The sequence below is a fragment of the Chamaea fasciata genome, unplaced genomic scaffold (assembly GCF_029207755.1).
Source record: "Chamaea fasciata isolate MVZ Bird 193981 ecotype frontalis unplaced genomic scaffold, bChaFas1.0.hap1 SCAF_3, whole genome shotgun sequence".
Classification (NCBI taxonomy): domain Eukaryota; kingdom Metazoa; phylum Chordata; class Aves; order Passeriformes; family Sylviidae; genus Chamaea; species Chamaea fasciata.
This window is the reverse complement of record NW_027094088.1, coordinates 2,516,791-2,659,814: the sequence shown is the minus strand read 5'-3', so window position 1 is coordinate 2,659,814 and position 143,024 is coordinate 2,516,791. Positions and strand designations below refer to the sequence as shown.

The following is a 143,024-nucleotide window of genomic DNA, read 5'->3' as shown; positions in this document are numbered from 1 at the left end:
ACTCAACTTTCCCTGTTAAGGGCAAAGAAGAACTAAACATCCCAGCCTGGGTATTAAGAGTGCAATGCCTCCTCTAACTGCTCTTGCACCTGGATTCAATGGCAGATTTTCTGGGACAGGGGAAAACACAAGTATTTTCTACAACCCCAAGGATGTAGGTTCCCAGCATCCTTTCAAATTATCAAAATATGTAAGCAAGTAAAATCTTGGTATTTCACGCACAGGCACTTCTGAAATCCAACTCTCACATGCTCTTTAGGCACTTTTTACCAGTCCTTGCCCAAGACACTCAATTTCCATCAACTGTGGTGGCACCAGCTTTCTTTCATAAATATGTCCATTCACGTCAGTAAGTGTAGGGATGTGTGTGTGCATTTGTGTGTTTATATATATGTTTGTATATATGTATGTGTATAAGTATGTGTGTGTATATATATACAAACAGCACCTTCCCCAGGCCCCAGTGCCCAATCTTTTTATTCTTTTCCCTATATAAACATTGGTACAAAATCAGTTGTAGACAACTGAACAAAGATGTTGAGATGCCCTCGTATTGGACTTCCTGCGGTAACGTCTGAGAGCTTTTCACCCTGCCTAATCACTACACGTTGCCACCCCAAAGCCTCTGGATCCTGAAAAATTCTTCTCCTCACAGTATCAGGGTTTGCGGAATTTATCCTTGTTTTTCCCCCGTTGAAAGACGACCTTCTGTTTCCACCTTAACAGAGTCACACATCAATATGGATCATTATCACCTCGATGGTTCTCTCCATAAACACACACAGAGCCACAAAAATAGCTCAAGTCTCTTCATCCTACTATACACTGTATTATCTCTTTCTCTTTCTTTAGGATCTGAAAAGCCACCGATTTGTTTTTGCTAAAATATAAATAGATTTTAGGTCATCTTTCCTGGTCAAATACAGACAATGAAAGGCTCATTTCAGCATACTTTTCTCTTTAAATTGTTATAGAAGTTTGAGTGTGGTTTCCTGAGAGATGTGATACACACAAGCATTGCTAGCAGATATTATTTACTGGCTCGAATTTATTAGAGATCAAAGAACAGGGAAAATAAGCCTCATCTTTCTCGTTCTTCTTGGCAGTGGAACTTTTGTATCACTTAGAAAACCAAAAGGCAAGAGGAAAAGAAAAGACATGAGGATATACAATTGCACTGGGGAGAAAAACATGATCACACTGAAATACCTAAGGGACCTAAGGACAGCTTCCAAAAGCTATCATAATAAATAAATGAATAAACCAAGTCAGACGCTGATTACCAAGCACAGTGGCCCTTATTGTCAACAGCCATAAAAGAATCTTGATGTAGCAATGCCCGTGGGAAACAGCTGAAGATCTTCCTGCACTATGACAATGCCACAGGGGTTTGGATGGGATATTTTCTACAGAATATGGAGGACAGAATGCAGCCCCATACATCCCTCTCTCTGGGAATTCCTAAAATGCACTCAGTGATGAAGCCAAGCTCTGCCACTCCTGTTAGATTTGCTCAAGATTTCCTGTTAGGCACACAAAAAAAAAAGGAAGATAGAATGAAGAACAGCCATGTGCAGGATTCTTATTTTTGCTCTATTAGGCTATAAATGACTATTCATGTAGTCAATTAATTTTCCCCAAAATAACTCACTAGCTGAGACTAGAGACTGAAATTTTGTTCTATACTTTCCAATGGGAACTCATATTCCTCAGGCAATTCCTTTAAATCAGGTTTTCTTTTAGTCTTCAGCAAAGTGCTTCCTCTCCAGAGAGACCACCCAGAAGAGAACAGGAAGTTCCCATAGCTTCATATTCTTTAAGGAGCAGAATGTTGAGTTCCAGCCCCACACTTACCCAGTCACCAAGGAGTTAACGTGTTGAGCAGCTACTTCATGTTCTGCAGATATGTATGCACTGATTAGCAGTGGTTGGAATAAAACACTGCAGCCCAAGGAAGGCGGAGCATTCTCAGAAACAGCAGTCTGGCAAGAAGCTGTCAAGGGAATAGATCCAGAACCCCCAAGAAGAATGAGACAGACTGACTGGGAGCAATTAAGGAAAATCATTTCATTCTCTATAAAGGAGAGAACAGAGCAACTTTCTGAAGCTGGGGAGTCCCTGAAAATTCCCATTAACACAGGATGCAGAAGGGAGTGAAAGACCAACAGACTGCATCACTCATAACCTCTTGGAGGATACCAGTAAAACCTTTCATGAGGAGAGTGGAAAGTCTTGCTTGGCATCATCTCCCTATCAAACATGCTAATGATGGCAGCACTGCTTTTAGAGCAGTTTTCATCCCAGTGCAAACCACGCAGCTGCTGGCTGCTTGTTTTGGGCGTCAGACACACATTATCACCTGGCCATGCAGTTTCACAGAGCAAAGCAGAATGCTCCAATGCCCACTTGCTCCGTTCAAACCCTTATCTGACCAGAAGCTGCACCATCCACTTAGAGAAAGCCATTCAAAAGGCAAAAGAGCCCATCCCCAAGCCCATTATTGATTACTGACAGTGTTAATGATTAGCAGTAACTATTGAGAGGTTTGGGACTGAACTGGCGGATTGACTGACAATACCAGCTCCTTTTATGCAGATGCTGGAACAACCAAAGCCCAGTCCCACCTAAGAACTTTATTACCACATTTTACCTAATTCCAGCTAGGGAAACAGACAATAGTGGTCATCTTGGAGAAAGACACAGGATGCTAGAAATAAACACTACTCTGTTGCCCATCCCTGTATTTGGACTTGACCTTCATTCCATTAGGTTTTCTATCTTATTCAAAAAAACATGTTGTGCATAATCTATTACGAAACTGGTTATCCTAAATAAGCAGAAAAAGAGGGTTTCTTCCCTCTGTCTCTTGCAAAGTTTTGGTCCCAATGTAGTGTAGCAGCAATGAGTTTCATAGACTAATTCCATAGTATGTGGAAAATGCATCCCCATGGGGCAGCTGTGATCCTTTCTATGAATCAGAAGCTTTGAATTTTTTTGTTACAGTGAGCATCACCTCTGTGGTCCTCTCTGCTTCTTTCTTCCGTCTGCATGACCTCAGAGGGCATGGGCGTGTTCCTGGCTCAACCATGTTCCTGGATTGTAACAGGGTGACAGTCACAATAAAAAAAATAGCCCCTTTGCAAATCTATGGATTAAAACTAATAAATTACCTGGAAGGAACAAGTCTCCTTAAAGATCAGAGACCCAACTGGGCCCACATTTCCAGCTTGGAATGACGGCAGGTTTACAGATCCATCTGATCAGTACTCTCACAAAACGAGGGTGAATGGGGGGCTGAGTAATGGGATTGTGAGGCAGAGATGTGAAAGAAGGGTGCAGTGTGCAGGAATTCAAAGGTATGAGTCCCACTGCTGCGGCAAAGGTTGTGCCAGCAGGTTGTATTCCACAGATGATGGAACAGGGAGAAAATTCCTTTGACCATTCCTACACTATCCCTTCTTTGGGAAACTTTATCACATGCCATCTCCTTGGTCTTCATAAGGCAAATTAATCTGTTCTATGGCAGCGACTCCCTTGTGGTCCACGGGGCCTGGACAAGATGAACGCCTTACATGACCTCAGCACTTTTGTCAAGTCCTCGTGTGCCTCTGTGGCTCTTTGAGGATGAGACAAGAGCAAAGCTTGCCACTTGCACCCTGTCAGTCACAGGTATTCCCAAATTCCCGTGAGGGTCGCATGCCTAGGGAGAGCACAAAGATAGCCATGCTCTCCCAGACCAACACTCTCAGCCCCAGAGTGGAAAAGGCAAGCAAATCCACGGCCTGACTGTCAGAGGCGTCACGGAATCACACAGTGGTCGAGGCGCCAAGGGACCTATGGTGATGATGCTGCTGATGCTGCGTTGATGGTTGGGCTTGACGATGAGGAAACCCCCGGTCAGAGGCTGTGGGGGGGAGCCTCGATGGGGGCCGGGCCCTCCGCCCCCAGCCTTGGGCCCTCCGCCCTCCGCCCCCAGCCCTCCGCCCCCAGCCCTCCGCCCCCAGCCCTCCGCCCTCCGCCCCCAGCCCTCCGCCCTCAGCCCTCCGCCCCCAGCCCTCCGCCCCCAGCCCTCCGCCCTCCGCCCTCCGCCCCCAGCCTTGGGCCCTCCGCCCTCCGCCCCCAGCCCTCCGCCCTCAGCCCCCAGCCCTCCGCCCTCAGCCTTCAGCCTTCAGCCCCCAGTCCCCAGCCCCCAGCCCTCCGCCCCCAGCCTTCAGCCCCCAGCCCTCCGCCCTCCGCCCGCAGCCCTCTGCTCTCCGCCCTCAACCCTCCGCCCCCAGCCCTCAGCCCTCAGCCCGCAGCCCTCCGCCCCCAGCCCTCCGCCCTCCGCCCGGCCCGGGGCCGCCCCGACGGCCGCGCCGAGCGCCACAAGATGTCGCCCTCCCCTCAGGCAGGGCCGGGCCGGGGCCGCCGGAGACCCCCGCGGGGCCGGGGCTGTCACCGCGCCCGAGGCCAGAGCCGAGAGCCGGCAGAGCCGAGAGCGGCGGGGGGCGGCTCTCCGAGGAGCTGCTGGGTCCCGCCTGCCGGCGGCTGATGCGGGAAGGCGCCGCAGGGCCGCGACCGCCATGTCGCGGGGCAGCCCGAGGGCCGCGGCCGGCCACGGCTCAGCGGAAGGCGGCGGCCGCTTCTCCGCCCCGCAGATCCACGACCTCGTGGAATCACAGGCGTTTAAGTTGGAAAAGACCTCTAAGGTCATCAAGTCGAACCATTAATAGTGTTAAGTCCACCGCTAAAGCATGTCCCCAGGTCTCACATCTATAATACTCCCAGGGATGGTGACTCTGCCACTTCCTTGGGCGGCCTGTACAAGTGTTTGACAACTTTTTTCGTGAAGAAAATTTTTCCTGATTTTTCCTAATATCCAGGCTAAACCTCCACTGGCGCAACTTGAGGCCCTTTCCCCTGATCTTGTTATTTGTTACGGGGGAGAAGAGACCAACTCCCGCCTTGCTAGAGCTTCCTTTGAGGTTGTCAATAAAGATACTAACTGAACAGGATTGGCCCCAGAACTGAACACCTCACCGCGTCCACAGCCAGATCATTCTGCTCTATTCTGTGACACCAGTGTCCCTTTAGCCCAACTTATTTTGCACTGTGTCTTCCGTGCAGTGAAAAACTCCCAAATCCAGCAGCCTAAGAGGATTCCTGATATTTCCTGTTGCTAGGAGTGCAGCAGCATCTTATGGTGACTTTACCTAAAAGTTACTGTATCTACTGAATCCCCCATATGGGCCAAGCAACCCTCCAAAAGTGACTAAATCACAGAAATCTCAAAATATTTTGGGTTGGAAAGGACCCAAAAGGATCATCAAGTCCAACTCTTAAGCGAATAGTCCATATGGACATTAAACCCATGACCTTGGCATTGTTGGCACCATGCTATATCCAACTGAGAATGCAAACATTTCATCCTAAAACGGGTCTCTTGCAAGGCTCAGCAGCCCCTGCTCCTTTTCAATTGACCCTTGGATGATAGTTGCGAGCCAGGACCAAAAGACCTGGCTGGGAAGGCAGCAGCTGCTCTTGATGGGAGATGTGTCCACCTCCCACTTACTTGTCAGCTCCCATCTGCTAGAGAGTTATCAGCTTCCCGACTCTGTAGGTGGGATCACCTTATCTAAGTGCTGTCTACTCCACTTCAGGCACAATCAGACCAGCCCAAGCAGTCTGAATTAGTGGGCTGAGCTCAGTCAGTGGATGTTCCTCAAAGCCTTTTAGTGAACAACTCCATAAAGTAACAGCACTATTATCTTTCCATAGATCCAACCAGGTGGAGAAAAGAATGAGTGTCCTTCTAGGCTGTCACTCTCCATTGGCTTCCCAAACTGAATGACCCTTTTCAAATGTACCACTAAACCTTTCCCTAAAGATGTTTTGATGATCCTGGAGGACATCTCTGGAGGACATCTGTGTCCCAGCCACACATAACATCTAGATCCAGCCCAGACCACACACGCTGGTATTCATGTTCTGAGACTGAGAGCTTATACACACGTGACCATAAGTGTGCGGGAGATGGGAAGAAAGAGGTCGCCCACTGCAGCCTCTGAGCAATCCTGAAATGATGACATGTATGTAAATGACATAGGAGGGTTCAGAGAAGGAATCTGCTCTCACGAAAATATTTGCCCTCTGTGACATGAGGAGTCCTGCTGATGTCAATGAAACAGGAGTGGCAAGCCCTGGTCCTCAGTAAGGAGTCAGATTTCCCTATTTTTTTTATACTCACAGGATTATTATGAACATCTGGTAAACAAATTCTTTCTTAATGGTTGACAAAACTTTGACCATTTCCTTTTAGACAGCTGGCTTAGAGTAGGAAGACACAGACTCTAGGGTTTAGATTCACTCTTTTTTTCATAAGTAGCTTCTTCCCCACAAGATACAAGCAAAGATTCTGCTTACACATGACTGTATTCACCAGCAAATCATAAGTGCTGAGGGGGAAAGTTTTCTCTAAGGATCTGTTTAAATCCATTAATCCCCCTGTACAAGGCAGACAAAGCAATGACACTAGCTTTGTACGTTCCAATATTTATTTGATACCTCTGTAAAATAAGGTTTAACAATCCTAAATTCTGTGCAGGAAGTTAAAGAGTAGAGTTACATAGTGATTCAATGCACAACAACGAGATAATTAAACCTGGCACACAGGAGAATTCTTTCTAATTGACTTCCTGGATCAGATTTTGCTGGCAAACATTGGAAGTGAAGATTAAAAGAGTTTAACAGCTTCCATCTTCAAAAGGTGACTTTTAAGGGGAAAATGTCATACTTCATTAAGAATTTCATTGGACCTGCCATGAAGACATACTCCAATATTATCTTTGCTTACATTAGTTCTGTAGGTCCAAGTGCATCCTTAGTGGAGCTTGTTTTTTGTTACCATGGTGAAAATTATTTTCACTGGATGTGATCACCATTGCCCCCTCTGTTTGCTCATAATCTCTTCTACTCCTCCACTTTCCCCTTCCAAATACATAAGCATCAAGCTTTTTTTCCTTCTTCCTTTTACTCACAGGTAACCAGAAAAACCATCTCACAAGCAGTGATGACACCTGTTTATTTACTGGTTTGGATAAAACCATCTCTCTTTGTATCCAAGTATTGAAGACAAATCAAAGACATGTAATAACTAGAAGCTAAACTCTCTTTTTTTTTTTTTTTTTTTAGCCTGCTGAAATGAGGCTTATGTGATCCTTCTGTCTGTTTTCTTCTCCTTTCCCACCCTCCTCCTCCATTCAAATGCTTTCAAACCTGTTGGCCAATTCCAGCTAAATTTGGCAGAGAGGGAGGAAAATAATATCTTTGCAACCTCACCAAGCCTAATGAGAATCAGAACTGAGCTGAGAAGAGAGACCCGAATGATTGCCCCTGTTTTAGGAAAGACTCTGTGACTCCAGAGCCACCCCTTGTGCTGATGGGGTGACCCAGTGGCGAGCACACAGCAGCCAGCCTCCACACTGGTTATTACTGGAGCTTTCCCACTGCTGGTGTCTGCTGCCTGGCCAGCTGGCACTGCGGCACAGGGAAAGCAGGTGGGACTCATATGATGAGGGAACAGAAGGTGCTGTGGGTCTGTGCAAGTCACTGTGCGGAGCTGTATTTAAAGGGCTCTGTGTACAGAGGCATGGGATAAAGATGCATAGGAAGCAGCTTTCACTGCATCATCTGCTCCCAGAACAGCTACTCACAGTGACTGATACTACCCACTTGATAATAGCCCATCTTCAAATAGCACAGCCATCCAAACAGGCACGATTCTTTCCCCGTGATACATTTAGCTGTTCTACATAAGCAATTTGGGTAGGATACATACCAGAAGCCTTCCTGTATAAAATACTGAACAGAGTATTCCTTATCATTCATAGCCACTGCCTCCAGACAACCTATATTATGCCCTTTGCATCCTGGGTGGGAGCCAGGACTGCTAGAGTGATGAATCAGTAACATCCATAAGGAAAATGAAATGGAGGAAGCTCTTATTCAGTAGATTTTGCTGTTGTTAATTGTTGCTATATTTCATTCCAGCCCCACATCCTTTCAAACTGCTGGGACTGTGACTCAGCTTCAGCGACTTACATCCTCAGAAGAGAGAGGAGTCACCCTCCTGGGGCTGATTTCACTATTGCTTCATGGCTCCATTGCTTGGCAGGTTTGTCCATCACACAGATCCTTTTGCAGACCTCACACATCCCACATCCCTGTCTTGTCCCAGGCAGCTGACCACAGTGAGCAAGGACAAGGACAGCTACAGCATCAGGGGCCAGCAAAATAATCCTGCTAGCTGCAGAAGTAGACAGCTGCATAGGGAAATTCTGGCTTTCCTCACTTGCTATCATTGTCCTACCCTCAGCAGATACATCATCGAAATGACAGAGCTTGAACTTGGCCTAAAGACAGAGAGGAGCATGACAAACTCTCCAACCCTGCCAGCACCTGATGGGCAGGCAATCCAAATTAACAAGGGCAAATTATTTCTTTGGCTGTGGCGCTTAAATCCAGTGGATTTGGTTTGTCAGTCATGAGTCAGCTCTGAAGTAAGCTTGTGCCTTCAAGGTATGGTATAGATGCTTCAGAAGTGACACTTCAGAAGTCTCTCTGCATGTATGGAAAGCTTAACATTGCTGTTCCAAGGTAGCAATTACACTAGGCAGCAGGTTGGGAGGAGGGGTTCACATAACTGGCAGCCAGAAAGAAGGAGTCAAAATAAAGTTAATGAGATTTCTTTTTAAGATAACTGCTGTGTCCTCTTTAAAACAGATCAAGGCCCCTAAGGTGGAAACTGGGGGAACAGCAAAATGAAAGCAAACTGAAAAAGCAATGAATAACAACAGGAAAATAAACTAGAAACATATGTAAAACAAAAACACAAGCAAAACCAACAGGCCTTTCCAAGCCTCACCCTTTAAGTCCCAGGTCCTGGAACCAGGAGATTGCCTGCGGTCCCCAGTGTCATTAAAGAAAGTTATTTTCTCCTTTTGGCCATCCTCTCCAAAGAAGACTTCAAAAACCTGACACAGATATGCTTTAAAGAAAAATCCAGACAAGGCACCCAGATTTGGCCAGCAATCATGAGGTCTTTAAAACCAGATAAATTTTGTATTTGAGATTATCCTCACAACTTTTAAACAGCAAGGAAGTGTTCAAAATGCTGGTAATACTGCACAGATTGGATTAATTAATAGTTTGGGCCTTGGAAACACTAAACAATTATGCTGCTTTCTAGACATAATTAGACTATTTTCATTTTTTTAAGTGTTTATAGGAGGTGTTTGTGTGCAAACATGTAGCTTTCAGGTCAAATTGAAATCCAGTACCGGAAGGTAAGCCACAAGGACTGAGATGTGGACAGAGACACCAAAGCCCATGAGCTCTGTGTTGTAAGCCCAATGTTTCCCAGTGCTTCTGGAGACAGTCCATTTATGTTGCTAAAAGACCCAGCTCACACCACAATGACAATAGGACACTATAATGAGATTGGTGGGACACAATAATGATACTGGCAGCTGCCTGCAAGTCTTCTACTGTTAATGTTTTAGAATAGGTCAGACACCGTAACCCATATTTAGAGCATGTTTTTCAGAGACATTGGCCACCCACAATTCCTACAGGGCTGGGCACAGACACCAAGCCAGCAGCTGTAAAAGTTCTTATTTCAAATGTTGTGTTTCCAGTCAACACACAAAGCTTAGGTAGGGAGCATATTGTCAAGAATGCCTTCTGGGTTTGTCTTTTCTTTTCTTTTTTTTTCCTTTTTTCAGCCTGTTTCCCACATAGTTTTACTGAGGAACAAGAAAATCAAATGACTTGCATGGAGGTCACAGAGTGAGTCATCAGCTCAGCCCAGTGACGGTCAAATAATGCTTATTTGTAAAACTATAATTTTATAGTGCTCTACTGCATAACTTTAAAAATGAATGTATGGGAAAAATACACCCACGTATGACAAACGTACTTATACTCTCTCTGCTTTGGGTGGACGTTCTGTTAGTCACAGGGAAGCATCTGTGTAAAGCTTTTTTTGTTGCTGCTTTTTGCTTCTCTAGACATTTCATCAAATGGTCCCTGAGTCAGAAGAAGTGGGTTTTGCTATTAAAGTCTGTGTGGAGGCTGCATTCCAAAGCTGTTGGAGGATTCAAAGATAAATATTCCTACTTTGGGGGAAAAAAAATTAAAAAATAAAAAAACCCTAGCATCTTTGATTTAAAAACAACAACAACAACAATCCAAGCTGAATGTAATCTTTACAAAGACAGCAAAAAAACCAGTGATCCTTCCTGATAGTCTCTGGAACCGAAACCCGAGAGGAGTTTCATTAAAGCACACGTTCTTTTAAAATTGCTTTCAATTGTATAGCATATGCGCCTACTGTGCTAAAAAAAAAAAAGGTATTGATTCATATTGAAACTAATTCCAACAGCAACAGAGTATTAGCCAGCAACCTCACACAGCCACTGTGCAGTGAACAAAGCCCTTTGGAGCAGGAGCCATCTCTGTTCTGGGATTTGTATTTTGTGTGGTGAGGGTGGAAATGCAAGCCTGTAATAATCTGTCTCGAGAAAATATTTGGGGCTGAGCATATATCCTATGGCTCCTTTGGACGGCTGCTTTGGAACCCTCATGTATCCTTGTGGATAGATACACATGGAGAAAGTGAGGGAGAGCTGTGCCATGGAAGACAGTGGAATCACCCCATCCTGTTGGAAGTGTTTCCCATATACAGCTTTGCCTCAGTAGCTGCTCAGGGTGGAGCTGGACACAAGGGGAGGAGATGAGCCTTTAAAAGTGGAGCTCTGCATAAGGAAATATGTTGAGCAAGGCTGCACAAGAAAAGTGGACAATTTTGTTTGAGCTGGCCTGGTTCCAGCTTCACACTGTCACCAATCACAACCTAGGGAAAAAGAGTCCTAAAGCCACATTGATCACAAAATCACAGAATCACAGAATACCCTGAGTTGGAAGGGACCCACAAGGATCATCAAATTTGAACTCCTTGCCCTGCACAGGAGAGTCCCAAGAATCACACCACGTGCCTGAGAGAATCATCCAAATGCTTCTTGTACTCAGACAGGGTCAGTGCTGTGACCACTTCCCCAGGAAGCCTGTTCCAATGCTCAACCCTTTGGGTGAAGAACCTTTTTCCAATATCCAACCTAAACATTGCCCAACTCAGTTTCATTCTGTTCCCTGGGGTCCTGTCATTGACACTGCCCCTCTGCTGGCCCTCACAAGGAATTTGTATATTGCAATTAAATCTCCTTTCAGTCTCGTCTTCTCTAGGCTGAACAGACCAAGTGACCTCAGCCACTCCTCGTATGATGTCCCCTCCAGACCCTTCACTATTTTGGTAGCCCTCCTTTGGACACTCTTCTTATATTGTGGTGCCCAAAACTGCCCCCAGCACTGGAGGTGAGGCTGCCCCAGTGCAGAGCAGAGGGAACAATCCCCTCCCTTGCCTAGCTGTGCCTGATGCCCCCCAGGACAGGGATGTCCCTCCTGGCTGCCAGGGCATTGCTGGCTCATATCCAACTTGCCATCAGCCAAGACCCCCAGGTCCCTTTCCATGGCACTGCTCTCCAGCATCTCATTCCCCAGTCTGTACACCCAGGGTTTCCCCATCCCAGGTACAGGATTTGGCTCTTGCCCTGGTTAAACTTCCTGTGGCTGGTGATTGCCCAGTCCTCTCATTAGTTGAGGTCTCCCTGCAGCATCTCCCCACCTTGGAGGGAGTCAGCAGCTCCTCCCAGTTGTTTACTGTCTGTGAACTTGCTCAGTGTCCCTCCCAGTCCTGCATCCAAGTCCTTCATGGAGATGTTGAAGAGCACAGGGCCGAGGATGGAGCCCTGCAGAGCCCCAGCAGTGACAGGTCCCCAGTCTGGTGTCACCCCGTTCACTGAAACCCTTTGTGCCCCAGCCCTGAGCTCACCCCTCACAGGATGTGTTTATCCAGCTGGGGATGGACATTTTGTCCAGAAGGATAGGACAGTGTCAAAAGCTTTACTGAAATCCAGAAAGGCAACATCAACTGGCTTCCCTTGATCAGCTGGGTGGAAATCAGGTTTGATAAGCAGGACTTGAAGCTGTGCTGGCTGTGACCAGTGGCTGTCTTGTCCTTCAGGTGCTTTTTGATACCTCCCTCAATAATCTTCTCCATAATTTACAGTCACTAAAGTGAATGTGACAGGCCTGCCGTTTCCAGGGTCATCTTAATGGCACTTTTTGAAAACTGGGACAACATTAGCCAGCTTCCAGTCAACCAGGACCTCTCCAGCCTGGTGCATCTCATCTCCAATAGCCAGACCACCAAGGCAATTATAGCTCACATCCAAGAAAAACTAAGAAGATGAATGAATAAAAATGTTGAAATATTAGATCATCAGCAGAACAATGAAAACCCCAAACAGAAACAAACAATGTTATTGCCATTTTTCTTTTTTTTTTTTTTCCCAACTTCAAGCTGAAAACCTGTTTGGGCCAGAATTCTTTGGAATCGTGCTTCTGAATGTGCCTATAGTTAGGAGATAAAAAAAAAAAAAAAAAAAAAAGAGGCGTTAAAGCTGTTAGGAGATGTGATCATCACAATGAGGGACTGGTTGCAGCCTGCAGGAACCTGAAAAGAAGCTGGTGAGTGCAGGAGTTAGAAGGCATTGCTATGACAACAAAGCAAACCACCCCTGAAGAGAATAGAAAATATGTACAGCCATGCCAAGATCATAAGCAAAGAAAAGTATATTCTAAGTGGAGGCAAATGAAACATTTACTTGGAAAACAAAATTATGCCTTTAGCATGCTTCCTTCTTTATGCATGGCACCTCTTCAGGAAAAGCATGCTTTTAGCAGAGGGAAAGAAACTTTCATTAAAGCACCTTTTTTCCCAGTCCTTATTCTTTGAGGAGGTAGCAGAAAGGTCTGTGCTTTATCTTTGCACTCTCACGTTTTGGTTATCTGTGATTTTTTAAGTTATCCATGAGGAGGTCTCTATGTTATTTTCCTATCAACACTTACTCTACTTTTGAATAAATTTAATTCCAACTCTCCTACCTTTTCCCTTCCAATAAAATTCATCGCATTTACCAAAAGACGCTTTTTATTCCCATTCAAAGCTCAGGATACTCCATGGAGGGTTAAACCTAGAAATTCCTCTAGCATTCTGGCAGAGAAGGTTTCCATGTTCTTCTACAGCTGCACATAAGTCATTAGCAAGGTCGGTCCAAGCAGTTTTCTGGACTATACCTAGCAGAAAGCTCCCTGGTGACACTGATGCTTGATGACAGTCAACTCTTGAAACCAGAGCCAGCCTGGATGTTGACAAAAAGGTCCACACACTTCGTGTGCTCAGCCAGGAGGGGGAAAATCCTCAGTTTCCCAAAGTGAAGGAGCAAATGAGCAAGCCAGGGGAATGCACTATAGCAAGAGCCTGCTGAAGAGGTAATAAGCAGCATCCAGGGTTTGTGGCAGGGGGCAGAGCTGGGCAGCTTTGTGCACAGGATTCTTCTGCAGAGGGGATGTCCCGTACTGGGGAATTGAACAGATACTGCTTGAAACAGAGGAGTATCAGGCCCTACCTGGACAGTCTTATGGTGACTCTTGAGACTTATCTTCTAGTTTGGCTCTGGAGTGATAGGACAGAGGGTGTCTTATATACAGGCTCAAGTGAGCTGTCCTTTGTCTCTACAAGAGCCCTCCGCCCCCCTCCTGTGCAGTTCTGCACCACTTTCTGGCATAAATACTTTCCTGCTTCGGCCTCAGAGACTTCATTCCATAGCCAGAGCCTGAAACACAGAGGTCTACTGTTAAAAACATGTGCTGTGCCCCATAATACATCTAGAACATCAGCAAACCAACAACTGAAAAACGTTGTCCTGGGCTAGAAGGTATCTTGCACTAACAACAACAACAAAGTAAGTGAAAATGTCCTTGCCTGTACTGCTGCTGTGGAGGGGCGTGGGCTGAATCCCCTAACAGAGACACGGCCTGTGCCACCAAAGGGAATTTCAGCCTACAGCAACGCCACCAACGTACCCAGACATGCTAAACTGTCAGAAACACTCATCTGTCAGCACAACTCTGTCTACACCAGCACCTTGCCAGCAGTGGGGGAGTTCATTTCTTTCCACACCCAAGAATTACATTGGCAAACTCTGTAGGTTACACTAAGCCACAGAGTGCAGGCCACGTGTGCACACACACTTTGTTGGCCTCCATTTGATCCTGTGCATTAAGGGCAGCTGGGCTTCCTCTCTTTCCCACTAAATAGTAATTACGCCCATTGTTCCCAGTGGGCAAAGAGACCCTGTTCACACGTATCCAGAAAGACAAGACATGTAATTAACACCTTGCTGGGATAGAGAGTTTTTGTTCAGATTAGTCATTACATGTCTTGCAGCCTGAAAACAGTGCTTCTTACATTCATTTCAACTCACTTCCTCCCTGCCTCAGAGCTTACTCCTTGCTTCTTCCCAGGTCATTGTGCATGCCTGTGTCCAGCAGCAGTGCTTAGTAAGAGGCCAACAGCTTCATCCCAGTGTTCCAGTATCCAGAGTAGGAGGTCCTGAATTGCCAAGTGCATCCCATGTTCCTTACGTTGGTGGGTGCAGTGGCTATTGCTGCTGCTACCAAACCCATTTGCAAAAAAAATGGCAAAGGTTTCTGCCAAAGATTAAGGGCAGAGAACAGGTCTCCTGCCTTGAGACTTGGGCTACAGGAAGAAAGTGAAGTTACATGCAATGGATGGGCTTAAATAACTGTTCATTGCTCTCCTCTGAGTCCTTCCTCTTGTTCTTTTTTCCTTATGCCATTTCCATTCTCACTGAACATCCCATTTTCGCTCTACATTCTGTCCCATCCCTTGTACTAGACTCCACTCTCTTCTGACCAGTGTGGTCCAAAAATCTCCCTTTTGTGAGTGTGTGGATTTAGTTTTTTCTTTTCGCTTTAGGTTTCATTTTTATCAAGCCCTTGGTTTGGTGCTTTCATCTGAAGGATCCCAAACTGGCTGAGGACTGGCACAAAGGGGGGAGCAGAATAGTCACAGATTAGGGCAGAAAGGGGGTGCACAGAGCAAGAGGGGATATGCTCCCCTCTTCCAGCAGCAATCTGCCATTAGATCAACTCAATCTCTCTTCCATAACTTTGCCATTTGTTTTAGTAACACAGTGATTTGGGTGGCAGTGCTATGAGGAGGTAGGGAAGGCTGAACTACAACATCTTGTCAGTAATAATATTGCATAGGTACAATTACAGCAGCTAAGAGTCACTTTGTTTTGGGGCCAAAATTGCATAGCTAAAAGCCAGAGCAGGGTCTGTCTTTATGACGTGAGCTTCTCAGGAAGAGAGCAGCAGCTGAAGAGCAGAAGCAGAAGCATTGCGGAACCAGAGCAAGAGCAGGGACCAACAAATTTGTCACAATCAATCCAGGTTTGGGCCACTGAGTGTCGAAGGGGCAGCTGTGGCTACTGCCTTCCAGCAATAGCTTCCAGCAGCACAGCTACCAACACCCAACCCACAGGTATTTGCATGTAGCCAGCATTTCATCATTTCACTTCAAGCTTGGTCCAGCTGGTACTACCTGATTTGGCAAGGTCTTTGCAAGCCCAGGGTGATGTTTTGCCCAATGACAGCTTTAACCAGAAATACCCAAAGCACCATACCAGTACAACCTGAGTGAGAAGGAGCACTTACCAGCTTAAAGACACCTAAGCACCAAGTTCCTTTCATGGTGCCAGTGTCTGCTGCCTGTCATCAACATGAAGCTAGAGCTCATCTCTGTATCAGAGCACTCCAAAATCACTTGGATTAACTTAAAACCCCTTTGTCAGCTCCATAAACTAACATGGTGCACAGCTGGGTTGGTAGCATATGACATTTTCACTGCCTCAACATAGATAAGGCAGCACTGCTTCTATGAGGAGAAAAGGTCTAAAAGAGATCATTCCACATCTGTACTAACTTAATAAAACCAAAAATAGCTGTGTTTTGTAAATGGAAAGTGCAGTCACACTCATGCAAGCCTGGCAAACTAAAAACTCCTGTAGCACACAGATCCATCTTCTTTTCCAGCCTCTAAATCCAATGGCATCTGGTTGCCTTGGGGTTTCAGCCCTTCCAATTAGCTAACAAGTTTTATCTCCCACTGGTACAACTGAAAGGTGATTCTGTGATCACACAAAACATTAATTGCTCTTTTTTCCCCCCTTTGCCATAATTTAAATAACATCCAGTCCCACCCTACCAAAGAGCCAGTGTAAGGAGCTTTACAGAGGTCTGTGCTTAGCACAAGGAGATTGCAGCACACAGCTAAGCAATCAGGCCAAATAAGCAGTAAGTTCTTCTAATACCACAGCCATGCAAAGGCACTGTTCACTTTATGTGACAACTGCTGTATCTAGATGGTGTAGGATGTTTAAATGGATTTGACACATTTTGTTAATGATCCCTAGATGCAGAGCTCAGGTACTGTGGAGTAGCATGAAGGCCCTTTGTGTACGTACCCCACCAAAATTGGTAGGACCTAGACAAGCATCTAAAACCACCATGACATCAATATCCCTAAAACCCATAGTGGTATGATTGAACTATGATCTGAAATGTTATTGTTAGAACTAGCAGCTTAAAGCCTGATGTAGCAAAAAACCCAAACCAGAACAAACCAGAACAAACAAACAAAAAAACCCTCCCAGCTTCAGTTCTCCTTATTTTCCAATGCTATGCTCAACAATTTTTCAGCAGCTGCCTCTGGAGAGGCTAAAATATCGCTGCAGGAGTCAGGCACTGCCAGGAGAAGGACGCAGAGTACTGAAGATGCACACTACTTCCCCCACTTCATGAAGAGATCCAGGGCAGCAGCCAAAGGAGTGTTATTTTGGATCCTTCTGTAACAGCAAGTAAAGAAAGCTCAGCAGTGCCCAATGGGACAGGCAAAGGCAGAAAGAATTTCTCCCAATTGCTCTGGACACTCCTTTCCTACTTTCTGAGGAAAGCATGGGAGGTCCCTAATCTGCTGTTGCTGCTAATGGCTGGAGATAACAGTGGCTGCACTGCCTTAGGCATCTTTTCTCCAGGATATCATCTGCTCCCTTGAGTGGGGACAGTAGATGCATTTCCCTAGGTCCTCGGTCCCTTCCCTGGATGAAAAGTTACCTGCTGCCCCAGTTAACTCAAAAAGGCAACTCTGGGAAGTGTGGCTTAACACTGGAAAAGGCCCTGCTGTGAGGAGACAGGGAGAGTAAGATTAAAGACAAAAGCAGCAGCAAAGCTGGGCCGCAACATCTGATTGAAATCTCGGGTTTTTCTCACAGTTTGCTGAAACTTTCCCCCACTTCCAGATTTTCTCATGGCAGAATGAATTGCTCTATCAACAAGTGTAAAAGGAAATGATTAATTTACCCCTCCCATCCAAACGGATTAGCAAGGCTTCCATATCTTCAGGACATGCGTAATGAATGAGCTTCCTGTGATTATAGCCAGGCACACCGAGAGGACCCCGGTGTTGGCATTCACACCACTGGATCAAAAGCTGTGAGGACCACACAGAGTATCTGTGCTCATCAGACACAGCAGCAGCTTCTTAGCATGGTGAATGGTGACCCCTGCAGTCTTTGACCTTGTAGACATTACTAATCTGGACTAAGAAACAATTTTAAAAATCTCCGTTTCACACCACACAGTGCACTAGACTAATGGGAAAACGCTGGAGTCCTGGATTCCTTCAAGCAGACCAGAGCAAGGGGAGCAATGGTCTTCCTTTACAAGATGTGAGGCACAGCTTGTTGAGACAAACACAAGAGGAATCAGAAGCTTCTATCTCTCCAAAAGACAAAATGCTGCCAGCAATTAATGGATGGTATCTTGCCTTCTTACACAACAAGCCTCACTCCCAGTGAGACGGGAATTCAGCGTGAGCTGGAAGCTGCAATTTCTGACAGCTTCTTCTCTTGTGGTGGCATGATTCCCAGTTGCTGATCTTACCATGTGCCAGGCAAAAATCTGTCCTCCTGCTATCTTTGGCCTCCGTGCTATCAAATGCTGACCTTGATCCAGAGCTGCTCTGGTCTGAGTTAAGTGGCATCACAGCCAGACAGCGGGGATTCTCTCCATTAATGTACTGCCTGTTGCTAATAAGGATGGGAAAACCAGGCTGGAGATCCAAGCTGGGACGTAATGGTCACCCTTCTCTGTTCTGTCCTTCACATCAGATGTTGAGCCAAAGCCTCTTCTCCATCTGCTTTCAAGGTAGAAAATACAGGCTGTCAATGTCACTCTCAAAAGAATAAAAAATTAATCTCAGCCTTATAGCACACAGGCCAGCAGCCCCCTTCCCCCTGGAGGAAAATGGTTTCTGTGTTAAACTTTCACAACTAAACCCGAAACCCAGAGATGTTTGTTTTAGGTTTTGTTACAAAGCTAGAACACAGGCCAAGTTTGGGAAAAAGAAAAAAAAAATCTGGGCAAAGTTTCAAGCATATCAAGACCGATTTATGGTTTTGAGTGGAAACCCTACTCAATTCACTACTTTCACAGAGGCTTGATCTGAAACCAGGCACAATTTGGCAGCCTCAAGCTGACTTTTGCTTCAGGTTACACTGAAAATCAAACCCAGCACATCTTCCCAAGCATCCAAGCCCATAGGGCCCTTATAAGAAGGAACAACTCACAATCACCAGTGCTCTAGAGATCCCATAATTGTACAGCAATATCTACGCACTGGTGTCACTCCAGTCTCACATGAGCAATGGATCTGCCATCAAAACGATACTGGAATATATGGTGAGGGGTTTTAGTATAAAATGTGTTACACAATTCAAATTCTAGTCTGTAATTTTTAATTTGTTGGCGTTTCCCCCCCTCCATTTCCTTTAATTGTTTGTTTTGCTTTTAATCTCTTTGCTGCTTTGGTACAGTTGGCTTTTTATCAGATTGCAGACCAAAATTCTGCTGGTCCTGTATCAAAGATGGTAAGTTGTTGCAGCAATTGAGGAGACTGTTGTGGCACTGATAGTAATTCACCAATTTTACTGAGTGATAAGGTGCATGCCTTACTACGTGCACACAATGCATTATCTCTGAGCCTTCTCTTCTTCTGCCTAACACTGATACTTATGGATTTGTCAGACCTGCTTTCAAAATATTAAACAAAAATGTCCATTTGGAAAAAAGTGATGGCAACTGTGCCATTTTTAGATGGACAGTGCAGGAGTCAACATTTCACAGAGGCAGAAAGAAGGCTGAAGTAAATAATGAACAGCCACATCCAACCAAATTAAATAAATCCATTATTTAATGATCCTGTGTCTGGCTTCTACCACTATTTCACATTGTTAAATATAACTTCTTGCCTCTCTGTTCCAGCCCTCCATTTTCCAAGTCCTACTTAACACCTTGTAGATCCAGACAGTGAGGGTTCAGGCATCCCTGAGGCTGAGGATGTGCTCCAGACATGGGAACATTCACAACTGACAGCTCCAAGTCAGTGTTAGGGCCGTGCAGTCCGTGCCTTATACAGATGTACTTGTGTGCTTGAATACACACTGGGAATAGACTTCCCTGGGATTAGCCACTGGGAACACACACTAAGTGCATGCTTAAGTTTTTGTGGGACTGGCAGGCCTATCTATCAACAAAAGAAACAGATATATAAATACTACTTTGCACATATCCAGTCCTCCATCCTAATTCTTTGTATTTTAATCAGATTAAACTTTGCAGAAACATATTATTTCATGACAAAAACACCGTGAGGAGCAATCCCTCTGTGCAGGGTATCAAAGAACCATCTTGAGACATGGCTCCAGTTGAGTTGGCACGGAAGAGGTAAAGCATCCCAGCCACGAATCCTCCTCAAGCTGGCAGGAAGCCACGGGGAAGTTTGCTTGCTGGAGCCAGGCTCCTGGAAATGTGCTGCTCTCTGTAGTGGTTTCAACAACAACAACAACAAAAAAACCCAACAAAAAATATGACAGCAAGTATGATGGGCTTAGCACATGAGTCGTTCCCCATGTTGCCTGCTTGCTTTGCTTCAGTGGATGCAGACAAATTGTTTCGTAGCCTCCTTTTTCCCAGGTCCCTGCTGAGCTGGGCTCTGCCTCCCAAATCCCAGCGGGAGGATCGGGGTGGAGCTGCACATCCTCCTCCAGCTGCAGCTGCGCTGCTCGAGTCGCTCCCACCACCACCAGGCCCCGCAGGTCCCTTGACCCGCTCCCTTCAAAATCCGCCCTTTGAGCCATTTGTCGTGTCCATTTTCACCTTTCTGTGACAAGGAACCGGCGAGAGGCTGCGAGCAGCAAACATCCGCCCGCACCGGCACAGGCGCGTCTCCCGCGGGCAGGAGGAGCCGGATGCTTTGGCTTTCCTCCTCCGGGACACCTCGAGCCATGGCAGACACCTCTGAGCAATCTTCTGAGCTGCTGGACCAGCCAGTGGATTCTGCCTGCAATTCTTCACGTCTGCATGGATTTTGTAGGGGGTCAGACTGAATTAGTGGATAGCCCAGCAGTGCCAAGGAATCTGAGTAACCCCAGAAGGCGGTCTGTGCTGCTACTCCTTTGTGTGTCCTTCCCAAATTTCCCAGTCTGCGCGATCTTTTCAAGTGCAAATCACCTGAGGTGACTAAGGTTAGGAATGAGTTTCTAGATTTTAATAACAACGGCCAGCTTGTGCCACGGAGCTGCCAAGGAGCAGACCAAATTCCTCCCTAACATAATCCTAGTGAAAGGAAGGTTATTCCAGCAATGGTAATTCTAACTTCTTCATGCTAGGCACATGCCATTTCTTAAAACGAGTTTTCTATTTACATTTAAAGTATCCTCCTCCGAAGACAAGTGAGTCAGGCAGCCACGCTGTCTACTAAGACTGACTAAAAAATGAAAAGAGAAAAGTAATCCAGCTGAAGCACAGCTGGACAACTTTTCTTGTTTTTATTATTTGATGCCCTTCAGGATATAAAGAAAGTCTGTGCTCCATTGTTCCAGTGACAGAATAAGGCCTGCTGAGACCCCACCACTTTCATTACAAAGCATCTCATGATGGAGCAAACACAGAAGGCCACAGCTGGCCAGCTCTGGGAAAATCAGAAAAGGAGGTTTCTAACTTAAAATGGCTTGAATTCAGAACGTCTGTCCCCTGCTAGTCAAAGCACACAGCATTACTTCTTGGTTGGGAAGGAAATGCCTGTCACCTAAGCTGCCAGTTACCCCATCTGGTTTTAAAGAGCTACTGCCTCCACAGAGGATGTTATGGCTGGAAGGAGAAGCTCTAGGACTTGCCTGTCCACTGGACGCCACAGTGCAGTGCAGCACCCCTGGAGCAGCTCCCACCTGCCCTGCCTCACAGTGCCAACAAGCCAGGCAAACACTGGCCCTGCAAACCACATTCTGCTTCAGTCGGTTGCTTGGGTTGTTTCCCTCGCTCCTATCAGCATCACCTCTCTTATCTGGAGAGAGCACAAGGCATTTTGCTCCTCCATACACCCCCAAGCCTCCCTGGGGAGCAAGCAGGCCCACATCTAGAGTAGAGGGGTAGCAGCTCTGAGAGCACCTCCCTGTCTCCACAGCCCTAACAGGGAAAACCCACCAAAGGAGAGAGGCCTGCAGATCTCCTGCAGGGGATGGGGTGCACAAGAATAAAATTAGCTCTCCCAACATCCCAGGCGTGACCTGACACATCTGCCTCTCTAGGGCCTGCCAGCAAACTGAGACAACCCAAGATGCAAGGCTTGTGATGTGATCTGGCTGGAAAATCAGCCCTCCAATGGCACAGCCACTTAAAACTGAGCATCCTAAAGCTGCACACATTCATCCCCTGTTGGTTCAACTCTTTCCTCGCTGCTGTTTCTTCATAAATAAGAGAGCGCTGCTCATGCTTTTGCCTTCAGCCATACACCGGCCTCTGCCCCAGGTGCTGTTGTGAGCCTTGTCCTGTTCCCTGAAAATCTCCCATTCCTCGGGTTACACATCTCCCTTTTGTTGTTTCTGCAGAAGCAATTCCTTCAGCAGGAATTGAATAAGGAAAAAAAAAAACAACAAAACAAAACAAAAAAACCCAACAACAACAACAAAACAACAACGACAAAGAAACCAAAAAACCCTAAAATGTCCAGGGAAGAAAAGGACAAACCCAAACCATGCGATTTTGGAGTTTCCAAAATGAATGGAACACAAGCAAGCATTTTCAACTGCACCCAAAAATTTATGGAGGAAATGCATACATATCTACATTTCTTGAAAGAAATTGTTTTGGAAATGCCACAACATTCTATTTCACTGCCTCTTAAACACAACCCTCTGATTTGCTATTTTCAAGTGGCATTTGCCACTCAAAAGAGACATGAAATAAAAGAAAGTGTGAGAAACAAGAGGGGTAACTAACCTCAAAACAAAACGCTACATTCAAAATGCAATTTGGGCTGACTCAAAAAAACACCTTGGGGGTTTTTCCCATTTCCCCCGAGAAAAAACAAGAAAAAAAAAGAAAAAAGAAAAATTACTATTTATTTTGCTTTGATGCAATCTAGTTGTTTTACTCTCCATTTTCCATCTCAGCTCCTGAACTGAGGCAGCCATTATTTCCCCAGGCCTTTCAGAGGTTAAATTCTCTGCTTTGTGCCCTCCTGACACACAGTGCACGGGCAGACATGGAGCAAGCAACAAATTTTTGCTCCTTTGGGCCAAACTGAGTCCTCAAGTAGCCCATTTTGCTCCATCCTTAACTTCTACATAAGTATTATCCAGGCCACCTGACTTCAGAATTTCAAGAGCTTCTAAAATGCTCAGTGCAGATTCTGTCTTTGCATGAGTGTGTGAAGCAGGCAGGGTAAGGGCAATCTGGTCGTATTTAACCTTTCTAGCTCTGTCACACTTACTGTGTGGCTTTGGCAAGTTGATTTGCTCCCATGGCTCAGTTTACCTAACTCCAGAGCAGAAATGAGCTTTATCAGCACAGCAAAGCTGCTGTGCCTACTCATGGGGGAACTCTCCTGAAAACATCACGTTGACCACTGCACTGGTGTGCAGGGGAGTTTCTTTACTTCACCATCTACAGAAGGAAGGATTTAATGGTCTAAACCTGCCTAACCACGTGTCTCTTTTGTGATGTTACTCTGCTTGCAAGAGCAGCCAAGCTTTGAGAAAAACAGCTTCTTCCCTCCCTTTTCATTTTTGGTTTGGTTTGTTTTTTTGTTTTTTGTTTTGGTTTTTTTTTTTGCATCTTCCTCCGTGGGTTTCCGGCAGTTCCTTACAGCCCCACAACACACAGCTGTGCTCACTGTACCTGTGTGTGTGTGTTTCTGACTTTTCACCCCTCAGGAGATTTGTCTACAAGATAAAGCACCAGCTTGAGGAAATCCTGTGTCACCGACCTTACTTTTCAGCAGCTTTTTGTAGTGGGGATCCCAGTGAGATCTTGTCCTTCTGGAAGTCTTGCTGACAGACACATCCGTGTATTTTGCACCCCTTGAAAGTCTGAAGCAAAGATTTGGGAGCTTTACACCATCTCCACAAACACTGGAGGCTAAAACCTGCTCTGTGGTTTTGCTGTGGCCAAGCTTACTTTCATTTGCACATGGTGGAGGGGAATGTGGTGTCTGGGTTTTGGCCAGGGAATCCTGGACTGAGGTCCTGCGTGATGCACCCTAAAGTCACTGCACACCCAAGAAGGAAAATCAAATCCAGAAAGAAAAACTGGGCCAAAGCAGTATCCCAAAGATGCTTGTTGGGATTTCAGAATGGACCCGGGCCTTGGACATCTGGTTGTTCTGAGTTAGAAAGAAGTGGGGTGCAGAGTCCCTGTGGCTTTAGAGGAGTTCATGGGCACCTAAGAGCAGGCAGCCACATTTCAGTCTTTCCAAAGGAGCCACCTTAGTGCCTGGAATTGCAGCCTTCTCCTCAACATCACGGTAAAACTTCCCAAGACCGACTCCTAAATATTGACAACAAAAACACACAAATACACACGAGAAGACAAGGCCAGGCTCTTCTTTTCCTGAAGCTGGCACCGCATATGAGACAAAGATTTTCCAATTCCACTCCAACTGAACAGACACACACATGCATTTCTTTTCCTAGTTTAGAAAAGCAAAAAGTATTTCTTTGGCTTTTGTTTCAAAAATCACTATGCCATGACATTTTTCAGCAAAATGTTTCAATTAGGGTTTTATTGTTCTTTCTTTCATTTTTTTTTTCCCAAGTAAGATGGATTTATTATCCTGTTCCACAGGCTCAGCAGGAGAGTAAATCAGAATTTCTAGGAAACTCAGAAGTCTCAAGTATTAATACCTGAGTACAAAGCAAAGATGTAAGATTGGGGACATGGAAGAAATAGCATTTCCTTTGGGAGGAGAAGCTCTTGTATTCGTGGCTTCCAGTTTGAACAGAAATGTTTTCCCTCAGCAATTTTGCATTGCTGGCAACCTGGGAGAAGTAGCACAACTAAAAGACTGAAATCCCTAGGACTTGATGACAACATTAAGGAATTCCAGAGACCCTCCCACAGGAAACAAAAGTCAAAAAATGAAAAGGAAAGAGGTCAACAACACCTTTCAGTTAAAAACTCTCTGTAAGCCATTGTTTTACAGACAAAAATACCAAGGGAGACAGTGTCTTCTGGTGTCATATATTCCCATATTTCCTCTTCCTTCTGAGCTTGGCTAGGACATTTGTGTAGAGCCCAGTAATCCCACAGGAGGCTGAATAACATTTACTGCAATGTCCAGACATGGGAGAGCCTTGTGCCTCCCAAGTTAGCCCAGGATACACTCCAACCGTGGCACTCCAGGAGAGGGATTGCCAATATCTGATAGTTGAAAGATTGCAAAAAAAAAAAATCTTTCCCCTGAACAGTTACAAGTGAAGCTAACATAGAATAGAGGCAGGAAGGGGAGTCTCACTCAAGCTGAAGTTTGGGGGTTCCCTCTGCATGCCTGCAGGCTCTCTGAAGCTGCTGTTTAGTTCCTGGGAGCCATGGATGTGGAGAAAAAATGTGGCATTAAACCCATGAAGCCTGAAAGGAGGTCTCTGGTTCTGCAGGGGCTCTGCACAGCCTGTGGCAAGTTAAAGACCAGCTGCTGGTCTCACCATGGCATATAGATCCAAAATAAATCTGCAGTGGTCTTACTCCTGGTGTATACCACCAGAGCAGAGAGGAAAAAATTTTCTCCAAGAACCTTAATTAGGGGAAAGACATCTCGAGCTAATCAAATAATTTTTTACACAAGGCATGACCAGCCCTTCTCAGCCTGCCAACCACTGAGCAAAATTTTCATGCCATGGGGAGCCACCAGATCCTGATCCCTGAGCCTGAATAATGCGTGGAGGAGGAGCTGGGAGGCAGAAAGTGAGAGCTGCCCATCCCTGAGTTCTGCATCTCCCTGGGTCAGACTGGGTGTTGGACCACAGGGGTTCCTGCACAGGCTCACATCCACCAGGCAAGCTGGCCACCCCCCAATCCAGCACTGGGCTGAATTTTCCCAGTCAAACATCTCTAATTCAGCTGGGAATTAGAGGCTTTAAGATCCGACTTCCATGATTCAGAAGCTTAAAATTTTTGCGGGCCGTGGGTGCGCTTCCCTCACGTGGGACATCTGAAAGGCCAAGGCTTGCTCATCCTCCAAATTACACGTAGTGTTTGGATATCTTTCATGTCGCGGTGCAATTTCCAGGATGAATGCATGTGCTGCGCCCCTTTATGGTAAGTGTGTTTTAATTTAGGCCTCTGTGATGTAAGACCCTGAAAAAAGTGCATTTAAAATTGAAAAAAAGGCAGCTGGTCCTTCAACGCTAAAGGCGCAGAGACGATACCACAAAACACCTTCTGAAGGGTGTGCCTTCTTCAAACACACCTTCATTAGGAAGATTAAAATTCAGAAGAGAGACGGCACATGTCTTACAGTCATTATTTAAAAATAAAAAAACAAAACCAAAAAAAGTCAGTGGAAGCTTAATAACTACGAATCTAAGTTTAGTTCTTTATCCAAGTTGCGTGTTGGCACAAGTGCAAAGGAAAGGGCTCTTGTTTAGGCAGCAAGTATTTGTAGGTGAAAACACTACTTTAAAGGGTGAAAAACGTGTTTCATCTGCAGAGAGTTATTTTTGAACTTGGAAATCAAGGCATAAAGGATTTTCCTAGGGCGGAAATGCACTTTTACTCAGGCCACACAAGGCAAACAACTACAAAACCACGTTCTGTTTGATGGGGCAGCATTTCATTTTAATCCATGATGACAGAAACTATAAGAAGAGAATTAGCAGTGTGCTATTTAAGCTTGAAGCATTTCGTTTTGCTCCAAAATTCCAAGTTTGGAGTAATTCTGGTATGTCTCACAAATATGTCAGAATTTATTTCTGTCCTTTCCAATAGTAAATTACAGGGGAATGGAGGGTCTCAGGTGATTTATTGTGACACACACAAGCACACACAAGGAATTAAACTCGAATGGATGTTGTCTTCTTGTTGTCTCAAATGACTCCCAAATGCTCCTGAGTTTAAGTCCTCTTCCTGACACCCAGGTATCTCCTTGGGCTGTAACTCCTTCTGCTGTAATGGAAGACCAACACTCTCCTCCACCCCTACAAATGACTGCGAAGGATACAAATGAAAATTTGCATGCAAGATCAGACATGATTACAGATACTCTAACTAAATCAAAAGTCACAGTATATAATTTATTATATTTTAAAATCTTTTTTCAAGATCTCTTGTTCCTCAGTGATTATCTCCACCCCAATCCTTGAAAAATCAATATAAGAAAATACAACGACGTGCCGCTGTTGTGGCACTTTGACTTTGATCAAGTCTTGTGGGAGACCTTCCACGTTTGTTACTTTCTTAGACTGAAAAACATCAAAAAGAAGAGCCAAGTCTCTTTAGGGCTGAGCAGGAACCAATTTATAGGAAGTGCTTCAGTGTCACAGCTTTGCAGAGCATTTTGTGTGGCAACAAATTAAATCCTGGTAGTGTGGCAATGTCTTTGGCACAAGGAGAAGCAGTTATGTGCACGGTATTGCGTCCAGACCACGTGGTTGTAGAGCAGTTCTTTCACCCCTCAATGAGCTTTGGACTACAACTCCCAGTGTATAGAAGGAACAGATCAGGTGGGAGAGAAGAGGCAGAATGCAAAAAATAAAGGAAGAGCCCAAACTCTGTGAATATGTTTGATGAAGACAAAACCGATGGTATTAAAAAAAAAAATACCATCATTCACCAAAATGTCATCTTCATAAGCTCTCCAGCTCTCTGTTTGTTGTTTGGGGTTTTTTTTAATGGTGACAAAATGCAGAGATTCATGCCCACACTGAGCACATGACCCTGAAGACATGCATGGTTCCAGCATACACGTGTGTTCTCCAGTATATAAAATCAGGAGGCAGGAATTCACCATAAGTCACTGAAGGTCCATAATGGCTATTTAAAATAAAATATCTCTTCTGGATCATCTGATCCTGCTGCCACTTCCTTCACTGGGGCTGAATCAGGCAGTTTTCATCAGTGCCATGTAACTCCTCCCTTTCAAACCATCCCTCCAGCCATACTTTGCAAAGCTGCAGTCAAATAATTATCATGTGTAAAAGTACGTGCAGGAGGGGATGAAATTCTCTTCCTAAACATAGCTTACAGCACATCCATTTAAGTGTAAATGCTGGGGTTTCTAGACTTGAAGAGAAAAACAGAATCAAAGGCAAATGTTTACCTGCCATGGATATGGAGGCTTCCTTCATAGTCTCTTCAGCTTAAGTCAAGGTTGAGGAACTGAAGCTTATTTTTCAGAATGTTGTCCATTTGCTATTTTTTAAATAATTCTTCTTGGTCATCCTAAACCTTAAATTAATCCCCACTCCTACCCAATTTAGCACGGTGGCATTAACTACAGGAGGAACAAGAAAAGCCCCTCAGCTGCCACTTCAGCACGCCCCATATCTTGGATTGTTTTTACTTTCAGCTTTTAAGGTCAGAACAGGCATCCAGCAATAACCAGCCCTTTATTTCTTTTCTTTTTCTTTTTTTTTTTCTTTTTTTTTTTTTCCTCTAAGAGACTGGAGAGTCTACTGTCTTAAACAACAGAGTTCTGTGAGCAGGATCAAGCTTGTGCTTTTGGGCTTGTAGGTGTGAAGCTCTCATAACCTGGGCTTGCATTTCTGGGCTTTGTTAAGCCTGGCAGAAAACACTGCTGGGGATGCAGCTGGCAGTGGGCACCTGGAAGGCCTTGCATCTGCAAACAGCAGCTTCTGCTAACAACCACACACAGGGCAGAGCTGTGAGTCTTCATTCCCTTCTAGGTGGAGCTGGCATCCATACTGGAGGATATGTACAGTCCCCAGAGGTTTTTGCGTGGAGTGACTAATTAACTTTTCCCCTTAGAACTGGGCAGGGAAGCATAATATGTGTGTGATTACCACAACATAAAAGGAGCATTGGATTATTTTCCATGGGAATCCTTGGGAACATCTTGAAGGGTGGCTGTCTAAGGAGGTGTTCTCTTGCAGGACCATTAAACTCTTCTCCCAGCTTCTTCATCATGTGCTGCAACTTATCCCAAAGCTATTCAGTGGTGCATGGGGTTAACCATGAGCCTTCTTTAGCTCTAACTCTCCACTCTGAGTCCTTCCAGGACACTCATAAGCCATGTGCTATATTTGCCTAGCTGGAGTTGTTATGAGGATGTTGACACGAGGGAAAATATCTGCCTGGAGAAGAGGGTGGACTGGCACCCTTTGAAATTAAGTATGGCCAAGCATCTGCAAAGGGCTGAGTGGGTCAGTGTCACCGAGCAGCCCTGAAGCCAAAGGCTGAGTAAATGAGGATACAGGCAGGGTACATACAACTCATTTCCCCTGTGTGCCACCCGCCATCAAACATCTGACCCAGCCATGTCAGCATTTCCATATTCCAAATGCTTCATTTAACTCCAGAAGCCTTTCCTGATTGATACCTGTGCGGGGGTTTCTCCCACAGCCAGGTCTAGACTGGGTAAACCTGCAATTAGAACCACTCAGACACTGAATAGGACCCTGTACTCACAGCAATACACCGGGTGCCAAAAGGAGGTCAAGCCACAAAAACTGGTTTTGCCGAAGCAGTCACTCAACTGTTCATCATGTCACCTGCCGAGGCTGATCAAAGAGCTTTGCCATGAAGGGGACGGGGGTGTTCAGAGGGGATGGTCTCACAGCAGCTGTGAGAGAAAGGCGGGAACACCCAAGTGAAGTTTGCCTATCAGAAGGCAGCCTTTTGGAACACACTTAAAGGTTCAAACCTAATTCAAATAACCCCCAAGGAGGGGAGGAGAAGGTGTGCACAGCTCCAGTGTTTTTTCTGAGATCCATCCACTTCTGTGCTCCCTGAAGTAAAAGCAGATTATCTGGCATCTGTTTGCTCAGTTCCCATGAGGCCCCGGATACAGCTGTATCAAAAATGCAGAAACCTCTCAAGGGTGGAAAGGCATCTGGAGACAAGAGCAGCCCTTCCCTCGTGCCAAAAGTAGCCTGGCTTTAGGACTAATCCTGGAGGCTGGAGTGACACTTGCAAAGTTCCTGCACACTTACTTTTCAATATGATGGTCATGCTGAGTGGGGAAAGCACAGGAGCAAAGCACTGCTGCAGGACTGGCAGCAGTAAGTGAAGGCTTTGTAGCAGTTTTTCCTTCCAAGCATTCAGCACAAAAAGACGTGCACAAAAAGTTCAAGAAGCAGCTGTGCATCCATCTCTTGTTGAGTCCATGCAAGGGACTTGGCTCTGGTGGCACTCCCAAAACAATCATCCTGCACCACTATATGTGAAGAAATCACCCCCACCAACATTGCTGTCTCACCAAACCTGCTAATGCCACCCTCCCACCAGGGTGGAATTTGGGGGTGGGAAGGCTGAAGTGTTGAACTCAAGATTGGAGCATTTTCCTGCTATCTGCACCACAAACACAATGTGTCATGTGCTTGTGAGACTAACAATTCAGGACTGTTATCATCCCTTTATATCAAAAGGAAGTTATGCACACAAAGGAAACACCAAACCACCATGTCAGGGGGGCTATAAATCACTTACTGCTGAATATTAAGAGGGCAACAGAGTGCCCAGTAGGAAAGCAAGGGTTTCACCATCTCCCCATTTCAATAAACTTCGCTTTTATTTTTGGGAGAGGATGAAGGAGAGCACGAGGTTTGAGGAACACAGCTACAAATGACACCGGATTTGTCCCACAGGCATGACTCATGCCTGACTGCGTGCACTGGTCAATGCCTTCCCAGCCATCAGCACATTTGTTGCTGTTGCCCAAGCTGATCCATCCCCTGGTGTCCAGAAAACCCACACAGTCAACAGCGCAGAGATCCCCTCAATGTTGCTACTTGCTGTCCTAGTAAAATGCAAGTTTACCAAAACCAAAAAATGGAGGAGTGGGATAGTCAGCTCATCTGGCAGCTAGTGTCCTTTCTGCTTGCCTGCTCTGGTTTTACCAGCCTCCAAAAGGACATCCTGGGAAGACTGAAAGAAGTTCTCCACATCCTCTTCCCCTGGCAGGTGCCCAAAAGCATCCCGACAATTCTCCAAACCACATGCTAAAATCTCGCTCCTGCTGGAAAAAAAACTCTGTATTTCCAAACTCTGTGACCTCCCAAAAAGTGTCAGCCCTGAAAGGCTTCACTCTGACCACAAATGTTGCAGATTGTTTCTGTAGCTCTTAAATTCTGAGGAATTATGATGGGGAAAAACACAGATGTAATCATTGCTTTTACAATATGATTGCTGCTCCAAAGAATTATTGGGGAGGGGGGTAATTGTCTGGAGGACGGCATGATTCAGGACTGCTGACTTCCACTCCTCACTCATTCAAAGTCACCAAGTGAGTCAGTGGAAAAATTATTGAATTCAGCACAGTCAACAGGGTACCAACATTCATATTTAGGCTCTTAAATCGACAGTGTGGAAGATTTCAGCTCAAAGGCTGAAAGGTTTTACAAGTGAGAGTAAGTGAAGGTGGGAGGCTACGTTGCAAGCCTGCAGTAAATGCCCATCCTAAACTTTGACACTTCAAACTCCAGTGGTTCTCACCCTAAATAAGTGCTAGCTGAGGGTGTAACAGCACTCAGGGAAGTTTATTCCAACCCAAGCAGAAACAGGGTTCTCTGCAACAACTAAAGTATAACTCTGCAAAATCAGTGTTCCTTTGGAATATAAAACACAGGACAGTCCTAGCAGGCAAATGGTTAGTATGCAGGAGCTGCTGCCTTGAAGCTCTGCCACCAAAGGCTAATTAATTCTGGGTACCTTAACGATCGCATCGCAGGGAAGCGCTATTCTGTGCGTCTGAGCAGAAGCTCTGTATACAAACAACACAAAGCACAAACAGGAATCACACCTCTGAGAGAGAAGCTTTTCATTCAGAAAAGTCAGTCAGTCAGCTCAAGCACGCTACTTACAAGAAAGAACCGGCACAGTAACCTGAATATCAGAAAAATAAAATCCAATACTTCGGTGGAAGTCATAGTAGAAAGGGGTTGTGCAGTGAGTGAGAGAAATCATTAAGAGAATAAATCACTTAGCAGCTTGCAAATTGGCAGGACAGTGAAAGCAGAGATCAAATAAGAGATCTTGCAAATCCACAGGAAATGACTCAAGAAGCTAGATCAAGTGAAACTTCAGCTTCCAAGCCTCAGACACATTTGCCTCTCACCATCGGGGTAAATATGCGCACACACAACATAAGCACATAAAAATACATCCAGATCACACAGACAAGCTCTCAAGTATTAATCAGACAGTGATTAATACCCAGTCCTCCTCAGAGGTATAACCATTATAATGGCCTTTTAATTACATGATTGTGCCCTGGGTTTTTCACATGGCTATAACTCTCCTCATGTTCTGCTCCTGTAGTAACCAACTGCTAAATGCCACGCTCCCCACTTCAGGCAATCATCAATGTTCCTGCTAAGCACAGAAATTTTTGGCGTGAAGGATTTTGAGGATTTTAGAGGTCTGTGCAATCTCAGCATCCTTTGGGGGAAAAGAAAAGACATAGGATGGATGGAAATGTGTCAACTCCTTACATCTGGCCTCTTATTGTACAGCAGCTGAAGACGTTCCTGCCATTTCCTTGCCCCAGCCTCTTACTCCTGCCCTGACGCTTCCTTTTGCTGCCAGCTCAGCCTTGCCAAGATGTTTATCATGCCGTTCTGCAAGCTGGATGCTCGAATAACTTTCCAAAAGAAAGAGGTATCGGGGGGGTATTATTAGCTGGGGCCATTTAGCAGATCCAGCAGTGTCACTCCTCAGCGGGGGATGCATTAGCACAGCCGAGGGGGTGACAAACCGTGCTTCGCAAAGGAAAGGGTGGGAAGGGGGTGGGGGGATAGGCAGCATTGCCACCCAAAAGAGCACCCAAAGGTGTCTGCCAAAGGGAGGGCAGCAGGCTTGCACTCTCATACATTATCTGGTGATATGGCCAAACCTCTAGCAGTGACAGGAGCATTACTATAATATTGTGCCACAAAGCTGCAGATTCTGGTACTACCTCCAAAGGACATGCTGCTTCTCCCTGAGGAGAAGACTTCAAAGCTTCCATCAGCTCTTGCCTCCATCTCATTACTAGCAGTCCACAGATTTCTCTCTGAGTTTCCACTTCTGCTCCTGGAAAGAAAATTTACAGCACTTAGAAACGGAAACCCAGCGGAGCAGAAACACGATTTCCACACTAAAATCTGAAGGCCCCTTCAAGACTAAATCCCATGGACTAGACTTGAAAGTTAAATCAGTATGTGACTCCCTTAGGAACTGCAGCCCTGTGGAGACTGAATATCCCAGTGCAGGGAGAGCAGAGAGGGCACATCTCCCCGCCAGCAGTGGGAAAGGGATGCTGCAGTGGAGGCGCCTGCAAAAGCTGAAGGGCAAGGTGATGTGCTTACATGGTACAGACACATTTCTTCTCCCAGGATTGCTCCATCACAGAGGACCTGATGGAGGAATCAAAACCAAAACTCAGGGCTAATTACTCAACCTCATGGGCTAAACTATCTTTTCAACAGTCAGCTCCTGTTACCCCTCCTCTGTGGACCAAGCAAGTCCTGAGGGCAGATGCCACGGTGTAGCACCGAACAGAACTCGAGTTGGTAGTGTTTGCAGTTTTGGCACTGTTGATTGCAGCAAAAAACATTGAACTGACCTATGGGAAAAGCTGTACGATGTCACCAGCATGCCAGCATGTACCTCACAGCAATCCTGAATGTGGCTCTAAGGGGCAATTGGAGCTCTTGTAGAGAGCAAGGTGGGGTGGGAAGAACACAAAGGTGGTGAGAAAACAGCACCTGAATCTCAGCACGTACTGCTGTGGGGACAATATTGGCTCCCTGTGCTTCTTCTACTGACCAGCTGCCAGATCACTCACTGGGCATCACGGCATGGAAGCGCTTCCTGTGGATCTCACCAGCCACGATGAGGAGCTGCCCGGAGCCAGGCTGCCCTGGGCCGAACCAAACCAAGCTGAGCCAGGCTGGGCTGAATCCAGCCAGCTTGGGAGAAGTCAGGTTGAGGTGTGCCAAGACATCCGGAGAAGGGCAACTAAGTTGATGAAGGGTCTGGAGCACAAATCTCATGAGGAGTGTGGCTGAAGGAGCTGGGGTTGTTCAGTTGTTTAGTCTACCTGAAAGGAGCATGTGGCCAGCTTTGGGGCTGGCCTCTTCTCCAAGTCAACCAGTGACAGGACAAGAGGACACGCTCCTATACTGTGCCAGGAGAAGTTAAGGTTGGACATTAGGTGAAATTTCTTCACAGAAGAGGTGATTAAGCACCGAAATGGGCTGCCCAGGGAGGTGGCGGAGTCACCGTCCCTGGAGGTGTTTAAAGGAAGGCTGGACGTGGCACTCAGCGCCGCGGTCTGACTGACCCGATGATCTCAGAGATCTTTTCCAACCCGATCGATTCCGTGATTTTTTTTGAGCGCGGCCTGGCAAGGCTGAGCCAGGTCTCGCTGGGTCCGGCTGCGCAAGGCTGAACCCAGCGAGCCGAGCCGAGCCGGGCCGAGCCGAGCCGGGCCGAGCCGGGCCGTGGGGCAGCAGCCGCAGGCGGGCGGGCCCCGCCGCTCGGGCCGGGCCGGGCCGGGCCGGGAGCAGCGGCGGGCGGGGCGCGGGGGCTGCGGCGCGGGGGGCGGCGCCAGCGGGCGGAGGCGAAGGCGGCGGGACCGCACCCCGGGCGCTGCGCTGCGCCGCGGGGGCTCGGGGGGCCGGGCCGGGGCGGCGCCACTGCCGGCTCGTCTCCTCCTTCCCCGCCGCCGCCGCTGCGGCTCCCTCCCTCCTCCTCCTCCTCCTCCTCCCGCCCGGAGTCCGGCGCTGCCCTGCCCGCTTCCCGGCGGCCGCGGCAGCGCCGCCGCTTCCTGCCGGGGCTCCCCGCTCCCTCCCTCCCTCGCCCGCTCCGCCGCCCCCCGCGGCGCCCCGCCATGGCGTGATCGCGGCCATGGGGCTGGCCCGGCGCCGCCGCCTGCCCCCGGGCGCTGCGCCGCTCCCCCGGGCCCGGACCCCGCGCCGCCGCCGCCGCCGCCGCGCCCCGCCGCGCCCCCGCGGCGCGCTGACCGCTGCCTCTCCTCCTCCGCCCCCGGCCGCCGCCGCCCGGCGACGAGCGCGGCCGTAGTCCCCCCTTCTCCCCCCGCCGCCGCCGCCCGCGCTCCCGCGCCGTCGGGCCCGGCGCGGCCGCCAGCCCCGGCCCGCCGCGGCGCGGCCTCCCTCGCCATGTGAAGCTCGGGAAGATGCGGAGGCGCAGCCCGGCCGCCCGCGGCGAGGGATGAGCCTAGACGGGGAGAAGATGACCGAGGAAGCCTACCCTGACGAGTGAGCGGGGGCCGGGGGCGGCGGGCGGGTGAGGGGCACGGAACGGGGTGGGGGGGAGCCTTTGTTGCCCCGGCGGGAACCGGTGCGGGTCGCACACGCCCGTACCCCGTGCGCGGAGGGACAGACGGACCGGCCGCGGGCGGACGGAGGGACGCGGACACGCGCGTTCGTGTGCGCGCCGCCCGCCCGCGCATCCGCCATTTCGCGCTCCCCCCGGGCCGCGCTCATTTGCATACGGCCCTTTCATTCATAAAAACCCCCGGGAGGGCGGCGCGGCCCCGCCGGGGTGCGGGGCCCCGGGGCACGGCAGGGAGGGGGCGCCGCCGCCGCTCCCCGCCCCGGCCGAGGGGCTCGGGGCGCCCGGCGGGGGCTCCCGGGGGGCGGAAGCGGCGGGGAAGGGAAGAGGGGAACGGTGCGCGCCCCCGCCCCGCAGCCCCGGGGCCGGAGGGGGGGGTCGGGAAGCGGAGCCGGGGCGGCGGGTGGGGGGGGACACACGACGTCGCGGATCCCCGCCCCGGCCGCCGCCGTTTTGTGAATAGGAGGGCGGCCGCCGCCGCCGTCACATGACGCCGCATTCATAAACCCGGTCACCGGCGGCCTCCCCATTCACCGTCACCCCCCGCCGCCCACCCCCGCCCCGCAGCCCTCCCGCCGCCTCCCCGCGAATAAACCCCCGCCCGAGATGCCGCGCCGAGGCTTTTAAAATGCCCGACGGTGCGCTTTTTTTTTTTTTCCTCCCCCCCTCCCCCCTTTATTTTTTTAATGCTTTCTTCCCCAAAATGAAAACCTAAAGCTGCTGCAGCGGAATGGCAGGAAGGGCTCTTTCACGCCGCGCTGGCCCAAGGGCTGTTCCTGGCTATCTCCTTCGGGGTTTTGACAGTCAAGAGGAATGACTCACTGGCGTGCAGGACTGGGTCGGTGCCAAGCGCCATAGGATGCACCGTGCTTTAAAACGAACTCCTTGCAGGGCTTTATAAAGCACCGTCGAAATTGTGCAACTTTTTGGCTCTGTTTTGAGGTCCGAAAAAAAAAAAAAAATGCCGTAATTGGTGGCATGTGCCACGCTTCCATCGTGGTGAACTTACTTCGGGGCGATTTACTGGGGAAATAGGAGCGGTGAAGGAAATGGCTTCTGCCCCCAATGTGTGTGTGTTGAGAGGAATTGTTATTTTGGCAGCTCCTAATGAAGAGGCTATAAATACGTGTTTATACGTAGCTTCTAAAATCGTGGTTATTTTGAAGTTGGTAAGGTTCTTACAACAACAACAACAACAAAAAACAAACCCACACCGAAGAAATAGTTGCGTGCAGACTGGCGTGACCTAACAGGCTGGAAAAACGTGGCCAGCTCATTTCCACTAAAAACCTGGTTCTTCATTTGGTTGGGTGTTTTTGGTTTTTTTTTTTAAACTCTGTAAATTGGACAAGAGGAAGAGAAGTGGGTCCCAGTCTCTGGGTTTGATAACACCTAGGGGCCAAACCTAACCCAATTCAGCGGACAACAATCTGGCGCTCACCAGCCCTCATCTTGAGGCAAGATATTGCTCCAAACCTGTTTTCCTGCAGGGCTCAGTGCAGAGGTGAGTGTTGGTGTTAAACACCAAGCACTTGGCGCTCTGATGGTTAGCTGGGGGATTTTGGGGTTTTTTTTTTTGTTCTTCCCTGACTGTAGGCTGCAGTTTGTTTTGGAGGGAATTCTTCTTCCACGTGCCGCCGCGCTGCCATGCTGACAGAGGCTTCAGCTGATGGTTTTCATGTGCGTGGAAGCTCTTGGGTCATGCCACTCTCCTGGGGTCACCTGTCAAGCCAGCAGCACTGTGCCTTGATCCCTTGAAGGTTGGGAATGCTGATGACCACAGGGAGCTGGTACCTAACCAATTCCCGAGCCGCTGAAAGCTTTTTCGTTGAGGTCTGGATGCGTTGACTTTCAGGGTCCGTGATGCCTCGTGGTCCTTTCCTCAGTGCACATCCCAGGGGCTCTCCTGGTTGGATTTACCAGGGTTTGGTGCAGGCCTTGGCTTTGTAGGGCGCGGCGAGGTGTTTTAGGCAAGCCATGGCTTCCTCTGTGAGCTCCTCGCTTCCAGCCTTGCATTGATTGATAGCGTTGCTGAAGTCGGTGACTCATGGGTTGTTTTTTCATTTCGGTGGTGGGTGAAGTGATTTGATTTTTTTTTTTTTCCCCCTTCTCCAATATATATGGTGTTAAAAGAAATAAGGACAGGCTCTTCTGATAAGTTTTCTCAAGCTGTCAGAACAATGGTAGTGTAGCACGCTATTTGCCCTAGATATCTGGCTTTAATTTGCATAGCTATTCTTGTTTCACTGAGTGCACTGTGAGCAAATGTTAGCAGCCAGATTACCAAAAAAAAATAAAAAAAAAGGACCACTGTCAGGATGCCGTTTAAAATAACCCTCTTCAAGTAAATAATAAGGGTTTAGTAAGGGGTTTCCCCCCTTATTTTTTCTGCCTTTTTTTTTTTTTTTGTAGTTTCTTGCTAACAGCTGGATTAGCCTCTGAGTTTTGAGGTAATTTATAAAACCGAGGACGGAAACGAACAAGGGCTTAGGATGCTGGAAACTCATCGGTGCCTTCAGAACTGCACCATTTATGATCGATACTTAGAGGTCAATTTGTCATTGCCAAGCGAGCAAGGCATATATATATATATTTAAAAAGGTATAAAGGCATCTCAGCCTTTATATTTCTGCTTCCCTCCTTGGCCCTCGCACGTTTTGCAGGCTGGGAGCAGAATGGGGATGCCAGATAATAAATCAGAGGCTCAAAGCTGCCGTGGGGGGATTTCGGGCAAGCGCTGCCCCTCCCAAAAAATGAGCAACCCTCTCCAAAACCATCCTGGATGGGGCTGCCCGTGGCTTGTGAGGAGGAGAATGGAGCTGAACCCTTCAAAAGCCACTCGGTTCTGCCCGGAGGCTGCCGTTCCGATGCACGGCTCCAAGAAAGTCACAGGAAGTAATTAAATGGAAAAGGTCAGAGAACGAGGAAGTGTTGGTCCCGCAGCCTCTCGCTGCTTGGGATGGAGCCGGGCTGGGCTGTGTCCCGGGACTGTCCCCGCTGCTCCGAGGCACGCCCGATTTATTCCGGTGAGCTGGGAGCGCTCATGCCAAGTGTTTGCAAGTGGGACTGGTTCCCCCCGGAGGTTTTTAACCGGCTGGGTTAAGTGGCACATGTGTAGGGGTTGCTGTGGTGGTGTCCGGGACAGCGGAATGTGGCTTGAGATCACACCGATGCGTTTGTCCAGTCTGTGGAAAGCAAATTAACTTATTCTTGCTGGTTCTTTTACCAGTCCAAAATCTCACTTGCCTCCACCTCTGAGTGCTGTTTGCTCTGAATCCATCAATATTGCAGTTTGCCCTTTGTGGTAAAATATATACATATACATATATATATATATTCCCCCCCCATCCCTTCATTTTCACAGCATTTTTGCCCCATTCTGATGATTTTTCTGTAGGTATCAAAGGCAGCTCATTCGGCTGAATTATTTTGCTGCGAGTTTCAGCCAGGGAGGAAGGCATGGGACACGCTGTGTGTTATGACATTATCACTCGCAAATAGGACAGGAAATGAGGGATTGCCAAAATGTAACTGTTTATTTCTTGGCCTGAAAACATGCCTGTTTAAAATATGACATGCAAGTAGCTGCTTTGTTCGGTCTGTGGGAGAAGTTGTTGTTTACAGGGGAATAATAGATCTGTCAGATGAAGAGGAGAGGGAAAGAAAGAAGGGATTTACCCTTTCTGCTCTTTCTGCTTCTGTTTTGGAAGTGGCTTGAAAAGAAATTGTAGGTGGAAGATGTGTGGAGAGGGTGTTTGGTCAGGCAGCTGGAAGGGAAACGTATGGGAAGAGAGGTGCCACAAGCAAAAGGGAGCTGGCTTTTTAATTTCTCAGCACATTAAACCGTGCTCTTGGCCCCGTGCAGCCCCATGGATAACAACCCAGGTGCAGCACCGAAAAGGAGAAACCAAACCAACCTTCCTTTGGGCCAGAGAGCGAGAATTTTTGGTGCAGCTCCCCTCCTCGAGGAGCACGGTGGGACGGTGTCGGAGTGCGGCGCAGATGCTGCGCCAACAGTGGAATCATCTTTGACCTGTTTTTGCAGCCTGTTTTTTTTTATCTCACCGAGGCACACCCCGGAGCGTGGGTTAAAAGGTAGGTTTTATCTACCTGCTTAATTAAATCCTGAGGCTGCAAACAAAAGTGCGTTGTGTGGCGAGGCTGGCTCTTGACATGGGCTTGGTTTGCTCTTAGCCGGATTTAAACCACAAAATTGTTTCCTGTCGGCCACCAAATTGCAGGGAGATGATGGTAGCTGTCCTCCTTCTTCTGGACCAGGCTGGAAAACAGGAGCTCAGGAATGAGGCACGACTTGACTATTGGTTTCAATCCCTCCTTTTTCTTTCTTACACGTGCTCTGGCCTGCTTGAAGAATTGATAAATTCAATTTCCTTCCCTCCAGCACAATGGACATAGGAGCTGCTCCCTACGACAAATTCATTGAAAAATGTGGCTTTTTTGTTTTCCTTTCTTTCCCTCCTCTTTTTAATAGCACAAGGTGATCTTTCTTGCAAGAGCTGTGCAGGGGTGGAGAGGGCACAGAGATCAGTGAGACTAAAAGTACAGCTCTGAAGACTGTGTTTTTGATATATGCCCTGTTCGCTAAGTGGAGCATTTGATTTTTGGAGGACTTGGGCTTCTAAAGCAGTGTAGAATTTAAAAAAAAAGAAGGGAAATAGGAAAGGTCAGTTGACTAAAAAAGGCACAGATAGACTGTGGAGTTGATTGACGGGAGATAGGAGCTGCGGCAGGTCCCCATTTCTGTCGACTCCCAAAAGCAAGCAGGAAGCTGTTGTCACGTAAATCCCAGCACTGGAAAGAGAGGTCTGCTCCAAGCCTGGCAGCGAGCAGAGCAGGGCAGCATCTCCCAGCATCTTGCTTGCTTTGGCCATGGGTAAACTCAGCTGATGGTTCCTAATGGTTTATTTTCTTCTTTTTCTTTCTTTTTTTTTTTTTTTCCTTTTCTTTTCTTACCTACTGGTTCTCTGCCAAGATCTTCTGAGTTTTCCTTCCTTCCCGTTTCTCTACCCACGTCCACCCCCTTTCTTTGTCAGATTTCCTTTAATCAGTTATTTTTCTGGTGCTTGCTCAGTGCTGTAAACCTGACCCTCTCGGGCTGCAGAGAAATGCAGCTGGGCTGTGCTGGCCGCCTTCTCTCTGGGTCTGACCCACACCTTGGGTTTTGCATCAGCTCTTGGGAGCAAAAGCTGGGTTTGCCCACGTGGTTTCTCAGGATTTGGTTCCTCGCAAGGCAAAGAAAACCATCTGCTGGCCCCCAGTGCTGCAGGAGTGGAGGCCATGGGGCTGCAGGATGGGAGGGGCAAGAAAAGCAAAGCAATGCACTGCTGCTGCACTTCTGCCTGCCAGCACAGCACTTCTGGGAGGTTTATCACCAGCAGTCTTGGTACCTGCAAATGCACCCAACCTCTTCCTTCTGCTCCAGCTTGATGTCAGACAAGTTTTGTGTGGGCAGGTGGACATCGTCTCAAAGTTCAGGCGGATGTCTTCGCTCCATCTCGTTTTCTGTCCCCATTTCCTTTTCTCCGCACTGTTTTTGTCTCTCGCCTGCTCGTTCTTACAATAGGCTTTGAATAACTTTATTCTTTGGCTTTCTTTGCTTGCAACTTGCATTTCAAGGGCTATGTTTTGGGGATTTGTTGTGTTCCTTTCTCCCCCCTCCTTGTTCTCAACTCCTACGTGTAATCAGAGGAGAGATCTTGAGTCTATCAGCTGAGTACTGCTGATGGCTATTCCAGCTAGGAAGGAAACTTCTTACTGGCAGGCGTGGGGAGGAGGGTTTTACGGGACTTTCTAACAACAGAAGTTGATTTCCCCATCTGTGGTGTTCTCTAAAGTGGGATTGTTGGACTTTGACAGCAGCGTCTGGCAAGGAGAAAAGCATTCCATGACCTGAGGACTGTGATGGTGATGAAGCTTGTTGCTTGCTAGCTAGAGCTTTTTGTCTGAGGTACTGCAGAAACGAGGAGAAATGCAAGGCAGAATTAATGTCTTCAGTGAACTGCTCGAAGGATAAATGGCCTTTCAGAAGTAGCATTGGGAGTCATTACCTGTGTGCATCTCTCCCTAGGAAAACACGTGTCTGTCTCTTGTTGAGGGTAACCACTTCTCCCTCTTTTTTTAACTGGAAGGTTGGGTTGATCACTGCTCCCCCTCTGCTGCTCTTTGCCAGGCTGGGAGCTGTGTTGTAAAACCTGATAGCGTCTTTTGATCCTTCCTGTGGGAAACGTGTAGGGACCTGTGCTGCCATGCAAGGACAGCAGCGTGTTCTGCACATGCACTCAAGTCCCAAGGAGGTCTGGAAACACTTAGCTTGTTGGGTTTTTTTAGCTGCATTATACATACATCCTGTTTGGATAGTCCCATTACTTCTTTTCTTGCTAGCTAGAAGTGGCCGCTTCCCTCCTGTACGTTAAAATGTAGAACATTTCTTGCCCCTGTGAGTAGCTGAGAGCAAGATCGGTTGCCATTGCAATACTTAAAATACACTGAAGGCACTCGTACAGCAGAGTGTCAAAACGCTGTGGGAAATCAAAAAGCTTCTTCCCTAAACACTGGAGCCTGTTGCAGCTCCACAGTTCACCTACCAGCTCCTCGCTGGTCCTCCCCTCACCTGCAGAGAGACATTTCTTAAATGATGTGGTTTTATAGGAATTAAGTCCATGCTTAGGATCAGTTGATGCCACTGGCAGCAATTAGTATCTGAGCTAAAGCGCACCTGTGTAATTTACTTTCTTTTGTTTCAGTCTCTGGACCATTTATGCTTTTTATTTATTTATTAATTCCCATACTGGTGGTGGAAAGCGTTTTTCTGGATGACATACATGAGGTGAAAGAAGGGTCTCCCTTCTTTCTGTCTGGTTTTCTCCCTTTAAATATCGGCAGCACTTCTTTTCCTGCAGCTGTAATGACTCCTAACCTTGAGCAGGTCCCTGTTTTGGGGAGGATGCTGCCCAAAAAGATACCCATCATCATGTTCACCCCCCACTCATTAAAAGCAGAGAGCTCAGCTTCCCTCCAACCCGCCGCATTTCTTCCCTGACATGTCCAAACATTCCCTCCTGGGCTTCCAAGTGCTTGTAAGGCATGCTGGCTGTTGACCTGGTTTTACAAGTGGAAAGGTATGCCCTGGAGCTGAGAGAAGGTTGCTAACTAATGCTTCAAGTTGCAGCACAGAGGGAAGCGTGTGCTTGGCCTCAGGTTGGGGCAGAAGGAGGCGAGGCGCGGGTGAATAGCTGGGATCATGCCTTGGTAGCAATTTTCGGCTTGTCGCTGCATCCATCTTTGTAAAACCTTGAGGGCTGTGAAGGGGAGAAGCATCCAGGTCCTGATACCGGAGAGCTCTTTCTTTTGTTTTCCAGTGATCCCAGGGATGCCATAAAAGAGCTGCTGGAAGGCATCAGCAGAACTGGCGAGTGCAGTCGGCTGCTGCTGCTGCGGGGATCTGGCTCTGGGGTTGCAATTATTTTACAAACTGTCTCGTTCTCAAAAATTATGTAGAGATCTCAAAGTGTTGCCTAGGTTAATTTAAAGCATGCTTGGAGGTTTATAGACGTGTAGCTTAGCTTTCGTTCAGTTACTTACTTTTGTTTCATTCATTTGTGTGATTACTGTGACACTTGGATCTTGGCACCTCTCTGTGGGTGAGAGCTTGAGGTCAGGGGTCCAGTGGTTCAGTGGGGTGATGAATGCCTAATTTTGCCGTAGGTGCCCCATGCAGTGGGTCTTGATGATGTTGAGAAATTCGCCCTCCTCTGCTGGCGTGGGAGAGCGTGTTGCTGAAGGTGGGGGCCAGACCTAGAGCTGCCTTCTCCAATTTTTTCCACAATTTCAACAATTTACTTAAAACCAAGGTGTCTGATTCCTTACTGCTGATTTCTTCTTAAAGTTTTTATTTTCATTTTTGAAGCTGGATTAAAACCCCAGCTTTTCATACAGCTTCATGAAGGTACAGACACCTCTGTCAGACCTCTGTGTAAATCTCTGTATTTCAGGAGCTTGTTATGCTCCACGTATTTATAAATTACAGAAAAGCCACTGATACTTCAGTGGTGGGCTTTTTATTTTAAACACTTTTATCACTGGAGGTTTATAATGCTGCCAACCTAATTCATCCTTGACTGAAGCTTGGCATGGGAGGTGTTAAGCTGGTTGCAGCCCATCATTTCTTTACGTGTTGTTACTGTGTGTATGCAGCTTGCTGGCTGTAAAGATGAAGGAGGGTTAGGAAATGGTATAGAGTTTTATAAAATAGTAATTCTCATACTTGCATTGCCTGAATGACCTTGTGTTTTTTAAAAGGCACTTCAGTTGAACCAGGAGAAAAAAAAGAGAGTGCAGGGCTTGTTTTCTGTGTTTAAAAGCAAGAATAAAAGGCTGCAGTACAATTAAGCCATTAGAGCTGCTTAAGGGAAAAATTTCCTCCTTTCTTTTCTGTGCAACTATTTGGCATTTTGTTGTACTAATACTTCATGAGTGTATTGAATGGCTGGAAAATTACTAAGCAGTGCTGGAGAGGAGCTGCTGCTTGTTATTTGAAGGAAGCGAAAAGCAGAGTTAACCAGATTGGTTAAAAACAATAAATAAAATGAAAAAAATTAAAGGGATATTGATAGTAGAGGGACAGGCTGGTGTGGAGGGGGAGCTGGAGGCACACAGAGAGCACGATCTCACAAATGCAGTCAGGAAGTTCTAGAAATACCCTTTATAAACACTGCATCCCACAGGAAGAACCCTAAAGTCCAAATAAACCTTTTCCCCTTGTGCCTATGTGTACATAAACTCCACGGATTTGGAAGATCTTATCAGGTCAGTGATGTGCCTTTTTACAGTAGTTCCTAAAACAAGTTACATGATAAATATCGACTCTTTTTTTTTTTTTTAAAGCCATTTATCAGTTTGTTTGTGCTTTTATCAGTCTGTGTTTCCCTCACCCTTACCCAGGAGTCCTAAACCTTCCCAGGTCAGTCTGTCTGCATCAGTGACCATTTTGGGTTGGTATCTTCACCAACACAGAGCTGTGAGGATGGGCAGAGTCAGGAGGAAGGTGAGGGAATTTTATCTCTTTGACTCGATGTGTACGTGGGGGATGATGACCTTCCCCCACCTCAAAATTATGATTATAGGATTATGGTGTGCGTAGAAACGCTTAGGAGACAGCAACAGGCTTATTTTGATGCCTTGGATTGAACTCCAGAAGAGTTTGTTGATCCTGGGATTGCTGTGGCCACCTTGCCTGGATGATGTTATAATATGTGTGCTTGCCTTACTTGTGATGTTTTTACCCAAATTCTCTCCTGTGCTTGCACATTAAATATCTTGCTTCTCTCCCAGGCTTTTTACTGTGTCCTAGGAATAAGTGTGTGCTCAGAGGCCGGGATCTAGCCAGGGTCTTCCAGTTTTTGGTTGGTGTGCCAGTGACCTCAGCTGTGCTGATCCTTCCCCAGTGAGCCCTTGAAAATCACAGCCCATGAATGAAAAATAAAATTACAGCTTAACAAAGTCTGCCACCAACCACTCATTTGGTTTGGTTCTGCATGTGTGCCTTTAAACAAGAGTCCTGAAATAAATTTCCAGCGCATTCCGTTTCCTCTTCGTTCCAAATCCATGTAATCAGCAAAAAAACGATTGTTCCCCAGAGCTGGTAGCCACATGGACTGTTTTAGAAATGGTGGTCCTGAAGTTGCATAAATTGAAACACAAAAAGCCCCCATCTGAGGCACTTTTATCTTGGTTTGGCTACGGAGCACTGAAATTCTGCAGTGCTTAATGCTTCTCCATCCATTTACTCGGTATTTTCGAGTTCATGGAAGCCTTGGGTGAACTGTAGACTGGGTTAATTAGTCGATAAAATTTGCTGTTCCATCCAAAAGTCATTAAATAATATGTCTAGCAGCTTTGGGGGTGTTTTGGTGGGTGGTTGGTTGTTTTTTTTTTCCCCCTCCTTCCCTTTGCTATATCCCTAAGGAAGCGTGGGCTACCTTTATCAGACTATTGGTGGAATAGCTTCCCCAACCTTTCATAAGGTCAAATAAAAAAATAAACAGCCTTTCTTGCGGGAAGGAAGGGATGGGGGAAAGAAGGGTGTTTGTGTACGCTTTCCCATTCATGTTTTAAAGAGAAAACACATAAACTTCTGGAGTCACTGTAGGAGCTGAGAGCTGGAAGCTTAATTTGCTTTCTCAGTGCTGACTTCAACAAAACCAGAGGGGAATAGCAGTGAGCAGGAGAGCCCTTGGCTGCTTTGGGTTTGCCTCTGCTGGCCAAATGCACCCCACGTTCTGCAGTGATGGAAGCAATAAAATCACAGAGTAATTTTGCTAATCCCTTCTCTTCGGGTTGTGAATAGAACTAAGCTTTCTGTGATGGTTTGAGGTAAGGTGATACGGAGGAGAAAATACATCCTTTTCTCCAGCACTTAGGTGTTGAGATTTTTCCAACGCGTGCCTTTTGTGCAAAATTCATATAAAGGAAGGAAAAAAAGCAATTAAATATTATTAGACTGTTTCCTCCTTTTGCTCGTTCTCTGCTGCAGGAATGGGAGGAATGATTTCTCACAAGACCATTGACCAGGTTTTGTGGTTCTACAGGAGTCTGGTAACCCTCCTGAGCACAGTCAGCTGCAGGTAGTGCTTTGCTTCTACATAGAAGGGAAAAATCGCTCTGATTTCTGTGCTTGGGGTACAAATGGTTGAGGTGGGACTAAAAATGGCTGGGCGTTCTTCAGATCGTCATGGGACAATCTTCAAATCATCATTCATCTTTTGGGTCACATGTGGAAGAGGTTGTCTCTTGACATGGTCAACATTAACTCTGCTTTCAGCTGAGAACCAAGCATCAAAGGCACATCCTTCACGTCCTCGCTCATCTTTTATGTGAAAATGGCTCTCCAAATCTTAGCGTGCCTTAAAAAAATACTTGGTAGGCAGCTGCTGATGTTCCTTCTGAGTGTGGTTAGCATCAGATTTATTTTACAGTGGGTATTAAAGTAAACATCCCTGTGTGTAACGAGAGCAGTGGGGAGAGGAATGGCAGAGAAATTTATCTTCATTGGTGATGAGTCAGCAGAAAAAAACAGGGATTTTTTTGTACTGATTCATTTCAGCTCATGGTTTTATTAACTGCCATGATGTGAATTTGGGCCAGTTGGGTCACCCTTTGCTAGAAGAGGGCACGAGGAGGTGGTGACTCTTTTTCTTAGACCAGCAGAAGTGAATCTTCGTGTCTGCAGATGGTGTTAGACGGCGAGAGTCTTGCTTGGCTTATTGCTGAGGGGTGCATTCCCTCCCAGATTCAGAGCACCTGGCCATTTCCTTACCTGTTAAGCCTTATCACATCTAATGTTCTGGATTCTGCACTCTTGAAAGCTCTCATTTCCTTAGGTGTTTGGGATAAATGTTGAGCCCCTTTCCTTTACTTCCACACGTGACTTTTGCCAGCAAGAAACTTCTGCTGCCCCCTGAACTTGAGTAAAGCCAGGACAGAGAAGGGAAACTCCTTGAGAGCACTCTCCAGCATGGAAATGCCCCACATAAAAGCACATTTGTACATTTTGTTACACGGAGGAATTCCTGGCTGTACCCAGCCCTGAGTAAATAGCCAGGGAGAGGCAGCTGAAGCATGACTGATGGGGAGGTGGGGGCATGGAACTCCACAGTGCAAAGCAAACAGTGAAGGGAAAATGCAGAAGAGCTGGTTGGATTTCCCCCCCCCCCCCCCCCAATCCACAGGTAATTTTTCCCATTATGTCATGTATTTTAAGACACTTGGAAATGGTAAGTATTGATGGATGAGGGAAGTAACCCCCTTTGAGGTGTTTCGCTGATGTTTTGCTTCAAGTTCTGGGCAGCAGAAAACTTGGGAAGTTTATAATCTTTTTCTCAGTGATGTGTATTCTATACAAGGTGCAGGGCAGTGGTACCTGTAAATTGCCAGAGTTGTCCTTTAGAGCTCCCTAGCTCAGTGAGATGGCAGAAAACCAAGGAGGGTTTTCCTTTGGATGGCTTCAATAGGATTGTCCTTGGCTGAGCACCTGTTTCAGGGCATCTCTTGCTGTGTAATTCATAAAGGGGATTTAAAAAGTGCCTTGCCACCAAAGGGAAGTCTTTGAATCCCAGGAAGGAACATATGACTGGAGAGAGGGCAAAGTGTGGCTTACTGGAAGGTGCTGAATTACAGGGAATGTGAATGAGTTCCTTCAGTTAATTGAATGAAGAAAAGTTGAAAGGTTTGTTCTTGTTTGCAGCTTGTGTATGTTCTTGCTATTTTACGTGCAACTTATTGTGAAAACTAGACCTTAAATATAGGGGGAAAGAAATACCAAGAAGGCTAAAATCCAATCCCTGTATATTAATCTTATTTTGGAACGTTTTAAATACAGGAGCTTTTTTTGCAGCACTGTGTCTTTGTCATTCAGGAGCTAATTAAGATGTTAAGTACACTAACCTCTTGCTTAAAAAAGATGCTTGCTCCTGTGTGTGATAACTTCCCCTCTGCAGGATAAGCCTTGGTTTCGTCAGGAGTGCCCTGTTGGCATCTCCCAGGCTTGTGCAGGCTGTCCCCCCACGTTTTACAGCAGAGCGCTCTTGGCTTGTGTTTTCCATGGTTGTACCTCTAGTTTTGTGAGTGCTTTTTGACACTCATTTTGACATTTTTGACTCCTCTCTGCCTTATGGGTCATATGCGAATACTAGTCAGCTCATGCCGTGGCAGAGTGGATTTTTATATTTGTTTGTTTGTTTGTTTCTTTAGCTAGGCAGTGTGCTGACTCTGTTCTTCCTTTTGGCTAAAATTAAACCTTCTTCCCACCCGACGCTGCTCTCCCACCCTTGGACTTCTATTACACGAGGCATGAGAGACACGCAGAGCGGAGCATAGGTTGGCATGAAGTCTCAATTAAGTTTTTTTTAAGCTGGGGATGTGACCTAATTAAGCTTGAAGAGCATGCTTGCCCCAGGTGAATTGAAAGCTTGCCCGAACAAGCGTTGTGGCACCGTGCAAAAAAAATTACTCCCTATCCAAAGAAAAGCTTCATTTGATCCCTACAAATCCAAATGGGATGTAGCACCTTCAGCAGCCCGTGGGTGCAGGTTAATAAAACTGCTCAGGGAGAGTAGTGAGCACCTCTGGGCTCGCCAAAGCCCTCTGTGCCCATTCCACAGCAGCATTTCAGGAGGGCAAGTCAGGAGCCCCTCGGAGCTTGCAGTGCCACAATTGCTTGGCAGAGGAAGTCCCAGGCACTGTCCAGGAGTGGGATTTTTGAAATAGTGCCTGTGCCACCCTCCATGCTGGAAACAGCTGGTCATTATAGGCATGAGGAGTATCTGGGGTCCCTGGCACCAGAGCTCAGCCTTCCCCATCACTGCTTTGGCTGGCAGGAGAGTCTGTGAGTGCCATGAAGATTTATTTTTTTTTAAGCTGCTTGAATTTTTTTTTTTTTCCCAACTGTTTTTGTTGTGATTTTATTTTTCGTGTAGTTGGCGTGACAAGTACACGAATGACTTGTCAAACACTGGGATTTAATGGATAAAGCAAAAATGCCCCTTGCAGCCAGGACTGTGCAAAGTGAAGGAGCTGTGAGATGTCCCAGAACAAAAGTCCAACTCTTTCAGCATCATCTGGCTTACAACTGTCCTGGACACTGTGTCCTGTCACCAGAGCTCAGAAGTTGGATGAGGCACCCTCCATTTTATTGTGCTTTGCTGTTCCTCCATGCTATTTTTATATGCTTTGAAGAAAAGGACTTGAGGAGCCAGTTAGGATTTTCTGAAAGTGTCTCTTGGGTATTGGCAGACAATGGAGCAAAACACTTGTATTAAGTTTGGTACTTCTGTGGAAGCATTGCACAGGGTTTTTGGTGTCTCACTCCTTCATCTGGAGCAAATAAAGGGCGAAGTCAGGATATCTGGGTGTCATTTCAGAGTTGAAATTACCTTTCTGGGTGACATATCAGGGTGGAAAGTACAGGAAGCCTTGGTAAGCATGGGTGCAGCTCCATATCACCACCTCAAGTACTTAATTAGCCAGAGAGCAGGAACTTCAGGAGTGTTTCTGATAGTCATTTCCTAGAAGCTGGTGCTCATGGGCTCCCTCTGTTATTTTTATTATTGTTATCATCCCAATTTCTGCCTGTAACCGATGTGAGTTATTTAATTATCAATACCAGTACTTAACAGGAGGAGCTCGAAGGCGGTGTGGAGCGTTTGTTCTCAATAAAAACACGTGGGGCAGACAAACCCAGACGGCAGCAAAGGTAAAAAACTGGTCTATTGAGTTTGCAGCAGTTTCAGCAGGCATGGGGGATGTAAGTAATCCTGTGGGAAGGAAATGTGAATTGGCAAAAGGCAGGTAACTAATGCTGTTGCAGGCAGCCACCGTTCTTCTTAATGCAGAAGCAGAAGGCGTGTGGCTGGGTGTAGCGTGTGTCAGACAAATAGCAGCTGCTTAATATTTGATCCAGTGTAGAGATACTTCTGTATTTGTGTGCAGTAACCGTACGAATAACATCTGCATCATCACTGCAGTTGTGGCAGAGGTCAAATCCAAGTGGAAAGCCGGGCTGAGGGTGTTGCACTCGCGTTTTCTTAACGATTTCCCCCTGATAGTTAACTAATGCGGAAATTCAGTTGTATTTCCTAAACAGTGAATGCCCAAGCTCAAAGGGAGGACTTTCAGTCATCCTTTATTTTTATTCAACTATAAATGGTACTGAAAAATGAAGTGATGAGGACATATTAGGAGCATAAATATTTAAACCTCTCTTTCAGGTCAAGTTAAACTTATTTTCTGCATTGGTGGCTTTCTGTGCTCTGGGAATTCTGCAGACTTGATTTGAATTCTGCTCCTAGGCTGGTGGCATCGAGGACGTGTGCATGGCTTTGGTTGCAGTGGGAATTATCTGAATTTCTTGCCTGTTTTTGCAAGAAAAAGGTGGAGAAGTTGCTTCAGAAAGATGCTGAGTGAAGACAAATTGATGTCAGTGCTGTGCCTCAGCCTGACTGACTTTAGGAAGATAAGTTATGTATGATGGAGCAGGAGTCTGAGGGCTCCCTGCGATGCCACCATGAGCAAACACAAGATGTTTCTGAGGCAGAAGCAGAGTTGGGTGCCTCCAGACAAAGTGATGGGATCTGTTTGGCTTTGGTGGCTTGTCATGGTCTGGAAATAGTTGTGCCACCAGGTTGCTGCAGAAGTGGTTGGCTCTGTTGCATTTTATGGGGTTTTTTTTGCCAGGGTCGGGGTTAAATGCATGAGATGGAGTTTCTCGTTCGGACTCAGATGTTTATTAGTTCTTATCTATAGTACAGTCTTAACAAACTGTGAGTTCTACAGCACTTCTAGCTAACATGAGTAAAAAATGGAGCCATACTTCACTCTCTACAAGGCCTTTTAAGGATAAACTGTCCGATTATGAAATGGCACCTGAATTATTTTTACTTTTAACCCAAGAACCAACCACCCGGGGCCCGCAATGTGGACTTTTCTACCCAATTACAAAATCCCACCCAGAGCCATGAAGAAGAAGGTGAAAAAAAAGGACTGGCCTACACCCTAAAACATCCATCTTGTTTTATATATATATTACTATATTCTAAAGCTTTAAACTCTTAACTTTTCCACCCTGTGCTATCACACGCTTCTATCCAAACTCCACACCCACAGTCACTCAATTTTGGGAGCCTTTTCCACGGGCTCAGGTCCAGTGCAGTGTTTGCTTGGGACTCAGTGCCTGTCAGCTCAGAAAATCTAAACTTTTCAGTGCCCAGTTGGCCCCAGCACATCCCAGCTGCATCCTTGTCTTTGACAGTGGTGATGGTTTTATTTTCATTTGGACGAAAAACTTAAGGCGGGAGAGTCCAGAACAACTTTTCAGTTCGTGGCAAAGCCCTTCGTTTCCGACGAGTGCTACCTTAATATTGTTACGGTAAATACACCAAAAACACACACGGACTGGAGGGAACGGCCGGTCCCGGGGCTGTGGGGGAAATGCAGCATCAAAATAACTTGATTTATCGGTGTCAGCTCCGGAGTATTGTCCGTGCACGAATTCATCGTGGCTTTAGATGAGGTGAAAAATGCTTCCCATCCGACAGCTCTGGGGACCGGGGTGAGGAAACTCACTGCAGCTGCTTTGCTGTAGAGAATAGCATGACCTGCGCATGGAGGCTTTTGCTGGTGTCTTAAGCTTCAGAAAAACAAATATTCCCTCAAAATAACATGAAAAAAAAAAAAAAAAAAAAAGCTTCCGCTTCTTCCTGTTTTTATAGTTCGCTTGTTTCCTCGGTGTCATGGTTTTGTCTCCAGTGCTGTGGATTGTTAATCTTCAGAGGATCAGGACCTTCATGGAAGTATTTCCTGTACATGTTTATCTGTCTTTACAACAAATTAGTATCTGCTTGTTCTCCTCTGAATTTCCCTTTAAATAGTAGGAAACTCTTCCCTCAGTAATAAGGCTTTTTGCTAGGGGAAAAAAAAAAATATCTAGATGAATCACTGCCAAGGGTTAAAGTACCTTTTTTATGGCCCGGTCGATGGCATCCTTTAGGACATCTGCAAGTAGCACCAAATTCCAGAGGTCACTGTCCTTGTGTTGGTTTTGGCAAAGCGTTGTTTCGGCTAAACTTCATTTTCTTGGTTGTGAGTGCACCTGGGGGACTCCTATCTGGAGTGTTAGCTGGAATTCCAGAAGAGAGACGCCGTTACGTCCTAGGCTTTCTCTTGAGACAGCCCCAGAATTTCCACCTAATCCTCTAGCAAGGTGAGCTTTGGCCATTAGGCAACAGGGAAGTGCCTGTTTGCCACGTCCAGATGTTGCTTTGCCTCGTTATAATGGGATGGAAACAATCTTTTCAGCTGCTCCACTAGTGACTTTCGTGACTTTTAGCTGATCTCAGCACAGTTTGTTAGTATGCGCATTAAATGTGTAAATATATTCCTCCTGAAGTGTGTATGTGTGTGTTGGATGGGGGACTTAATTCCCAAGTCCTCTCTGGACTCATTGCAGCCCAAGCACATCTGGACAGGGTAAAGACAGGAGAAAGGTGATTTTTTTTTCCCCTCTCAAAACTGATGGCATGCATCATCGGTGCATTTCCAAGGGAGAGCACTGGATTTTGGATGAGTGGCTGACTTTCCCCCTCAGCTGTCTATTTCAAAGGCTGGGCAGCAGCCTCCTCACGGTGCGACCATTAATAAAAAAGGCGTCCCTGGACAAAGGAGCAGCTCGTGGGCCTTTGCCCCACCTTGCAGATTCATGCTGGAATTATCCCTTTATCACACTCTGAGAGGCATGGAGGAGTTTTCTTTGGTTTGGGGTTGGGTTTGGGGTTGTTTTTTTTTTTTTTTCAGACATCCTGTCCCTTTGTGATTTCCCATCGTGGCGCAAACTGTTCAGCAAAGTTTGCACTCGTCTTGCTTTTGGGCAAGGAATACAAACTCCTCTCCTTTAGCAGGCCAGAAAGCCATTGCTGTTTTCTCTGAATATTAATTTCTAGTGGAAAAGAAGGTCTTGCAGGGCAGTCATAGTGGCAGAGGCAGATAAATCCTAAAGTCAGGCTTGTAGCTGGATGAAACTGCTTTAAGAAAAAAAACAAACCAAGTTTGTAGGTGGAGCATAAAAGGGTGAGCATGCACCTTTTTGTCCTTGGTATTAAAACCCTAGTTAAATCTGAGTTTAAGGGGAAGGGGGGAAAAAAAATGAAGCCATTTTGGATTGAGATAAACACTTGTGGTTTCATTATCATCTGCTGAACATGCGTAGAGTGGTTGTTCGACAGCTTGAGACAGAGGAAAACCAGTGTGAAGTTAGGAAAAAAAAAATCAGGGTAATCAGGGTATATCTTCTTCCTCCCATGTAGATAGATACTTCAATAATTTATTGGAAATGGACAGTATATGGTAGAGATGGGGCTTGGCCCAGACAGGAAAGGTAGATGCTTTCTTCCCGCACATCTTCTGCAAGGAGATAATGTTGCTTCTTTTCAGGGTTCATTTTTTGATGCTTTTAAACGGTGCTGTGACCATTTAAATTAATAGAGTTGCATAAGCTGTTGGCAGGTTTTTTTTGGTCTGATGTTGTGGTGTTCCCCAGTGAATCCAGAAGATTCAGGTGATAGTGAGTGTACCAAAAAAACCCTGATGGGTACAGGATGAGAGGCTGCTTCACCATCTTTGCTGCTGAAAGGAAAGACCATGGGAGTCTTTGATCCCCTTTATGTGTATCAGGGCACTCCAGGTGTCCCTATACTGAACCTTTTTGGAAGGAATTTTGGAAGGAAATGCGAGAGGCATGCAGTGTGTTGAACAACTCATCCTTGCCTGCCAGAATGAGGAAACAGGATGACTCCAAGATGATTCCCCTGATGGATTTCTCTGCTGCGTGTGCAAGCAAAATCCCTCTTGCCAGGGACACTTGGCGCCCACCGAATCTTTCAGCATTTCAAGGATTCTGCCCTGTCAAGGCAGAGCACAGGAAATACGAGCCATTAAATGCATGTGACAGTGCTGTGACCAGGAGGAGGAGGAGGAGGACAGTGGTGGGGAGTGGGGAGAGAGGCACAGGCACGCAACTGCCAGCATCTTGAGGAAATGCTTGTTTGTTTGTCCTTTCCCCAAAGCCCTTGGGCTGTGCGAGGGAAGTGGCGGCTGCGGAGATGTAAACAGGAAAAGCTGGCTGCAGGGAGAGCAGAGCAGGGGTTAGGAGATGCGCACAGTTGGCCAGAGGAAACTGAAGGTACTGGTGAGAAATCGCTGCCTGCTGTAGCAGTTAAATAGTAAAATCAGTAAGCTGAGAAATAGGATTGTAGAGCCACAGAGTGATTTGGGTTGGAAGGGACCTAGACAAGGTCCCACTAGACCAGGATGCTCAAAACCCCCTCCCACCTGACCTTGAGCACTTCAGGAATGGGGCATCCACAACTTCTCAGTTGCCTCACCACCCTCTGAATAAAGAATTCATTTTTAATATTTAACCTAAACCTGCCTTCTTTCATCTTAAAGCCATTCCCCCTTGTCCTACCGCTGCCTGCCCTTAGGAAAACAGTTAATGCTGGGTGTCCTGGTCCAAGGCAGGCCTGGGTGACACTTGCAGTTCCCTTCACAGGAGGGGAAACCTGCCCTTGTGTTCTTTCTGTGCTCTGAAGGATGCAGAATGTGAGGATCACTGTCATAAATGAGCAATAAAATAATTCCCACATTGCAAAAAAATGAAAGTGGAGTCATAAGCGTTGCTCATCTTCCTTTAAGTCTGGAGAACAGCAGCTTGTTCCCAAGAGCACTGAAAAGAAGAGCTGGACAAAGGTACAGTTTTCAGGGCAAGAAACTGTTTTACTACCACTGACAGAGAAGCAGAGTGATCCTGAAAACTTGGAGCTGGTTAGTTCAAGTCAGTCCCTGGCAGAAAAGGGAGCTGGCTGACAGGAAGTGCAGTCAACATCAGACTGCTGGAGAGTGTGAAACTGGATGTGGTCAGCGGGGTTTTAAGGGAGTTTTTCTGTGATTTTAGGAGTGTAGGTGGATAAAGGTTATCATATCCTGCTGTTTGCCTCTTGGTCTGCTGGTGGTTTTGCCATGGGATATTGAGTTGGGGCGTGGGGCTTTCCAGAAAACGGTGCCAGCCCTCAGAGAGCAGTAAAGATGATGTGAAATCTAGAGGGAAGAAACTGGAGAAGACACAAAATGATACATTTTGGTTTAGGATGATGTGCGTAAGTAGTCTGAGAGTACTCACCTGGTTAGAAAAAAAAAATGATCCTGAAGAAAGGGAAAGCAAAGACGCAGTGGTTAAAAGACTCACACTTAAGTACCTCTACTTGGAGCTGGATATTAAAGTGCAAAATAAAAAGGGAGGAGCAAGGCCTTGGCTTTGCAGTAGCTTGTTTTTTTAATCCAGTTTCCTATCAAGAAAATGAAAGTTTGCAGCGTGCCCTGTGATGACAGAGGCCGTGTCACACAAGTAAGGCAAAGTACAGGGTTCGATTTCCTGGAGTATATTACTGCTGTTTGTCCAGGTATCAATTAGCAGCCATGGAGGAAGGGTTTAATTAGAAGAAAAGCACATGAGGCTTTTCCAGCGTGGAGGAGCTCGGTGCATGTCATTTGTGTAACCTCTTTTCTGGTCGTGGATGTTTATTTGGAGTCGAGTAAGACGCTCTCGGCGCTTCCCTTTGATCTGTCTTGCAGGAAAATGAAATCCATATGGCCTCCACCCAGATCCTGGCTGGAAATACCCATCCATGCTGGGGTCATTTTGTTGTTGTTGTTGTCATACATATGTACAAAGGTCCATTCATCCACGAGAATGACATTCAAAATAGGGAAAACGTGGTAATGATATGTAGGGAGGAGCATTTCGGTGCTTCTGGAACGTTGAGCAGCCTAAAGCGTGCTATAAAATGTCTGAAGTCCTTCCTAAGGATCTACTTTTGTGCCCTTTTTTCCTGTTTCTGCCCTACTTCCTGCTGTTTGGTGTTTGGTTGGGGTTTTTTTGTTCGTTTGTTCTGTTTTTGGTTTTGTTTGGTTTGGTTTTTTTTTTTAATTTAAACAAAAAACGGTGAAAAGTGACCTCCTTTACCTCTTGCAAGGCGCAGCCAGCAGTGTTCAGGCAGTGTTGCTGTGGTTAATCTTGAATGCTGCACTTGAGGTGGGTTGCCCGGTGTGTTTCCAGAGGGTGAGGCATAACAAGGTTCAGTATTCCCAAAACGGACCCGGGACTGCAGATACTCAGACGCCTCACGCTGCACTGGAATTGCCTGCCGAGACAACTTTGTGCTCTCTTCACAATTTCCAGGGCTCTGTTAATGTTTTGCTGCAGAAGTTCAGCCCGTTGACATGACTGCTGGTAACAGGGTGACTGAATTTCCTTCTCCTCACCACCACAACTCCAGCAGCTGCAGTGAAAATGGGTTCCTCTTGCTCCAGCCACTGTCTCAGCTCTTTGAACTGTGCTTGCAGTTGGCTGGCAGGCAGCAAAAGGCAGATCCCACCACCTTGCTGGCTCTCCAGGTGCAGTGTTTGCTTTAGATTTCCAACAGCAGAGCCCTGCAGCAGCATGAGTTTTGCTGGGAAATGGGGAAAACGTTCATGTGTTGGCACAGCCGCTCGGCAGTCCGCAGCAGGAATTGCAAGAAAACTTCGGAGGGTGTTTCACACTGAGCTAGTAGGGGTTGGGTGTGCAATCTGCTGGACTGGGCAGTATTTAAGGGGAAAAATAATAGTTATTTTAGTGTTGTTTTTTTTTTAAAGGGCAGCAGGATTGCCAATCCTGGAGCTGAGGTTTGTTAGCTTAACCTTGAGGTTAAAGAACATGTGCAAAGGTGAGAACCCAACCAGTGAGTGATTCAGTTGATGCTGATCCAGTGACTTGATATCTACTTCCCTCTGGAGAGAACCCTTGGGAGCAGGGCTTGAAGCCAGCTGAATGAGCTGGTGGTTCTTCTTGATGAAACAGCTTCTGGTTGTAGACAAAAGGCGTTATTTCCATCCCTATGGGTTGAGCATGCTGAGAAACATTTGTAGCAGAGAGGTTTTTTCTGTCTTGCATTTTCACACTCGGTGTTTGTCCCCACCTGCTCCTGACCCTGGGCAGGGCAGAGATTGTGGTACCTGTGCAGTGTGATGGCTTTTCTGTGTAATTTGTCGTGCTGGAACTGTTTGTTAATGTTGCTCATCTGTAAGAGCCTCCTGATGGTCCCAGGTCTCTCTGTGTGCTGAGCCTTGAGTTTTCAGGGGGAGCAGTGGCAGGATGGTCCTCTGCAGACCAGTAGGAGGGCAAGAAAACAGGAAAGCTTTGGGGAGATGTAACTGCTCAAGATGTTGTTTCAGAAACACGATTACAACACAGCTTATTCAAGGATAGTTTTGTCTTACACAGGGAGGCTAATTTCATCTTCCCCCATCCCTTGGGAGAAAAGCTTTAGAAACTGGACTTGCGGCAAAAATTGCCAGGCAGCTTTCTGGAATTTTTCTGGCTGACATTGCTTTGGACTTGAGTGCTGAGTTGTTGCTGGAGACGGATGAGGATTGAGCCTGGTGGGTGCTGCCTTAAGCATTTGGAGGTAAAAGCAGTGTTGCTGCAGAGCTTGAAGAGGAAAGTGAAGTGGCAGATCCTGGCACATCTGGGTAGGATGAGATGTGGACTGGGGATGTGCAATTAAAATCTGAAATAACACCACCTATTATTTTTAATTACTGATACTCTGACTGATGAGTTAAACCATTGGTTGCAAATGCTCTTCTGCCAACCCAGACTATGCTTTGGCCATTTAACTAAAGACCTTTTTACGTTGCGTATTGAAACTCAGTAAATGCAGCTGTCCATTGATGCCACTGTAACAAACTCTTGCTGCCTGTTGCCTTCATCGTGGCTTTGGGCTGTGGCTTGTTTGCATTGTCATGACAAAAATCTAGTCAAGCTGCACCTGCACACGTGCTGGCTGGGGGCTGGAGAGAAGCAGTGAACAAATGACAGAATGTCATAGAATCCAAAGGGTTTGGATGGAAAGGGACCTTTAAAGGCCATCCAGTCCAAAGCCCCTCTGATGTCCCAGATGTCTCCATGCAGCCTGGTGTCTGCTCACTGAAGCTGGGTTCAAGCCTCCTTGCTCCTTAGCTCCACGTTTCCGTGGTCCAAGCATGAAGTTTTTCAGGAGCGGCTGTGATTTTAGGTTGTCAGGAAAGTGGGGATGCAGCATCACCTTTGTCACTATTCCCCACCTCGGGGGAAAAAGGGATTTTTGTCTCATATCGGGGTTAAAACCGTTTGGATTTAAGGCAGACAGAGGCAGCTGAGCCTGGAAACACTTAGTTAGCTTTCTCCTCCCCTCCTGCCTAATCATCAGCATAGATTAGTTCAGAAACTGGGCAGGTATTTTTAGAAGCTGCTTTCAGAAGCCCCGGTGTCACAATTTTTATTCCCGTTATCGGTGCTGAGGCGTTTTCTCGAGCAACGTTTCTGCTTTACTGAGAGGGCGATAGGGACCATTGTAGAGCCTGCGGGGACACACCTGGGGACACACCTGGCTGGACAAGGGGGCTTCCAGCAGTTGTGAAGGTTCCTGAGCACCAAGGGAGCGTCCCAAACAAATTTCGTGTGCAGGGATGTCACTGCGGGCACTTCAGTCGTGCGGGCTGCCAGCAAAGATGGGGTGTGTGAGGATTTGTGGCTGGTCCTTAGAGATAGCAACTCATTGCCCGCTGGAAGTCTTTAAAACCCCACTAAAAGCCGGGATGGAGGCACGCACGTCGGAAGGCTGGGTGAGCTGTTTGGACTTCTTTGTCCCAGCGCGGCGTTGGCAGCTTTTGGGAATAAAGTGCTGACGGGCTGACCTGAGGAAATAACCACCTGCATTCAACTTTGGACCTGTTTGCAGCCCTGCGGGTGCGGTGGGGCTGGGCAGCACGCTGCTAAAACACCCTCCATCACGACTTTGTGACAGCTGTATCGTAATTATTTTATTTCATTTCATATTATTTTTTTCCCCCCCCCAGCCTATATAAGCCGGGGTGGGGAAACAAGGATCTTTGGTCGATGTTCCCTTTCCTCCCTAAAGCCCGGGAGGATATTGCCGGTGAGTAATGGTCCGGGCTGGGACTGCGATGTGCGGAATGCCTCTGGGATGAGTCAGGCAGCACAATGCAGCACATCCCTCAAGGAGACTGAATCACGCACGGGGGGAAGCCTTCCCTTGCCTTCCCTTGCCTTCCCTTGCCTTCCCTTGCCTTCCCTTGCCTTCCCTTGCCTTCCCTTGCCTTCCCTTGCCTTCCCTTGCCTTCCCTTGCCTTCCCTTGCCTTCCCTTGCCTTCCCTTGCCTTCCCTTGCCTTCCCTTGCCTTCCCTTGCCTTCCCTTGCCTTCCCTTGCCTTCCCTTGCCTTCCCTTGCCTTCCCTTGCCTTCCCTTGCCTTCCCTTGCCTTCCCTTGCCTTCCCTTGCCTTCCCTTGCCTTCCCTTGCCTTCCCTTGCCTTCCCTTGCCTTCCCTTGCCTTCCCTTGCCTTCCCTTGCCTTCCCTTGCCTTCCCTTGCCTTCCCTTGCCTTCCCTTGCCTTCCCTTGCCTTCCCTTGCCTTCCCTTGCCCTGCCCGCCCGGGGTAAAGCGGCGCGCACACACAGGGAGGCTGCTGCTGGCAATGGTGCTAAAAAGGAGCAGGGAGGGTTTAAAATGCAGAGGAAATGGCATCCTCCGGCAGGTAAGAGTGCTCTGGCTGCGTGGAATTCTGTAATTTTTTTAATTTTTACTCTTGGGGTTCTTTTTTTTTATTTCCTCTGCCTTCCCCCCGTCTGCTCCCACAGCCCTTCTGAATATTGTCTAAATCAGCATATAATTTATCAGTGGATGTGTACGAATTCTTCTGTGAAATGCAGCGTTTCATTTATGGTTACATACCTTTTTTTTTTTTTTTCTTCCAGAACTAATGGTTTAACATTCACCCTTTCTTTAAATACCAGTAGGAAAAATAGATGCCGCCTGGGAAGCTGTGGCCCTTGGTGTCCCTCTCCATGGACATCTGATGGAGCAGGGGATTTATAAAAAAGGTTGAAGGCAAAAAACAATGTGCGTGCTGGTTTTGATACAGCCAAGAATGTCGTCTTTTCTTTTTTTATCTTCATTTATCTGGCAAAAGATGAAAACCCTTTCGATTTAGACTGCAGTTATCTTGCTTACTCCCTCACCCCTCCTCTGATACAGACCCAGCTGGAACTGAGTCACTGAATTATTTTATTTCTTTAATATTTGCAAAATATTATCTGCTCTTCGTAGTTACAACGTACGTGTCATTGAGGATGTTTACAGAGGGATAAATATAGTTGTAGTCTCCACTGATCAAAATGGAGGGGAGTGGGGGGAAATTCAACTTCCTTTGGGCGAAGCATTTTTTTTTTTTCCTTTTCTTTGTAAACCTGGAGTTTACAGGAACACTCTGTACGTGTTTGTCTGCAGACATAATCACTTTTATGGAGTGCAGTTTCTGTGGTTGTCACTTGGGTTTGGGGGTTTTTTTTGCTAAGTATTGCTGTCCATTGGCTAACATGGGATAGCAGGAGTGGAGCGCTTGCGGTCAGTTTATATTAGGAAAAAAATTAGGATAGAACTTGGTTGTGTTTTCTTTTTTTTTTTTTTTTGAGGTGGGGTGAATCAATTCAGGATGCAGATCTTAGGAATCTACCTGTTTGGCTAGCTAAACTTTTTTTATGTGATTTTTGCTTATCTTACACGTGATATAAAGCAAATACTATCTGTCATGCAACAACAATTTATTACTCATTACTGTAAATGATGGTGCTAATTAGCTTCCTTGTAATCTGTTAATATTTTATACTCTTGCACGAAAATAGGAGGGCTGGAGGCTGCAGCTCTTGCCTGTATTTCATGAGGTGCAGGGCAAATTATTCAAATATATTATGCTTCATATATTAACTTTTATATATTAACTTTTCAAGATGTATCACCGTGTGCACCTCTAACCATTTATTGCAAATTTGATCCATTCAGCAAATTCGAAGGGAAGTCTTTATTAAGAGATTTCTCTGAATGGTTGCTCATTAAAAGTTTTGTCGTTAGTGATGTCATGGCTGCCTTTTAGGGGGGAAAAAACAAATCAAACATTGTTTTGGGTATTTTTGTAACAAGCTTTCCTCCTGACTTTTGATAGCTGTAACACGGTTTCAACAATGTTGCGTAAATTCTTCAATACCAAGTTGTAAGTTAATCTGCCCCAGTGCCATTAAAATGTCATTTTAATTCAATATTGTTCGTGTAATAAGCTAATTTCTGGGGAGAGACTTTAAATTCCGTGTGCTTGAGCTGCAGCAGTGGATCTTTGCTTGCCTATCAGCATGCTTGTAAGCCAGCTTTTTTTTTTGTTTTTCCCTGAAAAGCTGCTTCCAGTTCATTTGAGGTTTTGCCCACGTGTGCAGCACTTTGTGGGGATCACTGGGCAAGTCTGGCACAGGAAAGGATGTTGTGCTGACCAAGAAGAAATGGATTTAGTCCATGCAGGACTACATAATACATACATTTTTGAATATATATATATGTGTATGTATGTATGTATTTCAGGAACGATTTTTCATGTACTTCCTGGAAGGATCTGAACTAATTAGGGGATTATGAAATCCCATCTGAGCTCGTTAGGATAGAGCTGTTTTCTCGCAAACTCAATAAAATCAGCCTTAAATGTTGAACAAACGTTTTGGTGAAAGGGTTCCTTTGTTCCTCGCTGCCTCGGCATTTCAGGGAGATGTGGAGGCGGGCGGCTGGGTTGTTGCAGGTGTCTTGGTTTTTTGAGAAGTCCTTTTTCTTCTGGAAGGGGGGGGAAAAAAAAAAAAAGGCAAAAAAAAGCCCCAAACCAAACAAAACTGCTGTTAGTTTTTCCTATGGAGGATTTTTTTGGATGCGCTGCAGGGCTGGAAGCAAACCCAGGCTTGGCTGTGGAATCCTGACCCCTCTTCATTTTGCCTTTGGGGCTGCTCTGGGCTCTACCAGCATCTCTGGAGCAAGGATCGTGGAGACTGAATTGTTTGTATTTACTCTGACTGCGTGGAAACTAAAATTTCCCCCGGTGCCCTTTTATTCTGGTGGTATTTGATTTGGAGACCAGAAAAATACAGGTTGCAAATCGGTTGTACAGGAGTTGGGTTACAGGTACAGTGGTTCTTTGTTCCTGGTGTGATGCAGAGGTGAGGGCGAGGAAAACTTTTGGGAGGTTTTCCACAGTTTTTCTTCAGATTCCATTCTAACATTTGATCTGGCCAGAGAGACACAGATGTCTTTTTTTTTTCTTTTCTTTTTTTTTTTTTTTTTTTCTCCTTGCTGATACTTAATGAAAAAAGTTTCAAACCTGCTGGAAATCCAAATGGTATGGAAATATCGACTTAATTTGCTATAGCTGCATACACTCAGGAGTTTTCTTTCAAAGAAATTGCTAAATTGGGATTCGAAGAAGAAAATGCCAGTAATAATCTGTAGATATGTGCTAGAAGGGTCACGAACCCACCAACAGATCAAGGAAGTGGGACTCCAAAAATAGCAGCTTTTAATGTCTTCACCAAAATGTCCGTGTTTTCTGGCTGTGGGATGGAACTGCAGAGAGGAGCCTCACAGTGTAACTTCGCAGCAGTCACCTGGGCAGAATGTGACGGCTTTAACTCCAGCTGTTGGAGCTGCTGAGGCAGGGAAAAACATCTGGCACTGTGAAATACACCCAGGTCAGCCAGAGACAGGTTATGTCCCAGTAATCGTAAAGTTACATCTGTTTGGATGCAAATGGTTCAAATTGTGTTTATGTGCCTGGTTCAGCTGAACAGCCTGACCTCTGCTGCTGTCCATTCAGCTCTTCCCCGAAATCTGGGATCTGGGAACGTCAGTGCGTGGATTAAAAGACAGAAGTCCATAATGTTGAAACCCATTATATGCAAATACTTCTTCTGAGACCTGGAGCTCTCCTGACCTTGTAGGCTGTAGAGTCAGGAAGGGAGGAAAATATCAAAGTGCCTTATGGCAGCAACAGTGTGGAAGTTTATAAGCTTGTGTTTCGGTCAAGTAGCTTGGCTAGAGGGGGAAAAATATTACTGAGTTATGGAAGGTGGCTGGAAAGTGTTTTAGATGCTAAATGTGACTTTAAAAAAAAAAAAGTAGTAAACGTGGTGGGTTGGACTACTTTTTTTTTTTTTTTTTTCCCCTCCCCTTGGGATTTTTAGACATCTCGGATGGCATTTGCAGTTGCTGCTTTGGAAGCAAAGTGGAAAAGAAGAGCAGCTGGTGGAAGGGAGTTGTCTACTTTTGACCCTCCTTCTATGAAGACAGTGGTGAAATCAAGGCCTTAACCGAGGAGTGAATTGTTTGGTGTTTGGTCCTGGATGCAGGATTGCAGCCCTAAGCCCTCCACAGCCATCCAGGGGCTGATGGCTTCGTCCCCGTGGATGTTGCTGGAGCTGATGTGGTTTATTTATGTCTGAGAGCACAGGATGGTGGCAGCCCCATGCGTACCTGGTGGGGGACACCACTTCTGTCAGCTCAAGTGTCGCCTGTCTCTTGGACACACAAATGCTTTGTGAGTTGGACTAGAGATACCAAAACCGGGGTTCAGTGGTGACAGAGGCGATAAATACTCAGTCACTTCTTGTTTAGGAAAGCTCTGTGTCCTCCAGAAGAGCAATTACACACACTCTCTTTTACTTTCACAGATACCCACGAGCTATAATTTTTAAAGAGTTCTCCTTTCCTTCCAATAAAAACAACACACGCTTTTCGGCGCTACCTTTACTCCCCAAGTTCATTCTGTTTTTTGTTTGGGGTTTTTTTTTTTGACTCGGGGTGGGGCAGGCAGACAACCTGGAGCAGCCCTGGAACAGGCTGGCTGGCTGCCATGCAGCTGGGTAATCCCTTCAGATACTTTCTTCCCGAGCTTTTAAGGCTGTTGAAGACAAATCTGTAGGGTTAAGATAGCATTTAAGAGCGTAATTAAGAGCAGTTTGCATGAAATGCATAACGTGTAGGCCATAAACCCAACAATTAGAGCGGTCTTAAAAGTTTCAAGGATCCAATAAAACCAGGGGAACTGAGGCTACTGTGGGGTTTTCTCTTCTTGTTTCATTTTTAGCTATCGGTACCTCATTAATTGTAACGGACCAAGTATTTTCACGTAGCTCATTAACCGTTTCTTGCAAAGGAGTCAAACTGCAGTTAGCACGATAAAAATGCAGGTGGATGGCTTGAATGTGGTTGTCCTGCTACTCCAGTGCACCAAGGTTTCATCAGTGGGATTTGCAGATCTTGCTCTCCTTTGCTCCTCAGGATTTGGAACGCTTGGAGCCAGCCAGAGCCTCGATGCGGTCGCGTAAAATTAAATAGCAAAGAAAATAAACAGCTTTTTACACTAAGGAAGCGAGATCCTTATATGGAGCTGAAATATTTGAGCACCTCCCAAGTATTTATCAACACTGGCATGAGGGAAAGAAGCATTGCCTATTCTAGGCTTGTGGATGGAAGCAGCAGGCAGGATTTAGACGTGGAAGACCCGGAGGAAGCCGTGTGTAGCCTCGAAAATTCAACCGCGCAGCTTCTGAGTCCTAATCCAGCGATTAAACCAAGATGTCGAGCCCTCAGAAGCCTTAACCACCTCCTTCCCTTTTATCTTTCTCTTTTCCCAAGTCCCTTGGCACAGGCTGGGCTTTGGGAAACGTGCCTGTGGCTGGAAGCAGAGGGGCTCTGCAGGGAGCCCAGCGTCACTGGTGACTTTTGATCGTGCAGGAAAGCCTGCCAAGGGATTACATTAATTGAGCCAGAGCTCTGCCCTCCCTGCCAAAGGTGAACCCTTCTGCTGGACAAGGCTCCTGTGTAATAGGGGAGCAGAGGTCATCTTGCAGGAGTAGGGGGGGTGGAAGCTAGATTTTATGGCTTAATATATTTAAGGAGGTTGGTCTTTGGGATGGGAGGAAGGCAGTTTGAATTGTGTTCTCTCGGCATGTGGTGGCAGAGTTTGTAAGGGCCTTAGGTCATGGATAGATGTGGATATCAAGAGGAAAAGCATGTGGCTCTGTGCCCCACCAGACTCATTGTAACGGGCAGGGATGGCATCTAAGTTTAATGTACAGGTATGCAGTAATACTCAAATGCGATCACAAGCCTAGAGAATTCACCGAGAGGCGGTGGAAACGTGTAAATAACTGTCAGGAATCACAAAGTACAGAGCAGCTGCTTCTTGCTTGATTTTCCTTTAAGTGGACAATTTCTGCAGCAAAGTAACTGAAGGCAACACTACTTTTGGGACAGCCAGAGGCTCCCAGCTGCTGCCGTGAAAGTGAATGGTAAATCCTGCAGGAAGCTGTAATGCCAGTGGCAATTTCCAAGTGTGGAAGGAGAAGCAGCAGTTTCTCTGGATGACTTTTGTGGGAGGATAGGAGGGAAGGTCGTATTGAGCGGCTCTGACTTCAGAAGAGAGCTAAAAATAAGCCCAGAAAGGATCCTTGGGGAATAGTAGAAAGATATAGAAACGTATAGTTGGCTTTCTTTTTCCTTCATCTGCTAATTGCTAATCCTTACAGACCATATGGGAAAGGTACAGAGAAGACAACAAAAACTGTCTTGCATGGAAGCAGCTCAATTTTTGCACGGTAGGAAATTAGCTGAAGTATTTTGCTTCTTTCTGAGTATCAGGAAGTCAGGAGATTAAAGTTGCCACTGTAAAATCTAGAAAGGGGTTTTCATTAAAAAATAAAAAGGTGACTGGATCCATTTATAGACACTCTTGCCCTGTTTACTGTACCAGGAAGCTGCTTTAAGGACTCGAGCAAAAATATTCTTAAAAATGTAGTTTCTCAGTTCCCTGAATACCTTGTGTGTGTGTGTGAGCTGTGGCCGTGTATCGGATTGGAAAGCTTTTTTTATCAGCCCCTGCAAAGTGCTCAGGGCGGCAGGGGATGAACTTCCAGCATCTGTGCACGGCCGTCAGTGTGTAGGTCCAGTGAGGAACTTGGCATATCCATACAGTCAAGGCTGTGGGGAGAAAATTGCAGCACGTGTTTCGTGAGATCTGTGTAGGTGCAGAAGAGATAAGCTGGTCCCAAAAGATGCTCACTGCTTCCCTTGGTTTGTCCTCAGACTGCCCTCAGGTAGGATCCATGAGGCTGCTTGCTTGGATGTTAAATCTGGTCGTGTTAAGAGAAAGGGAAGCTTGGAACTGAAGTGTTAGCACCTGAAACTGCTGCAAAAATAGTCTGAAAATGAGGCGGTTTTACCTGGTGCAGGGTGAAGAAAGCTACTGCTGCTTCTCATGCTGTACAGGATGCTGGGAAAATACCTGGATACAGGGAGGAATTTCCTTCTGTAAAGGATGATACCTGCCATTGTGACAGGCTGCCTCTTGGAGCCCTCTGTGTGTTGATCTTCCTTCTCCTGGTGAGGTCACCTGGTGGCCTGGAGATGGACAGTCCCTGGGCACTTTTCCTTTGTATGTCCCTTTTTCTCGCCCCTGTTGGGACTTTTCTGCTTTCTCATGACCCTGGTGATGTCCCCAGTAGGTGATGGAGCAGCTGCTTTATGGAAGAGGCGACCTGAAGTCTCTGTGGGGGCTCTTCTGAACCTTTGTGGTGGGCATCTGGATTATTCCCAGATCTTAGCTGCTTCCAGAACAGTTTCTTGTGAGGTTAGGATGCTCAGCCTTTCAAAGCCCTGTGAAATGCTGGTGAAACTCTTTTAGGGACATGGTATGGTCCTGATGACCTGAGCTGAGCCGATTCCCATCTCCTTTCATCTGATGTGCAGATGAAAGGAGACGCATTTGTGGGGGTTTTCCCCATAAAACTGGGGAAATGCGGATGTGGAGGAGTTTGAGAGTCATCTTCCGAAGCCCGCTTCACTAATTTGATCGCAGAAACCTTGAAACCTTCATGAGTCGTTTGAGCTCCGCGTGTCCTTCCTCTGGAAACCTGGGAGGTTCATCCCTTGAGGTTTGGTGGGTCTCCTTGCTGTGGAGCATCCCAGGCCGTCCATGGCAGAGGTGGTCTTCCATCCCGGGCAGGACCTCTGCGTCGGGATCAGCTCGTCTGAACACCCCCCTGAGGAGGAGCTGCTGTGATGCTCACCAAAGGCTGTGTTTTTGTTTTGTTGCCGTTGCAGTGACAGCTACATTGTGCGAGTCAAAGCCGTGGTTATGACCCGAGATGACTCCAGTGGGGGATGGTTGCCGCAAGAAGGAGGAGGTCTCAGTAGAGTTGGCGTCTGCAAGGTCACGTACCCCGAGGGCAATGGAAGAAGTGGATTTCTAATCCATGGTGAAAGGCAGAAAGACAAACTGGTAATAGACCCTAATTCAACTTTTTTTTGTCTGTTCTTATGACGAGAATTAGCCCGAATCTATTGCTATTGTATTCTTCTGCAAGTTCGGTTTTTTATTTTTAACATATAAAAAACAGGCATGTGCATATAATGTCCGATTGGACAAAGCAAACCCAGTCCTCATCTAGAACTGTCGTTTTTTGCTACCGAGGCTGGTGTGATGCCACCTGGAAGGAGCAGGTAAATTTTTGACATCCACGTGCAAAGATCCGCTTTGAATGAAAAAGAGCCTGTGGGTTTTTTTTTTTTTTTTCCTTTTTTTTTCTTAGACCTAGTGCGGGGGTAAGTGAGAAGTGAATTGAAGTGTAAAGAGCCCATGAAGCCAGTCACATTGCACTGAGTAATGCAGTGCAAGCCTTTTAAAAGGGCCATGAATTATTTATGCTGCGTGCTGTTCAAGGTTTGAACAAGCTGAGTGAGAATATGAAGACAAGTTGTCTCTTATGAATTGACACACTTGGTTTCTCCTGGTAGCTGTTTATCTAAAAAGGAGCTCTCTTCTATCCCCGCACAAATCAAATTAATAAAGCCTTCTCCTGATTTCCAGGGGCCACTTGAAATGTTATCGTTTGTTATCTTGGTTTTATGTATTTGATTCTTCTGAAATGCTCTCATGTGAAGATATGGGCTAGCTTAAAAGCAGCACTTCCTCCACAGGCTCAAAAAAAAAACCGCATTATTTGAGTCAGAAGTGATCTTGCTTTCAGAAGGACTGGTGTTTTAAAAGCTGTTTCAATTATGGTTTGTCTTTCACAATGCTGTTTTGCTTAGGATGCTTTTTTTGACATTATTTGGGAGCCACGCTTATGGTTTTGAGGGGTGGAGTAAGACATGACAAGCCATTCCTTTTGTCCCTGAGCATCACTCTAGGGATGGTTTTTGGCACAGCAGAACTTGGGATGAGTGTCTGGCTGGGGGTGAACAATTTAAAAACAGCGAGGGGAGTGTTGCAGCACCTCCTAGATCTGCTGCTGGTGGATGAAATTTCTGTTGAGCCAAAATTATTGAGGGAAGAGGTTCTCCTTCTTCCTGAGCACCCCCCCCAGCTTAACCTGTGCCACAGTGGGTCTGGAATCTGCTCCTGGGGTCGGGAACGAGCACCTCCTCAAAGCACAAGCAAAAGATGAATGTGCAGTGGTTTTGAGAACAGCTCCAGTGTCTGGTGTTTATTAGTGATAATTTGGTAGGGAAGGATGTTCCCCTGTATGAAGCATGACTTGGCTTGCTTTTTGTGTCCAGCCCGGGACGGTGCTGGCTGTGTCCTTGGGGTGGGAAAAGTGACTTTGCTCCTCTTTTGGGGCCTCACGCCCCCTCCCAGGTGGTGCTGGAGTGCTTTGTGAAGAAGGACCTGGTGTACACGAAGGCCAACCCCACCTTCCACCACTGGAAAGTCGACAACAGGAAGTTTGGGCTCACTTTCCAAAGCCCCGCTGACGCCCGAGCCTTCGACAGGGGAGTGAGGAAAGCCATCGAGGACCTCATCGAAGGTAGCCTGGGGGTGGATGGACACTTCTACCCCTGGAAGAGTGGGCAGGGGCTTTGAGTCAGGGAGCTGGGGAGAGGGATGTGTTTGACATCAATTTTTGGGCTTGAAAGTCTCTTCTGCAGGTGTCCGAGTGCGGTTGTATCCTACAGTGAGCAAGCCCCAGCTTTTAAGAATTGAGTTTTCATCTTGAAAGGTGTTACAGTCAAGTATTTTTCGGTCCTGTCTGTCCAGACTTCTCCCCGTTGTTTATCATCAAGTTTGTTGTTACCGCTTTTTTTTGGTAGGCTTGGGTTTCAAACTAGTGACGGCAACTCAGACAGCTCAGGCTCTTTATTTGCAACCAAATCTCGTCTTACTGAGTCTTTGTTAAATCATAGGATTTGTTTCCTGCCTTGGTTTGCTTTTGGTTTTATTTTGCAGTAATTAGTTTTGTCTGCAGCCTCCTAGTTGAATGGTAGTTCTTGAAGACTTTGTTGTGTTTTGGGGCGTTGTTTTTTTTAATTCCGTAAAAAAAGGCGTTTGAATCGTCCGTGCTTTGAAGTTGCCATAAATTTTTCCTTTTCACATTTCATTGCAATCAGGCAATCACAATGCAGCTATAATTCAGTTGTACTTTATTTTAATGAAATTTGATTCTTCGTGCATTTTTTTCCTGATTTTTTTTTTTTTTTTAACCATACTACTTTATGTTGGGACTTAGTAGTCCAAAGCCTTTTGCCTTCTCTTCCAGTGTGACCAGGATGTTTTTATGTACAGGTGGTACATTTTCTGAGGATCCTAACTCAGATATCTGTATCGATGCGTACTCTTTTTGAGGACATTAGCTCCGTAAGACAGCTTAATATTCTGGATGGCCTGTCCTTGCTTTAACACGAACATGGTAGATACTGGGAGAGAATTGATCCCCCAGGGCTCCTTGCTGGTAAATACCTCACCAGTCAGAGGAAGGATGTTCTCAGTTCATCTGCTTTTTTCTGTGCCATTAACATGGAGGAGTTACAGGTAGACTTTCTTCTTCTTGTTAAAACTGTGAAGCATTTTGAGTCATAAAAGCGATGTTTTATGTAAGCGGCATGGGATTGTGCAAAGCTTCCAGGAGATAATAACTCAGCTGTATTGAGTAGTATTTTGGAGATGCCAACACTTGGCGACTCCTGTTCTGCTCTCCTTGATCCATTTCACGGTGGAGGTATTTAAAATCAAGTTCTGCTGTATCCCAGATCCCTCAAAATCAGCGGATCTATATTTATCCCATTAACAGTACAGGCTGGTCCTCATGAATGTGTTCCTCGTTAATTTCCAAATAAGGCTTTCTGAATGAAGAACAATAACTTGCTCATGCACACACAGCGTCGGGCAGTGGATTTCAGTTACCATTCATTTTTTGTCCCCGCGCTTGATCGAATTCAGCAGGTAATATTAAGCACAGCCAAGTGTGCGTTGAGAACTTTCACTGCATGGAATCACTGCTTCATTTTGGATATTTAACCAACAGAGTTTGTTCCCTGTAGCATCAGAAGTTTGGGGCACAGGTACAAGAATCCTGTGCGGCTCCACAGAGCTTCAGCTTTTTTTTTTATTTTTTTTTTAATTTTAAAGCTAATGTAGCAAATGGCACAAATGTTTCCACATTATTCAGTGTTCTAAGTGGGCTTTCACACTTAGCTCTGCACATCTTCGTGATGATGCAACTGAGAGCAGCCGAGGCTGGTGCCAACAGCATTATATAAAACACGTTATTTTAACAAATTTCCAGAATGAAGGCGGTACAGGCCGTTCTGCCGTGCTGGTCAGGGATGTGATGTGGCCATAATTCAGTCTAGCAGTGGGCTTCCATCAAAAAAAACCAAACCTTTGGCTTGAGGGTTCTCCCCCCAGCAGATCCTCTTGCTGCACCCACCCTCCTTGGCAGCCTTAGGGGAGATGGAGCCAGTCAGGAAGGGGGGCTGGGGTCTTGATTGGGTATAGGGAGAGGAGTCACTCCTTTTTGGTACAGCAGAAATTTGGTGTCAAGCCCTGCAGTGGTGAGTGCCCCCTTCCCTGAGGCTCACCAGGCCCCTCAGACAGCTCTGCAGGAACCTGTGGGGTGAGGAAAGTTTCATTTTGGGATGCTTCCCTACTTTTCCAGAAGATTGCCTAATGAAAATCCCACCCCAGGATTTTTCTCTTTGTCTGTGGTTTTACATGTATCAGCTCCTTACAAGTCCTTTGTTTACGTGGGGCAAGGTGATTCTCTGAGAAGTAGGTGACAACAGAGAAAAGACCTTTAGAGTATATAACAGCTTCCAAAATTAAAAGGGGAAAAAAAAAAAATCTAACTCTTCATTGTCAAAGTGAGATTCGTCTTATTTTAAATTAGAGCCTATTCCCCCCCCCACCACCAGATTTAGGGAGTAAGTGAAAAACTCATACGTGGTTTCTTGACAGCTGAGAATCAGCCTGGGGCACTGATTAGTGCATAGCTTCACCATTCTTCAGAAATTAGTCTCCTGTAATTGGAAATGGTAACTGCTGTTTTTATCGTTGTTAATGAGCATTGGCAGCCACACAGAAACACTTTTTTCTGATTCTACCTCTCCAACCCAGCTGCCAGCAGATGGGTTGTCCTTCCTTAATTTGAGCCGCTCTTGGGCGCACCTACGACGCACAAACCTGTGAGAATCCACTAACAGTTTTTTGTAAAATTTGTTTATTGTAAAAAAAAAAAAAAAAAAAAAGAGGTTCATTGATTTTAAAAGCTGTTGGTTTGGGTTTTTTTCTAGGATCTACAACTTCCTCGTCCACCCTTCACAACGAGGCCGAGGTCGGCGACGATGACGTCTTCACTGTAAGTACACGTCCCCCCCAAGCCCTTCTCTTTTAGGGTCAGGTTAAGAAAGGGTTTTTCTTTTGTGCCTCAGGGTTGGCCTTCAGCCACCATCGTGTTTGGACACTTGGGTGTGTTTTATTTGATGGAGGTATATCCTCTGCAGAATGTGAGGCCTCCTGTTGGCCTCCTGTCGCATGTCAGAGCAGGTGATGTCAGGGGCTGGAAGTGAAGAAATAATCACCCTTGAATTCCACTGAGGTGGTGCACACACCTCCTAATACTCCTCTCTGCCCTTGAGAAGCTTCCTGCAAACTCAGGTGCATGCTCAAGGGAATAAGGTTTTGAATCACGGTTGTGAACAAGGAAACTTGAAAGGTGTTTCTTTCACCTGTACATGGAAGGCGGAAAGTTGTTTTTCAGGTGGAGGAAGGCACAGTGGTGTGGCATCTGTCTAAGCAGCAGTGACTTAAACAGGGGCGAGCTGTTGGGAGGTTGATTTGCGGTGTTGTCTAAAATGTATTACGGAGTTTTGCTGGAATTGAAGCTGCTAACTTCAAAAGGAAAGTTAAAAAGTGAAGAAAAAAAGAACTTGTCAGGTGAAAATGTGACCGATCAGGGCTGTTCTGTGGGCTGCAAACAAGTTGCTCACATTGTATACTTTGCATTTTGGGATATCCCCAGTGCAGCAACAGCAAACAAACTCAAAATTATCTTTGGGATACTTCCCTGGATTTTTAGGCTGAAGGAGGAAAAAAAAAAAAATCAGTACAAGCATCAAGCTGCTTGAAAATGACTCCCAGGAAGCATCCAAAGCCAAAAGGTGTTTCCTGAGGGTGGCATTGGGACCACGTCAGGTTCCCTGCTGAGTTTTGACCGGATCTTCCCAAGGGGCTGGCAGCGTTGTCCACATCTGTCCTTTTGTCACGCTCGGGGAGACAAACAACAGCAGGCAGGGTTAAAAGGTGACTTCCTGCACTCTGCAGCAGAACTATCATTAGCAGCTGCTTCCCAACTACCTGCCAGGAGTGATTTATAGGCACTGGGACACCAGACTGGGGGGAGGCACCAGTGGAGCCAGAGCCTTTTACCAAACCGTGCTGCTTTGTTCCCAAATTCCCTGGATGCGCTGTGCTCTGCCGGGGGCAGACAGTTCACTCTTGGGGTGTGTGTGTGTGTGTGTGGCTCTTCTGTGCTCCTCAGAAAGTGGATGACTGTCCAAATGTGCCTTGGATGGGTGTGTGCCAGCTCTCACTGGGTTACACTTTGGGATACTCAGTGTTTAAGCAGTGAACGAGCGGCCTGCTAAAAAAATTTAGCAAATTTTTGTTGCAATCCTACTGGTTGATGTTTAGGCACCACCTGGGAGTGCTCCTGAGTTTCTCCACAAGCTCAATCCTGTGGCCGAGTGTTGATTTTTAAACTCAAAGAATGATTTTTACAAGGAGGAAGAAGAACTGGTTGCCTGTAGGTGTTGCTTTACATTGAAAAAGTCGGATGAATCCTGCTCCAGCTGCATCAAAATCACTCAAAGTCCTGCTTTCAAAATGAAGAGCCAGGACTGCAGGAGATTTTTGTCACCTATTTGACCCTGGGGAGGTGGCAGGTGACTCCCTGCCATGCAGACATTTATGGGTAGGGTGCCTGATGGAGGAGGAGGAACAAGCTGCTGGAGAGAAACCTCTGCAGGGTTTTGTGATCTCCAGAGTGCAAGAGGGACCTCACTGGTGGTGGGACCTGGCATGGTGCTGCTTGTAGGGATGGCACAGCAGGGTGGATGGGTTGTCATACTCCAAAAACAAGGCTTTGGGGACATCTCCTTCCCCAGTATGTCTTCCTGAAGTCTTTCCTTTTCCTGCAGTCCTTAAGCTCTTCAAAGCTCTCGACTTCCTATTTATCGGGTAGGTTATGGTGAAGTATGAAGACTGCATAAGCCAGAAATAACATACTGAAGCACAGAGCAGTTTAAAACTGGAAAAAAATTGATAGGGCTGTGAAATGTTTTATTTTTACCCTTCTGTTCCATTCTTCCCTTGCACATATTTTTCACTTGTGTATCATAGTCCATTTGGTCATCCTTCCACACAAAACTTCTCTACAACTTACTGTAAACTCTTAATCCAGCCACAGCAGTGGATTTTTTGAGTTTGGTTGGTTTTTGGGGTTTTTTTCTCTGTTTTAAAGAGAAAGTACATTTGTTCTTTTTTATTTCCTAAGGTAGTTATTAAAATCTTCACAGTCCTCCCCCTCTCCCACACATGCATGAATAAACTTAACTGCGTGCGGCAGAATTTTCAAAAGCATCTGCATGATTGAGTCATTTAATCAGTCATTTACCCGTCTCTGAAAATCTCAGCCATTGCTGCTGCACTGCTGCCGCAAATACTTGGCCTGAAGTCCCGCTCTTCTTGAAGATATTTCAGTCTGTCCAAGCACAGCAGTCCAAAACTTGACATTTGCGAGGCTGCTTCGAGGCCGGCCACCTCGACTCGGTCGTGCACAGATGTTTGCACCGACGCGATGCTCCCAGCTTTGGAACAATCCCCCCATTACATACAAGCCCTGACCCCCATCCAGCTGTTAGCTGTTGACTGACACAGGGCTTCTATAAAGGCCCTGGTGGTGTGAGCTCCAGTATGGTTTTGTGTGTGTCACTGCTGCATCATCCCTTCTGTTTGCTGTGCAGCCCTTCCAGGCATCCTGCAGGTCACTTCCGTGGGGAAGAGAGGGTTTGCCCCAGAGGCAGAGCTCTCCTGCAGGCTCTGACCTGGCGTGGCTTAGTGGAGGATCGTTTTCTTGTACCAGAGAAGGTGGACTTTGTTTTGGGCTTTGAATTTTCTGCAGCTGTGGCTGTGTCAGTAGCCTCCTCCCATGACTGTAGCTTGCAGAGCTGAGATGATAACTTGGGCAGCAATATCCTGCCCCATCCCTCTGGTAAACATTCCCCATCCATCTTTCTGAAGCATGGGTTGTATCTTTAAAAACAGGACTTTGCCAACTAATGCTTTTCCTGTGGCTTAGACCTACGGCAGACAACCTGTTGTGAAATTCACACCTGACAGGGCAGGAAACAACAGTATATAGAACTAAATGTCACAGCCCCAAGCTGAAAAATGCTTGGTTCTAAAATGAAATCTCCATTTAGGGGTTTTAACAATGTGTAGTTGTGTTTCTTGAGTTGCAGATCCTCTGAAGAGCCCTTAAATGTTTTCCATATGATAGCAAATAAATTTCTTCTGTCTTGTACATTATAAATCGTCCTCTCAAGAGATGCAATCTGAGTAAGACTGGCCATCCCTTCTGTCTCCTGTCATTGCAGCAGGCTGAGATTGTTCTGTTTGTCTTCAGCCAGCCAGCCTGCATCTTCAGCCTTCTTTAATTAACATTCATTGCAGAAGTAGGGTTTAATACAGACTGAATGTACTCTGTAGTTCCTCAGCCACGGAATTTGCCCTATAATTGAGTTCTTGTGTAAATTTTTTTTTCCCCCCCTAATCTACACTTCTACTTTCAATTACAGATAATAATCCCACATGACCACGAAGTGAAAATTGTGAATTGATTCCAAGGAAAAAAAGGTCAACGTCTTCCAGAGTCTGCAGAGTGCCTGAAGTGGCCTCTTTTAGCATCCCATCTGAAAAAGCAGAGGTGTTTGTTCTGAAACCTTATGACCAGTTCAGCTGAAACACCACTCATGTGTTTTTCAGATAAATCTGCAGCCTTGTGCCTGCTTTAGTGCTAAAGAAAAGACACCCACTGGCAGGAGGAGCAGCAGCTCCCATGTTTGTTCTGGTTTGTGACTCTAAAAATGACTGCACTCTCCTTTTGCGCTAAGGGAAATGTCAGGGAGAACACAGCAAAACTCTGCCTTGCTAGGTTTGATGTGCATGTTAAAATTACAGGTATTTCATAGAATCAGTTTGTTTTTTTTTTTTTTAAGTCCCAGTTTTTGTTCAATTTGAGACCTGCAGAGTTTGGCAGATCGAGCAGGTGTGGTCTGGAGGTGCAGAGAGTTGTGTTTCAAGGTGCACACACTCAATCTATTGCTTCTCCTGTTGACTCCTGGCTAAAAGCTTACTTATCTTGGTTCCCCAACTGCCAGATGGGGAGAATACTCTCCTGCTTCACTAAGGTGACATGGGCAGATCTTGCTGCCACTGCTTTTTCTTTCTGAACTTCCAGCAGAAGTCTTCAGGCTCGTGTTTCCACAACCCAGTCGTGTGTTTGGAGCAATCCCGTGCCTTTTTCTTGTCAGAAGGTGGATTCCTGTGCTTGGGGATGTTTGAGTTCTAGGAAGTTTCTGTGGCTTGGACACTGCTGGCAGTCATTTCAGAGGGGGACACAATTACCTTTTCAGCGCACATTGGGGCAGATGTTTGCATTGCAGTCCCCCTTGCAATCTCTTCTGTTTTCCTAATTGGAAAAATAGATTTATCCCTGCTGCCTTTCCTTGAAACCTTCTGTCTACTTTCATCTCCCATCTGGGCCTCAAGCATGTTACAGCCTCACTGTTAAAATTTATAAGATTTGTATTTGTTAGATAAACACTAAATCTAATTTTTTCTTGTTGGCTTGGTCGTTTCGCATTCAGATGGTTCTTTTAAAGAACAACTGTGGTTTGTTTTGGGGTTTTTTTTTTCCCCTTTAAAGTAGACAGTAGAAACCCAGTCCCAAATACTTTGGAATATATTTGTAAGTTCTGTGGGATGCTGGGGCATCTCTCATCCCAGCCCTGTGAGGAAAATGATGTTGCTGAGAGTAGAACAACAGGGAGTTGCAAGATGTGTTTCAGTCAGAAGTTGTGCTCAGAAATCGAGGAGCCACAAGAGCTTGCAATTTCCTTTTTTCTTAATCCTGTCCTCAAGTAGCAGAAGGGGAAAATGCCTTTTGGAGGCACAGAGCTGCCTGTGGGAATGATGGGGTTGTCACCCCGAGCCAATCCACCCTGTTTGCTCTGAGCAGGCCAACAAGGGGATTGTCACAGTGACAGGACACGATGGCCTTGGTTCTGTTCTTCCTGCCCAGCAGCCAGCTGTGCTCTGTGTGAGCAGCCAGAGGCTTCATTGCTGCTAGCCACATCCTCTGATGTCTGGATCTTGGGCTTGCCTTGTAAACCACAGCTATTTTAATTCAGATTTTAAAGGGAAAAGAAAAAAAAAAAAAAGTACTTGCCAAGAAGAGAGAAACTCACACACAGAAAAACCAGCAGGCTCAAACCCTTCCCTCAAAAATCTGAAAAGGTCCTGACTGTGCAGCAGTTGTAAGGCTAGCTGCTTTTTTATCTGTTTGGGTTTTGGTTTTTTTCCCTGCCTTCGGGTTAACTTTGCCCACACAAGTTCACATCGCTCAATGGGAATGGATACCAGTGCTGAAAGAGATTTTTCAGTAGGGAAGGTCAAGTGGAAAGTTTTTTTTTTTTTTCTCTGGCTGTCAGGTTTATTTTCTAGTGTTGTATTTCTCCCTTTCTTTCAGGATCTCTTGTTTCTTTCAAGTGGTGCTGGAAATTAACCCATTTGTTTTCTTGCTCTTTTCTGCCAGTACAAGCAGGCTGTGCTCACTGATAATTTAATACCATTATCACTGAAACAGTGGTATCATCTGGAAAGACAGCTGCTCTTTTCCTTAAGTCCTTCAAAAAATGTAGGGGCAATTACTGTGTACTTCAGCCTAGAGATTGCCCTTGCTTCCTCCTTCTCATAACCTGTCATTTGGACTGAAGGATATATAAAAATTACTGTGGCATGGAGGTACACAGAACATAAAATCTGTTTATCCTTCTGTATGTAACAGATTCATGAGATGTAAGTGAAGAGCTCAGGGGGAGCAGGTAGCAAGTTTGAAGGTTTGTTTGCTTCCTTTAAAAGAGAGGAAGGGGAGTAAAGGTCTTGCACGATTTCTCTATTGCTTTATTGTATTTATCATGAAGGGGTTTTTTGCTTTTGTGTCACTCTCTGATAGGTAAAGCATGATCTTCTTACTGCAGATCAGGAATTGGCATTTCAACACAAGTCCCAAATAGGCCGAGTTTCAGTTGTTTTGGTGCTGTTTCACTCTAAGTGAATTACAAATAAGAAGAGCAAAACATTGAACAGAAAGAATCTGCATTGCTGTCGGACATTCTGCCTGCTGCATGTTTGTCTTTTGAAAAAATAATTTGGCTGTGTAGTAATGTACTTAAACTATTTGATGAGGTAAAGCGTGAAGCTGTTTGTAAGAGTTTCCCTTTTAATTCACCTGGAACTGAATGCTGTAGTGGGTTTGAGTGTTTAAGGCACAAATGTGTCAGAAGCAAAATACAACCTAGGGTATTACCCTTTCTTAACATACAGTAAAACAGAAGGGGAAAGGTTGAGCTGGGGGTTTTTTTGGTTTTTTTTGTTTTTTTTTTACTTTTGCTTTTGTTCAGCCATGGTTCCCAGGGCATTTCTTTGGTATTATGTAAGGGGGACCTGATTTGAGTGAAAAAGCAAGTTATTTCCCAGCCAGCTCAGTTCCCCCACCTTGCTTTGGCAGCACAGTCACACCAGGAGTGAAGTTGATGTGGGGGAGCAGGATTTTTGGGGTTGCGGGAGTTATTTTAGCACCTCTACGAAACCACAGCTGAAGGGATGCAACTTGACTGATGCATCTTCAGCCTCAGCAGAGCAGTGAAGGCTCCTCCATCCCCCCTTTTCCTAGCACAGCTGACTCTGCGCTGAGCCAACCCAGGGAAGTGAACCAAAAACTGGCCCTATAAAAGAAAGTGAAGGCTTTTCCGGTGGTTTTGCTGCTGGAGCCAGCTCGCTGTAGGGCTGGAAAAGCAGAAGTGCTGGCTCAAGGGAAACTGGAGCTGATGGGCTGAGCAGGAGGCAAAATAAACCCCTTTGCCACCCCACCAATAATCGTGGCGCCACCTGAAATTCACTGTACACCCCTGGCCCTGGGTACATCACCTTCTGCAAGACTTGTGCTCTGCTGCTGGTAGCAGTAAGGTGGCTCTCGTGGCTGGTTCAGGATCTGTGGCATTTTCCTCCTCCTGTGAAGTTCATCCTTCAGTTGAGACAAGGAGGAGATGCCAGGATAGCTGAGGTGGCGTTGGTGGGGGTGCGTTACGGCCAAGGGTTTGCTTTTACCTCCAGCATACACGGCTGATGCGACTGCAGCTTTCCATTAGTCCCCCTCTTCGATCTGGGCTGTGCAGTCAGCCTTTGAAGCGTACAGGCCCTTTCTTTAGGCTTCAGGCTGCCTGAAAATCCGACAAAGGCAGAAAATGGCCTTTTCCCCGTTACTTGCATATCCAACCTGAGGAAGGGGCTTTCAGCAGCCAGCTGTTTGTCAGCTGCAGCCTCACTGGCTGCTGTGTTGGAACAAAACGCCTTGTCCCGGGCCACTGGCAGCAGGGACAGCTGGATTTGGGGTGTCTTGGCTGGCCCCAGGCAGTGCCTTTGAAGGTGACAGGCAGAGCAGATCCAGCACGGGGTGTAAACACTGTTGGAAGAAGGAGGCAGCCTTGGCCGGGGGCAGAGTGATGATTGACAACTTCCTGCGCTGCAGCAGAAGGGATTTAGGGAATGGCAGCCTGGCACGTAACCAACAGGGATGCAGGAAAAACTCTCTGCACAATTGAGAATGGGGAGGGGAAAAAGCGTTCGGCTGCTGGTGCTGAGCTGGAGCATCCTCTGGGCAGTGCTGGGAAAGGAGCTGAGTGGGGAACGTGGGGCAGAGGAGTGCCCTGCTCTGCTCCTGGTGAAGGAGCCTGTAATTCCCACCTGCTGTGTAAACACGGGCAAATCTGATTTGAATCTGTCGTCTTGTGTAACAGGTAGGAAAGAAAAAGCCAAAACAAACAAAGAGAGTTGAGGCTGCCCGGAGTGTGTCCTTGAATTTTGGATCCTCTCGGATGATTGGAGTTGGGGGAGGGGGGGTTTGTTTGTTTATTTTCTTGGACTTCCTTTTTTTTTGTTTTGTTTTGAGAAATTGGAGAAGAAAATGAGTAGTTTGGTAAAGCTTAGCAATGAAACATGATTTTATATATGTTAAGTTGGCAGATTCCCCCCTCCCATCCCTAGAAAGAAAAAAAGAAAGCGAGAAAGAACAAAAGAAAAACCGTTAAAGAAACCCCACAACTTTCTGACTGAGAAAATAGTGTAAGGTGGTGTCCCCTCTGCCTCCCAGCATGTGTTTGGTAATAAACTGAGGATGAACAGGAGAATACAGAGGTCTGAATGGACCTCTGCCCAGGACAGAAATGCGTTGTAAAGAACTGCATCCAAACAGGCCTGCTTCCTTCCCTCACCTGACTGATGTGTTTTGTTAAGGCTCTGCTTCCCCTGTATCTTGTAAGTGTTTCATGAAAATTAAATCAGAAGTGATTATAGGAAGCAGCTCGTGTGTCTCTGGCTCTTTTCTGCAAAAGGAGAAGGAAAGACAGAAGTAAATAAGTACCATTACGTTTTTAAGCAGAGCCTGACATATTTGCAGTGCATATGAAGAGGGTATTTTAAAAGTTTGCCTCAGCTGTTGGATTCTATTTTGGTGATAAATTCCAGCTAAAATATCACCGATGTTCATAACTGTGTGAATAAATGACCCCTAACTGACTTCCTAAAATATCATATCAGTCTGCTGTGGGAAGTTTGCATTTAGCTTAGTTTTTCCTCCCCCTGTTTGTAACCTGCTGTATTATATATAGGAGGAGCACTGCTGAATTTAGAGGCTGCGGCATACATAGCAAAGACATTAATGATGGATTAGGTGCATCAAAGACATCCATGATGGTTTAGGTGCATCCATTCTTTTAGCTTAGCTAATTTAATTTTCTCCAGTGTTCTTCTTTACCCTCTTAATGTTATTTCCTTCCCGCCTCCTTGGAAGTTTCTATATCGAGGAGCTGAGATATGGTGAGTTTTGTGGAGCCATCTGTTCCCAGCTGCTCTCAGCTGTCCGGTGTTTAACACCCCCTTATGAATTTCCCTCCTTTATTTCCCAGCATCCTCACCAGTCTTGCAAAAGGAATGCTTTTTTGCCAGTGTTGGATGTGCTAAGTTCCCTGTCAGCACCTGAAAATCAGGAGCCTCCTCTTCCAGCCTCTGCTCCCCGTGCCACCACATGGATGGTCGGCTGAGGTCAGGGGGCTGATGCAGAAGTGATTTTGGGGTTGCATTCCTGTGGTCCTGCAGCCACACAAGCCCACAGAGCAGGTGATGGGACTGGAGGAGGGGGAAAAGAAATGACCACCGCGTCCCCTCAGCAGTTCATGGTGGCCATTCTCTTGGCCTTAGCAGAGGACAGCTGTGGTGATGTGGATAATATTGTTAGAGAAGGAGGCTCTGCTAATCTTTGCAGAGCTGTGCAGGCGCAAATGTTGGATGCTGGAGCATCCAGCAATGCTGTAGTCCACGCCAGGATGTCATTTTGTTCAAGGTGCAAACAGATGAACAGAGCCTCTGCAAAAGGGAAAGGCCAGCCTCTATCCCTAAGTGGTTTTAAGCACTTGGTTAGTTGAAAGAGTTCCCAGGTTGAAGTGAAAAGATCCTGTTGAAGCTTGTCCCGGCATGGAGAAATCCAATCAGGCCACGGCACGGCGGAGTTGCAGGAACGAAGAGGAAAGCGTGGGAGTCCTGGTAAGGAGAGGCTCTCCACATGGATGAGGACACAAGAGCCACCCTGCTCTCACCCCTGTCCTGTGGGATTGCTGGGGGAGCAGCCCTAGAAGCTGGGCTTGTGGTTTGGGGTTTTTTTTTGTCCCCCTTAAAACATTCTGGTTTTCCCTTCTAAGTACCTGGTGCAAAGGCTTTTTCCATGGAAGCAGTGCTCCAGCCCAGTGGTGCAGCAAAGGGGGAGGAGGGGGATCCTGGGAAGGAAATGCTGAACAGACCTGCTCAGAGCCTCTGGTCCAGGTCTGAGTCCCAGCAAAATGGGGTGTTGACTTAACTTCAGTCCTCCTCTGACTCCTGCAGACAAAGTTTCCCTTTGTATCTCTCCAAAGGGCCTGCTTTTTGCAGTCTTGCCTGATGCCCTGCGTGAGGCCAGCAGCGAAACAGGAAAATCTCCCTGAGGTTTCCCCCCTTACCACATCTGAGTGTTTTGTCATGTCATTTAATCATGTCTGAGTCTCACGTATTCTTTTCACTTCTTGAAGTGAGCTGTTAAAGCCACATCTGTGGCCCATGCTGATGATGCCAGAGTCGGGTTTAGCAGGAGTTTCATGGAGATGGTCTTGTGCACTGAATTCTTGGAAATGTTCCTTAAGTTTTGCTGACTTCAGCCGGCACAGCCACCAGCATCCTTCTGGCACTAAAACCTACAACCGCAAGAACATAAAATAAGAAAAGGTAGCAGTAAAAAAAAAAAAAAAATAGCCAGCCTTCTGCACTTTATATTTTTATTTGTTTCGGGGGTGACTAGAAAACAGTCCAAACATTTGAGAAATTTTACTCCTGTTCTGGTATTGGACAAGTGTGAATCCATGCTCATTGTGGTGGTTGTGTATAGCAAATTTGTCTTTGAACTGAACTGGAATATGATCTAACATGAAGCTTTTCCTTCAGATTTTCAGCAGAGTAGAACTCTGTCCAGCTCCAGCCATCCCCAGTGTATGAGAGTGGCAAAATGTTTCAAAGAATGTGTGGAAGCAATTGTTTTTTGCAGTACAATTTCTATCTTGTCTTCAGTGATGGGGAAACAAAGAGAAATTTGGCAAAAGCATTTTCTTCCATGGCTTTGTCTTGCCGTGACAAATTAAAAGCTGGTGCTTAGGAGACAGGAGTCTCAAATCTTAAAAGATTTTTCACACTGAATCTTTTTCTTAATACTTGGATAATCTAAGCTCTCCTTGAATTTGGCTGTCTTGAGTATACAGGGCACTCTTGGAGGTTGATGGAAAATGTCAGCTTGTTCCCTTTTCTAAATTGCTTGAATAGAGAGAAAAAGGCGTCTTGAGACAAAATTTAGGATTTGTGCTGTTCCACTATCTGTGAAACTCAGAAGTGCTGTATCTCTTTAGGCTTTAAAAATAATAATAAAAAAAAATGCTGGAGGAGGACGGAAGGACTCGTTGTGGTCTGGCAAGATTAAGCTGAAGGGAGTTCTGGGAGACTATATTTTATCTTAATTTCTCTGGAAAGGTGGAAGTTTTCTCTGCCATGCATCCGAAATAACTCTCAGACTTCCTCTTTGTGAAGTTCCTAAACAGCGGCTCCGTAGATAAGGCCCAGAGCTCGGTATCACTCTCTCGCTGAGCTGTTTTGCTGCCTTTATCATTCTTCCTTTCCTTACTGATAGCACAGCTGTGCCTCCCTGTATTCCAGTGAAGAAGGGTCAAGTGAAAACGTGCTGGGCTCCCGAGGGATTGCACCTGGGCAGAGCTCACCGAGGGATCCAGCTGCTGCTGGGGGAGCCCAGTGCAGAGGTCTCAGTCAGAGGTGGTGGGGCTCTCTGGCTGTCACATTTCCAGGCTCATCCTCAAGCCCAGCAGAGCTGGGTTTGAAAACCCCAAAAAATCCCCGGTTTCTTGTCCTGGGATGCCTCCTCAAAAGATGAGGTGGCTCTTTTCTTCAGCATGCTCTGGCAGCCAGGAGTTGCTGCGAGGAGCTTTGGCTGTTGCAGAGGGATGCCTTTCGTAAAGATGAGCCCCCAGCAAGTTTTGCTTTTCCCTGCTGCATGTCGAGAGGCCCCCTTGGATCTGTGGTGTGTGGGCTTGCCTGGCAGTGAGAGATGGGCAAAGTTTAGCAGGGCAGTAGAGGACAGGCTGGCTTGTGCTTTGCAATGGCCAGGCTGGCATGGGGCCTTGATTCCTTCAGGACCATTACTTGCAAAGCTGATTGTTCAACATCATGATACATCTGTTCCCTCCTGCTTCATGCAACCATTAAAAGTCTAGAGAGGAGGGAAAAAAAAAAATATTGTCTTGTTTGACCCACAATTATTTTTGACAGCAAACTCGCAAATCCTTTAGCTGGCGGAGAGCACTTCTGGAAGTTTTAAGTGACAGAACTCCATAATTTCCCTCTGGCGACTGATTCCTGGCAAGCTGCCACAGGTTGTATTGCTTCATAATTCTGAGAGGAATAATCTTTCTTCTTTTTTTGTAGTCAGCCTTGCATGTTGCATCACACAGAGTGAGCCTGTTCTGTGAAGCCATTAGAGGCAAGGTGATCAATCCAGTTCAGAAGCAGGAGAGGGCTTCTTCTTCTTCTTCTCCTCGTGGTTTTTTTTCATAGATGCTCATCTATGCTTATTGCTTAGCTACCTGATTAGCCTTCTTGTGTAACAAATCCATTTCAACGAGAAATAAACTGCGGTGAATGATTAACATAATCTTCTTTACTAATGACTGGGGTTTTTTAATTTAATGAGTCACTTCTGAAAGTCTGAGGGGGAAACAAGGACATGCTTCTCTTGTTTTTTTGTTGTTTTTTTGGTTTTTTTTTAATTGCCACAGTGCCGTCGTTTGCCTGGTGTTGTTTCTTTAGGCAGCCATACCACACATGCAGTACGTGTGCTTGCTCAGATACATCCAGCTCGCTTGCAACAGGAAATGTGTTGCACAGGTTTTATAAAATAACTCTTACGGTCGTGATTAATGGTTTTGTTATCCAAGCAGTGAAAACCACAAGAGTCTGTGACCGCTGCAGCAAGTCAGAAGGTTCTGGTAGGAGCAGCACAAATGTCTTGTGATTGAGCTTTGGAGGGCGTGTTGAAACAGAGTTTGTTATCGGACTCCCTGTTCCAACAACTTCAGTTTTGGGTTCTTCTCTGTTTTGTGACTGCCAGGCACGTTCTCAGTAGTTTCCCCTCAAAGCCACATGCTGGAGCTGGATTGGCTTTAACAGGTTTGAGAAGATGATGTTTCTCTGAGAGACCAGTGGCTCAGTGGTTTGTGACCTGATTTTCCATCAGTGAAACAGCCTGGCTCTGGAGGCCATGTCCTTTCTAGATGTATTTCTGTCGGTGAGTGTGTTGCATTTGGAAGACTTACATCAAACATCTCATGTCTCCACCTTTCACCACCCTCCCCAAAATTTTCCCTGCTATGCTGATGGTGGATTATCCCAACCAAGTCCCAGTCTTCTTGTAGGGGACAGAAGTTGTTCCCTCACTTGAGAAAGTCTTGCCATCATTTGTTCTCAGTGGCACTTGGCTGAAGATGCCTGATTTTCACTGGTCACCAAGTCCAGGCTCAGTCCCAGTGGAGGGGAATTGGGAGAACAGTACACTTTCAGAGGCCTGAGGCGTCATCATGCCTCTAATCCTTGGCCACTTACTTTCTTCTGAGGGTTTCCCTCTGGCTTCTTGAGCTGCATTTTAGCCGTGGCCACCATCAGAAGCACCTCCTTCTGCCTTATCTGAGCCTGCTCCAGTGAATGCCTCGTGACCTTCCTTTCCGAGGGATACTAGAAGAATAATCCCTTCCTGCTCACATTCCTATGGGATTCACAATTCAGGAGACTTCTCATCTTCTTGATCCCTCCCATGATCTCTTTCCCAGGCTGGAGAGACCCAGGTTGGTGAGAAGCCATCCCACGTCCTCTGTGGTCCTGGCCATGGCTCTGTGAGCTTGCCAAGGTGTAAATACCCTTGTTGGGCCAGCACCACAGCCAGCTAGGAGCAGCACAGCAGATACATGCAGTGCCCTGGTGGTTGTGTTTGCTGCTGCTGGTTTTCTTTAACCTGTTGCTGAGCCACCAAGGGGACCCTGTCCCAGAGCTGCCTATTTTAATCCCAAGACCTCTTTCCTGAACAGCAATGACTGGCTCAGAGGGCACCATTCTATGTGTCAGATCAAGGTGTTTATATAACGTGGCTCTTTAGGTTTGGGGGTTCATTAATAGCCAGCTTGTTCAAAGTCTTGGCATTATGAGGTTCTTAAGCAAGTTTTCAGGGTCAGCTTTCATTTTGACTCTCGTGAGTAACAAGTTTCATCTGGAAACCGTGTCATCATCTTGTTCATCTCTCTCCTCACACCACCGACGAGTGTGCCCACCAGCACAAGTGAAGAGCCCGTGGGGCTCATTGGTGACCTTCTGCTTGGGAGGCAGGAGTTTTCTGCCTCTTCTGTTTCCTTCAGTCCTCAGACCACGCTTTCATGTGTATTGAGCACTCCTCCCCTATGTTAGTTTGAAACACTGGGGGACCTTGGTGGGAAGTGCCAGTGCTTCTCCCAGCTGATGGTCAGCAAGGCAGCTCTGCAGACACTGCATTTGTCACCCAGCTGTGCCTTTAGTGTCACCACCAACCAGGAGTCATCTTGAACTTCTTTACGGACGAGTGAGCAGAGACCCAGCCTTGGATAGCTTGATTTCCCCTTTCTGGGTGCCTAGAGTAAGTATTTGTGTTGGCAGACTGCCCATCTAATCTGAGGACATTGAATGTGGAAACGCAGCGGTTTTGAATAAGGTGAAGGCAGAGAGCTGGTATGCTGCAAACAGGTTTTGTAGCCGTGTCAACACACGTGGAGGAGAGGCTCGGTTGCCCTGACGGGTCTGAAGGGAGAAGGTGTGGAGGACAGCAAAGGTAGATAGGAATCTGACAAGATAAAAATCACTACAAGCTCTTTCCCAGTTGCCTGCTGCAGAAATGCTGCCTTCCCAGAGAGGCAGCAAATAGCACAGCGCTCGGAGGGCTGGTTATAGCTCCCAGCTGCCCTGCTGAGATTATCGAGGAGTTATATCCAGTTTGGGTGGGATTTTTATTTTCATCCAGGACAGGGAGGCAGTTGCAGGACAGTTTGTGCAGTGACCTCCCACTGGGTTGTTTCCCCAGGCTGCATTGTTTGGAGCACCCATGATGTTTTTGGAGTGTATCCACAAAAGGCTTGTCCAAGTGGGGCTCAGCTGTGGATCCACTGAAGGTGAAGGGTCCTACTGGCACTGTTTCAAGGCCCTGCCTGTTTTTTGCTTCGTGTCAGTCAGAGTTTAGCTTTGAGAGCAGCTTTGGAGCTGCCTGGGCCATGTATGTTGTGTGGCTTTCTGAGAAATTTAAGTCACAGCTCAGCATCTTGGTCTGCACCACATACAGGTCTGCAGGAAACATACTTGTGTGAGTACCAGCATGGCTGTTGTAGCTAAATCCCGACCTTTTTCAGCGTTCTCAAATGGGTTTTAAGCTTAATGTTACTACAACACATTTGTAGAAACTGCCTTTTTTTTTTTTTTAATGTCCCCAAAATGTGCTAGACATTGTAGGGCCTGAAGTTTAAGTGCACAAGAATTAGCTTTAAGGGGTTCAAACCAGATTTGAAATGCCTTTGTCTAATAAGTTATGAAGACTGGGCTGATGAAATCTTTTTTTTTTTTAAAAGAGCCTGAATATTGGTGCACTTCCACTTTAGAGGTGCTGTTAACTGTGTTAAGAGTTTATCTGCTTCTATGTACTTGTTTAAAAAAAAAACCCAAAAACCTAAAACAAACACGAGTATTAAAAGTCTGTTCTTGATGGGGGCCAGCCATTCAAAACTCATTCTGCTTGTTGTACCTCTCAGATAACCCAGGCTGGCTTTACATCACACTGCAAACAACTGTGTGTTTGCTCTCGACAAAATAAGTTGGGAGTTCGGAGCTTTTAAAGTGCTGTAAGAGTTAAAGGGAACCAACGTGTCATTTTGTGTTGTAACGCTTCAAGGTGTTCTCTCACCTTTGGACAGAGTCTTTCAGAGTGCTGTTTTCAGAATAAACAAATATTCACAATGAGGGCTCTTGTATTCCTGGAGAAAGAAACGCGTCTGGTGCGATTCATTGGAAAATAGTGTTTAGAGAGTGCATTCTTGACAAGGAGAGAAGGTTTTTCAGGTAAAACCAGTCTTCTGCTACTGCTGGTACAATACTCTGCTCTTGAGGCTGTGTCCCAGCTGACTGTGGTGGCAATCAGGAACCTTTTCCGTGGACTTGTAGCTGCAGCACATCTCGTTAGTTGAGAGGGGTTGGGGTGGAGATTTCCTTTTATTTCAGGCACCAATTCTTCAGGCACGTGCAGTGCGACAGCTGTTCTGTTTGTTGTGCATGGAGGTTCTTTTTTTCCTGCTCTTGGTTTGCTGGTGCATCCACCAACTGTCCATTGATAGTCATGGTAATATGAAAAAGCCCCGAACCTATGAATAAAATTAATGGGCAAAATCCTGAATATCGTATGGCAACTGTTTTAGCCAAGGAAGGGCTGTGGAGAGATGGTGGCTGACATTATTACCTCGCTGTGGGTTTCGGCAGGAAGAGAAACGTGATTGTTAAGAAGCAGTAGGTATTGGCGACAGCACGTGATGTTTCACCCTTTCATGATCATTGCTGCATAATGATGTAACTAATTAACCTAAAGGAAGTGCTCACAGGGAACCAGGAATGTATAAAAACACAAGTAACGTTCATCGCACGTTAATTGTGAACGGCAAAAAATAAAGTGACAAAACGAGAGAAGAAAAAAATCCTGAAGTTTTTAAAGGATAATTCAGGTAGCTGGTGGTGAACGGGAATTCAGTGAGTGTTTGGAGAATGTGTAAAGGTTAACAAAATCGCCGGTATTTTTGTAGCCTGGGTAAGTGGTGGGGTGCAGCCTGGGCACACAGATGCTCTGTCTGAGCCCTCAGGACCTACAGGATTGCATCACTTGCCGGGGTTTCGCTTTGCTCCTCAGAGGCAGTTCCTGGTGAACGCTCATCATCCCGCCGTGCCCAGGATAACAAATAACGTGCCAAGCCAATACAAAGTGGTGCTGGTGAATATGTCACGGGCAGGCTATGGCATTTTATTTTTCCATGTGTGTGGTGACAGCTTTTACGGCCTGGCAACAGATCTGCCTCTTTCAAGTGTTTTATGTGAAACTTCACGAAGCCTCCAGCGGTCAGGTGTTGCCAATATCGCAGGTGTGCACGAAGTCAGCGAGTGGCAAAACATCTCTTAATGCCCTGTGTGGTAACAGCTGATGATTTTTTTTTTTTCCCCAGTATGACGATCTTTTTTCCCCCCCTCTTTCCATTTAAAACAGAATGCTACAGACAGCTCCTCCAACTCCTCTCAGAAAAGGGAGCAGCCCGTGCGAACTCTGGCTTCTCCCGCATCCTGCGAACATCGAAGAATTTGCACTCGTGGACACCTTCACGACCATTACAGCTCTGACCACTACCATCTAGAACAAGTAAGGTTTCTTCCCACCTCTCTGTCTGCCAGAGTTTGCCCGTGTTTGGTTTTCCTCCACGTGCCCGAGACGCAGCTCCCTCCTTCTGCTCTCCCTGTTTCCTTCTCAATTAGCTTTAAATGGCTTCCTGCTATTAAAAAAGAGGGGGAGAGGGGGGTAACACGATGGTTTTAGCATGTTATGTTGTACCACGTGCACGCAGGCCAGTGTAGGACTTGGACAGTTGTACTCCCTCCTGAGCCAAAGGCTGGAATTCCGTGGTGGATCACGGTGAAGGGCACATAAAGAAGGAAAGACGCAGTAGTTAAATATTGGCTCTTGAGGAGGCAAAGGAGATCGTGATTACCAGTAGCCAAACGAGCTTATTTCTCTTTTCTCTCTCTCTCTTCATCTCCTTCCTGCTTCCACAGTCAGTAGGACCACGGTCCTACCGGCACGTCAACTTCCCGGACGATGACGAGGAGATCGTGCGCATCAATCCTCGGGAGAAGATTTGGATGACCGGATACGAGGATTACCGCCATGCCCCGGCACGAGGGAAGAACTTCGACCCCGACGACATGGACTCCTACGTCCGTTTTGCCAAAAGCGAGGCCTCGAAACACGAGTACACCTACCCTTACGTGGACAACTCGGACTTCGACCTGGGCGAAGACACCAAGGGTGCTGTGATAAAGACTCAACCTGTCAAATTCAAGCCCAGGCGGAAGGAGGACGGGGAGAGGTCGCGGTGCGTGTACTGCAGGGACATGTTCAACCACGAGGAGAACAAGCGGGGTCAATGCCAGGATGCTCCGGACCGCGTCAAGACCTGCATCCATCGAGTGAGCTGTATGTGGTGTGCAGACACTATGCTCTATCACTGTATGTCCGACCCAGAAGGAGACTACACGGATCCTTGCTCGTGCGACACCAGTGATGAAATGTTTTGCCTCCGGTGGATGGCCCTTATCGCCTTGTCTTTCATTGCTCCATGTATGTGCTGTTACTTGCCGCTTCGGGCTTGTTACCACTGTGGGGTCATGTGCAGGTGCTGTGGTGGGAAACACAAAGCTGCTGGATGACTACAGATGCATTCGAAGCGTTAGGTTTTTGTCCTGTAGTTCGAGGAACACGTTGGTTTTGGAGCACTGAGGTCACTCACTTTAATGCAGCCACTGTGCCCGACGGCATCCGGAAACCACCAGTATGGATCACTTTACATTGGGTCATCTGGGGCTCACACTGCATTGATTTGCTCATCAACTGTTCTAACTAACTAACCTACAGCATAGACTTTTGTATTATTAATCTGTAATCAAAACAGACTGTCTTGTACATGTTTATATTTTTATTTTTATTTTTTTTTTTTCCATTTAAAATGAGTTCGAGAGAAGAACTGCTTTAAATGGTGGTGGATTGTAGAACATCTCCAGGTTGTGTCTGTCTTGCCTCTGCTTGTGTGGTACCATCAGCGTGTTTAGCAAGCTTTGGCATTTCTAGAAATGGGGCGGTGTAGTGAAGGAGATCTCACTTGGAAGATATTTTAACTTACCGTCAAGCTGTTGTGTGTGTATAGAAGGTGTGCTAGTAACAAACTTGTACCACAACACAGTATTTCTGTCAGTGGTTTTCTTTGGGGTTTGTTTTTTTTTTTTTTTGTTCTGTTTTCCAAAGCTAAAATAGCCATCTGAGCTGCAGTTTCTCTTCTAGGGTCCATCATCATTTCCTTCAGCAAACATCTTAAATTATTCCTCTGTTCGTAAAGCTCTGTGAACAGAAAGTAAGGCTCAGTTACCATAGTCACGTAACCATTGAGAATCTGGTAGTCCTCCTTACCTGTAATCATTTCAGACCACTACTTGAAAGGGAAACTTAAATTTTAGGCTCTTCTCTTTTCCCTAAATACCATTGGAAAAATGTGTTTTCAGAGCTCTGCCCGAAAAGAAAGGGAACTTCTTCATTAGCCAGCAACGTAGAGATCTGTGAATAAAACACTAAGGTTCCAGATGAGGAAAATCGTTGATATGCAAAGAATTACTAACAATGCAATGTCAAAAGCACTATTACGGCAATTCTGGGGAAAATGCTGCATTAAGTGGTGGATTATATAGAAAATCGTGTGTGTTTGTTTCCTGTATACATGAGCATGAGAACATTCGCGTCCACTGTAGTAACAACATTTAGCAATCTAAGCAGGTATTTAAAAAAAAAAAAAACCACCTCCAAAGCCAGGACGTTCACTACCACTTCCAGTCTGTGCCCTGCAGTCCCAATATCCACCGGATCCTTGCACAGCCCGTTAGCTGTGAGCCTGCGTGTGGGATAATGGAGCGTGTGAGTCTTTGCAGGAGCCACACTGAGTTGTCTGCCTGGCTTTCCCCCTCCCCGGTTCACCACCCAGGTTTATCAAGTGGATGCATAAGGTGCATACAGCAGGATAAATATTACTTTAAATTTTTTTTTTTCTTCTTTTTTTTTTTTTTTAATTTTTTTTTTTTTTTTAATGTCATGTTGTCTTGTGTACAAGGCTTGTAATTAGCTTGGGAAAAGAGTATTTTTCTAATATATTACAAGGAATAGCCAAATAATTTTTATTAAAAAATGAAAAAAAAAATGATTTAGCGCAGTGAGCTCTAACTAGCATAGTACAATCCGAATACTTTGAGGCAGCTAGGGATTGGCTTGTCAAAGCTGGCACTGCTGTTCCTGCCATAATTTCTTTCTGCAGTAAATTGCCAGTGGGCGCATGTCCTTTCCCTCCCTCTATTGCACATTGACATCAGTCTTAAAAGAGAGGAATTTTTTTTTTTTTTTAAAGAATTAATTTGCCAAATAAATGTCAAAGGAATGCTTGCCATTCTTTCTTGGTGGAATGTCCCAACGGTTCCTCTGAGAGTTAATCACAGCTTTTTAGTCAACCATTAAGTATGCAATGTGCTTATTACACACTATAGAGTTGGGTAGGTTTAATTCATAGCAGTTACTGGGGATTCTTTCAGTTGGAGAAAAAAAAAAAAATTGAATGATAGTGGAAAAGGGATGGAGTGTTACACTCTGGGTGATGTGTCTGGGTTTGCTGAATGGAATACAAATATTTTGTGCCTAATAGCAGTTGACAAATCTCTCAATGGTGTCTAGTAAACATCAAGCCAGCCTCGTAAAAAAAAAAAAAAAAAATTAATGAAACAACCTTTTCCTTTTATTTCTGTCCTCAAAAGTTGTTTCATGTAAACAAACACCTGTAAGATCTTCTCTCTATAAAGCACAACACTACAAAAAGATCTTACAGTTTTTTGTCCGGTCTTGAAGTGCCCCTATTTATTTAAGTAAAGTAGACATACTCCAAGCCTTTCTGTATGTCTGAAAATAAAAGTTATTAAAAAAAAAAAAAAGTCCCTCTTTTTTATTTTTTTTTCTTTCCCTCCTCTTTCCTCCCTCTTCTCTTGGGTTTTTGTAATACTTGTAGATTTTGCTGCATACGTTCTTTGGTTCGTGATGGCAGTGGTGTAAGGGCACAAGGATAGAAATGGGTGGTTTTTTGTAAATATTTCTCCTTAATTTCCACACTGCTGCTGAACAGTGTGTAGCATTCTCCCAGTCAGCTTTGCAATACTGACATCAATCATTTGAGAGAAATTATTCAGATTTTATTTTTGTATCTGTGGTAACAAAAACATTAACCAATTTTTTTTTTTTTTTCCTGTTGTGGAAAGGTTTTGTTTTTTGTTTTGTTTTTATTTTTTCCAAGCTATTGCTCACGTTAACAAATTAAAGTGCCTGAAGCCTCATCATTATGTATCTATATACTAAAAGTTAAAACCCTGTTGTATTGATTTTTATAAGCCTTTTTACCTCTGTGTAAAAAAAAAAAAAATATATATACAAGTGTATGATGTACATTTTAGTTCTTAACTTCTTTTTTTATTGTTTCTAATATGTATGATCAGTGTAGCTATTGCTTTAAAATGTACCATGTAAATACAAATACATCATATCAAAATGATGCCGTTTATTGTCAAAATTGTGCTGTTTGTTGTTGTTGAGGTGGCCGGGGGAGTGAGGGGGAAACAGAATGGGGACGCCTCCAGAGCCCGGGGTTTCTAAGGGGAAAAAAATTTGCTTCATTTTACAGTTTTGAGTGGCAAAGGCTGTTCTCATCCAGACACAGAAGGGAGGACACAACAAAGCTGCCTCAAGCAGTGTGTAAGAGAGGAGGCATTTTTTTTTATTCATTTATATTTGCTCGCGTATTCCTAGAAACGTGTTACGCTCATACAAAGAAAGATTTCTGTGCACATTTGTTACACAGTAATGGCATAAAGGTGGGACATGGTTTTTAAAAAGACTTGCAGCCCTCATGAGAAATGCTCGCTGTGGGTCAGGTGCTGTGTTCAGCGCACGAAATCATTCGGTTTGTCTTGGCGTTCGGCTCCATCCACAGCAAAGCTGCAAAGTCTTGCTCTCGGTCCATCCCGCTCTCTTAACTGATGGAGAAGAACTCCAACCCTCTTCCTTGGCCATTTGGATTTAGCTCGTCCCACAAAATGCCTGGCTAAATTCTTGCAGCTCGCAACGTCCTTTTGCATCCAGCCACGAATCAAAGGTGTTGCTTATGCCTGGAGATTTCTGAACTGAACCGGAAAACGTTGCATTTGGGCACCGAATCTGCGGGAAACGCAAGCGAAGCTGCAGAAAATCCAAGCGTCACCAAGACGGGAGGCACCATGAATGTCAACCGGCTTTCTGCGGCGTAATTTACCCACCTTGTCCATCTGGGACAGGTATTGTCCCCTCGCTAGGATGCGGTCGGACTGAAATTGGAGAGGACACAGGCACTGTAAGCTTGCAGCCATGTGAAACCGTCTGTTGAATATTTTATGGATTAAAACAAAAATCTAGTCCACTAGTAAATGTGACGCAACACACGTTTTCAGAACAATGTCCTCACCCAGGCTGGGTTTTAGGGGCTGACAAAGGCAGCTTGGCATTTTTCTAGCAGGGGCTTGCCACCAAATGTGCAGCTACCATTGCCTGGCTCGGAGCGGGCTCTCCAGGCATCTCTTTTTTTTCCTTACTTCAGCAGCAGCTGTGCCGGCCCAGTTCACACCCAGGCTTTTCCCCCGGGGAGGCATCCTTGGCTTCAGAAAAACACAGTTCCACCTGTGAGACTGAAGAGTCAGAGGGAAAGGAGAGGGTTTTCTTGACTGCTCCTTCAGGAAGCCTCTCCTCAAAGAGGCAGCAAAGTCAGGAGCGGAGGGCATCCGCAAGGGTGGGTTCCTGCAGCTCTGTTCTTCTCCGAGGAACCAAGGTAAGGAGCATTTCTCAGGAATTCAGCTGCCCGGTGTTCCTTTCAGGGACAGGATGCATTCTTTTCATCACTGGGTGCCAAGTTTTTCCCCACTCCGCTTTCGGGAGAGCTTCTAATTTAAATGGGCAAAACAGATTTAGTCCCGTTGTGAAAACAAGCGCAAAGAGTTTGAATTCTTTCCCTAAAGTCATACGGGGGGGGTTTTGTGACACAGTCTGGTCTGGAGTACCCTGAGCGCAAGTTCACCACTGTCTTCATCCAAAGGTCATTTCTCCTGTCATCCCGGAGATTCATCGGGAAGTTGGGGTCTTGTCAGGGGCCTCGCTGCAGGGAGCACAAACCGAGCTGCCAGCAAGGGGTGTGCAAATCTCTCTGCCAATTCCGCTTAAAAATGCAAATTCGAAGTGGCTGTCAGGATGCCTGGAAACAAGAGGAATTGCTGCATGTGTTCTCAGTGCTTAGGGCAGACAGAACTTGCCTTCCTGTAATAAAAGGAACGCAGCCTTTTGCTGTGAGAGCAGCAAGGAGGTGCTTTCCTTCCTTCGGCACGTGATGTCAGGTGAGTTCACGTCCTCCTAACACCTTGTCCTTCCCCGGGATGTATTTAGGCAATTAAATTCCTTAGAATCTTGACGACGTACGTGGAAATAAATAGAAAAATGCTTGGCTTCCACCCAGAGACAAGATATTTAAATGGTGGAAAGTATGTGTGTATTTTTGGGGTCGTGTATTTAGACCCCCCCCCCCCCCCACGAATATTTTTAGTTGCTTTCCTGCAGTGGTGCGCAACCATCCCATGCCGTTCATCTCATTCCCCGCCTGTAAATTCATTTGGGAAGAGCTGACAGACTTTGGGTTGGCTTCTGTTAGATTCCAAACGTCACGGGAGGGTGGCATCTCAGGGCAGAGCTCCGGGGGGGGATGCCAGGAGAAAGGTTAGAAAGGTTTGTGAGGATGTAACACATCCCATCTCCGCGTGAGCTCCGTGCTCCCGGCGTGGCAAGGGAAGCACAAAGCGATTTTTCAGCCTTAAAATGCGATTCATGAAATCGCCTGAGGAGTTCACTGATGTTAGAGGAGTATCATTGCCTCGGGGGGAGAGAATTAATGCATGCTTCGGGACGGGTAAGGCATTGCCAAGTCATACACAGCCTTAATTCTTATCTAGATTACTTCATTGTTGTTTATTATCTAGAAAATGTCACATGAAGTGGCATTCCTTTTTTTTTTTTTCTGGCATTTTCTGAGTTTATGCCACGATGAGCTGCTGAATTGGCCAACATCTGTTTGGAGGCAGCTGACAGGAGTACTACCGGGCTTACTGCTTTAGAGCAAGCACTTCGCTGATTTTCACACCCCTGATTTCCCCAGTGTTATCTTATAAACCGATAGAGCTCTTGATGTGACATTTCGGTCATAAAAAATGAACAGGGATAGGGAACTTGTCACTACAGCGAGACCCTTGAAGTATCAAGTCTGATACGTTTCCAAATGTACCCCATTTTCAAATCCGAGATTTCCAGTGTGCAGATTACATTTAGCTCCGAGCTCGTTCAGAAACCAAAGGCTCAGGCACTTCTGAAGTTCGAAGCACTATCATCCCTGTGCCCCAGAGAGTAATTTCCCACTTTAAAAGCCCAATTCCAGACCAACTGAGCACAAGTGATTTCACTTTAAAAGCTCTTGCTCTTTACAACTTCCTGAGAACAATGATAAAAGCCAGGTTACGGAGTATAACTTTCAACCACATTTTGCAAAAAAGTGCCGGCCACAACTTAGAGCAGAGTGTCTTTTGGTGTGGGCAGCCAAAAGCAGCAGCACTCCGCTGGTTTTGTTCGGGAGTCTGAACAGAAAACTCTGAGCAGCTAAAACAAAAAGGGAAATAGAAGTCAGGACTGAATGCAGATGTGGGAAATACGGTTCATCCTAGGTATGAAACATAAAAAGAAATACAGTCTTCTTGTTTTATTTCCTTTTGAGGGATACCTAAAAGGATGTTTCCATTGTCACTGTAATGTACGGGCGTGAGGGCTGATGTTCAAGCTGGACATCAGTCCAGCTTTTTCCAGGTATTCCTGCCAGGAAGGGCACATGGTCAGTGCCTCCAAGAGGAGCATTCACACCTACAGCGTGGCTCGGGCTGTCAGACTGGAAATGCGCCTATGAATATGTATATACATACCCTTTTGGAACAGAAATCCGAAATTACCGACGTGTTCTAAAGGCCTAAGTGATGGCTGCCCTTTAAATAACTAAATAAACAGGTAAAACTCCAGCTGTATGGCTGACCCTGGTGGCTTGGCAACAATGAATGGGGTTTTCTGTGCAGTTGACCCCAAGTCTTGGGGGTGGCTGCAGGATTAATCTGTTCGCTTAGTGAATAGATCTCAGTGAACATCCTCATCCAGAGCAAAACCCCAGAACCTTATTAAGTGGTTGAGCCAGCCACAGAAATGAGAAGGCTTCCAAATAGCAAGCAAAATGGCAAAAGGATGAAAAGCAGAGAGAGATACTCTGCTCAGAGGGGTTTTCTGCTTTGCTGTGGCTCGAGGGTCACATTCTGGATGATCAGTGACACTGTTTTTGGGGGGGCCGTTGACTGGGCTCTGGGGAAACCATGGGCATTCTGGCAAGCAGGAAAGCCCGTGCTTTCATTCATCTGTCTGAAATGGAGGGGTTTGTGGCAAGCCATTTGGCCCGAGCGAGGCAGCCTTTGCACCAGTGCCAGCTCCGCAGTTTAAATGCAGCTTCTGCCACGAGGCTGAGACAAAGCTGTACTTCCACACGTGGCCAGAAATGCCACAGGCCTGGAGCGGGCTGCAGGGTGAGCAGAGTCCTCACGTTTACGCCTGTCTTTGCGAAAAGGTCTTTGCAGAGGGATTTGAAGGGCTGCAGTGTGCTGGAGAGGCAGCAGAAACACCACATACATCTAATTTCAAAGCTCTAGCAGCCATCGCCAGTGCAATGCCATTTGCTGCATTTGTGCTTCTCTAGACCTTGGATAAATGGACTCCTCCCAGCAGCAGGTAGGAGACAACTGGAGACTGAGGTAAAATCCTGATTCCACTTAAGCCAGTGGCAAAAGATCCGTACACTGAAGTGAAACCAGGATTTCTCTCCTGGGATTTGGAGGGCTTGGATGCCAGGATCTTAGGGTTTGGCACCCAAGGCACCTCCTCGACTGGCAGCTCTCCGAGGTGAACTTCCCATGCTCTTCCTGTTCAGCCTGGAGGAGACTGGGGGGAGACCTCACTGCAGTTACAACTTCCTTGGGAGGGGAAGAGGAGGGGCAGATCTCTTCTCTCAGGTGACCTGAGGAAACAGCCTGAAGCTGTGTCAGGGTAGGTTTAGGTTGGATATTAAGAAAAGCTTCTTCATCCAGCGGGTGATTTGGCACTGGAACAGGCTCCTCAGGAAAGGGATCACAGCACCAGGACTGACAGAGCTCAAGAAGCACTTGGACAACACTCTCAGGCACGTGGTGTGATTTTTGCGTGATTGTCGGGGTGTCCTGTGCAGGGCCAGGAGCTGGACTTTGGTGATCCCTGTGGGTCCCTCCCAGCTGAGGATATTCCATCATTCTCCTTCGCCAGTGCTCCTCGGAGACACTGGGTACAATGACAGTCTACATCCATAGAAGGGGATTTCTTCAACTACACAGGGCACCAACCCCCCAGTTCTGTCTTAAAAGGGCTCTTTGAAATGGGAGCCACTTTCTGCTCCTGCAGAGGAGCAAGTGTCCTAGTGACAGCTGAGGGGCTTGTGGGACCCTGGGATCACTGATTTTAAACTTGGCACCTTAGCTTGTCACCTGGGTTTTTTTTTGTTTGTTTTTTTATGTGCCCAATTACCAGGGCATTTCATTTAATTGGACCTTCACAAAAGAAATAGAGGTCGGAGGAGTAAACAGTTTTGACTCCAAAAGTGACAAACTGGCAGGGAGGTTCCCTCAACCACCTTTCACTCACTTTTGACAGCTTGCAGGATTTCCAGATGGCAGCGATTATTTCTGATATAAGGTTGAAAATTCCAATCAAAGATTTTTTTTTTTTTTAAAGGCTGAAAGGATGCCTGTGTACTGACATTCATGACCAAAAGGTCCTGCAACAAAAAAAAAAAAAAGCACCTCTGAAAGGACTGTGTTTTCAAACCCACTCACATACATAACGTTTTAAGAGCTGTCACCATCAGAGCACTTTTCACAGCCAGTTCCAGAAGGAAGTGGTTGTAAAGATGTGGCAAGAGGAGCAGCAAATCCAGGTGCTGAGCAGAGAGCTTTTGAACTCAGAGCAAATGCGTGACGCTTTTTTCTAACCAGAACAACTGCTGTTTGTGACCATCTGAACTCAGAGCTACAAGAAAATGTCTTTGGGGTTCATCAGGCTGATATCCTGTCTCTAACCACAGCCTGTACCAGATACTTCAAAGGGAAAGAATACAAGAAACTCTGTATTGGAATCATCTGCTGGCAGAGGAAATTTCTTCCCGACATCAGACAATTTGTCATTGATTTTTCCCCTCAAACAGGCAAGTTTATGTGCCTCTTTAAAAAAAGAAAATCCAGTTGATTATAACAGTGATGTGAGTTTATTCATTAACCCTAACAAATTTTTATTTAAATTGTCTTTGATTTCTCTAAAATAACAACTCTTCTACCATTTTCTCTGGTGGTTTTCCTAGTGCTGAAATTACAGTTTGAGGGGTTTTGCCAGCCACTTTTTTATAAAGATCGCTCTTGAAATGTGACAAGGTTCAGGAGCTGTGGCCCCATGGCAGCTATTTTGCAGATGGCAGTGTCTTCTCCTCCAAATCCTTCTCCTGGCAAGAGATTTAATCCTCTTTTACGGATCCTATTACCATCATTTCCTTATTGTTGGGATGATACTGTGTTGTTGTGGGAACAGTTTCTCTGGAGCCTCCTGTATGTCAAAGACCCAAAACAGATTGAGGGTGTGAGGCAGGTAGTGAAAACACAGCAATTTCTTGGTTGGTTGGTTTGTCAGATGGCTGACATTGAGCTGGATTTAAAATGTTTGTTTTCTAGAACTTAGATACTTCCCAAAGCAGCTGTGAATGTTAACTAGGATGAACAGGGTGTCTGACAGGAAGGTGTAAAGTCTGTATTTAGGCCCAATGGGCTTTGCTCTGAGAGGTGCTGAATGTCTTAATTTTTTCTGAAACCCATGAGCTTGGCAGGTGTAAAACATTGGCCCCTGCAGAGGTCAATGGCAAACTTCCCACTGAATTTACTAAAGTATGATCACCCCCAAAATACAGGGTGAGGACACTAATTATTGGCAGCTATTTTTCTAAAAGCCTGGCTAATGCACAGGGGAATACCAGAATGCCCCTGTGGGATTTATTTCTTTGTGCAAAGAAATCATTTCATGCATTTCCCCCAAAGCCCGTCATGAAATACAGGAAAATTCCGCAGCCTAAGTTGCCATCACCGTCCATTCAGGGGTCATTTATTCAGTCTTAGTCACAAAAAAAACCCACAAAGAACTGATTTGCTTAATACGAGGCCTGGCCAGTTGAGCAGTTCAGCCAAATAGTAGAAACTCGGTGGTTCTGCTGCAGAAACTCCCTGGTTGATGTGAGACTTCTAATTTGGTCGTTTAGTGAATTTTAATTGCTTCAGCATGAAGTGCAGATGAGCAGCATCTCCGGAAACCAGGCCACAGATCACTGAAAATAGTAGGTACAGGGCTCTCTAAGATGTGGGTCCTCAGGCTCTGTGCCTCATTGAACTTAATTACAGCTTGGAGTAAAAAGACACACACAAATTCATCTTTGGCTTGGTCTCATACAGATTTGTGTTTGCACCATTAATCTTCTGCTTGTCCCGTCCACGGCTCCAGTGATGCTTCTCGAGCCGCATGTCCAGGGGAAAACCAAACTGTGGTCTCACAGACGTTAATTTCCTACAGGCTTCACAAAAATAGGCAGCTGTGTAGAACAGAGAGCTCTTAGTGCTCTTGCTGGGCTCATCCCTGATTAGACACTGGGCAAACAGTGTGGGAAAAGCCTTGGTAGGAGTGCCTTACCCGTGGATAAACTCAGCTGGCAGTCATGCCCTGCTGGACACTGAACAGCCGCCCCACAGGAGCAGCTCTGCTTTCACACCATACCTCTCACTCCAACAGCCAGTTTTGTGCTCAGACACATCCTTTAGAAACCAAGCCCTGTTTATTTCATCGCTTGTGGAATGCTCGTTTTAACATCTACCAGTGATATCTAGGAGGGAAGTGACATGTTTTCCCAATCAGAGCAAAGAAATCTGTCAAGTAATGCCCTGGGTTTTTTCAGTCTGACTCGAGCTGCTAGAGGGTCCGCTTCACAATTTGGGAATTCAGCTGCCAGTGTTGGCTGCATCTTTGACGGACTGTAGGTGGATGATTTTTTGTTGCTGTTGTCAGACTGAAGTCTGCTTTCACCTTTTTTTTACTACTGTCTTGTGCATCAATATGAGTATTTTTCCATCCATGAAGCTAAATTATTGTAGCTGGAAAGCCAGTGATTCCAAGAGATTTCTGTGGGCTTCTGCTTGCATGATGAGAGAGATTCCTGTGCTCCAAAAGGCTTAAAACGTCTGAGTCTTGCTAATAATAACAACCCAAAAGAGAATAGTCCAGCTGACTGTATGTAGGCCAGACTTAATCAATTAACACACTGAGATAATGACATACCAGCCTATGGAGCCTTCTAAATATAATCCTGTGTGGAGAAGGCCACTGGCTACAGGATGGCTTCACAAGTTAAACAGCACAGAAGTGCCAATATTTAGATCTGGGATTTCCAGGAGGCCACACGAGAGACAGAGAGCAACAGCTCTGAAGAAACGGGCATCTTTCCGTGCTGATATCTCTACTGAAGCCACGGCTCGGGGGATACTGAGACCGGAAATTCATCTCCACTGCTTGCCTTGATTTTGCCTTTGGGCTAAGTTGGGTACAAAGGGGTTACAGTAAACTCTTAACTGGTGGCTGCTTGAATGTGTGTGCAAGCCCCTGAGTCCAGCCATGTGTGTGAGGGGTGCCTTCCTTTTTGACCCTTTTGTCCAATCTGGTTTGGTTGTAAGATCTTCCAGGCAGAGACTGTTGCCACATGGTTCCATGTTGTCTGCTGTGCTGGGGACCCTGGTTCCAGGGGTAAATTACAGCCCTCAGCAGTTACTCTCACGTGAAGAAAATACGACCAGAGGAGTGATCTGTGTCACCTATCAAATAACCCACAGCTCCACCTATATACAGCCCGCTCCATATGAATCCTGAGGTTCATTTAAAGAATCTAAAGAATGGTAGAGTACGGAGTGATGCTGGTTGAGCACCAAAGATTTATGTAACCTCACAAACTCCCCGTGCTGCTCCTCCAGGCTTGGGGTTTTGCATCGTCGTTGGCTGGTACCCAAAAGACCAGGACTAGGTTTCTAGCTGCTCTGTGGAGGCTACGCCAAACGGCAGGTTTAAATATTCATTGCATTCTTCACATGCCAAATCCCCTAAGTTGGAAAGCGGGAGTCTAAGATTTTGCAAAGCTGCTCTTGCACAAAATAAAAAAAAAAAAAAAAAAAGACCATTAAAATTCGTCGTGACAGAGAAAAAAACAACAACATTGCCAGTAGTAGGGAACTTTCTGTTGACTTGGCTAATGCTGTGTGGAGCTAACCCACATTAATCCACTTAAATGGAAGGGTGAGCCTGATCCAGTAAAAGCAATAAATCCTCTTTAGAGCTGACCAGACTCCAGTTGCGCTATAGGAGAACCAGGCTGAATGGCAACCAGTTGGCAGGAGGTCACTGGATGGGGCCTGAATTTCCAATGCACCAGGTAACTTCACCCACAGCATCCCCTTTCCCTCGCATGTGCAAACCAGTGGTGGCTAGGACCCCATCCCAAGGTTCTTGGCACCAGGGGTGGACTGATAGACTGCAGGATGGGGAAACTCCCTGCCAGAACAGAGCTGGAAAGATTGAAGCAGCTCTCTGTCATCACAGGGACTGGGTGCCTGTGTTGGAAGCGTTTTCATCCCAGGCAGCTCAGGCAAACGCGGGGAGCAGAGATGGACAGAGAAGCGCCTGACCTGGAGCTGGTGGCGCTCTGCCTTGCCTTGGAGGCGGCTTGCAGATGTTAAGAGAGAATGGTCAGCTGCTGCTGCCTTGCTGTGGGCGAGGGACTAAGTGGGTTGCTGATAAACTCCACGGAATCACAGCATCTGAAGCCGAACTGCCTTGGGAGCAAGTGGATCTGCGTGCCTGGGAAGTGGCTGTTACTATCAGAGAGCAATTTTCTCAAGGCTGACCCAAGACACGAAACTAAACCCAGACTGGGTGAATATCTCTGTTTCCTTATTCCTCTGAGAAGCCGGGCCCGAATTTAAAAGGCTGTTTAACACTTTGAAGCCACCCACAAGTTCTGTCTTTGCCTCCCACGCAAGCTCCAAGGAACTGACTCATTCCCACCGTATTTTCAGCTGCGCGTAGATCCTGCTCACAGCTCGGGAAGTTCCCCGCTCAGCCAAGCAAATCAAGGGCACATTGTGACTCGAGTTAGCTGAGCTTTGAAAGGGTTTGCGACACCGACTCGCAGCCGACAGTATCTGAAGACATCTGGCCTGCCTTTCAAAGTCGAGTTGGAGCCACAGGCTTGAGTTCGCTGCATAATTTATGCCTCATCTGCTCGTCTCTATTCATGACGCTTCCCCACGTTAAATAGCTGTTTGTGGAAATAAGTGACGCTGTCATCTGCTGTTAAAGGTCTGCTCGCAAGCAGGCAGTCACCTCTCCTCTCCCCTTTCAAGCAGCAAACTCTCGTTTCTCTCGCCTTCGGGTTTTGCAGAGCTTCCAAGGGTGTGTGAATGGTACGCGCAGCTCCGGGTGGTTTGTGACTCAGGAAAGCTTTTCTGGTAGGGTCGTCCCTCTGTCTCTTGCCAGTCTGGTGAGCTGAAATGTCCTTTCCGGTTTGGACTGGAGTCCTGACATCCCTGGATTTCTAGCTCACTCATTCTTTCACTGCTGAGGAGAATAACTCGCTCCTTGCTGACATCATGCTGTCCTCCCGCTACGCCGTATCCACTGCGAGTCTTTAAAGCTTCATGCCATGCCTGAACAATTACACCCACGTTTCGACTGGGAAACAGAGACAAAGGAAGGCAGGCAGAAGGAGGACGTGGGAGCCTTTGCCTTCTGTTTTCCTGTTCTTCGCACCGGGCTCATTACTGCCGTCTTTCCCCCTGCCTGGTAGCAAATTTCCGGCAAATGTTCTGGGGTCACCGCTCCCTGCTCCTCTGTAAAAACAAAACAAAACAAAATCTCTGGTCTATTTGGGCTCTGGACCACTTCTGCATGCCATTCCACCGCAGCACAGTCTTTGCAGATAAACATTTGCAGGTTTGTAAGCACAGTCCTACTCGCTACATCATTACAGAGGAGAGGGGGAGTAAACATCCTTTGCAGTACAAAGGAATTGTCAACAAACTCGGGAGAGAAGGGGAGAAAGATCCAAAGGCACCCTCCTTTTTCGCCTTGCTGCGCTTAGTTTCTCTCACGTTACTCGCTGAGCGTTTGCCCCACTCTGCAAAACTCCAGGGCAAAGGGCTGGCTGTTGTCTGCGCTATTAACTAACGAAGTCAGGAATTTACCTCTGTCACCACCTGGGAACTGAATAATATAAACCCCGGCTCCTCCGTCCTGCTGGCACTGGGCTGAGTTCCATCAGCTTCTGAGGAGCTTTTTGGAGTGCAGAGCCCTGACCTGCTCACAGTGGCCAGTATGAGCTGAGACAAGAATAAACAATGAAGGAGATAAAGGAGAAGGCTGGGTTGAAAGCAACAGCTGTTTCCTATGGAGTCCTGAATAAACTCCAGCTCCTCCGGCTGATGGGCTGGGCTTTTGTCCCCGTGCGAAGGAATGAACTGCTCTGGGAATCGCATTCTGATACGAGAGCATTGGTGCATGCGTATCACTAAACGTAAAGGGTCTGCTCAAAAACTTTTAAGAAGAAAAAAAAAAAAAAAGTCCGCTTAAAAATGTATTTATTTCGGGGAGTTCCCAAATTTTAGCCGTGTTATCTCACTTCAGAAGCAGAATGACACCCAGACTTGCACGTGTAGCTCTCACACGGCAAAGAGCAAAGTCCTTAGCCCAAGATAGCCTTTTGCTGATTCCAGATGTGCTCCTCTGCCATCAAACATTTTGGAGGCCCAATGCTGCCTTACACGAGCCACTCAGTGGTTTTAACATTCATTTCACCAGGAGCAGTCCCTTCTCTGTGGAACTAAGCAAAAGGGTTGGCTTGAGCCCGTTGCTATAATGGATTTCTAAAGCTGGGCTTGTGGGAATGACTCCATTAGTCAAGCACGAGCCTCTGCTCTGCTCTACCCCCAGGAGTTCACATCAAGTTTTGGAGCTTTAGGCATTTATTCCTGATTTCCACCAGTGGAGCACACAGATGAGCTTGGCCAGGAGAAGTGGGTTTTCCTCGTACTTCTGTTGTGTAAGCTCGTCCCATTTGTTTGGAAATCAAGCATTTTTCTTTCGTAGAGAGGCAGAGGTTTTGGTTATCTCAATAGTACAGCAGGAGGAAATTCTAATATCAGATCCAGGAAACAGATAAATGCAATATATCTTAATGCAACAATGTCCTTTGCAGCTTGCTACTACTACCAAGTCACTGTATCTGAAAATCCTTTAGCAAGTCTGTTCACTCAGGCAATCTCTTGCTTTGGGGAAGACCTGGTCACTTTTATTTATATGTGTAAATCCTGCCACAAATTATTCCAGATTAACGAGTCCCTACCCTCCCTCTCTGTCTCGCAGCTGAAGGAGGATGGCCACAAATTGCCATTGACACTGTCACTGCAGAGACTTTCCCCACAAAAATTAAGATCTTTTAAGGAACCAGGATTTCAGGTAACCCCATTTTTAATTTTTCCTCTTTTTTCTTCCTTATTTTTTTTTTTTTTTTTTTTTTTTAGGCAATGTGTATGACCTGTTTTAATATGTGAATATGGGGGCAGCTGGGTCTAGTGGGCTGCGCTGTGGGTCTCTGTGACTGTGTGGGGTGGCTGAGGCAAACTGGCCACCTTAGGAGAGCAGACCATACCACCCCCATGTCCTCAGTGAACAGCAAAATGGGGCTGTGGCTCCATCCACGTTGTCTGCATCTTCTTTTTTTTTGTAGGGGGAAGGCTAGGTAAAATCCCTGGAAAAATGAAATTTAAGGGCAAACAAGCCTTAAAACTTCCATTTGTGTATTTGAAATGAGTAATGCCTTGCCTTAGAGCAAACCTAAAAATATAAAAATACAAACCTGCTGAATTTCTAATGCTGTTTCTGAAGTCGGCGTGTTTGTTTTAAAGTTCAGTATTGGTTAGAACTCAAGTCAATCCCTTCGGTGTTTCCTTTTTCGTTGCTCTTTTCTATTTTTCACCAAGTCTTGCCCATCTCAACTGCTTTCCTGAGGCTCTTTTCTGTTTATCCTACACAATTTCCTTCCTTCCTTCAAGTCCAGACCCCCTTGCTCCCCTGGGACTTTGCATGATAGCTGAGCACTAATCATGTACTTCTGCCCCAGGAGCACAGATAGGGCCTTCCTCCCCCTGCTTCCAGTCAAAGGAGGATGTAAGGCATAATGGTAATCTTAAACAACACTGCTATTCATTGTTTGGGAGATCTGGGAAATATCCTTGAGTTCAGCTTTGCTAAATTAGCTGCTTCTTGAGTAACCCACAGCTGCTGCGTATCTGTCCCATTACATTTCACAAAAAATGCAGCAGTTCTCATTACACGTGATATTCTCTAAACATATGGACCTTCCACTAGTTTATGTCTCCGTGTAGCCCTGTTGCCATGAATGTACACACAGAAACATTTTCTTTTGTACTTAAAAACAAAACAAAACAAAACAAAAAAAACACCCCAACAATTCTTGAAAATAGATTAAAGACAGGCATTTGCAATTACTCAGATGGAGCAAAGATGTTGGAGCTCTTCAGAATACAGCCTTTGTCAGCAGCCAATACTTAGATTAAAATGTTGCTTCTGGCAGTAAAAGTCTAACTACCAGTGGTTTTAAAGCTTCATCCTGCCTGTGGTGCACATGAACATCTCCCTTGAAGTTGGCCCTGTGCTTGCATGTGTTGAAAGTCAGATGGACCCTCGGTGTAAGGTGATGCTTAACTGTCTGTATGGCATGGGGTTTGGATTTGGCCTCCTTGATTTACAGAGGAATTTGGGTTGAAAGAAAATGTATTTCTGGTGTTACTCTGTTTACACTTCCTACTCTTTATTAACTTCTCTGCATGAACAGGGAACTTGAGCAAATCTTGAAGAGGAAGGTTTCTGTGTCTCCTCCCTCTTGTGCAGTTTTCTAGGCTTGGTCCTTCAAAGTGGAGCAGGGTCCTTGAGGAAACCCCAAACTTCCATCTTTACTGTGTTCTTTGTGACACGGCTGGTTCCAACAGGGATTAATTGAAGCATCGAGTACTTCAACTAAAAATGCAGCGTTGAACAAGCGAAAATTTTCCTTGGACCCCTAGAGCTCTGTTGAACGCCTCTCTGATGCCATTCAGGGCTGATTTCATCGACTTCAGGAGGAGTCTGGCCAGGGATGAGCCTCTGCTGTACCCTAAACCTTGGGAGAGCTGCCACGCGTTTGCACATTGTCTTTTGTCACCTCTCTTGTCCCTTTGTCGACAAATCTCTTGTCCCTTTTCTGTCTCTCTCCTCGTTGCTCCTTTTATAACTCAAGATGTCCCCTCAAACATATCCACCTATTCGCTTCCGTACCTGAGTCCTCCCGAAACACACATTTATACCCAACCCCTGCTGAGTGTTCTGGTGCTGCAGGAGGGGAGGATCATCTCTCTCCAGCAGAGCAGCTGGAGATGGGAATCTGTGCAAGGATGTGGCTTTCCTGCAGCCTGGGGGAGCTGCCAGCTTTAGGGGCTCTCAGGTACCTCTTCCACGCTGGTGCATTTGGGAGGGTGTGTAATGGATCCCCAGGAGCTGGTCAGCTGCAGGCAAGGAGCTGCCAAACCCTGGCAAACTGGAGAGGCTGAAGACACAGCTGTGAGCCCTTGAAGCCAGCCAGGTGCTTCATCCTCTGCTACAAGGAGATGTCTCCTCCTCCTCCTCAGGATGCACAGGCAGGATACTCTGCAAGAGAGGCCCCTTCTCACGAAACAGAGGAAGAGGGTTTGGGTTTCCTTTCGGTGGCCTCTAAATCATTTGTCCAGAACACAGAGCTGTCTCTTTCCTGGAAATATTTAGGCTCATTCCTTTAGAAGTCATCTCTGATTGTGTTAGTGTTTGTGCATAAATGAATATTAATGGCGAATGTGGTCTGACTACTGGGCCCGTTTCCTCCCACAGCTGTTTTTGTGAGAGGCCTGATCCAAAAACATCTTGTGCACACATCTCCCAGGCTGGCTCCTCCGCAGGCGAGCTTGATGGAGAATGCTTTGCTGGTTGTGGTTTAGGCATGGACACAGCACATTGCTGCTCAGTGCTGTCAGGGCCTCAGCAGATCTGCATTCACCTCGCAGCAGACATTTAGGTACCAAGGGAGCTCGTGTTTTAACTGGAGAAAAGCTTTGTGCCAAAGGCCTCTTGTTAAAGGGGGGAGTTGCAGCTGAGCAGAGGTTTGGAGGGGCTTAATGCTGGAGTTGGCTGCTCCAGCTGGCAAGGAAAGCCCACCCACAGCTTAGGTGGGACCAGCACCTGAAATCAAGTCTTGAAACACCTGCATTACGGTACTTGCATTTTATTTGGATACGGTTCTGTGCAGTTCTGCATTCGTGTTTTTTTTTTTTTTTTTTTTTTGGTGTGGATTTATCCCAAAGATAGTGCTGGGAGTGAGCCTGGGATTCCTGCAGGAAAAGATGGTCCCAGAGATAACAGGTTCTGAGGAGAAATACTTCAAATGCCCCCTTTTTTTTTAATCATTAAATGAGTATATCCTTACAGATGTAGATTGATTTAAGTAGGGAAAGGGATTTGCTGTATGACTCACATGTCTGAACTGTTGCTACTCATTTTTTTTTTAATGTAAAACCCTCTCAACTGCTTGCAAATGATCTGCAAAGGATTTGTGTGCTCGGAAACTCTTGAGCAAGTGATTTTGGCTTCGAACACTTGAAGAGGTTGTTTGCAGATGATGCACATGCTGACCACTTCTGTTGAGAAGGAGCCTGATTCACACTATACAGCAAGCAGCAAAAAGGTTCCCATCGCCCCAAATCAGTCCCAAATAACTTGCCTGACTCTTGGTTTTAATCACATGATCCAATTACAACTTAATCCCATCGATATGAAATAGATGTTCCCACCTTTGGTTGTTTTCTTGGTGTGGGAAGCTGCTCACAGCCTCACGCCCAGTCTGTGTTTTGTGTTCCTGTTGCAGAAGAGGAAGGGGGGGACACAGGAAGGCTGGTTGGGGAAACAGGCAGCTTGAAAACCTTTCTTTCAGCCCAAAGTGGGAGCAGAGCAGCCCATGGAGATACTGTCACACATCCAAGCAGGCTGGGGTTAAACGGTTTCCTCAGCTTTTCTTCCTAAATCAATTTGAATATTCTTGGCAAGCTCTGTTACTGTGCATGGTGGGCAGCTGTGATTCAAGCAGGGAAAATTTTTTTTTCCCCCCTTTCTACTGTCCCAGTCTTCCTGTCTTGTGCAGATGTGATCCTTTCCCTCTGTCTGCCTAACAGCTAATTATTTTACCAGATGAGCCAACAGTCTGAAGAAAACAGACCATGCATATTCTTGAAAGCAACAACTGTGTTACAGTGTCGGGGGGGGGGGTGGGTAATTAAAAAAATAAGGAGTCACTTCCTTCTGACCCACTCTACTCCTTAAGGAAACCTCCAGAAATAGCAAGCATTCTGATTTACAAGGGACCAACCTACCTCCCAAGTCAGTACCCCCCACACTTAACAGCAGAACCTTGCACTATGGTTTTTTGGGAAAGCAGGGGGGAAAAAAAGCCGGTTTGAATATGTAAGACACCCAGGTAACAGCTCTGCAGTCTGTGGCAACCCAAAAACTTACACAGCCCTGTAAATGTGAGAACGTGGACAAGGGAGCATCAGCTGCTCCCCAGAAACTGCCTGGGGTGCCCCTGCACTCACTGAACCTTCATTCCTAATCCAAACTATGCTCTTCTGATTAAAACCATTAATCCCAGGCTCTGCAAAGAGCAGAAATTCTGCTTCTCGTGTTTGGTGGTTGCACTAGAAGGGTTTTTTTTGTGACGGGGAGGATATCTGAGCTTTGTAGCTCTCCCTGCAAAGCCAACAGCTCCAACCCAGTGCCTGCCACTGTGCCCCAGGTGTGAGCTGTGAGCTCCCGGAGAGCAGCGCAACCACACAGGCGCGTTTTACAGCCTGTGTTTGGAGAATGCCTGCAGGATTGGGTTCCACAGGCAGCACAAGGCAGAGGGGAAAAGCTGCAGCTCCAAACCCCAGAGAAGCTCAGCACCTGTTGCTTGCTGGAGCACCGCTGTGATGGAAGCTGAAGTGTGTGGTCCTGCTGAGCCCTGCCCGCCGTCTGCCCTCCTCTCACTCCAGCACCCCAAGAACAGCAGGTTCCCCTGGAATTTGGGGGACCCTGGTTTAAGCAAGTTGAGGGGTTTGGTGTTTTACCAGGGCAGCAGGAGCGTATGAATGCTGAGAGGCAGGAATGAGGGCTCCAAAGAAAGGCATGAGGTAGGGGTTGTCTGGGACTTTTTGGAAAGTTAAATTAGGGCCTAAGGTGATAATCATCGTTGCATTTGGCAGGATAAAGGTTTTTACAGGGGTCTACTACTGCTGGGGCAAAAGCTGGAGGGTTTAGAATCACAGGAAAATGTCATCACTTTTTTTTTTTTTTTTTTTTGGACGGGCAGCTACTTTTCCTAGACAGAAGAAGAATGCCTCAATACGGGGTAAAACCAAGGCCTGCCCCTAGCACACTACAGCCACACCAAGGGACCAAGGGGCCCGGGTATTTTATCTTTAAAATTCTGCAGCAGCAAACATAAAAGGTGACCCGGGCTGCTCTGAAGGCCAGCATCAGCTGCCTTCCTGGAAAACCTGGGACAATGAATCCTCCTTCATTTTGAGCTGCAGCTTAAAATTTGAGGTACTTTTCACTAAGCAGAGGACTCTCCTAAAAGTAAGCTTCCTGCCTCAATCCTTGCAGCAGAGCGGAGAGAACTCCGTCCATCCTGGACTGTCTCATTCACTTCTCCAGGAACACGTGACTTTGCCGACAGTAATGGAACGAGAGCCAAAAGAATGAATTTTCCTTTTTTTTTTTTTTTTCTGTTGCCATTTTAAGAGTGGATAACCATTTAATTAGTTTTCACCCTCTGGGGCTGTAAGTTCTTGTGTAATTAGATAATGAGCAATTACCATCACGGCATTTTGTTCTCACACGGGCACGGGGTGGATTCCAGCAGCGGCCACATTTCACAGGCTCGTGTCCCAGGTTATTATTATCCAATAATGCCATGAGAAGCCCTAACACCTCTCTTCCAAGAAGACTTTAGAGGGGACAAACCTCCCAGTTATTACAGGTGCTAACATAAACCCCACCTGCTCTTATTGGACTTGTCCCACATGATCTGTGCCAATACCCACTACAAGAGGAAAACCCTAAAATATTCCAGGGAGGTCATGTGGTTGGGTGCTTCCCGAAATACCGCCTTTCACGTCCTTAATGCCACCCTTGCCTTTCGTGCTTTGGCAGGCAAAGCCAAAATCAGGGTTTAGAACAGAAAGTTACAGGCCAAGGCAAAGGTTTCAATTTGGAGTGGCCCCCGGAAGAGCTGCTGTGCTAAGGAAAGTGCCCGAGGGGAGTCAGGGCTTACAGGATCTACTTGCACTGAGGCCAACAACTGGCAATTAATTAATTAATTAATTCCTTAAAATACCTGGAGAGATTTAAAATGGGCACACGGTGAGAAGGTGCGTGCAAGAGGAGGATCTTGACCCCACTGAGGCTTTAGGGCAAACAAAAACCAGATGGGAGATGGGTGCACAGATTAAAAGGTGCAGGCAAGGGGGCCCACATCTCTCATTATTCCTGCAGCTACAGTTTAATTACTACTCCTAGGCTTTGGGAACAGAGGTTTATTTTTTAATAAATTTTTCAAAAAGGGTGTGTGAAGGAACATGAGTTCTGCAGCTGAAGATGGCCCTTAGTACCATCCCAACTATCTGCTAAGACTCGTCATATGTTTTATTCATGACCCAGAATAGAAACTCTTTCCCTAATCTTCAACGTTAAGGTTGCTTTCAAAAGGAAAAACAAAATTTAAAAAAAAAAACAAATAAATTGAGAAATAAGGCCCCATGCTGCCTCTCCTCCCTGAACTTCTCCTTTTTCCAGCAGCACCACAACAGAATTCTGCACGAGGCACAAAGGCAAGAAGACCTTCTCCAGCTCTTTGGGCAAGAAGCAGACGTGCACAGAAATCTTGTTTTGTGCAGCTGTTAGCTGGTTCAATGGGCTGCAGCACCAGGTTAGGGGCAAGGTAAGCAATTCACATGGAGGATGTTATCAAAGAGCTTTTTTAATGTTGTTATGCAGTGAAGGTAAGAAAATCAGCAAAATTAGCAGCCTGTTCTGAATGGAAGTGTTTTTTCTTGAGGCCTGTAATGGCAAAGTTGCAGGGACTTAAGAGCACCAGGACAACAAACCAACCCATTAGGAAGGAACAAGCATGACATAGCAGGGCCCAAATAAAGCAGAATTTTAGGTGAAATATTTCCTGAAAAAGTCCAAATCAATCTTCACTAACACCATTCTTAGTTAGAATGTGGAAGCAGATCTACTTGGAGTTAAAAAAAGAAAACAAAACCCACCAAAAACCTCCCAAAAACCCCACACCAAATCAAACCAACCAATCCCCCCCCGCAACAGTAACCAAAAAAAACTTTCAAAACTAGATCTTCCAGAGTTTTGGACCAGCTAAGGACACTTGTTTGTGGAAAACAGCTGAAGTGCCCACAGGGAGGAATTCACTATTGAAGAAGTTGACTAGCAAATGTCGACTGAGCTGTATTTAGCCCTTTCCAAACAAAAGCCATGTCAGGCAAAACAAGCAAAAGGGGAGGAGCAGGGACCATGAATTAGTGCTGAGCAGAGGTACAGCCAGATTTATTTATTTCTCTCCCCAAGAATGCAGAGTGATGAAACACAGATCTGGGGTTAAGGGTGGCCTTATTTTTTTTTTTTTTCTATTAAAATCCTGTCCATCTCCATCTGTCCCGAAGATGACAAGTGTTTGACCCAGCCACTGAGGCAGATGCATCCAGGGCCAAACTGCACACGGCGGTTCCATCTAAGCGAAACAAACCCATGATCCTAGCAGGAACAAGACGCCTGGGGAACATTCCTCCAGCACAGCAAATGCAACGACCTGGGGAGGGGGAAGAAGCTGGTTGAGCTCATTTCAAAAGCCAGATAAATGCATCGTGAGTGGTGGACCAGTCACTAAACCACTCAAGTCCTTCTCAATGCTACGGGTCAACCTCACATGCACTTTTTCAACCAGTTAAAATCAGGGATGCAGGTGAAATAGCACACAAAGTCACTGTGCCAAGGAGACTCTTCCTAAACAGGGCATCATTATGTGGCTTCTGTGCTTAGCCAAGGATGCTGAGGTCAATACACGCTCTTCCCAGTTTGCAGTAGGGAGGTTGAACTAGAAAAAAAGATTCCTGTCCAAGGATAAGGATTTTTTTTTTTCTTTTTAAAGAAAAGGATTGAGGGAATGGAGCATTGGCTAAAGGATGGGGTATGACAGCAATCAGTAGACAATGTGTTATTTTGTCATGTCAGATTTCCTCAGCCAAAGCAGCTCTTGATGGTTTTGTGATGGAAGTTAAGTTAGAGAAAAACTGACAGAACTGCGATTTCCCAAAGGAAACAAAGCAAACATAATCTACTTTGAAAAAAAATCCGATTTTATTTTCGTATTGAAAAGACCTGTCAATTTAAATAGATGTTTATTTCCATTCATGGTCTCAACCAGTGTTGTGTGTTAACATTATTCAGAACTGTATAAAAAGCCATCTGTGTTACATTGGTTAACATCCTAGAACACTGGGGGAGGGGAGGGTTTGAAGCAGCTTAACATTAAAAATAGGATGTTCCCAAAAAACTCACAACTGATGCGGCATCTTCTATTCTAATTTTATAGGAGCTGAAGCATTTTGCAAATACAATTCAAGTTATTTGGTCTTCAAAAAAAAAAAAAAACCAAAAAAAACCAAAACAAAACTTTAAAACCAGATTGCTTTCATAGCAGTGTTGAAGCTGTCAGCTGAGAGAACACACACACACAACACTCTCGTGTGTGCAAACACAAACATGGAGAACCACACTGAGCACAACTGGAACACCCCATTCAGTATCTGGATTACCCAATGTGTTCCTCTGAATCCATGATCACAGTTAATTTAAAATCCTAATTGCCTTTTTTTTTTTTTTAAATATATACATGGTTTCCATGGAAACCCAAGATCCTGCACAATCAACTGACATTTATTACTCATGGTGCTGTAAAGTTCTCTAGTGAAGGGGCCAAATTCCAAAACCTTTGCTCAAACATGCACATACCTCACTGAAGCCAGTGGACAGGGGAGAAGATGGTTAAGCAAAGGGGTTGCAGGGTCAAGGTCTAGATTTGAAAAACCACATGACAGATTGTCATTTTTAAAAAAAAGGAAGTTTTAAAGTCATTCTTTGGTTTATTTCCATGATTCCCAACGCTGTCTGAAAAGCCCAGAGACAGTCACGTGAGAAATCATAGCTCTAAAGCAAGCCCACAGCATTTTTAAAGTCTTGTGTATTAAATGTTTAGAAGACTCCAGGAATTCAGAGTACCCCTTACATTCACGTCCCCAAAAAATCTAGTAACTGCTGAAGTGCATGCACTGAGGCACGACCGGCATGCCTGGAAATTCGTATTGTTCAAGTTAAGAGTAAATATAGCTGCAAAAAACCCCACCCACCAGATTTTTACCATATTTTATAATTAAATGGTCATTACTAGCAATGCTATAGTGACTGTCTTGTTATTAAAGAAATGCAGACATGGGGTTTCTGCCCCTTTTGGCTCGCTCAGCCCAAGGGGAGCCGTCTGCTCAATTTAGAAAGGAAGCACGTTTTAAGAGTCCAAGGGAGTTTAATATTTCCACGTTTCTGGGGTCGATTATTAATGTGAAGATGTAGACAAATGGCAAGGATATGAAAGCATCTCTCATACATTCCAAGGTTTGGAAGTCAAGAGCAGAGCTTGACTTCCTTATGCTTAAATGTTACGGTAGGCTTCGAGAACCAGTAAGAAGTAATATAATATTTTCTATGGAAAGCAAAGTAGAACTAAGTCTAGCTAGCATTTGTATGCAAGCAGTTTTTGCTATGCTTAATTATAAGGCAGATTTTATTGCAATGATAGTTACCAGTCTGCTAGTAGGAAAAAAAAAAAAAATACAGGCAACTATACTCGGAGAAGGTGGCTGATAATTACTAGTGACAACTTCTATTTTTTTAGAACAACTCAGCTTTAATGTACTTTCTGGAAACAGCATTTTCATCACTGGTTTTCCCTTCCTTCCCCATCCCATGTGAAGAATCAAAAATCAGGACTGGATAAAGTGAATTGTGGCTATTTACCAACCAACATCTCCTATTCCAATATTATTCTTAACTGGAACAAATGTAAGTCATTCTTTATAACCTACTGCCACTGGTTGTTTATAAATATCTGCTTGCTGCAATAAACACTGGTCATTGAAATATTCATTTGCAGTAACTACTTGGCACTAGGTTAATACACTTGTAAAGTTTAATGGAAGTGCTTCTGATGTACATACAAGCACTTAAAACATCGGACTTTTTGAAACTTAGTTCTGGGGCTTTAAATATCTATAGTTACAGTTTTCACAAGCATTTCTGAAAGTATTAAATCTCTTCAATGAGTTTAGAGGCTCCTGTCTCAGCATATCTAAGTTTCTTCAACAATTACACAACAGCTAATTTAACATTCTTGCTTCCCGTGCTGAGACAACAGGGTACCAAAATTTAGTTATAAAAAGAGGCATTTTTGGTCAGGCTGACCCACCCCCCCCAGGCTGTCCCTTAACAAAAAACCAGAAACACGGCTCAAAACCTGTCTCCTCTCTCCAGGAAAAAAAAAAAAAAAAAAAAAGACACCTAAGGCCACAAATGTGCACTTGCCAGAACATCAGGTGTCTCTCTGCTCGTGGCAACCGCACATTGCCACTTGGAGAAATACAGTCTGAAGGCCCCACCACCACCTTTAAGGATGAACCACCTCAGAAGCCAAGTTTAGGCAGCAGTGCACATGAAACCACATTACATCGAAACAGTTGTGTTAAAAGTCATTCCAGCTACTTCAACTAGGTTTTTTTTTAACAATGTTTAATCAAAGTTCCTAATTTCAGGAAAGAAAAAAAAAAAAAAAAACCAACTTTATGTAGAGAGGCATAAAGATGCAAAGATAACCACCACAATGATCCAATAGCAAAAACTCTTGTTTAAAGGTTTTCTTATGCTAAAAAAGGCACACAACCCCTTGTAAACTAGAGACAAAAGCTAGCAGGACTACAGCAATAAACCCAGAAGAAAAAAAAAAAGCCTACCAGAATTACCCAATTGCCTACTGGGAGGGAACAATGAAGTAGACAGGCTGCTCTTGCTCCGTTTTGTTTGCGGGGAAGTGGTCAAATTTAATAGTCAAATTTAGCCACATTAAGAAACATTGAACAAAAAGCTACCCCCAAGAAACCAGAACGAAAACCTGACGTTTGGGTCAAAAGGGCCACAGACAGGCCCTTCCATAGCATGGAGCTGAGTGAGTTCAGAGATTGGCAATGAAAGGAAAAAAAAAAAAAAAATGCTTTTTAGACACGTGATGGGAACAAAGCTTTGGGATTTATCGAACAGTCACACCAAGCTTCTCCAGCACACGCACTCCCTTCTCCTGGTATTCTTGTCGGGTCATCCAGAAGTTGTCTTTGTCTTTCATGATGTCTGCTAGAACAGCCCCGCCCAGAAACACCATGTGCTTCCGACGAGGGGGATCTTCGATCCGGATCTTAAATTTCTGAGAGGGTGAAAAAAAAAAAAGGAAAGAATTTAATTAATCCTTAGTAGGATTCTTGAAACGAAGCCTCAGGAAAAATAAAATCGGGTTTTCCAGCTGGATGATGAAGTGGAAAGTGTCTAGTGAGAAAAACTGAAATGTTAGCACAGGGCAAGCTTTCAGCTTTAGTAACTGAAGTAAAATAATGGCTTTGCATTGGAAATTACACACAGCTACTGACATTTGCCCAAAAATTGTACTTTTGGTATATCAACGAAAAGCCCAGGATTCAGAATACTGACAGGAAATTAAGACCTCATTCAGGAACACTGCAAAAAGTGAAATAATTCCTAATCTTTGATGGCTAAAATTACAAGTTACCAGATCATCAAATCACAAATATTTTAGAATTATACCAATTTACACGATCTAAACCAGCTTAACTAACTAATACTCCCTTAACTTCTTCAGTGCTAAAGCTCTAACTTCAAGAGCAAAAATGAGTACAGAGCTACGACTGAAATACTGTCTCAGATGTAAAACATTCTGTACAACTGAGTCATTCCACAGAAGACCTTCAGAGAACATTGTATTAAGAACCAGGGAAGTTCAACTCACCATCAGAAACCCCACTCTAAGGAATTTTTAGTACAACACACTGCTACTTATCTCTGCAATGTGTGTGGCTGTGTTGCCTGCTTATCACAATAACCGGTGGAAAAGGGAAACTTACTCCACCTGAAAGTGTGGTAGAACTCTAGCCTCTCTCACTTTTAAGTATTTCGCTTGTAATACAAACCAAAACTCTCACTGATTAATTTTTTTTGCTCTCAATGACAGCTTTAAGGCACAGAAACTCCTTAGATTTGTTTAACCAACATCACAGTTCGCGTCCTGGTATTTATCAGCCTATTTTACATTCGAATCAACCCCAAGCCTTCGGGAGGGCTACTAGCAGGGTCTAGCAGTTAATTTTCTTGCAAGTCCGTACAAAGCAAAGGCAGGGGTGAGGAAGGGCGGCAGGGATTTTGCAAGCTGCAGGGAAAGCCACCCGCAGCCTCCCTCATTTCTGACCACTTGGTTCCCTCTAGTGGGGATTCAGGGGAAGCCTCTGAGCCCCCCGGGTGCAGCAGCCACCCCATACCCACCGAGAGTTTCTCCACATCTCCCTTCAGAACTCGTTCCAGGTAGAGCTGTTTCAGTTCCCGCTCCAGTCGTGAAGGCAGCCCAGGGTACATGGTGGACCCTCCAGACAGCACAATGTGCTTGTAGAATTCAGACCTGTCCCCCAGAAAAAACCAAAATAGTCTTTGTGGTGTTGTATAGTTTACTCAGTGCTACAGTAGGTACCTGTACAGGCAGGGGAGTAAATACAAATCTAAAAAAATCACTACACAGAGACAGGCTGCACAGTTTCAGCAGGCTTGCCCATGCTTTCCCAGAAAGCAGAAATAAAAAAATAGTGTGCTTTCAAGATTTTTATCTTTGCTCATTCTTATTGAAAGCTTCCAGACAACCTGTTAAAGCTCCAAAAGTTCAGCCTGAGCCCCACATCCTTCTCCCAGGAGCACACATCAGTGTCTAAAGCAAAAGTTGTTACTTTTAAGCCAGTTCTTGCATCGCCCCTGCACTCAGACCAAGGATTTAAATGTTCTGCTCTTACCTGGTATCGATGTCAGCAGCCTGGATGGTGTTGAACAGCAATTCAGCCACACCAACCCCTTCAACATTGATTAAGTGAGGCTGGAAGAGAGCCTCGGGTGCCTCGAACCGTTCTCCACCAACTTTGATAATCCTGCCATCTGGGAGCTAGGGAAGAAACAACGCCATTGAAAAGACTACTTTTAGCCACTTGAATGCTAAAAAAAAAAACCCAAGAGGAAATGACCTACATTGCTCCCAAACGTTTTAACACAGGAAATTGTTGATAATTGTCAGCACTGCAAGAAGTCGTTCAGTAGTACTGAAAGAATATACAAATGCTTTAATCACTCTGCAATTGACTTGGACACATCAGGGGCCAGACATATCCATACTGACCTACCAAATATTTCCTTGCAATACCAACTCCTAGCATCAATTTTAAAAATTATCTTACAGCAAGAATAATGCTTTTCTGCAAGTTTTTCCAACTGTGATCACAAAGTTTCCACTGTGAGCAAGTTTAGCTTTCCTGACACCAGGTATCAGTCCCATGTCTCGCTGTTGCATGGATGAAGCCAAAACAATTTCATCTGCTAGAACAAGCCCACTTTCTCTACAAATTCCTGAACTATAATGTTCACATTTCAAAGATCTACAATGACAAAAGTGACTACAAAGTCTTACAGGAAATGTAGAAAGAAAAAAACCTGTAGAAGATTTTCCCAGAACCAATCAATTTGATTCCACAGGCTGAGAGGTGAGCCACTGCCAAGAAAAACCGTGAAGGAATCTGAGAAGTTTAGGACAAGTAAAGCTGTCTTGAGACACTCACAGTGTAGGATTCAACTAGAACTGTGGTCTCTAGTGCCAGCTTCTGCTCCTGCTCAATGTTGTATCCCACGTAACACAACTTCTCCTTGATCATGCGAACCGTCTCGAAATCAGCAGAATGGTTGAAAGCGTAACCTCGCAGCAGGAGGAGCTGCAGGGAACACAGAAGGTCAGCAGGAAATGAGAGCAGCAGTCCAGATCTCTCATTACAGGGATATTTAAACACATTCTCTCTGTTCACCTCCCTTTTTTAGCTGCAAATTTGGGTATTAAAACAAATCCATCCTGGTGTACCCCAGAAAAGCAGCGGCGTTACTCCAAACGGGAAATTTTCTTCATCACTAAAACTTTCAGCATAACCAGCAGGAAAACAAATTTTAAAAAACCCCAAAGTAATTCTTATCTTTAGAACTTCACTTCAGAACATTCCCATATTCCAGTTTAACCGTAAGATCTGTCAATCTAAGATGTTGCTTATATTTAAAACACCCAAAGAAATGAATTGTCTATCAAACATGCTCTCTTATTTAATAATCAGGGAAGAATCACTACACTGTTAGGAAGTCTTTCTGAAAACAGGTGAGTAGAACCTAGGGAATACAATTTAGCTTTCACTTTAGGTACTGAGAAAGCCAACTTTCAAGATTTTCCTTCCCAAACAGGGAATAAATTCCCTTCCTAGAAAATTGCCACTAAGAAAATGTGATGCCTCTGAATAACATCAGTATCATCACGTGTGATTTAGATGAGGAAACACAGTAAAAACAGACTGAAGGAACACAGGAGTTCTTAATGCAATTAACATATGAATAAGAAAGGGAAAATATATAGTGGTTTCTTGCTATCAAGGGATTTTGACTTGAACCAATGCACCACAGACACCAGCCTTAACCTTAAAGCCTCTTCCCTCCCAGCTTACCTTAATGAGGTACCTAGTGATATCCCTCCCAGCGATATCTAACCGTCTCGTGAGGTGAGGGAGGGAGAAACCTTCATAAACTGGGCAAATGTGAGTCACACCATCTCCAGAGTCCACCACAACACCAGTCAACAGACCTGAAAGAACGCAGAGAAGCACTTTTATTGCACTTTCATAAACTGAGCGGAGCAGCAGCGAGTTTAAGGAAGGATTTTTCACTGTAAACTGATAGAACCTCTCTTCCCTCGGTCATCAGGAGATATTAAACTTTAGGTTTTCATAGTAACAAATGCTTACATGCATTTTTTTTTTAAGTATTGCTTTTACCTAGATGTCTAGAACTCTACTGCTCAGTTTTATGTGGTGTTTTGACATCTTAAATTGCACTCTAATTAATGGGAGCATCTATGTTTATTAAATGCCTATCAGGGCACAATTTGTCCACTGGATTCAGTTGTGCAATCTTTTAATAACTTCTGAAATATGAAGCAATCTAGAGATATTCAAGCCACAAGTTTTCCTTGCTAAATTCTTAGGACTTGTTGATTTCTACTGGTATTCAAAAAACCAAATACTTTTGTGAGGTAGAGAGTATTTGGACTGTACAGCACACGCCTAATATTTCCTCACACAAATGGCATTAGGCTGAACGAGATCCACTTTCACAGACTAAAAGAAAATCAACTCTCAAGAAAAAAAAGTTTACCACACACTATTAAATTCTAAGGTACACAAAACAGATATCATGAACATGTAGAAACAGAAGTTTCTATACTTTAGAAGCAAAAACCAATGGTGAAAGTTGATCAGAAGACAGTTTTATAGTTTCTCACAAGCTACCTAAAGCAAGAAACCATATTTTAAGGAGAGACCTAGGAAGTGTGATGCACTGAAATGAGGCACATCTTTATATAAACTTCAGCCACTACTTTAATCTTTGAAGTAATATAAATAAGTAGGATGTTTTAAAGGACTTTTTTTTTTTTAACTTGCAAAACCAAATGTTTATGTGCCCCTTGATTTTTACATCTTAGAAGGTCTTCAGATTTGTTTTAGACGATGGTTATGTAGAAACACTGCAGACTGCTTCAAGTTGTCTCAAATTCTGTTATTCCAAAGTAATTGAGCACTACACCAAAAGGTACATGAACAATTACAGCAGAATTTAAGACTGTAGATGTCAGTTAATTAAATATTTGTAAGGAATCAAACCAAAGAAAACCACAGGGGGAGTATGTAACAACACAGACTGCAGCAAATAAAATTAATATTCAGGTTTGCAAAAGTGATTTTGGTTCAAGTAGTTATACTGGCTTGCATGGCAGAGTCACCCTTCCAGCACCTCACTGCTTTTGGTCCTGGACAGAGACACCACAGTGACACGTTGTATTTTTGGATTTGGATATTTATGTCCTGCTATGTGACAGTTAAATACACTGAGTCACCGACAAACAGATGCAAGGAGTCATGGTATTACAACTGATGTGCTTGAGTAGCTTCTTAAAATCCTAGATGGATTGAAGTCGATGGTAGAATTTCCAGTGAATTCAGTCAATCCATAATTTTCTGCTCAGGCTGAGGACCATTTCAATTTAGTTTATCTACAGCAAAAGATTCCACTTTTTATTCCTTTTTTTTTTTTTTTTTTTTCCCCTGAAGATAGTGCAAAAGTCACATGGTCCCCTTCTTGAAATTACTCTCTTACTCGTGGTAAAATGTTCTTCCTTTTTCAGAAAATCCCAAGTAAGCCATTAAGACTTGATGCCAAAGGGTTTTGAGGAACCTTTTTTTTTTGCATTTATCCATGAAAATAGCACCAACAGTGGCATCCATCAATAGTTCCTCAAAATAAAAAGCACAAAAAGGTGTCAGAGCTGAGCTTCCTTAGAGAACAGCATGGAATTAACCCAAGACCCAGTGGTGCCATGTTACTACTCTGGCTCAGCAACACATCTGGAAACTTAAGAAATTTTAGGTTAGTTTTGCCTACCTTGAGCATAGAGAGTAAGAACGGCCTGGATGGCTACATAGACCCCAGAAAACTGGTATGTCTCAAACATAACCTGTAAGATGAAGGCAAAAATCAGCTTCCAAAACAGGCCCAACACCTCAAAGAAATTTCATCGGTGTCTGAAAACTGTACTTCTAGAATTATGTATTTTTACTGATGAAAAACACTTCCCAAGAATTTTCATCACAGATTCTACACAAACATTAGAGAGACATCTGCTTTGGGTTCTGTACCTTACCTGTTCACACCAGACAAGCCAGATGAAATATTCCACATCCCTTAAGCAACAGAAGCAAATACTTACAAGAAACCCACACATCAATTTTTGCAGCTTTACACAAATTTTCACTTCTCCAAAGTGCTTAATGAGTGGGAGGCAGTACTTGTAGACCAGCCAAGCAGTTCATTACTGAAGTGTGACTTGGGAATAAAATGTTTGCTTAAGATGTATGCCCAAAAACAAAATTCAGGCATTTTTCATTCTTCGTATTTCATTCTTCATACTGACTTTGTACAACTGCACACTACGTCAAATAAAGACCAGACTCCTTCATATCTTAGTCTAGGTTAGAACAGGTTGTTCTCTTCCCTCCTTTAAAGGGCAACCACTGACAAACTTTTAAATTCAGTGTAAAATCCACTGCAGAGAGAAAACTGCAGGACTGCAGAACTCATAGTGAAACAGGAAAATCAACTCCTTGTCTTGTACACCAGGTTTCCCTCATCACTGAACTAGTTCCAGTTAAGAAGGAGGCCAAGATTAAAGGATGTAGGGTTTATAGGATCTTGTCTTCTTCCTAAACACAAGAAAAGGCCAAGTAAACAAATCATGCTGTACAGCAGTTTTCCCCTCAATAAGCTTTACCAGGAAAAATGGATGAACTCTGATTATTCCAACACATACAGAAGCTTTGCTCTTGCTACCCTGCAGCCTTCTGAACCCTTCTGCAACTCCTGGGATTAGAAACTGAATGAATCCTAAGTGCTCCCACAGCTCAAGCAAAAGATATCTAAATATTTTTGAAGGAAAAAGCTGATGCCTGACAATTTTAGAATTCTGAACTATTTAAAGAACCTCCTCCGTTAGAACAGTGTGAAAAGGAACAGAAAGGGAACAGTTGAAAGGGCAGCAACTCAAAATAGATCCCCTTTGAGTAGTCATTGTTTAAACCCAGCACTATTCCAATGGGTATTTTCAAACAACTTGAGTGCTTTTTAAATGAAAAAATAATGTAGGAAAAATCTAAATTATCACCTTCACACAACAAAATCAATCTTCAAATGGCACTAGTTACTGCCTTCACATGTACCAAACCCTAAAGGCCTCTACAAAACCTTTTATAACCTTTGGGGGTGTTGTCATTCTTTCTTTCAAGAAAGAAGAAATGCATTCTCCTCTGCATTAATTTCTTTGCCACGGAAAATGCCTTGACAAAGGCCATGTATGTTAACAAATCTCAAGATATAAGCACTGAGCAAAATGTTTCCCTGAAAAGCTTCTTCTTCACATGACAGCAGATTCTTGATTACCTACAAAGTGATGTTCTAACTGGGTACAGAAAGGAAAAAATTAAAAACTGGGGAAAAAAATACAAGGAATCCTAGGTTGGATTAGATGAAGTGACTGTGCTCAAGTGTCTCTACAGTCTGGCTGCTTCTGAGGGTGTCACACAATCAGAGTGCAGCAGATAAACACTCCGTCAAGCTCAGGAGCAACCTGGGTCCTGTACATGCCATGAAAGGAAAAGCACTTTTTAAACACGTATGTTACAATATAGCTGACATATGAACATTTGCTGCCTCACTGCTGCAGGTGGCTCTGCCAAAGTGATGAAATTGAGGAGAGAGAATTACTGGAAACAGAATGAAGGACAGCCTATATAATTATCTATCATCTTTATATGGTCCAGATGACTGAGCTTTTCCTCTAAAATGCTACTGGAGCGTATCCCAAAATCCAGAGACATTATTATAGTTACTGCAGGCTTTAGGAAGTGTCTTCATTCATTCCTCTGCCCCATACTGGGCTCACCTCCCTGGAAAGGAGGAGGCCATGTCAAAAATGGAAGGAGTGAATGCATTACCTGATACTTAGGTCATAGGACCCTAATGTTCACAATTGCTAAAAAAAAAAACCATATTGAATTTAGATTGCACGGTCTGATCTTTTTTTCACTTAAGTTTTCCCAACTTTGCTAGGCTTCATTTGCTCCCTGGTCACTGAAAGAAAGGATCAGTGCAAATGTATTCACTGCCAAGCCGCAGAAAGCACTACTGTAGCTGTGACATCAAAAAGATTTCAAAGGAAAGGTGAGGATAAATGTAAATTCTTAACAGACTAAGCAGTGAATTTAGGGAAATACATATATACAAGCTTTGATATTCAACCTTATCTTAATTGAAAATACCTATATGGTTATGAGAAAAAAAATTCAACAAAACAGAAAACTAAACACTCTGTTCTCGTCAAACATTACTGAGTCTTTGCCACAGGTACAGGAGCCAAACAATATATATCTGACAACCTACACGGAACACAGGGTTCAGCTGGAGCTTAAGATCACCCAGAGCAGCACTCTGAGACTGAGGATGCAAGAACCTTCTTAGGAGGGTTTCTCTGATAATCCCTAGCACTAATTAAAGATTAGTGCATTGGTTGTCATCACACCTTGGTCTCAGCTACCTCCAACAACACTGCTCCATCTGGTAAGCATCATCCAGCTCCAGTCTCCTCTGCATTACTGGCTTATACAAGTCCAAGTCATTTAAAGTAATTAACATTCATCCAGCCGCCAGTAATCAACGTATCCTGGGTATGTGAAGAGAGACATGTATTTCCAATTCTGTGTTTTAATGCTGCTATTAATGCCAGAGACAAGAAGCCTGCTTACAGCTTGGGAATGAGATCAGCTGGTTTGAATTTAAGCACAGTAGCACTCATGCCTATGGCTGAGAAGGGGTTTTGCTTAGAGAACAGAACTGCTTTACTCCAGACAGTCACTGTGTGCTGCTGGAACAAGAAATCCCTTAGGAATGCTCCAGTGACTGTGGATCGGCTCCCACCAGACACACATACCTCCACGATCTTCTCCCTGTTTTTAGTGGGATTCATGGGAGGCTCTGTGAGGAGTATTTTACAATTTTTTGTGTCAATATTAAGTTTTTCTGGTCCGAAGGTGTAATCCCAAAGGTGCTTCATGTCGTCCCAGTTCCGGACGATGCCGTTCTCCATGGGATAGTTCACTTCCAGCATGGATCGTAATTCGCTGGCCTCATCACCGACCATCAGGTCCTGTCAAATTTCAACACAACAACACGTCAGCGCTCACAGAGTTTTCCTAAACACCAAACTCCTCAAGAATGACAGTGAAGCGCTTCAGCCTGAGGCCAGATGTGCTCTAAAACAATGCCCACGTTTTTGAACCGTTTGCAGGTACTTAGGAGAGAAGTAGAATATAGTTCATGTAATATTTAAATTTGGCTCTTACCCATCCCAAAGCTTTTCCAAAGTAAACGTTATTAATTTGATTTTTTTTTTCAATTAACCTTAAGGAAACCAATAAACCCTGTTAGAGCTAGAGACTACAAAGGCTTTGTAAGTACAGATGTTTCTCCACTGACACCTCCAGATTTATTTTAACAAATACTAATTTCTAAGAGCCGAGATGCAAAACAGCACATAAGGGTAGTAGGTGGGATTGGCAGAATATTTTTCCATGCATGTTGCAAATTTCTGTGCACAATACCAAAAAAGGAATAATGAGTGGTGAATAAGCATACCGAACAGGAGCAAAAGCAAATAAGAGATTATAAATTCCACACCAGACATTAAAAGAAAACAATGGTTTACATATTGCCTGTGTCAATAGGGTGTGAAGAGACACATCCGAATACAAAATATAACCTGGTCTGTTCCTTGCCAGAAGTCCCAAGCCAGAAACCCCAGTGATGCATTCTTGCACAAACACAACCAGCTAATGCAATTTGTATAGTCATTTCACACTGATTAAGCAATCTGTTTATTAACGTTAGTTATGCAAACACTGCACATTCAAATTAGTAACATCACATCTTCTCCTTTCCCACGTATTTCCCACAGGAAGTATGCACAATAACATCTTATCTTTGCTCCCTCATTATGCCCCATACTTTTCTAAAGAAGCCTAAACTGACTCACTTGTAACTTAGGCTGTAAGAACATATTTCTAGGAACCATTAGCTCTGCGTCCATAATAATATTAATTGGGGAAAAAATTAAAAAAAAAAAGAAAAAGAAAAGCCAGCTGCTTCATCCAAACATATGCCACGACAGTTTGCAGTTGCTGCAGCACAGTGCAAGTCAGGGTTACTCAACCTACTGTTCAGTGCCAGGGGAAAAAAAAAAAAAAGATGCACAAGAAAAAAAAAAATCTGGCATCCGGTTTATAATGCCAATTTTAGATGTAACCTAAGCAGTTGCTGTTGACTCTATACAAAAAAAGGAAGTGAATTGAAAATAGTTTAAGTGAAACCATTGCTCTTGCAGCCCCTTGTCCCTGACAAGGTGTTTGATTTGTTTTCCCTTGCACAGCAGATCACGCTTCAGCTCTCGACTGCACACAACACAGAAGTCAAGACTCCAACACTTTTCAATCAAAAGCACTCTGGTGAAAGCATACTATGAGAACTCCACCATGCAGCCACGTTACTCATGAGAATTTAAGACAACACAAACTCCACCAGGTAGAAGAATCACAAGGTTTTTTTTGTGCACTGCTCTTTGAGGCTCAACAGGACACGGCCCAGGAAAAGCCGCTGTTCAAAGGTGCAAAGTGAAAGCTGCACGAAACTTTCACATCCTTTTAAAACAAAGCTACAGGGCAGAACAATTGTTCCCTCCTGAGAAATCAGCACTAGCACACTAACAAACACGTACACTTGGCAGCTGCAGAGGAAGAAGGACAACACAACCAAATTTGCTGAGAGGAATCAGTATTGTGGCATCCAATGTTTCCACCACTTCGGTACTCAGTAATATCTAACTGACATCTGAACAGTTTCTTCAAACTCTTGGTTTTTGGGATGTTAAATAGAGCAACTTCTACTGTTAAAGATGCTGAGTTGATCTCTCACGTTGATCTTTCAATGTTATTCTTGCATCTTGCAAAAACTACAGGTTACGTAGCATTTCAAAGCAATACACAACATATTCCCATTAATTAGTTGCCAGTAAACCAAAGCAATGAACAATGTCCAAAACAAGTGTGTATTCAAATGTAAAATGTAAGACAAGACAAAACAATGAATAGCATTTAAAAAATAACATAACAGCTACTAGGTCTCATCAAGCAAAAATGGTAAACAAAAAAGCACAGGGCCACCTCACTTACCATCATTTTGTTATTCTACTTCAACAGGTCAAGAAAGGTGAAGAAAAGGTAGAAGCAAGAAAGTCAGAAAAGGCCTAAATGAAATTCTCAAATTATTTTAAGTACACAGTAGAATTAGGCTGAAAAGAGATGCATGTACAGCAGGAAATGATCTGAGTTAGTTTAGTTAGGGCCAAACTAACATTATCAGGACATCAGGTTCAATTGTCTCTCTAGAGGAAGCTATTGCTACACGTCAGTGCCAAGTCATGTTTAGGCTTCCTAGACCGCAAACAAGATCAGTGCATCTGCCCTTCTCTCATAAATGTGTATAAACATTCTGTACCAGCAGAGTTCTGCCCTGGGCTGGGTGTATATCTGAACTAGACAAGACTCTGCACAGGACAATTGACCGTAACTAGCTCTGACAATTGCGAAATTTAAATTTTGTTTTTAAAATTCACTTAATATATCCAAGAACTGAAAACTACTCCATAGTACTGACTTATTGATAACCCCCAAACCTGCTGCAGACTAGTCAATCAGTAAAAGCCAAGAACAGCATCTATGCTTCTGGTTTTAGTTGCAATTTAAAGCAAAATAATCCCAGTAATGACTGAATTCCTGAGTAGGAGAAAAAGCTGCACCCCTGATGCTAGCTGAAATGAGAATCCTTAAAGAAAATATGGTCAAAGCAACTTGAAATTGGTAACTCAGTGGATGACAACCACTGTTCTGATCAGCTTCCAGGCTCCTTTCACAGAGTTTCTGAATTTCCGAGGAGAGCAGCTTTCATGGACAGTTTGTTAAACTGATAATCTCCTTGCCAGCTTCCTTTACCCAGTTTTAAACTTATCCCATAAGAACTCACAGCTTATGCCTAGAATTAAAATTTGGCATAAAACTCACATGCAAAAATACTTTTTTTTTGGGAAATCTGCAAGATTCTCACAGAGAAAAACAGCACTCAACACTTAACAAGTCCTTCTACTGTATTATCCTACTGGGATACCCCAAGTGTCTGTGGCAGGGATTTCTTCTCTTGATACGCTGCCTCCTTAAGAAAGGGTGACAAGCTGCTACAGGCAGATGATATAAAACCTCTAGAAAGAATCTAGATACAGTTTATGCTCTTTGAAATACACCAACATGCTCCATGCCCGAGCAGAAGACCAGCAATGCACATGAGATGATTGTTTACAGGTTGTTTTGCTGATCTCATAGCAATTACTCACTTCTACCCCTTATCTTTTCAATGCAGCACTGGTATTTGTAACAAAATTAAATTATCAGACAACCAGAGGATACCAAAACTGGTGAGACAGGCTATATTGAGGCAGCTGGAAAGAAAACATGACTTCAACAGTGAGATTTCATGCAAGAAAATTCTGGGTGGAGTTTAGACTCATAAATCACTGCATAATTACATACAACTTTATCAGGACTTCCTTTGAGGAGGCTCCTCACATTAAGTTCAAGAAGATACCCAAAGAAATACCTCTCCCCAAATCTTACTAGAGAAAGGATTATGTTTTCTGTCTCCTTACAAAAAAATATCCTCTCTACTGTGGAAGGGAAAGATCTCTATCCTCTCAACTGAACTGTCCTAGCTGAGACAGCAACAAGACAAATCCACAATCACATTTTGGGAAGCTCTAGCATCTTTCAGCCTTTTGACTTCCTTGTATGGCCTTCTGCTACTACAACCATTTTACAGGCAGAAGCAGAAACCCAACAGCTCAAGTTCTCCTCGTCAGCTACAGGGTTCTGAAAATAAGGAACAAGACTGGACTGATTTTTTTCTTCTTCTTCTTCTCCCTAAACTGCTGTTCAGAACCAGTAAGGAAAGCAAAAGTGAAATCCTGTATATGTGTGGTCCTGCTCAACCCTGTCTGGCCTAAGTGGGCTCTTGCACAGTTCTGCATTGCTGCCTCTGCTTCTCCCTCACTCTCCAACTGGAGATTGCAAGTGTAGTAAGGCACTCATTACTTTACTTGTCCAAGAAATCGCTCATTTTCAGCTGGATCAGCTCACAACATGCCTGCACAAGCAGCATGACCAGCACAAGGCGAGAATTGTGTGGCCAGAAGCAAGAAGGGAGGATGTGACCACAGCAGGGCCAAGACATTCACCGAAGCAACTAATGACATTTCAAGTGTTACTCTCTAATTAAAAAATAAATGAAAAATTACAACTCCCTGGACTTCCCTCCCGTGCCTTGGAACACTGCCCCAAGACAAAGCAGCCTCTCCATCCCTAACTGGTGTGGAGCACCCACGTCCATCAACAGCGAAAGGAGAACGAAAACCAGAGAAACAATGAAACGCAAACACAGCCAAGGCTCAACATCTCAGACAAGATCACACATGATCAACTCTGAGTAGGAAGCAAACCATACAGAAAAACCTGGAAGCTCCAGCAGCTCTTCAGCATTGTCTCAAAATCCCACAGGAACAGCTTGGTGACAGTCAGTCACCTCTGTCTGATTTCTGCCTTCTAATCTTGACACCGTTTTCACGTTGGCATTTGAAGCCCCTTTTTGCCCAGAACCACTGGTGCCCTACCTGCTGCCTCCTCAGGTGCACTATCTGAAGGCCTCCAGTGCTTTAGGTTACCCTCTTCTTAACTTTGTGGTTTGTGACATGCTAAAATCCAATACAGAAATGAACCAAGAGATACTGAAACAGCATAAAAGAGGGTTAAGGGAAAAAAAAAAAACACAAAACCAAAACGTTTCCGAACATTACACAAGTCCAAAGCTGCCCTACATGTTTTTATCTGTCAGTAAGAAATAATAATCAAAAAAAATTTACCTTGATTTCAATGTTTCCTACTTTAGCAGTTGATCTTATAATGGGTCTTCCAACCAAAGCTGGAAAAATGTGCTCTGGAAAATTCGAGCCTGCATAGCCACATTTCACAAACTGAAAAAGAAGAAATCATTTTATTAGAATACACATTACTTCTGTTTACATATAGAAACCTGGTTTGGGGTAAAAAAAAAAAAAAAATTAAAAGTCCAAATTTAAGAGCATGTGCCCCATTGGAAACCAATTTGATTTATACTTTCAAATCAATTTTACACATTTTAGATGAGGCACAGATTTTTAAAACTGAATAAAAGTATTTCCCAGGATGTTTTGTGAATCAAGACTCTCAGATTTTGGAGAAACAGTTTAAAATGAGTAAGTGTAAGTTGCAAGGTGTAAAAGAGTCCAGTGTCTGAATTTGGATCTCCTGCCACTCTATTAAAAAGTCCTCTAGCAACCTGAAATCTGTGATTTTGTAATGGATCACCTTATAATGAGTACCCAGTGAAACCTAATTAAATCACCTCTCCAATTAGAGCACACAGTAGCATAATGAATTACACACCAGAAAAAGCCAGAAAACCTTGTGAATTCAAGTTTTACACTCCTGTAAAAAGTGCTCAAATGTGAATTTGAGAGCAATTCAGATGGATTTCTCAAAGCCTCACAATTTTGAGGGCTTCCCTTAAGGATAAAGTCTGCAGTAAGCACTTCTAAAACCAACAGCACAACCATAAGCTCAGATGATGGCAGTTCACATCAAACAGGAGGCTCTGAAAGAGTGTTTGCTACCCAAATATATACAAAAGGAAGCTTTATATCACTGGGTTCCAAGATAGTAAACACACCAAGAAAACAATGCCAATTTACTGAACGGTTTAAAAATCCATAGGGTCACTAGAGAAAGAAGTTCAGTTGTAAAATGGGAACTTTAAACGTGCCAGCAAGAAGTTACAAGCTTAATTCATGGGGATCCGCAAGGTATGCTCTTCAGCTATGCTATTTTGATAGGATATTTTCGTGTATTGTACTCTGATGTTCCACCCACAGCTCACACAGAAGAGAGAGAAGGAGAGAGAAGACTCCTCTTTTATTCCTGATGCACAGTTTGCATCAAGAATATGTATTAACACACCAGAACAAAACCAATTTTCATCTGCAAAATCACCCAACCACTGAGGTGCAGCAGCAGTAACCCAGCCTCCAAGAACAGGCAATTCACAGACTCCCAGGGACCCTGTCCCAAAATGTAATTACCCCCTGCAGGTTGTATTAAAAGCCATCTGCTAGAGTTTTCCAAATATTCCCTGGATTTTCTGAAGCAAGATCTGCCACTGGAACAATTATCCCAGCAAAGAGCACAGCTAATTGCAGCTGAGAGGAATTCTGTCATTACACTAAGGGGAACATGAAAAGTCACTTGTGCTGCTGCTCCTCATTATTCACCTTACCGCAGTAAAAAAAGGGGCACCTGTTGTGGAAAGCAATTTAGAGAGACAGAGAAAGAGCCAAGAGATATTTTAATTCAAGCTGGGGTAATAGAGGGGAGGAAGGATTTTTATTTTGGTTTTTTTCGTGACCCCAGTTTCTTTCACTCCTTCAGCGCTCGCCCTCCCATCCCTGCAGAATGACACTGTGTACACAACTCACTTCACTCATTCTACTTCAAACCAGGAATACCCTGAAAAGGCAAGTATTTACCAATTCTTTTTGGTTATACTAAGGCCAGAGGTGTCTAGGAGTTGCACAGATTCAGGAATGCAGTGCTGCAGTGAGAAAGCAAAGAGCAGCCACAAGCACTTGTGGATCACATACCGGAACACACCAGAGCAGCAGAAGCAACAGGGTAAGTAATATCTAAAGAGATATTTACAATTTAACCTCCTGAAACATCCCCTCCAGAAGCCCCACTACTCAAACTTTTAAACCCTCCTAAACCCCCAGTATTTATAAAGCAACCCTGATGTCTGCAACCAAAACAACTGCTGCACAAAAAAATCAGCATTTCTTGGCCAACTTTTAAAACACCTCTCCGAATCACGTACAACTACACTGACCTAAAAACTGCTGACCTACAAAACCACAAAAAATTCCAGCTCTTTGATATGAATAGTAACTTCCAGCCTCTTTTTGCATTAAGACCTTTCCTGGGAAATTAACTGTGTCGGCAATTAACAAACCCTAGATTTTAAAAACACTTTGTCATTTCTCCGACCAGCCTAAAACACAATCAAAACCAGATTTGGCGAGATTAAGCTTGGAAATTCACAGTCTGTTTCCCACCTCTTTGTGTGGCCGGAACAGAGAGCCTTAAAAATTATATTTTACAAAGTTTGATAGAGTCTGCCATAGACAGAAGGGACAGAATTTTAACTTGCCTTCAAATTTGAATTTTCCCCTTCCAAGTGAGCCTTCTTTGCCAGCTTCCCCATCAATGGGGGCATCCCCACTGCAGTATTATTCCCCCGACATTACCCTGAATATTCAGTATGTTTGTGATGACCTAACATTGCCCATCGTGGCTGAAGAAACATGACAGTTGGTAAAACCACCAACAAGTAAAAGCACAGATTTGTACAGTAATAGATTTTGGATCCTTATAGATTTTTTTTTGAAGGGGTACAGGAAACCTAAGATACCTCTCCCTCCTGTCCCTTACAGGAAATCCTTCAAAACCTTCAAGTAAATGTTATGAACTGCAGAACTTCTCTTTTCTAAGGCCCAACATTAAACACTCTCAGTTTGAAACTCTCTAGTTTAAGCACAGTGCACTCTGGTTTCTCTTCCACCTCTCGCTGTGCACAGCCCTCACAGCAATTCTTGAATAATTTCAGTGCAATGCTCCTGCTCCCCACAATAACACAAGCACTCCGTGAATTCACCCCTTTCTGCAAGGGCTTCAGCACCATTCGTTTTTTTTTTTGCACACATTCAGAATGTTCCAAGAACATCTATTCAGCCTCCCTGTGTGCAAAACCACGTATGTAAGAATTTTTACCATATATAGTTTCTTCTCCATTTCACTGTGGTTTTTCACCGTGTCTTTCACTTCCTACTGAGTCATCAAACGCTAAGGACTTGCCTGTAGAAGTGTTCTTTCAAACCAAAAGAATGAGGAAGCTCACAAACACCTCACGTGACTGGTTTTAAAATGAACATTAAAATTCTTATCAGATCTCCGTGCTTGATCCTTTCCACTGGTGCAACCCTCAAAATAATAATAAAAAAAAACCCCTAAATGCAATTACAGCAATTTCGCAGGGCAGTAAGTAACTTTTCTATTTGGCCTCTGACAAAAAGAACATGCACCCCTGAGGTTTTAGAGCTCTGAGGTGCCATTGCCTGCCTGCCACACCACATGGAGCAAGAACTTCCTTCAAGTCGCTCACCTCTTCCTCAAAGACACATCAAAAGTCCAGCTGCAGCCTGACAAGAGCAGCAAATTTCAAAGACGAGCCTAACGCTAAAAATTCACCTGCTTTCTCCAAAGATATTCTTCCTTTTTTTTTTTTATCTATAAGATTTTTGACACCTGGAAAGAGATTTAATTTCAATCACGCTTCTAAAGTGTGAGACATCAGAAATAACTCTAAAATGAGACATCTCTTGTCACATAGGAAAAATATTACTATCAAAATATCGGTTTAATGATATAGAACAACTTGATATCTCCACATGCGGCTGAGACTCAAAAAGTCCTACTGAATGGGATTTTTTGTCCAAAATTTTTTACCCCAATCCTTGTTCAATTATCCCCAATCAATCTAAACATTTTTGAGCTGACTGATTTAACAATTACTTGTGACACTCCGCTCCCCTCACCCAAAAAAAACCACAGGAGCTGAAGTGACACAGGCACCATAAACTCCCCTTCCACTCTTGTGGTTATTTACATCCTGCTGCTACAAGGCACGAGGGAAAAAAAATTATGTATCCAATTAATTACGTATCTGGAATCAACAAGCAGGCACAAATATACCCCAGGTTGTAAAAAAATCCGATTGGAACAATTGTTTTTACCCCCCGTGTCACACCTGAGACCAGCCAAGGCACAACACTGCTGTCAGCCCCAATACACTGAATATTTTACAACCCAATGATCACTGCCACATCAAGGATGGAGCTGTGAATTATCCCTTTTAAATCTGGGCCTCGCTATAGGAATATTAAAGAAAAAAGAACAGGGACAACAAAAAAAAATCTCAGACCAAACCCAAACAAAGCAGAAAGCGGCTTCTATACAAGAAATAAAAAAGCTATTTTTTCTTCTTCCTTTCTTCTAAATGACAGTTTAGGAAGTGCCCAAAGGCTCTGAACCCTAAGCCCTACTAAAGATAATTTCTGCTGCATGAAGGGTTAATAAAGACATCAAAACTGTCAAATCCCTGAGCTGTCAAATATGATGCTCTTCTTCCTGAACCATCCTAACAACTCCAGATGCTCACTGAAAAACCCTTTAATTCAGGATGCTGAATCTCTAATAACATCACCCTTTGTCTCAACTATTCTTTCCAAGGTTTATTAAAAAAAATAAGGACTCTTTATTGCAAGTGTCCATATTAAAAAAACAAATAAAACTTGTGGGGTTTGTTTGCCATTCAATAGATCCTAATGTACCACCAGTGAAGGTAAGTCTCCAGATAATATTGCTTTACTAGGGGAAACCCTATATTACAAAAAAAAAAAAGAATTACTAAGGGGAAATATCCACCGATAGCATCTGATCTCCTTTCTGCTTTAAAATGGTATCCTTCTCTCTTCCTGCCAAGGTGCCTCCCAAAAGCCTGACAAAAGGATGGATTTCCAGCGGGTGCCTGCACCCTTACGGAGGCCAGAAAAGGCGGAAAGGATGGGGAGAAATCCTTTCATTAAAAAAAAAAATGCCGATTTGGAAGGACGCGGCAGGTCAGAGAGGTATTAAGGAAAAGGACGATGCTCTATTTTGAACAGCAGCTGCCAAAAAAAAAATAATAATAATAATAAAAAAAGACAAACACGAAAAATATAAACAAAACCCAACAACTAAAACCCCGAAATTTCCCTACCCTAAGACACAGGAGGCATCCCGATTGCTCAACGCATAATGCGCCCATTCAGATTTTTTTTTTTTAAAAAAAAATCGGCCTTTTTGTCTAAAACAAAAACGTTGTCTCGCTGCCGCGGCGAGCCTGGCCCCCGGGTCACGCCGATCAACCGGGATATCGCCGGTAACACCAGGAAGGCGGCGGGGAGGATGGCGGCGGGCACGGCAGAGGCCCGGCGCTCCCCCCGCTCGGGGAACACGGGCACCCCGGGCCCGGCCGCCGCCCATTCATTCCGCGGGATGGCGGCCGGGCCCGGCGGCGGCGGCGGCGGCGGGGCCGGGCGGGCGCGGCCCGCGGGCGGTGCCGGCAGGAAGCCGGCCCGGCTCCGTGGTGGGGGGGGGGGAGAGTCTCCCGGCTTCCCCTTCCCCCCTCCGCACGCGGAGAGAACTCACCCCGGTGCCGTTGTCGCACACCACCACCTTCCTGCCCAGCGTGTCCATCGCCGCCGCACCGACACCGAGCGCGACACCGCCACCGGCACCGCCCCGACCTCCGCCGGGCCCCCCGAGCGCGCCGCCCGCACGCCGGAAGCCGTCAGCGCGCGCCGCCCGCCCGCCGCCCGCCCCCGTTGCCATGGCGGCGGCGCCACACGGCCGGCAAAGCTTCCCCGCCCCAAACCCGCCTCCGAGGCGCCCCGCTCCTCGCCGAGTCACCCCAGCTTGCCCACATGGCCGCTTTGTGTTGGTCTCCTGCCGGTGGCCTGGCGGGGATGGGTCACCCGAGGGGCCGCTCGCCTTCCCCCCCTCACGCCGTCCCCCGTCACGCCGTGCCCTCCCCGCCTGCTCTCTCTCTGCTCGCTCAGGGAGCTCTCAAAAGCTTCTGTCTGCCGTGGGTGTTGTGTTATTCCAGAGCTCGGCATCCCCGGAAGAACAGCTCGTGGCATGGAGGGGAAAACCTGAGGTTTGCTCCTGACTTTTCATCCCTTGCTCATCCCGTGAGAAGTGAGGAGGTTTTTTTCACAGGTTTTTCCCTACGAACGGCAGCCTGTTACAATGAGGTGTCACACGGCATAACCGCGAAGGGGGTTGTATAGTTAAAGAGAGTTACATATTTGTGTGGAAAATCACGCTGTGAAAGGCCAATGTCCGCAACAGAGTAATCCTGCAAAAATCAACTTTATTCGAATTAAGAGAGAGCCCACTGGGCCATACTCTCCTGTGGGGTTTATCTGCTCCTCCTTTCCCTAGGTGCAGCCTTCCCATATTACATATTCCCCCTTGAACATGGATCCCCACCCTCATCACGCATTGCATGACCATTAAAAATAACTGTTAGCCCAGCCCGGGTGGAGAAGTGAGTTCTCATAAGTCTATTAGGTCTGTGCATTTTCCCCCCAAAGTTCAGAAATTCAGGCTGTGATTTGCTCTGCGACAAACTTGCAAAGGTTGATGTTGGTGAAGACCCCCCACACCCATTCTTCCAGAACCTGGCAGGTCCTTTCAGATCAAGTCTTAAACCCAGTAAAAACCTTCAACCCATTTCTCCTATCACATAGGGATAGATGTATATGTTTATGGTTGCAACTTTTTTTCTACCTTTAATTTTACAGAACAGTGAGAACAATCAGAAGTTTTTAAAAACACCAGAATACAGGCCGTAACATTTGACTTTTTTAAAAACTTGAATCACATGCAGATATTGAGAATGAGGAAATGAGAGGGTTGTGATACCTAGTAGGAGGAAGAGGCTATGGAAACAAACATGGATTAAAAATCCAGCGGCATGCAGCTGTGATGGGAGGGCATCCTGGTCACTCTGCACAGCTTTACCTGGGTACAGATTGCTTTCTAATACACATATGACTAATGATCTTCTTTTAATCTGCTTTTCAGAGCATGGCACGATTTCAACATCGCTGGTTGAAGCCAGATGCATAAATCAATTGCGTTAAAAGCCTGCTGTTTGTCCAGAAAAACTAATTAATCTGGATGTTTTAAACCCTTCAGCTTGTTGAACCCAGCATAGAGGGCTCACTGGGAGAACTACACCTTGTTTCCCACTCTGCTGTTGGACTTTTTGGGTAATTCTTTTTGGGTAATTAACCAGGCTGTGCCTTAGTCCCACAGAGCTGGATATGGTACCATGCCACCTCATACTCATGGATGAAGCATCTGCAATCTCTGAGTGAGAAATGTTTCATTTTGGGCTCAAATTATTTTTCAGAATGCTTCAGCTGTGCCTCCTCATGTACAGTGCTGGCAACATTTACTCTGCTCCAAGGCAAACTGTGTTTTAACGCAGCAGTGATGAAGTGGAAAAGGAGCAAACTTTCTTCACTGACCTTTCTGAGGTTAGATATTCACTAGATCCTTAAATGCATTATATTTTTATATATATATATATAAAACCTGTTACATATAACAGGTTATATATTAAAACTCGTTTTTCAATAATTTTTTTGTAACTTATCAGATGAGCCTTTTCCTGTTGGAATTTAAGGCTATCGGTTAAAGAAAACGCTGTATGGCAAAGGGTGAGTTTGATAACTGCCATCACAATTTACAGTGTAATCAAAGCCTGTCAAGAAATAGTGATACTGAAGTCTGGCAAATATAAATGGTTAATTTTCTGTTTATAGCCCAGCATAAAGATTTCATATCAAAGGGATACAGGTTCTGTACGAGAAGTACCAGAACTTACATCCTGCATGGTACAGTCAATAAATTCACCACTGTTCTTACTACCAACTGTTGGATAGCTATAAAAGATTTTTTTTTTGTAATTTATTAAATGTCATGTACAGTGCAGGAGAGGAAATACAATGTGGTTTGAACAGACATCTCCTTTAAAACTTCTTTTACTGATTTAGCTGAACTGAGATATTACTTCTTGTTTTAAAGATTAAAAAAAGAACAAAGCAGCTTCTGTAGGAGGAAAAGCCATGCAGAGAAGTGTCCACAGTTTCCAAACAGGAGAAGGTGTTGTGGCTTGCTGTGACTTTTGTGAGTGAGCGAGACATGATAGAAGATAATAAAAGTATGATGACTAAGCGGAGTGTTATCAGAGATGGTATTACCTCTCCCTTATACTGAGTTTGATAGACTTTTATGAACTTGCCAATTAAGTGCTTATCCTAATGTGCAGACCCACAAAGAGAGGCAGGAAATAGTCAGAATTAAAGGGGAAAACGAGTTATTGCAACAGCTGTCCTGTAGCTCTGCTCAATATAGAAGAGAAAGGAGGGTGCAGTGATATCTTGCCTGCAGCAAAGCAAACAGTGTGTTCCTTGGTTCCACTCCCCATAGAGCTCTCTCCCAGTGCAGGTTTATGGAATTTGGACTTGCAAACTCTGGCTGGCTGGAGGAACTGAGGCCTGCTCATTCCTATGCTGAATGGAATGAGGCTGGTTCCAATGTTGTGTTGGCAGGGCAGGAGAAAGACAGTCTACCTGAAAACTGGCATGAATCTTTTCTCCTCAATAATCTCTTTGGTTTCTTATTGAGGCGGTTTACCTTTGTCTTGGATTTATTTCATTGCTTTCCCAAAACTAGAAGACTAGAAATATTCCCAGAGAAGTGTCCCCTGACTAAACACGTTTTTGGTTTTCTGGATTTATCAAACTGTGGCTGTAGTAAGTTAAAAACAGAATAGATCATGGTTTAAAGGGCAGGTAAACCCTCAGCAGACACACCCTCAGCATTGTGTGACTACCTCATCAGAGTTAAGGGACTCTGACCTTCAGCAGATCCTGAGTATCTCACTTTTCCTGGTTATCAGAGCCAACCCAAGTGCCAAAAACAGTGTGGCCATGGGGGACAAAGCAGGATGATTTTCCTGCTAAGAAAAGACAATTTGGTTGTCAAACTGCACCAGGCCGAGAGTGCTGAGCAGGCCTGGATTTCTGTGAAGGACAAAAGGGTCTGGATTCTCCTCCCTTATAAACGCCACCCAATTCTGAGTCATCTGAGCTGGAAGCACTGGCATAATTGCAAAACATCTTCACACAGATGGTATGATCCAGTGTAGGTTACATGAGGATTCTTGAGTGAGATATTTGGCTGTAATTAAAATACTCTGAGGAGAGGTTTTTATTGTTGGGTATTTTTCACAAGCGTTTCTTCAGAGGGTGGAGAAAATGTTTTTTCTTTTTTAGCGTCACAGGGTGCAGAGTATGAACCTTTATTTTTGTTGGCTCATTTCCAGATAAACATAACACATTGTAAAGGTCACTTTGTGTTTTAAATTAAACAAAAATTCCATTTCATGTCGTGTCTCTAGCATATGTCCCATCTGCCATTCAAAACTTTTAAAACTCAACTTCAAACAATGTTATCTTACAGAGTTCAGGCACTGCAAATCATCATGAATTTTGACCACGGTAGATGTGATGATGCTTGTCACAAAGCCCAGATCTGTGCAGGGCATATACTTGTGCTGATTTCACTAAAATTTAGGAGCCACGAGTAGTTTTATGGTAAAGAAAATCTGCTTTCATAGCTTTGCTTCTTATTTGAAACAGCTTAATTTCTGAGGCCTTCAGATGAAGCAGTGAAATGTGCAGATGAGGTGTTTCATGGGAAACCCCTGGATGCTCTCTCTGGACCCTGTTCTCCATTGCCCTAAATATTTTGTAGTTGTTTAGGCATGTGGATGCAAGGTATTAGTAAATCTGAATTCTCCACTTACGTCACTGGTAACATTTTGAGGCCACTTTTCAGAGATATAAATGGCACCCAGTGGAATTGCAGAGTTTCAGGAACCTGAGTTCCAGAGATTTCGAGTTCTTTTTATACCAGCTGAAGTGAATCAAACCATTTTCTGAAAATTGGGTTCCAGATATTAAAGCCTGGCAGGCAGAGCTGGGTTATCCAAAATTAGATGCCAATTCTGAAAAGATAATTGTAAGTGATGATCTCATAGGGGAAGTCTGAGGCAGGGTTAAGACTAGAATCTAAATCGTCTGATGCCCAGTCCTGTGCATTAACCACAACACTGATCTTTTTAATACTGTGAGCTTGAGTACTGACTTGTTAAAAGAATAAATGGAGTTTTAAAAACTCATCCACAGCACAGGCAAAACAGTGTTTTGATGTAATTTGCTGAATCCGGGTAGCTGAAGTCAATTTGCATCTCACATTTTCAAAGAAAGTCGTCCCAAATAAATTCATTCTTTAGTGTGGTGAAGTTAAGCTCCATGCAGGTAAATAATACTTTTCATTAATTGATTAATGGGTTTTGGGTTTTTTTTTTTTACCATTCTTTATCTGTTTTCTGCACTTCTAAAACCAGTTCTTACCAAATACTTCTACATGAGAATATCTGTGGTTGCTGTAAAATACTCTACATATTAGAAGATAGAAAGCAGTTTTACATTTTTCCTACGAAGGCAGGCTGAGTGAGTGAGCTGGACTTGTTCAGCCTGGAGAAGAAAAAGTTCTGGGGAGATTTTATTTTGGCTTTTCAATATTATGAGGGGGCTTTGTAAGAAAAGTGACAGAAGACTTTATACCAAGGGCTGCAGTGACGTGACAAGGGTGAATGGTTTTAAAAGGAGAGCGCAGGTTTAGATTGGACATAAGAAAGATTTTTTTAATGAGAAAGTTGATTAGACAGTGGCTAGCTTAAAATAAGGAAAACCTCTCTTCTCTTGTCACGCTCAATATCACAAAATTTCAACTAGCAGCTTTGGGGAGATTATTTGCCCCAAATTTCAAATTGAATAAGACAAACAAGAAAGAAAGGAAATACAGCTTTTTGGGGGGTTTGGTTTTTTGCATTTTGCAGGTGAACATTGCATGTACTTAAAACTTGTATGAGAATTTTTATGCTTCTTGATTAAGGAGCTATTGATGTCTCAGACTAGACAGTAAGAGAGGATCCTGCATTTACTTGGATTCCAGCAGCCAGGCTCACAAAGAGAAAGTCTCAGATGCAAATAAAAAACTGTGAGGTTGTCACCTAATTGATTAGAAGCAAAGAACTGTCAGAGTGTAGCCTCTAATTTCTCAGCTTTGGCAGTTTTGATGCCACTTGTGCTTTAAATTAGTATTAATACTTGGGGGGGAGAATGCAGCCTTTCTCTCTTTAGTCTTTCTCTCTTTAATTAACAGTTTATAAATGCAGTAGCACATTTCAGATGCCAGTAATGTATTTTTAGATGGCAATTGATTAATGTGCATAATAAGATGGATAGGCCTGTCTGCTGAGATGCAGAACGGTGACACACAGCACAGTGCTGCTTGAGAAGGAAATAATCTTTTTTTAAATTGATTTCATTAGGTCTCACTTGGATATCCATGGAAATCAATAGCTGCTCTAAGATGGACACGACACATTGCATGGCTGCTCTAGTTCTAGTAACTTATGTAAATAATTGTTTCTGATTATTTTTGAGGGAACATCCTTTCTGCGCAGAATTAGCTTTACAATCAAAGCCGGTGTTGGGAGAAGCACCCTGATCAGGTTACTACAGAGAGGAGATTTAAGACAGGAGGTGGCAGCCTTGAGTAGTAACTCACCTCTCTCTGCTTAGTTAAGCTCAGCTCCAAATGGAGTCAGAGCTGGGCACAAATAACCCAGCATCTCAGCCTTTTTTCTTAAACATCGCAGCGACAAGCAGCCTGGAGAGTGAAGATGGCAACAACTGGCTTTGTCCTTTTTGCCTGATAATTAAAAAATGTATCTAAATTATGTAATGGTTTTAATGTGAAGCTGTATGAGTTTTCCTAGATTTTTTTTTTTTTTTTTTAACATTTGGCTCAGAAGTTGTAGCAGGAAAGACTGCAGCACACTGCAGAGGCAGAATTTAATCTGTGTCGTTCTCCTCTGGGTCTCTTTCTACTAACTGGGAAAATCACGCTGCAGACAAGAATAACTAATAAAATACAGAGTTGATCTATTCAAATAAAAGTTGTGCCTAATTCTGGTCTCCTTTTTGGTATCCTGGAATGCTGGGTGGTTCTTCATCCCTTAACTGTGGTGTACGAGCAGGTCATGAGGTATTCCTATCCCCCTCATGAACTACCACACAGTAACGGCAAGATAACCTACTTTTATTAGCAATATCACTGAAATTTTCTAATCCATAAATCAGCAGAAAACCTTGCAACCACACAGTCTCAGCAGAGAGAGGAACTTGATGACATCATTGTTTTTCCCCTGTGAAAATGCTTAGTTGGAAAAAGACAAAAAAAAAAAAAGATTAAATGAATCAGAGTAGCTTCATGCAGCCTCCCACTTCTAATCTTTTTGAAGAATGTGAACAGTACCATTCACTGGTAAAAAATGTAACCAAGAGAGTTCTGCAGCGTTGTTCATTTCCTCTGGATATTCATAGTAGGAATTATACTTGTAAATTTTATCATTGTAAATTTTGTGTACGTATTGATTGATTTTTTTTTTTCCCATACAGCTCCATATTTTAAAAATACGTATTTTGGACCAAATTTCAAGTTACGATTTTTTCCTTCAGATGCACGTGAAAAGTCTTCATTTGAAAGTTTGCTGAGCAACAAATCCTTCAAATAGAACAGGTTGCAACTCTGCTCTGCCTGGAAAGTACACAGTCATATAAGTCTTGATCCATAACAGAACTAATTTTCTGAGCTTTTTTTTTTTTTTTTTGTCATAGTCTGTAGGCAAAAAAAGAACATTTTCCTCTTTTTGCCCTGTGTCTTGAATCCTGCAGGTAACCTGTGCGTGCACAGATCTGTCCTGCTGCACTCACGGCAGTCTGCCTGGATGGATCTAAAGGAGAGACCACATTTTCTATAACAGTCCAGTCCTGTTAGGCACAGCAGACACTGTCAGGGAACCTTCTGTTTAATCTTTTTATTAAGCAAATATTTCCTTAAGTTTGCATAAGCAGCTGCCCAGCCATTTCTTCCACACAATCCTTTAATAACTGGCAGGGTGGGGTGATTACATTTCCTCAGAGGCTTCTCCTCCATCTGACTACCAAAAGTAATTTATTCCTCGGTTAACATCATCACTTACTTGTTTTATTTCTTCACTTCCTTTGTCTGTCACAGGCAGGCTGATCCGGGAGTTAATAGCTGCCTTTTTAGTGCAAAAAGCGGGTGGGGGATGATTCTTTGAGTTAGATTCCCTAAAGAAATAATTCTCTGCTGTCAATCTCTGCCTGTTCCAACACTCAACATGCAACACTAATGATGTGGAACCCCACTGGCCATTTCTCTTCATGTGGAAGAGGAACAGGGGTCTCCAGTCTTCCATCTTCCTAGCAATTTTATGGAAGTAGATAGCTGGGGGGGGCAAGAAATAGTATTAAGGTACTTGTTAATTTAGGAGATACATATTTTGAACACCAAAACACCAAAAAAATTGAGATTTATTTGGAGCCAAGATGAGCGCCGCCCTTTTTGTGAGGGTTTGGTTTTTGAAAAGGCCACTGAAACTGTGAGAGAATGCGCAAAACTTTCTTGATACAGCTGATCAGTACTGATCACTACTTTTAGGTTGAAGGCTGAGTCATAACAGTTGTTCTGTGCATTAATTTAATTTTCACTCCTTCACAGCATTTATGGGATTGGAAAATGTGCCAAAAAGCATTTTGTTCTAGGAGGAAGAGCAATAAGCTTGGGCCTTATAATGTCTGCATTGCTGGAGAAATAATGGTTTTCTTTTTTTTGAGTAGATAGTTTTGGAGTCTTAAGGGCTCTCTTTGTGATTGTTGCTTTCTTGGAACAACAGTAGCTGCAGCCTTGTCTGGAAAAGGTATGTGGAAAAGGTCTTTGAAGAACTATTTCGTGGTTTGGGGCCACTAAGGAGATTTATTCTGAGAGCAAAGCTTGGACTGTGGATGGCATGAACAGATATTTAGGGAACCTCAGCCCTGTGTGTGGTAGAAAAGTCTAAGAGAAATGAGCAAGAAGTCCGTGAGTGATGGAATCATTGAAGCCTGGTGTCCAATGGAATTGT

General features: G+C 45.0%; 2 protein-coding genes across 3 annotated transcripts; one reads left to right on the top strand and one right to left on the bottom strand.

Moving 5' to 3' along the window:
* Positions 1–34,500: 34,500 nt before the first annotated feature.
* On the top strand, positions 34,501–92,104 carry SPRED2 (sprouty related EVH1 domain containing 2). Of its 2 annotated transcripts, none has more exons than XM_066177750.1 (6): positions 34,501–34,796; positions 66,499–66,676; positions 68,036–68,204; positions 70,966–71,030; positions 87,963–88,112; positions 88,523–92,104. In XM_066177750.1, exons 1-6 carry the CDS (start codon positions 34,750–34,752, stop codon positions 89,174–89,176), a joined length of 1,263 nt encoding a protein of 420 aa, XP_066033847.1. In that variant the 5' UTR covers positions 34,501–34,749; the 3' UTR covers positions 89,177–92,104. The 2 variants fall into 2 exon arrangements, with proteins under 2 accessions (XP_066033847.1, XP_066033848.1); XM_066177751.1 differs by lacking the exon at positions 34,501–34,796 and adding an exon at positions 59,017–59,068.
* Positions 92,105–112,330: 20,226 nt separating this feature from the next.
* Positions 112,331–134,669, bottom strand: ACTR2 (actin related protein 2). Its single transcript, XM_066177749.1, has 9 exons — positions 134,537–134,669; positions 129,064–129,174; positions 123,979–124,194; positions 120,882–120,954; positions 118,892–119,028; positions 117,974–118,123; positions 117,161–117,306; positions 116,646–116,778; positions 112,331–115,518 (listed from the first exon to the last, which is right to left on the bottom strand). Exons 1-9 carry the CDS (start codon positions 134,582–134,584, stop codon positions 115,348–115,350), a joined length of 1,185 nt encoding a protein of 394 aa, XP_066033846.1. The 5' UTR covers positions 134,585–134,669; the 3' UTR covers positions 112,331–115,347.
* Between the last annotated feature and the right edge of the window lie 8,355 nt (positions 134,670–143,024).

Bases quoted from the DNA above. Each gene is read 5' to 3' on its own strand.
- SPRED2 (XM_066177750.1), top strand. From the start codon at position 34,750: ATGAGCCTAGACGGGGAGAAGATGACCGAGGAAGCCTACCCTGACGA. The intron at 68,205-70,965 runs GTAGCCTGGGGG...GTTTTTTTCTAG, and splicing joins CATCGAGGACCTCATCGAAG to GATCTACAACTTCCTCGTCC. The intron at 71,031-87,962 runs GTAAGTACACGT...CATTTAAAACAG, and splicing joins GCGACGATGACGTCTTCACT to AATGCTACAGACAGCTCCTC.
- ACTR2 (XM_066177749.1), bottom strand. From the start codon at position 134,584: ATGGACACGCTGGGCAGGAAGGTGGTGGTGTGCGACAACGGCACCGGG. The intron at 120,955-123,978 runs GTATGTGTGTCT...TTCATCTTACAG, and splicing joins ACAGGGAGAAGATCGTGGAG to GTTATGTTTGAGACATACCA. The intron at 116,779-117,160 runs GTAAGAGCAGAA...TCTGGGGGACAG, and splicing joins GCTGCTGACATCGATACCAG to GTCTGAATTCTACAAGCACA.